This window comes from Carassius auratus, chromosome 22 (assembly GCF_003368295.1).
Source record: "Carassius auratus strain Wakin chromosome 22, ASM336829v1, whole genome shotgun sequence".
In the NCBI taxonomy this organism is placed as follows: domain Eukaryota; kingdom Metazoa; phylum Chordata; class Actinopteri; order Cypriniformes; family Cyprinidae; genus Carassius; species Carassius auratus.
In genome coordinates, this window is record NC_039264.1 from 10331499 (window position 1) to 10475677 (window position 144179).

At 37.6% G+C, this 144179-nt stretch overlaps 9 protein-coding genes and 1 long non-coding RNA gene across 18 annotated transcripts in view; 6 read left to right on the top strand and 4 right to left on the bottom strand.

Moving 5' to 3' along the window:
• Positions 1-17845: 17845 nt before the first annotated feature.
• On the bottom strand, positions 17846-28683 carry nfu1 (NFU1 iron-sulfur cluster scaffold homolog (S. cerevisiae)). Its single transcript, XM_026197656.1, has 9 exons — positions 28652-28683; positions 23138-23232; positions 22550-22647; positions 22331-22466; positions 20765-20831; positions 20570-20687; positions 20411-20474; positions 18486-18660; positions 17846-18369 (listed from the first exon to the last, which is right to left on the bottom strand). Exons 1-9 carry the CDS (start codon positions 28679-28681, stop codon positions 18328-18330), a joined length of 825 nt encoding a protein of 274 aa, XP_026053441.1. The 5' UTR covers positions 28682-28683; the 3' UTR covers positions 17846-18327.
• Positions 27343-40489, top strand: sypb (synaptophysin b). Its single transcript, XM_026197655.1, has 8 exons — positions 27343-27449; positions 29256-29321; positions 32121-32245; positions 33637-33835; positions 34804-34995; positions 36949-37087; positions 37219-37387; positions 40186-40489. The coding sequence occupies exons 1-7, from the start codon at positions 27432-27434 to the stop codon at positions 37368-37370; spliced, it is 891 nt and encodes a 296-aa protein (XP_026053440.1). The 5' UTR covers positions 27343-27431; the 3' UTR covers positions 37371-37387; positions 40186-40489.
• A 2882-nt stretch (positions 40490-43371) lies between these two features.
• plp2b (proteolipid protein 2b) lies at positions 43372-58327 on the top strand. Of its 2 annotated transcripts, none has more exons than XM_026197663.1 (5): positions 43372-43668; positions 51854-52009; positions 52083-52181; positions 52316-52412; positions 56554-56741. In XM_026197663.1, the coding sequence occupies exons 1-5, from the start codon at positions 43573-43575 to the stop codon at positions 56559-56561; spliced, it is 456 nt and encodes a 151-aa protein (XP_026053448.1). In that variant the 5' UTR covers positions 43372-43572; the 3' UTR covers positions 56562-56741. The 2 variants fall into 2 exon arrangements, with proteins under 2 accessions (XP_026053448.1, XP_026053446.1); XM_026197661.1 differs by lacking the exon at positions 56554-56741 and adding an exon at positions 56751-58327 and having other exon boundaries at positions 43374-43668.
• Positions 58328-58880: 553 nt separating this feature from the next.
• prickle3 (prickle homolog 3) lies at positions 58881-98361 on the top strand. 4 transcript variants are annotated; one of them, XM_026197657.1, is made up of 11 exons: positions 58881-59182; positions 64753-64835; positions 88165-88348; positions 89291-89404; positions 90062-90199; positions 91834-92037; positions 92224-92410; positions 94950-95318; positions 96379-96666; positions 96744-97103; positions 97301-98361. In XM_026197657.1, exons 1-11 carry the CDS (start codon positions 59141-59143, stop codon positions 97702-97704), a joined length of 2373 nt encoding a protein of 790 aa, XP_026053442.1. In that variant the 5' UTR covers positions 58881-59140; the 3' UTR covers positions 97705-98361. The 4 variants fall into 4 exon arrangements, with proteins under 4 accessions (XP_026053442.1, XP_026053443.1, XP_026053445.1 ...); XM_026197658.1 differs by having other exon boundaries at positions 58882-59182; positions 96382-96666; XM_026197660.1 differs by lacking the exon at positions 64753-64835 and having other exon boundaries at positions 58882-59182.
• A 2796-nt stretch (positions 98362-101157) lies between these two features.
• fam110a (family with sequence similarity 110 member A) lies at positions 101158-105271 on the top strand. 2 transcript variants are annotated; one of them, XM_026197664.1, is made up of 3 exons: positions 101158-101361; positions 101510-101559; positions 103343-105271. In XM_026197664.1, exon 3 carries the CDS (start codon positions 103453-103455, stop codon positions 104728-104730), a length of 1278 nt encoding a protein of 425 aa, XP_026053449.1. In that variant the 5' UTR covers positions 101158-101361; positions 101510-101559; positions 103343-103452; the 3' UTR covers positions 104731-105271. The 2 variants fall into 2 exon arrangements, with proteins under 2 accessions (XP_026053449.1, XP_026053450.1); XM_026197665.1 differs by lacking the exons at positions 101158-101361; positions 101510-101559 and adding an exon at positions 101596-102344.
• A 5474-nt stretch (positions 105272-110745) lies between these two features.
• On the top strand, positions 110746-111706 carry LOC113040652 (uncharacterized). The gene is made up of 3 exons (XR_003275270.1): positions 110746-111047; positions 111313-111451; positions 111547-111706. It is a non-coding gene; the product is annotated as an uncharacterized LOC113040652 (long non-coding RNA).
• A 1344-nt stretch (positions 111707-113050) lies between these two features.
• fkbp1aa (FKBP prolyl isomerase 1Aa) lies at positions 113051-115346 on the top strand. Of its 2 annotated transcripts, none has more exons than XM_026197668.1 (5): positions 113051-113201; positions 113407-113454; positions 114149-114261; positions 114546-114695; positions 114996-115346. In XM_026197668.1, the coding sequence occupies exons 1-4, from the start codon at positions 113165-113167 to the stop codon at positions 114672-114674; spliced, it is 327 nt and encodes a 108-aa protein (XP_026053453.1). In that variant the 5' UTR covers positions 113051-113164; the 3' UTR covers positions 114675-114695; positions 114996-115346. The 2 variants fall into 2 exon arrangements, with proteins under 2 accessions (XP_026053453.1, XP_026053452.1); XM_026197667.1 differs by having other exon boundaries at positions 113052-113201; positions 114546-114720.
• Positions 115145-125304, bottom strand: snpha (syntaphilin a). The gene is made up of 5 exons (XM_026197666.1): positions 125138-125304; positions 120112-120214; positions 119786-119914; positions 118804-118953; positions 115145-118490 (listed from the first exon to the last, which is right to left on the bottom strand). Exons 2-5 carry the CDS (start codon positions 120153-120155, stop codon positions 117233-117235), a joined length of 1581 nt encoding a protein of 526 aa, XP_026053451.1. The 5' UTR covers positions 120156-120214; positions 125138-125304; the 3' UTR covers positions 115145-117232.
• Positions 125305-126178: 874 nt separating this feature from the next.
• On the bottom strand, positions 126179-136797 carry rad21l1 (RAD21 cohesin complex component like 1). 3 transcript variants are annotated; one of them, XM_026197671.1, is made up of 15 exons: positions 136722-136797; positions 136571-136632; positions 135866-136026; positions 135376-135505; positions 135170-135269; positions 134982-135085; positions 134799-134894; positions 133222-133335; positions 132568-132669; positions 130794-131023; positions 130577-130670; positions 129386-129534; positions 129149-129253; positions 127650-127724; positions 126179-126914 (listed from the first exon to the last, which is right to left on the bottom strand). In XM_026197671.1, exons 3-15 carry the CDS (start codon positions 136007-136009, stop codon positions 126726-126728), a joined length of 1632 nt encoding a protein of 543 aa, XP_026053456.1. In that variant the 5' UTR covers positions 136010-136026; positions 136571-136632; positions 136722-136797; the 3' UTR covers positions 126179-126725. The 3 variants fall into 3 exon arrangements, with proteins under 3 accessions (XP_026053456.1, XP_026053457.1, XP_026053458.1); XM_026197672.1 differs by lacking the exon at positions 136722-136797 and having other exon boundaries at positions 136571-136663; XM_026197673.1 differs by lacking the exons at positions 136571-136632; positions 136722-136797 and adding an exon at positions 136259-136351.
• A 2764-nt stretch (positions 136798-139561) lies between these two features.
• LOC113039672 (taste receptor type 1 member 1-like) overlaps positions 139562-144179 on the bottom strand; it is a 12768-nt gene continuing 8150 nt past the window's right edge. The window contains exons 5-6 of the mRNA XM_026197669.1: positions 141007-141127; positions 139562-140496 (exon numbers count right to left, since the gene is read on the bottom strand). Of these exons, the coding sequence (XP_026053454.1) occupies positions 139562-140496; positions 141007-141127 (1056 nt within the window). The remainder of the gene's footprint in view (positions 140497-141006; positions 141128-144179) is intronic.

Here is a 144179-nt window from a genome sequence, read left to right on the forward strand (position 1 = left end):
CTGTAAAGCTTTCATAAAGAGGTCTTTCTCTACATGCTACATTTTATCAATGGGCTATTTATTTATGAATCCATAACTTCATGATTCTTGTGAGAAATACATCTAATCTAAAAGTCCATAAAAACAAAGCACCATTTGAAGTTGTAACAAACAACAAAGCCATTAAAAAAAATATGAAAAGTGACTGATGAAGTCTTGGTAAAATATGTGACTTATGTTCAAATTGTATCCAAATGTTTTAAGACAGCAGAGCTAACTGTCACAGAAGGACGTTCAAAAGGGCGTTATCTCAGTATCTTAGTAGTTAAAAATCCATATATATATATATATATATATATATATATATATATATATATATATATATATATATAATAGATAGATTTCTATTAGAGTGATTTCTAAAAGATTATGACACTGAAGAGTGGAGTAATGATGCGGACAATTCAGCTTTGCATCACAGGAATAAATTCTAAAACATATTACAATTGATCAAATAAGTGCATCCATCATAAGAGATTTAAAAAAAAAAAAAAACTATATTTACTGTAATGATAAAGTTGAAAGCTATAAATGTGATATTTTTCATAACTGTCATTTCAGGGCAAGTTGTCACAAGTTTTCAGTCTTTCAAATTGAAACAATAATTATTATTTAGAATTTTTTGCTGTTTCATAAACTACCATCTGTCTGTTCATTTAATTGCAATTTGAGTACAGTGCTTTAGTGTTTGAACTGAAACGTAGTTTAAAGATAATTCTGTACTGAGAGGTTAATGTATTCCACAGATCTGCTAATAGAATAGAGCAGGGATCAGACACAGATACAGAACAGAGCAAGAGAACAACAGAAAAGAAAAGCCGGCCTTTGAGGGCCTCGTTTGAGTCGATGCCTTTTGCAGCTTTCAGTAATGCAGATGTCTTAAGGGCTGCACAACACACACACAATGACTTCATGTGGCTTGACAGGCTAGCTAAATAAGCGGCCAGCACTTTGTGCACAGTCATCTAAATTAGGTTACATAACCAAACAGATGTAGCAATTTTGCATGCTGTGCTGCTCCGCCGTCAGCTGACCCTGTTGACATAAGCAACACCTTACTTCTGATAATCACCTAAAAATGAGCTATTAATCTCTCTAATTACACCCGGATGACTTCATTAGTAATTAGTGCTGTCTAACTATTAATCATGAATAATCGCATCCAAACCAGGACCAAATCAAGGTTATTATAGTTAAATAAAACTAAACTTTACACTTAAGTACACTTCTTAACACTAGTGCAAATTAAAATTTTTTACTTTAAAGTGCATTTTAAATTATGTTTTAATCTTTTGTGATGCTTTAAAATAGTGCACTTATAGGTTTACTCACATACTAAAGCACATGTAAAGTAACTGAATATCATTTTAACTGTAATGTGTTATTCAATATTATTTAAAGATCATATCTTTTAAATGTACTAAATTGCAACGTCATCATTGCAGATGTGCAATAACACTCTTAAATACATGACATTAAAGTTTCAATAGAAATTATATTAAATGATATATCAGTTAACCATAAATGCTTGACAGTACATTCAGCAGTACTGTACACTTAGACCATATTTCAAATAAACATATTTATGAAATATAAATAAATACTTTAGTCCTTTTCAAGTGGGTCAAATATCACTTTAAAGTTCTGTTTTAAATTATAATGCATTTCAATTTAGTTGCAGTTAAAATGCAGACAGTTTAAATACATTATTTCTGTAATAAGTCCTCTTTTTAAAAGCATGCTAAGTGTACTTCTTTTTCACGAGTCCACCGCAGTCTCTATGATATTCTAGCACCTATATATATAAAGATGAATTTGTTGAAATAACACTTTTTTTATGATTTTGAACATTGTTGGTTGAGTTGTTGTGGCCCTGAGGGCAGCTGTAGTGGTTGAGTTTGGGGCGTCTACTAAGATTTGTCACACCAGCTGTTGTGGAGCTTTCCAGTGACTCCCAGCGACACATTTGTACAAATTGCAAATCTTTGTTGGCGTGTGTATCTCTCAGCTCAGCTGTCATCGCTTCAGCACGCACACACACGGCTCGGCTCCTGCTCTTCATCGTGTGATGTGTGTGTGTGAGGGAGCTTTGTGGGAATGTCTGTCCTTAATTTGTGTGAAAATGCAAGATGTTTTCTCTGCACAAGGGGTGGGGAGAGAAAGAGAGGAGAACGGATCATTTGTCCTCATCATCATCTGGTTACATCATAAATGTAAAAGGACAGTTGTTTCGCATGATGAAGCGAGCCTCATGAGGATGCATGGACTCATTTTGCCAACTGCTAACAAATTACTGACAAGCTGTAACCTTGGTTTAACCTCGGGTTATACACTGTAAAATCCAATTTATCATCATATTGTCAAATAATTGCACTAATTGCAAATGTTTTTTGTATAATAACAAAAAATGTATGTGTGTTAATGTAATAACCTTCACAGTTGTACTGTAAGATGCACGCAATGTTTTACACAATAATTTTTTTTATATTAAAATGTTTAATAAAAACATGTTTTCCATGTAGCTTCACATGAGATGAAGACAGTAATATCAGTAGCCTAAAACAGCTGCTTTTATTTTTGGAAGCTGCCAAGTTTAGATGCTTCCTTCTTCACTAACTCTCTGCAGTCTTACTATTGAACATTTTGCTTGCAAGGAAATTTTTTTATTCTAAATGAACCTCTAAAACGTTACAAAAAGGTTAAAGTCATAGTTAAATGGAAGTAGTGACAGTTCATTTCTTCGCGGTTGTGATGCAAAGTACATCTGAGTAAAATGGATGATCAAGGAAAAAATAGTGAAAGTGACATGACATACAGCCAAGTATGATGACCCATACTCAGAATCTGTGCTCTGCATTTAACCCATCCAAAGTGCACACACACACACACACACCCGGAGCAGTGGGCAGCCGTGTATGCTGTGGCTGCGGGGACCAGTTGGGGGTTCAGTGCTTTGCTCAAGGGCACCTCAGTCATTGTATTGAGATTGCTGTACATTCACTCCCCCCGCATACAATCCCTGCCAGCCCTTGAACTCGCAACCTTTAGATTATGAATTACATTAATTAAATTCTTTAATTTAAATATAAATAAATGTATGCATTTAGCAGACACTTTTACACAAAGCGACTTACAGAGCATTCAGGCTAACATTTTTTACCTACAGTAAAATGTTTTCCCTGCGAATCTAACCCACAATCTTGCACTGCTAACACAATGCTCTACCATTAAAGCCACCGGTACATTACAAAATACACACATACACAATCTGTGTCAAGCGAGAGCGGAAGTCCCGAGCTGGAATCCAACTCCTCTCCTCTGGCCCGTAACCCTCCCAACTGACGAGATACTGGTAGCCTCGACCCCAGCGACGCATGTCCAGCAATCTCCTGACCCTGTAAATAAGAGAACTCTCAATGAAAGCGGGACAGTGGGCAGGGCGGGTGAAAGCACGAATGACCGGCTTAATACACGAGACGTGGAAAACCGGGTGGACGTGCCTCAAATTAGTGGGCAATCTGACTCTGACGGCAGCAGGACTAAGAACCTTGATTATGGGGAAAGTCCCAATGAAGCGCGGGGCCAGTTTACGTGACTCGGCCTGTAGTGGTAGATTCCTGTGGACAACCATACCTTTTGAACACAAAAAATATCTAGGTGCCTTAACGCGGTGACGATTGGCAGCATGACAGGTTTGCTCTCTATTTCGACATAGGTCAGACCTAACAACTTGCTTGGACTGAGGGAACTGAGTGGAAAAGAGAGGGGGCTGATACCTAATAAAGACTGAAAAGGGGATAACCCTGTGGCCAACGAGGGAAGAGAATTATGGGCATACTTGACCCAGGGAAGTTTCTCACACCATGACACTGGATTGTGAAAGGCTAAATTACGGAGCATTCATCCAAGGATCTGGTTGGTATGGTCTGCTTGCCCATTAGTCTGGGGATGAAACCCAGAGGATAAACTGGCAATCGCACCGAATTGCAAAGCAAATTGGGGTCCCCTTTCCGTGACAATGTCTGAGGGGAGACCATGCAAATGAAAAATGTTTTCGATAATAATCTGGGCGGAGGGGAGCTTGTTAAGTGGTATGAAATGGGCTGCTTTAGAAAAATATATGCTATAGTAAAAATCGTAGTATTCTTATTCGAAGCTGGGAGACCAGTGACGAAATCCATGGCTATGTGCGACCAAAGGCGAGATGGAATGGGGAGGGGTCTAAGAAGCCCCGGGGGGGGGGGGGGGGTTACTAGACTTGGTCTGAGCACACACAGAACACGAGGAAATGAACTGACACACATTGCGTATCCTAGATGGCCACAAAAATTGTGGACTTATGGACGCGAGGGTTCCCCTAACCCCGGTATGAATAACCAGTTTAGAGGAATGGCCCCAGCAGAGAACGGAGGGTCACATGGGCGGAGGGACAAACAATCTGTCCAGAGGGCATCATCTAGGAATGGAAATATCAGTAAGAGCGGCCTTGACTTGTCTCTCGATTCCCCAAGAAACACCTGCTACCATGCACCCCTCCGGTAGGATGGGTTCAGAGGAGGAGGCGTCCCCAGTGGAGCCGAACTGCCGTGAAAGAGGGTCAGGTTTATTATTCTTAGACCCAGGTCTGTAAGAAATGGTGAAATCAAAACGTTTAAAAAAAAAAGCCCAACAAGCCTTTTTGTGCATTCAATCGTTTAGCCGACCGGATATACTCGAGGTTCCTATGATCCGTCCATACAATGAATGGAACAGAGGAACACCAAGTGGCTCGACTAAAGCCAAATCAAATGGCAAGAAGCTCTCAGTTACCAATGTCGTAATTGCGTTTGGCAGATGAGAGGCAGTGTAAGAAGAACGCGCAAGGGTGGACCCTATTATCAGTAGGGGAGCGCGTAGGAAAGGACAGCGCCCACGGCGATATCTGAGGCATCGACTTTGACAATGAATTGTCTTGTGGGATCAGGCGTGATGAGAATAGGTGCTGAAGTGAACAGCTCCTTCAGTCTAATAAAAGTGTGCTGGGCCTTCTCTGTCCATTCAAAACGTCTCTTAGCTGAAGTGAGTGTGGTTAAAGGTGCGACAATGTGACAAAAATTTGAAATTAAGCGCCGATAGAAATTAGCGAATCACAGAAAACGCTGGAGAACAATACGAGAGTCTGGGACGGGCCATTCTAATACCTTGCGTATCTTAGCTGGATCCATGCTGATGCCGTCAGCAGAGATCACCGAACCTAGGAAATTGGGCATGAAACACTCATTTCTCAGCCTCAACATAAAGGTTATTTTCCAATAGGTGTTGCAGGACACAACGAATGTGCTGAACATGCACCGCCAGAGATGGAAAAAAGATGTAGTATACAAAAAAGTATACAAAAATGGAAATGTTGAGCATGTCTCTCAGAACGTCATTGACCACTTGTTTGAAATGGCTTATTCATCTATTTGATGATAATGATTATTACTATTTATATATTTTAATCAGTTTGTCCCAATATTGTTGTATTGTTTTATTGAGATGGTGTAAAGCACATTGGTCAAAATCTGTTGTTTGAATGGTGTTATATAAATAAAAGTGAGATTGACATTGACATTGACCAAGGCTTGAAAGACAGCCGGCACGTTGACTAGGCCGAACGGGAGAACGCGATATTCAAAGTGACCGAGGCAGCTTACTCCCATCTAACGAAAACACAGGAAGGGGTCTTTGAGCTTTAACAAAGCTCTTTTCACGAGCCCACTGCTTGTCCATAAAATTTCCCTCAGACCCGGAATCAATTAGAGCTTGAGAGCCCACCGATGGGCAGTTCAACAAGTCATTATAGTAATAAAGTCGTAGTTTTTGCTATTTTTGGACCAAAATATCCAATCAATCGATACTTTAAAAAATTCTAACTGACCCTCTGATGTCATATGGACTACTTTGATGATGTTTTTCTTACCTTTCTGGACATGGACAGTATACCGTACACACAGTTTCAATGGAGGGACTGAGAACTCTCGGACTAAATCTAAAATATCTTAAACTGTGTAAGATAAACGGAGGTCTTACTGGTTTGGACGACATGAGGGTGAGTTATTAATGACATAATTTTCATTTTTGGGTGAACTATCCCTTTAAACAGTCATGCAAGTGTTTAAATTTGTTGTTTATTTTGTCCCTATGGACTTCCCCCTGTAAAACTTCTCTGCCTGGAGCAGAGAGATCGCCTGCTGGACTTTCCAGACCACTCGCTCTGTATTTTCTCTTATACCAGCCTCAGTGAGCGGTCAAATGCACGCGTTCCAGCGGGCAGTCCTAAAGATGATTTCGCCGCCTTTGTGGAGTGGGTGCTGGTAGACAGCAACTTGGTATTTACCATCGGCCCTGCAGAGGATGATTTCGCCACCAGTCCCACTCCACCACTGCCAGAGACCAGCCCACCACTAACGAATGACGCGACAGAGGTGTGGCATGTGCCCACCGCAGACCATGGAGGTCAGCACGATGAAGGAACCCAGACAGAGGAAAAAGGCGGAAGTTACCATCGCCCTGGAGCCAGCTCCTCTGCAATGGTCTTACCAGGTGTATGAGCCTGCTTCACCGCTGAGCACTTAGGGAGTGTTAGTGGAGCTCAGGGACATAGAGAATTGCCCCGCCCACACTGCTTTGAGTGAGTATGAACTGGCCTCTGGTGGATATACCCCTGCTCCTGGCTTCCCCTTGGCTCCTCCCACCCTCCATTTTAATATTAAAGTAGTGTTTTATCTATCGGAAACCATAACAATGCCTATGTCACTGTGTGGCAAGATTTGCATAATGCCACCCAAATGTTCATGCAAAGAAAGAAGGCTTAACTTTTATTCTCACTGTTGCTGCTGCCGCCATGTTGTGGAGATGCTTTGTGTTTCGTTGTGAAAGTGAAACTACTTTGTATTGCCTTCCAAAATAGAATGATATCCACTCCATCATGTCTAGAGCTGATCAATGCTGGTCGCTGAGGAAATACATCAACTTTGCACTGTGAAGCCTCCGATCCCAAATGCGGACATGATTTTATGTTTACGCGGCGCAATACAGAACGCAACGTGTAAAAAAACAGTATTAGTCATTATAATCAGTAATTGTGTCCCCACTGGTTGCAACAAATGCCTCGTCTGTAATGGGTTTTATTGCTTTTGTCTGGTCGTGCCGGGAGACGGCATCGCAGTATGTTAAGGGACATAACATTTCCGTCACATGCTTGAGGTTTTCAGCCAATCACAATACACTGGATAGCTGGCCAATCGGCATACACCTCGTTTTTCAGGCTGATGATCTTTGTAAAAATCGGCATGTTTCAGAAAGGCAGGGCATAGAGGAACAATAATGTACAGTATGTGGAAAATAATGTTTTTTTTTTACCTTAAACCGCATAAACACATTGCATTACACAAAATACACTACATAATGTTCGTTTAAGAAACATCATATGACCCCTTTAATCATTTCCTGTAATAACCGTCAGCTTTCAGAATGCCTACACATTTCCTAAAGCAGCAGTTAATGTGATTAAGTTGCTGCTTACTCTGATCTACGTTCCACATTCCATCCACTCAAATCGCATTAAAAATCATGGGAAGACAATTTTTGTTGAATTGGTTGATGTATGACATGAGCTCAGCATCTTAATACTCAAAATATTCCCTGTTTAATGTCTGGTGAATTACAGAGTTATGCAGCAGCCAGAACATGAAACAGGGATTTTAGATTGAATTTGTAGAATTATGTTGACATAGAGCTGTGAGTGTTTCATTGGCTATAGGTCAGACTGCTGTCATCTTTTCATCTTCCTGAGGTGTCTAAAATTGGGGTGAATGAGTCAGTCTGGCTTCATATTCCTCTCACGTTCACTCGCGAGTCATTGATTTATGGCCAGGATCTTGGTGTTTGTGTGTGTGTGTGTGAGAGAGAGAGAGAGAGAGAGAGAGAGAGAGAGCGCCCGCGAGCTTGTCAGTGCTTTGAGTGACAAGTCTCTATTGGCGGGCTGTAGAGAGATATTGGACTCAGGAGATTTTCAGTCTGTAGTGAAGTCAGTCATCTGTAACCATCAGCACCCTGAAACCACATCTGAAGACATCACCCACAGATCTGATTATCGCTACTTCTTAGCCTTTCATTTACTCATTCTATTTCTCTCTCTCCACAATCCTCTCCTGCATTGTGAAAGTCATAGTTATTTTCACTTTCTCATGTCTTTCAGTCTGTCTTACTCTCTTTTAAGCTAACATTTATGTTTTTGTTTCTTTAAATTCATCTGATACCCAGAAATAAAACAATAAAAAAGTTTAAACATTTATTATTATTATTGTTGTTGTTATTATTATTGAATATTTGCCAATTATAATGTTAAATACTTAAACTACTATGAAAAAAACAATAATGAATTATAATAATAATAATGACAAATAATAATATTTATTATTATTTATATTATATGGACATCTAAATATTTTGTTTTGTCTATATCTGTTGGTTTATTTTTATTTTTGTAATGTCCTTTGTAACAGTAATATTATAAATGTCTTCTTAGATGTTCATAAAATATGTTTATATGTTGAATTGTAGTATAGATATAAATTATGTCAGGTATTGGTAAGGGAGGAACTCAGGTGCAGACAGGGATTCTCAAACAAAGGGTTTATTACAAAAAGGGGAAACAAAAACCCACGAGGGGGGAAAACACGGAGCAAGGTAAAGACTAAATAACTAAAACAGGACTGGACTGACAAGATAAACAAGGACTCTAAATACTAACTATAAACAAACACTCACGGTAATACAAACACTTCTTAAGGAACAATCACAGGTACAAATCTCAATGACAATGAACCGACGCAAGACAGAGCACACTAGGATATCTAAATAGGGGTACTAATCAAGACACGACAGGTGTTACAGATAGGACAATCAAGACACGACTAGGTTAACAAGGGGGGCGGGGCAAGGAAACGAGACAACACAAGCACATGGCCCAAAGACAAGGCCATGCGCTTGTACACAAAACAAGGGTCTGTCATGATCCTGCCTCAAGACTAGGAAAAATCAAGGACACGAGGGCAGGATCATGACAAAACCCCTCCCTTAAGGAGCGGCTTCCAGACGCTCCTCAAGGGAACATCAAACACGGGACATGACTGACATGACAGACTGGGACACAGACACAAACCAACAAGACATGACTAATAATAACAAAGGCAAACATGAAAACACAATGGCAGGGTTAGGGTGACATAACAAAAAAAACAAACAGGGAAGGGGAGGGGGCGGGACCACAAAGTTCATGGGGGACAGACCAGGGCGGGTGGGAGGGGTAGGAATCTTAGGAGGACAGGACAAAGGCTGACGACGGGGGGTACGGCCAGGTCTGGGTGGTGAGGGGCGGGGAGGGGTCTCGGGACAACTGACCGGGGACATGACGGGAGCAGACAAGGGACGCGGGGCAACACTTACGGGACGCGGGGCAAGACTTACGGGACGCGGGGGGACAACATCTACTGGACACGGGGGGACAACATCTACTGGACACGGGGGGACAACATCTACTGGACACGGGGGGACAACATCTACTGGACACGGGGGGACAACATCTACTGGACACGGGGCCACATCCACAGGACACGGGGCCACATCCACAGGACACGGGGCCACATCCACAGGACACGGGGCCACATCAACAGGACACATGACTACATCAACAGGACACGGGGCCACATCAACAGGACACGGGGCCACATCAACAGGACACGGGGCCACATCAACAGGACACGGGGGGACAACGGCTGGACACTTAGGACTTCTGGGGACAGGGTCAGGGGACAAAACAGGACTGACGGGGACTTCTAGGATTTGGACAAGACGGGACAAATAATCAGAAAAGGCTTTAGCAGCCAGGACAACTGGCATCTCCTTACGAGATGAGATACACTGAACTAAAGTCTTTGCTGCAGAGTCGGCCGCGGCACTCTCCTGCGCTCTCACGACTGCCGACTTGCATACGGCTCTCTGTTTTGCCGGCTCCGGCTCGGGCACGCCCACCGCTGCTGGCTCGGGCACGCCCACCGCTGCTGGCTCGGGCACGCCCACCGCTGCTGGCTCGGGCACGCTCACCGCTGCTGGCTCGGGCACGCCAGCTCTCGACGCTGCTGGCACGGGCACGCCAGCTCTCGACGCTGCTGGCACGGGCACGCCAGCTCTCGACGCTGCTGGCACGGGCACGCCAGCTCTCGGCGCTGCTGGCACGGGCACGCCAGCTCTCGGCGCTGCTGGCACGGGCACGCCAGCTCTCGGCGCTGCTGGCACGGGCATCCAGCACTGCCTCCTGTCCGCTGAGTTCCATTCTGGTCGGTTCATTCTGTCAGGTATTGGTAAGGGAGGAACTCAGGTGCAGACAGGGATTCTCAAACAAAGGGTTTATTACAAAAAGGGGAAACAAAAACCCACGAGGGGGGAAAACACGGAGCAAGGTAAAGACTAAATAACTAAAACAGGACTGGACTGACAAGATAAACAAGGACTCTAAATACTAACTATAAACAAACACTCACGGTAATACAAACACTTCTTAAGGAACAATCACAATCACAGGTACAAATCTCAATGACAATGAACCAACGCAAGACAGAGCACACTAGGAGATCTAAATAGGGGTACTAATCAAGACACGACAGGTGTTACAGATAGGACAATCAAGACACGACTAGGTTAACAAGGGGGGCGGGGCAAGGAAACGAGACAACACAAGCACATGGCCCAAAGACAAGGCCATGCGCTTGTACACAAAACAAGGGTCTGTCATGATCCTGCCTCAAGACTAGGAAAAATCAAGGACACGAGGGCAGGATCATGACAAATTAATAGTACTCGTGTTTTGTGTATTATAATGTGTGTTTTTCAGCATGTTGATACACATATTTCAACTTTTAGTTAAGGTGAAAATCTTCAAAACTAAATTTCAACTAAACAAGAAGAAAACTTTATATATTTCTGTCATCAAACTTACAAATTGTGTTCCAACATTACTTCCCTCCCTTTGCTGAGACCACTATGCCAAAATTAAATTAGATTGAAGAATTCTGATGCAGTCAGCCAGTGATGTAATGTATGCATTGCACAATAGACTGGCAATTGTATTCTTTACTTTGAAGTAAATATTCATTCTCATATTCGCCTAGAAGTGCTCCAGCACTTAATTAATTAAGTACATCAATTTACTTAAATCAATGTACAGATAAGTTTAAAATAGAACTGCACTAACAGTTTTTTCTGCATTAAAAATTTCACTTTTGAGACAGTATATTATACATAGATAGTTTATTTACAAATATTTATGCTAAGATAAAATAAAAATATAGATATGGATTTTTCCTGAGACTCAGAAGAGTTTTAACACAAAGTCTTTATTCCAAAATGCAATGACAAACTAGATAAGAGGCATAAACCAACACTTACGTAAATGAGACAAGACCAAGAACACAGGAGAAGGAACGAGGCACAGCTGAACAAATTAAAAAAAAAAACTTAAATAACTAAGACAACCAATGAAAAATGGGAAAAGTAAACAAGGAAATAAAGAGACAGATAAAAACAAGTCAAATGTCCATGAAACCACAACTAACTAAACATATGAGGTGGATAACGATGAACCCCCGGTTGGCGAAGATGTAAGATGGGGACTCCTAATGGAGACATAGCCAATGGAGGAGGAGCCCAGGTCAGAAACGGACCGCCAAAGAGTCAGGGTAACAGAGAGGGTCTGCAGGGCCAAAAGTGGATTTGATGGCTCATGAGACTGGGGCAAAGGTGGGGACCGGGACAATGGTGGCAGAGCCAGAGTAACTGGGGACCAAGGAGGACCTGGAGGGAAGGGGGAACTAGACAGATGGATGGATGGAGGGAGGAGTGGAATCCCATTTTGGACGAGTGATGACGACTGACCAAGGAAGAATTGGAGGGACGAGGGAGCCCGGTAGAGCCAGTGGGACAATGGGACATGGTGGAAACGAGGGAGCAAGGTGCCAACGCAGAGTTGGAGACTAAAAGACCTGAGGCAAGACAAGGCTCCACGCAGCAGGGTGATGGTTGGCTGGTCACTGTGTCTGGTTGTGTTCTGGACCATGGATAGATTTTCTCCAGGCACCTGATTATGACCTCCCTCCAGTCAAGCCCTTTAGTGTCTGGGAGGTCTACGGGATGGTGGATATTCGCCCTGATGCAGAACAAAGAATTTATCATCAAAAAATCCTCATCGTAAGGTGAGGGCAAAATGGCTGAAATTGGCAATGAAATCCAATAAATTATGATTCATTTGAACCACGGCACTGAATTTAATGTAATTCATTTCTAGGTCTGGTCTTCTGTCGCAGTGTTGTAGACAGACAGGTAGAGAACAGATTCAGACCTTAACACAAAGTCTTGAATCTAGGAGGCATAAACCAAAACTAACGTAAACAAAACTGGACCAAGAACACAGAAGAATAACGTAATGTACTGATACAAACAAGGTAAACTGACAAGTCACAGTTGAACTAAAGAATTAATCATATCAGTAACTATGATAACCAATGACAAACGAGAAAATCAAAGAAGAGAATACAGAAACCAATGAAGTCCATGAAACAGAGTCTAACTGAACATATCCATCCATAGTAGATATATGCTGACTGTAAAATAGAAATGCTAAAAGATATAGATTCCATTTTTATTTGGTCTCTGTTCCTTTAATCATCTTTTGAAGATATAGAGGAAGTTCTTCCGCAGACAGTAGCACAGATATAAATGAGTGTCTGTGTGTGTTAGCGGATATTTTAATGTGCATAAGTCAGGCTATAAGGCTCCACAGAACAGTTATAACAAACTGGGAAAGAGCAATGATATATAAGTGCTATAACAGCCTGGGTAAAATATTATATACCAAGTGACAGAAGAATTTGCACAGAATTTCAAAAGGTAAACAATAGACAGCAACAATAAAACTTCCTTTTAAAAACATTTATTTGCCTTAATATTTGTATATTCTAACAACACATTACATTCTATTCATTAGCATTTTTATTGTTTGCTTTATGCTTGATTTAATTGTAACGTATTAACCTCAAAATCTTTTCAGCCTTCTCTTTCTGCAAATTGAATGGGGTAGCGATTTAACAGCACCCAAAATACTATCAAACACTGCAAACTCCAACTTTGCGGAAATGTATAAAAAGGACCACAGGAAGCAAAAACCTACGACCCACCAAATGCTGGCCAAATCACAGAGAGGCCAATTCACAAAGGACTAATATTATCACAGGACCTCGGTGTTCGGCTAAATATGGTAGGTCATTTGCAGGGGAATTTTTGCTTTACAAATTACAGACATGGCCGATTCACCATGGATTAAGATCATAGACAACCTCCGCAATTATTACAAATGACTGGAGGTCACCAGGTAATACTAATCCCATGCAAATAGGGCTTTAGTCCCACATTAAGCTGGTGCTGTCCTTTTCTATTAGCTGCTGGTTTGGAAATCTCAGTGTGAAACATAACAATGCATTAAATATAATAGTTACAGTTAGAGGGAAAATAATAGGTAAAGAACAAAGAAGTTTGTAATTCTTGATCAACAGAAATTATTTGAGTCGGCAAGAAGGTAAATCTTAAGGAACAGGACTGGTCACCCCTGGTCTACAACTTCTCCGCTTCCACTTTTGTCTTCTAAATCCATGGCTCTGCTCAGGTCCATTGCTGGGACTGCTGCTCCTTTCCTGTCCCATTTGGAGTGCCAAATGTAGTGTGTTTTCGTCTGCCATGGGTCTGAGGAATCACACTATCTCAGGGTTTTGTGTCCAGAAGAAAGATTTTATTCTCAAGAGAAAATAAAACCGAGAAAGCTCTGCAGAACAGTCTGTCGAGTCTGTGTCGGTTCTCGATTTTATACACTGCTTCTGAAGGCGTGCCCATGTTCAATACATTTCATACATATGGTTCTGTTTATCAACCCTTTTACCTTTTATGGATGTGTCCAGCTTGCTTTTAGGATGTAGAATTTATTTTAAGTGAAACGAGGAAGCCTAATCATATATTTTGTGTTATATCAAAACAGGGAGTCCTAATTTACTATATGCTGTATTTTGGTAATGTCTGCACCAAGGAGGTCTCATCATATATTTTGTCTTGTGTCTTATGTCTACATACAGTCAAATGCATGATTATAACATTTGAATAACTTGATACATAAATGGCTAGATTCACATTGATTATGCCTGATTAGTTTACATATTGACCAATAAAAATCTTCCACAACATCCTCATCTGGAAGAAAGAAGACTTAGCAGAAGAAGAACAAGAACATTGGTGGAACTGTGCGTGAGCCTTTTAAGGTCTGAGAAGATTAACGCCTCTCAGGAGTTTTACGGCTCTTTGTCTTAGAGCATGGTAATTTGCATATGGAACTCTATTGAGTGTTAATGCAAAACTACTAAAGATTCTTAGAACAATAACATATTAATTAATTCATAGATACTAAACACTGTAAGACTACATATAGGTAAGATTACATGAACGAGTGGTTCTATCATAAGCGTGCATAAAACAGTATACAATACAAAAGATTATATAACAAACAGAGTAAAAACATACGCCTGAAGTATTTGTGTGTTCATTCAATGAGAGGTTTTCTTGTGAACTTAGAGAAAAGTCATTTTCATGGGCATTATTATGTGTCTGTTTTAGACAGACTTGAGTAAGAGTTGCTTTGCCATAAAACTAGTGTTATCAGATTGTTTTGTCTTTGGTTGCTATGAAACCAGAGGCCTTTTCTGAGGTATTGGTTGCATTTTGTGGGAAGGATCCATAGACCCTCATAGTTGGCACTTCGGTTAGGTGAATGGTGCATTAGAGATGTAAGTTGTGCTTCTGATTGGTTCAAATGCTGCACCATGCTCACACTGACAGCCGCATGCTAACATGTCGTCGCCATGGACGTTTTTCCACAGTGTGTGAAAGCAACACTAAGTTTGCAAGTTGTAGTATTTGCAAGGCCAAAGCAAACGGGGACCACCATGAAAACATTTGGCACAATAAATCTAATCAGACACTTAATACACCATCACCAAGCTGAGCATGCCCAGTTTGAGGAAGCTAAAAAAGGGAAAGCGGCTAAAGCTAGCCAGAGACAGGCACAAGTCAGCAGTCTCTGCTATCTTTACTTGGTATGAGCAGTGAAAAGACCAAAGCAATTACGAGGACAATTATGGAATTCAACCCAAGAAATATAAGCATAGCACATGATGAAAGCAACCTGGCAAGTTTGCCCTGCTTGGCATATACATTACAGCTGCTGTCCCAGCGAAGCATCACTGATGTGGTGGCAATTGGCAGAAAGAGTGTTGGGACATTTTAAACACTCAACCCTCTCTGATTCACATCTTCATGACATTCAGACACAGTTAGGTCAACCCAATTAAAGGCTGCAGCAAGATGTTCTGAGATGGAGCAGCACATACTACAGGCTGCAGTCACTGGTGGAGCAGAGATGTGCTGTGGGACACAATCTGCCAGCCACAGCCAGCACATATCAGGGCGGGGCTTATTGAAGACGTCCTGAGCCTGCTCGCACCTTTTGAGGAACTCAGAAAGGAAATGAGCTCCTCAACAGAAGGACTGTGACTGTGAGGGAGACCAGATATGAACGTGATGAACCTGTTGCAGAAGCGTCTGCAGCACCTGGTCCTGTCACAAAAGAAAAAAAGTCTATTTTTGTTTGTATATGCTGTCAATTACAGTTCTCAGAAAAAAAAAAATCTGAATCAGCAAAAATCTGTTTCAGCAGGCCACACTCAGAAAAAAATGGAAATCAGAATCGGCCAAGAACATATCAAGCTGTGCATCTCTAATATATAATTTAATAAAGATCACAAATAACATGTGCTATCTGGATCCTCTTGATGTTTACTTGACACAGCATAGAAAACAAGCTTTTTTCTTTTTTTCTTTGATGTGAGATGTCTAAACACACCAAAACATAAGGACCAAACACACCTGTCTGTACACAGAACAATTACAATTGTAATATATGGTATGTAATAATGTATGCTTTATGAATTCTCTCCATCTGATTGACACTGCTTTACATAAAATGAGTTATGTGCTTTTGTTCATATATTGAAATAAAACAGACATTATAAACTTCTACAGTAGTGTCATAATTTATCTTCATTTGGTTCGGTTCTCCACAAATTCTTGCACTCTGAAGAAAGATTAAATGGCTGTGATAATTGCATTCCCCTGTATGAACTAAACAACCATTTGTTTGTTAAAAATAAATATAAGATTATCCCTCTCTCTCTCTCTCTCTCTCTCTCTCTATATATATATATATATATATATATAAATATTTTTTTTTTATGCCTTTATCGTTGTTGGAAAGGAGAAGAAAGTGACAAGAAGTGAAAATAGAGGAGCAAGGGGAACAGAAAAGGACAACGAAGACTCCAAATGCTGGGGTGTTGCCCAGTTTTAATCGATTGAACGATCTCAATTTAAATGAGATATCAACAAATATGATGCGTCATGCAGGGAATTTTTTGAAACATCTGTAATCTGTTATATTGTAAAGTATTGTTATTGCACTAAAGTATTTTTCCCATCAACATTTAAACAGACAATGCAGTGAATGCCCTTTTAGAAAAGAATAAATAAATTTTGGCTATAATCCATGTCTTGTTATTCTATTATTACTGCAGTATAAATCTGCACACTAGAGTTATCTTTGCTCCACAAGGTGTATTTCGTTCTACGGTGATGCCATTTGGATTACGTCATGCATCTGCACCCTTTCAGCAGCTCCTTGGTTATTTCCCACAGAGCATCTGACATTACTGTGCAGTTTGACTGGATCATATTAACTTTTGCAGTACTTTTGACGACCATTTCTGTAATAGAAAAGACATTAATTGCAACCTTATTCCAAGATTTACATTGGATGGTATTGCCAGTTCAGTCCACAATTTACAACATTAATTGGTTGACAAAATTCCAAAGCAATTAAGTCAATAAATAAATATTGTTGCAAAACAAATTTACAGCATGTCATTCTAACTCTATAGATTAAGAGCTATTAATGCATGCACTGTAAATGCTGTTATTTCTCGGGTATTTTCTCATTCTAAAATGTAGCAACAATGAAAAATTATATCCTCATGCCTTGCCTTGTTGTTGCCAACAAGCTTCATTCCAGTTTGGTGAACTGCATTCATATTATTTAAAAAGACACCCAGAAATGAACAGAACATGGTGTCCATAATAGATCTTATTTATGCTAATTTCAATTGAAATATACAATATGCTAACACATATATAAATATGTTGACTAAAAGGTCTATTAAATCCAGATTATATAGTTCCACTTTTATTTTAAAACTGTTGTTTTGCTTTAAAAAGAAATCTGAAGAGAATCTGAGGTGCTACATACAGTAGTTGTTACAATCTTTAATAACAGTGAACATTTGTGTTTATTTTTGAAAGGCAATTTCTATGGACGCATACTGAACATTTCTCATGTTTTTCCACAGGGCAACAAGTTACAAATCATTGAACACTGTAGTGGAGCAAGTCAGCATGAAGCTGCCACTGGATATACTTTTACAAATGTTAAACAGTAATAAAGCTAGTTATGAATATTTATGAAACAGACCTTCCCCCTTTATAGGTGCAGTGCATGAATGCAAATGCCAATAATCAAGATGGTGATTAGACAATGAATGAAAGACATGCTGCTTCTGAAGAGAGAAAAAAAGAAGCAGTCTCTGAATGAGCAGTGATTTTATTGTGGCCGTTTGTGTAGTTCTGTAGCGTCCTCTGCTGGTGATACAACTTTTATTTTTTATGTACAATGACCCATGAAGCAAACAGGATTCCTGAAATTACATTAAGCATGAAACCAATCGATTTCTTAAGCTAATATTTACATGCGTCTTTTATCCAGTGCAATGAGTGATAATCTATAAAATATTATCTGCGACCAAGCCCAAACCTGTTACAGCACCAACCAAACACTGTCTATACAAAAGTGTAGCCTAAAAAACATTTGCTGCACACTTGATTTAATATCGATGTCTGTAGCTAACACATACGTGTTTAAAGGAGTGTGAGACACAGATTTGTCCATTTTCCTTACTGCTGTGTAACGGAGTAGTCTCTGCTAAACTACATGATTGGACACTGATGGGAAAGAAGGGTGCTAGGTCATTTATTAGAAAGGAAGGATGAAGTCAACCGAAACTCATGTCACTGGACTTCCTTTTCGACATCCACATCCTCTTCCTTCACCTACAAGATTAAAAGGCACATAATATTAGTGAAAACGAGTTTACCCATAAATGAGAATTCTGGCATCATTCACTCACTCTCATTTCTGAGAGGAGCATCCGTTCTTGACTCCTCACCTGCTCAACTCCTTCCACCTCGGGAACGTAGAACTGCAGCATGTTCTGGATGCCGCTCTTCAGCGTGATGATGGAGCTGGGACAGCTGGTGCAGGAACCCTGCAGCTTCAGCTTTACAATGCCATCCTCGAACCCCCGGTACAACACGTCACCTCCATCCTCCTGCACCGTGGGCCTGAAGCACACACGCAGAAAGATTCTGTCATTAATTCCTCACCTTCGTGTCGTTCCAAACCCTTAAGACCTTAACTCGTCTTCAGAACACAAATTAAGATACTTTTGATGAAATCCGAGAGCTTTCTGACCCTCCATAGACGACAATGCAACTGAAACATTCAATTAAAAAAATACTAACATGCTCGAAAACTCTTGAAAATTGGCACACACCTTGGAACCTGCGGCCATTAGGGCCGGGCAGAGACTGATACACGGGCGTGGCACAGGGGCTCTACAGCACCCCCTGGAATACTGAGGGCCATATATCATACATACTTGTTCGTAGACGTATGAAACTCGGTTCACATATAGATCTCATCAAACCAAACAACTTTCCTACTGCATGTCATAGACTCCACCCAACAGGAAGTTGGCTATTTAGGGTTTTTGTATTCATATTTTTCGTCAAAGTTGTGGAGGCTTTTGGGTTCCTTAACATACTCAAAACTCTTGAAAATTTGCGCACACTTTGGAATCTGTGGCCTTTAGGAGCCTGCAGAGGCTGGGACCCGGATGTGTCCCAGGGGCTCTACGGTGCCCCCTGGAACACAGTCAGAAATTGTTGTATAGCTCACACATACTTGCACATATTCTTATGAAACTCAGTACACATATAGATCTCATTGTGCTGAACAACTTTTGTATTGCATGTCATAGGCTCCGCCCAACAGGAAGTCAGCTATTTAGAGTTATGTACAAAGCGCATGCTCTGGAATTTGAAATACTTGTCATAGGTTTTTTAGCCGATTGCCACCAAACTTTTTTTGATATCTTTAATGGTTTGCTCGTGGTGAGGCGTTGAAATTATGGTAAGAAATGAGAAACAGGACGTGTCTAATAGCATCCACATACATTACCTGAGTTTGATCAAACTTCATCGGTTGGTTTGTTGTATGATGACGATTGCATATATGTGACTATTAGGAGTCAAAGTTATAGCGCCACCCACTGGCAGAAACTTCAACATGTTCAGTTGGTGAAAATAAGCCAAACAATGAATTTGCATTTAAATATTTAAAAGTTTATCACGGCATTCCATTTCATCTATTCCTGTTGCGTGAAAATGTTCTATCTAGAATGAAGCAGTTTAACATTACAACACTGCTCACTAATTCATATATATTTTAAAATGTAATTTATTCCTGTGATCAAAGCTGAATTTTCAGCATCATTACTCCAGTCTTCAGTGTCACATGATCTTCAGAAATCATTCCGATATGCTGATTTGCTGCTCAAAAAACATGATTATCATCAATGTTGAAAACAGCTGTGCTGCTTTATATTTCTGTGGAAACCGGGATTCATTTGTAGGATCTCTGATGAATACAAAAAGCTGCAAAGGACAGCATTTCTTAGAAACGAAAATTGTTTTGTAACATCATAAATGTATTTACTGTCAATTATGATCAATTTAATGCATCCTTGCTGAATAAAATTATGAATTTCAAATGTATTAGAAATAGTATTTGAATAGTTACATTGACCATTTACCCAATATTTGTACGTGCGACTGTGTGTATATTTATGCAAGTTGCTACCTTTGTATAGTGTTAGAAATCAATAATGCTTCTGTTTCAGTTAGGAACGCTGTCTTTATTTGTGGAAGGCAGCTCACTTTCGAGATTTGAGAACTAATGTGACCTGCTAAATTTCTATGCAACATTAAAAAAAGGCTGCATTAACAAACGTGCAGTAATTTCCTGCTGTACCTTATGCGTGTGTCCAGCAGCTCTTTAATCATGGCCACCACCTCATCGTCATCCTCAGAAGGAGCTGCAAATGAATGGCACACACAACATTTGATCAGTGATCTTGGATTTAGTGAGGATGGTAAGATTAGAAGTAAAGAAGAGAAGGCAATGTTTAACCCGTATCGGCACGTGGAGCATCTGCCTCATTGACAACAGGAAGTCCGGAGGTGAAGAAGTCCATGATGGTGGCGAAGACGTCCGGTTTGATCACTTTCCACTCTGTCTGACCATCAGCCTGGAGGATAAAGGGATAGAACGCTTAAAAATAGAGTTACAAATAGAGTTACCTATTTAAAAGTGCAGCTTCTTTACCTTAGTAATGGTTATGAAGTCAGGGCCGAAGAAGACACTCTTGACTCCATCTATTCTGAACAACTGCCTGAAGAATGAACAGAGCATCAGCAGTTTTATAGTAAAGGAAAGTTCATTAAGAATGAGAATCTAGAAGAATATTAAAGACATCTTAAATATATTCTGAAGTTTTACAGCCATGAAAACTTTTGGAAAACTAATGTTTATGGCACTCAGACAGGTCTGTTCTATTCAGCTGATCTGATTAGGAAAAAAATGAGCTACATTTCTAGTTTCAACATTATTTGTTCTCCAGACGTTCCTCTTTAAAAGAGACAAGTATCAGCTGTATGCATTTGTATGTATTTGGTTTTTGACCAGTTTACTCATGGAGCTGCATTATCTCAGGGATTGATCCAGACAGGGCCTTTAAAATGAAGATATCAGAAGAAAAGTTTGTTAAGAACCAGAATCCAAAAGGATATTAAGAGATTTTTAGTACTTCTAGCAATACAGGCCGCACAAACCTGAGGAAAAAAACACAAGAAGTGCTTTCTGCCATTTTTCATCTGTCACCATTAGCATATAATGAAACAATGATTGCTAAAGTCAACAGATTTTACTAACAGACTTAACAATATCCGTGTACAAATAAAATAATGACGCTGACAGAAAATGGTCATTTTGACCCCCTCTACAAAACAGTGGATTACACAGTAAAAGTACATCTGTGATATTAAATATTTTGGGTTTCATCATTATATATATTTGCCTTTCTACAGAAAAAAAAAATATATATATATAGTACAGACCAAAAGTTTGTAAACATTACTATTTTTAATGTTTTTGAAAGAAGTTTCTTCTGCTCATCAAGCCTGCATTTATTTGATCAAAAATACAGAAAAAACAGTAATATTTAACACATCCTTGCTGAATAAAAGTATTGATTTTATAAAAAAAAAAAAATTTAAAAAATAATTACTGACCCCAAATTACTGACCAGTAGTGTATATTGTTATCACAAAATATTTATATTTTAAAAACATAGCTTCTTTTTTTTACTTTTAATTCATGAAAGTATCCTAAAAAAGTATCACATGTTCTGAAAAAATATCAAGCAGCAGAACTGTTTCCAACTTTGATAATGAAACATCATATTAGAATGATTTCTAAAGGATCATGTGATAATGATCCTAAAAAGTCAGCTTTGCATCACAGAAATAAATGATAATTTAAAGTATAATAAATTTAAAAACAATTATTTTAAATTGTAATAATATATCACAATATTACATTTTTTCTGTATTTTTGATAAAAAAAAATGCAGGCTTGATAAGCAGAAGAAACTTGTTTCAAAAACATTAAAAATAGTAATGTTTCTAAAATTTTGATCTAAAATTTTAGATTTTGTTTATATATATATATATATATATATATATATATATATATATATATAAAAAATCTAGAATTTGAGGTGGGGAAGTTTCTGAAATTTGGTTGATTTGACACAGAATGAACCATAAGCCTACATAAAAAAGGAAATACAGTGCAAAAAGGTGTGTGTTTTGGATGAAATCTAAACCCTACCTTGCCAGGGGTGAACAGTAAGCATCTCTCGGTCCAGGGAAGTCCATAGTCCCTGATTCCAGCACCACGCGACCAGGAAGAAACTTCAGGCTGTGTGGGTTTGGAGTGTCTTGGGTCTGAATAAACATGTTTCTGACTGAGGAGATGAAAGAAATGTTAAAATCCATTCCAACCAAACACTTCACTGTCACATGCAACCCCAATCATGCTGACACTTACTAAACACAGCGGCTGTTTGTTGTGGAATGGGACGTCTGTTCACGCTGTGAAGGGGTGGCCTGGTGAGCCCTGTCCCATGATAACTGCATACAGGATACCTTTGAGCACAGTGAATTATAAATCATATATATATATATATATATATATATATATATATATATATATATATATATATATATACTGTATTAAATAATATACTGTATTAATATATTGCATTGTTTGGTAGTCATGGTTTTGACAAATTACTTCTACATATTACATAGTAAAATAAAAGATAGGTAAGTTGGCATGAAAGCAAAGTTCCATGTTTGGTCTACAGCAACCAGATTTTGTAGATTTTGCAGTCTAGAAAATGATTAGCATATATTCAAACGTGTATAAAACAGTGTTAATAACAGCGAATTTCATGCCATTATTTGTCCAGTAAGTACCCTGCATCTGCGTCATCAGACCTTGTCAGTGACACTGTAAATGTTACGAAAGTCTTTAAGACGCAAACGCTTCACGCGCCTCTAAGCACCTGTCAGATATTACAGATAACTCCTCACTGATACAGAAATGCACAGCAGAATGAGTACAGTAACTCACGATCTCGTTAAAAGTACAGATAAACTCCTTCCAACACCGACGCTCCTGTGCGCGGCCATGTTTGTGAGGGCATGAAGACTGTGTGACGTCACATCCTGGATTAAATACGGGGCAGAAATGAAATGAAATGAAATGAAACGAAATGAAATAAAATAAAATAAATATTTGATGACATTCAAATCGATGTCTCTAAAGCATGTCTGTAAAATCTTTAAAAATGCACTCAAACACTCTTTGATTATCATTTTCCACAGAATTTTTCACACAAATATTATATATTTATGCCATTAAGTTCTCTGTCTCATCTGGACCAAAAATTCCAAAAATTGGGCTTTTTACTCCAAACATGTAATTTATTACTTGTTACTCCTTTAAAAAGTAATTTTATTACTTTACTTATTACTATCTGGCAACAGTAATTAGTTCCACTATTAGTTACTTTTCCTTTAGTTGTAAATGTGTATCTTCTCCATAAAATTGTTCGAAAATGTTACTAACAATATATTTCTGCCTCATCATTTGACCAAAATCTACATTGGATCGAAGTCAGAAGTTTATACAAACACTCAATGGTGATTGATGGTGGATTTTCAGTAAAAGTGTTGTTTTAATTACCTTAAAGGTAATAGTAGCTATAAATTCTCTGTTTAAGTTTTATCACACACACACACACACACACACACACACACACCTGTGATAAAACTAAAGAAGATTAAAGGTAACACTGATGTTGTGTTTTTAATATGTTTTTAATAAACTCTAAAGCACTTTGGTTTTAAATTATATTATAATAACCTAATTATATATAAATTGTAAATGACTGTAGTGAATGAATGAGACTTGCTTGTTGAGCGTCAACTAAATCTCATATATATTATGTTAGGTGAAATTGTGAAGAAAGCAGTGGGTGAAGAAGTTTCTTTGCATCCAGCTAAAATAGTCCCTCCATTCAGCAGCATTACATGGAAACACAGAAACAGCAGTGGATCTGTTGTAAAGGTGATTGAATGGGAGAATGATGATGATGAGGGTTTTAACATCCCGAATCAGAGATCTATAGGCCTCACAACTCTTGATGAGAAAACTGGACAAATCACTATAACTAATTTAACTGTCAAACATAGTGGACTTTAGTTTATACCATTGACATCAACAGTAAAGAGCAGGAACAAAGATTCAACTTGAAAGTTAAGGGTGAGTGGTTGTTGATTGTTTAAATTAATATTATTAATTTTAAAGCATAATGTTTGTATTACGACTTTTTTATCCTTAACATATTATAGCTACTACTTTGATAGTATATATACTATGGTGCTGAAGTACACCCAAGAATACCATTGTACATGTCCCAAAAACATGATCGTACAATGGTGCTATTATTATTTGTATTCAAACACCAAGATATTACAGTCTGAATTTTTTTCATCATTTCTTTCACAGAGAAGGTCCCCAAACCTGTGATAAAACTAAAGAAGATTGAAGGTTACCCTGATGTTGTGTATTTAATATGTGAGTACAGTGAAACAATCACCTGGAGAAATTCTTCTGGAGAAACACTGATCGCTCACTGCACCATCCAAAAGGAGACTTCATCACAGTTGGATTGACTGGAAATCCTGATAACTTCTACACATGCCTAGATAACGGTGCTAGTAACCAGTGATCCAGTCTATGAGCCAGAGCTGTTTAAAGGTAAGATAATGATTTACTTAAAGGGATACTCCACCCCAAAATGAAAATGTTGTCATTAATCACTTACCCCCATGTTGTTTCAAACCAGTAAAAGCTCATCTTCAGAACACAATTTAAGATGTTTTGGATGAAAACAAGGAGGCTTGTGACTAGGGGTGTAACGATACGCGTATTCGTATTGAACCGTTCGGTACGAGGCTTTCGGTTCGGTACGCATTATGTACCGAACGGTGCGTTGGACGAATTAATTACATTTGGAAAATAAAAAAAGTGTTTGAAATATAATGTTACACGTTCAACAAGGTAGCCCAATAACCCATACACCCCCGAAGAAAAAAAAAACACCAACTTATATGTTTATGTTAGGCTACTCAGTCAGGCGCTCAATTTGGATTCCCTTTAAGCTATAATGGTGATGGCAAGAGAGTGGTGGATAAAAAAACAACGGTATGTCGCATCTGCTACATGACAATAGGGTACACCAGCGGGAAACATGTCAACTCATTTACGCCGACATCACCCCAGTGTGTCAGTATCTGGAACAAGACGAAAAAAAGGAGAAACATACACGCAACAAACTATCCCTGCAGCATTTAGACAGACATTTCCAACCAGCGCCGCCGCTCCCACCAAGCGCATCACGCACTGTGCGTAGGGCACCAAGTGCTGATGGGGCACCAAAAATAGGCTAATTTTTTTTTTAATGCCGGTATTATTTCATTAGCCAATAGAAATATTAGCCACATTTTAGCCATGTATATGTAACAAAAAAGGGGGAACAAGAAAGATATTTAATAATTGCTCTAGTCTAGTCTAGAGAGTAACCCCCCCCTGACAAGCAACAATCTTTCTCCTCAATACTTTTCAGAGTTGATAACTGATTACAATCCTGTCCGATTACTCAGGTCACAGACCAGTCCTCTTCTGCAGGTACCCAGATCTAGACTGCAATGCAGAGGTGACAGATCTTTTGTAGTAGTAGCCGGACCGAAATTATGGATTAAATTACCATTATCTATCAGAACAGTGACTACAGTGTCTGAGTTTAAAAGTCTTTTAAAACCCTATTTGTATGACTGTGCTTTCAGTGTTCTGTGAATGTCTATTTTAATATGGGTGATGGATTTACACAATTCTGTACAGAAATTTGGTCAACCATGTTTTTTAAATGTGCTTTATAAATAAACTTGAAACTTGAAACTTTATGTTTATGAAAAGTTTCGCAAGCAGAATGGATCCATTGAAACAACTAAAAACGCAGTATTATGCATACCAGGCCAGTGGTTGATGTCACTTCGCCTGCACATTCCTATAGATTTAACACATCGCACGTGCATCACCGTTTTCGCAAATTCATGTTTTGTAGTTTTCACAGAAATGCTAACGGTATAGTTTTTGAAACCTCACATTTTTTAACCCATTTTCAAAGGTTTCGTTTTCAAGCCACTTAAATCTTGTTGTTGTATATATGAATGGCCAAAATTATTTGTTAGTTCAAAACAGTGTTGTGTAAACACCTAGCTTTGCTAGCTAACATACATTTTACCTTGTACTCACCATTAAACCTGAGGCATCATGCTGGAAATCTCGTCCAAATACAATTAGCCCAAAAAATATGTCACTCCCATTTCTAAAACAGTCCATACAGTCACTGTTATGTATCATACCAACCCGGTCTCACCGGTCCCCTTTTTGGGTTGCCCCCAACCCAACATAACCTTCACTGTGGCATGAGCAGATTTAGCTAAATAACAAATTGCTATGAGATTGTGTCACATTTTAAATTTGAAAATCACTATATGATAATTCATAGTCCTATCATAAGCACAGTCTGTTTTATATAGATGTACTTGTTACATATACTCTTGATGTTACATAGTCATAAGTCAAAATCTGTGGCAACAGTTTAAAATTCCACCGGACACCTGGATCAATAATATACTGCATGAACATATTTACATTTGAACCTTATATAAAACAATATATCAGGGTGAGCAGTACTCTACACGTATTATACCTTGTTTTACAGTGTTTTGTTCAAAACGATTATGTCCTGCCAAAGCTATTGAGGATTATCAGAAAGCCAGTCAATGCATTTAGTCAGTAATGCATTGATGCATGTCCACTGAACAAAGTTCACACGTTTCTCTTTTCAACATCATGCATAATCTGCCTAAATGTGTGCAGAAAATTGACATTTAATTTCTTACTGTAGAGTTAAACTGAAAGAAAAAAAGTAAATATCTTCAATTGTTCAGTGTTATGTAGGCTACTGTAAGTAAAATAAGGGGGAAACTTACATTAAAAAGAAATAACGTACTGATTGTAATGTATTAATTTAAGATTTGCATCATTTTATGTCTGACAAAATATTTAATTTAGTATTATTATTTATTTTTTGTTTTATTATTATTGTATGTTATTATAATTCGAGGTTGCTCATCCTGAAAATAGAAGCACATTTCTCCAGACAAGCATGACTTGGATTTGGAGCGAGAGATTATCGTGAGCGTGTTTTGGAGCGCGGCTCTGCGGTGACCCGGATGTAGCGGCGCACTGCCTCCACTCGTCTGATCCTCTTATCAGCGACAAGGCGCTCGAGATGGATGTTGTCAACCAGGTAGGGCTTTCAATCACAGCTATTCACCGAATAAATTCTGCAATCTACTGCAAACTCCTCGCACTTATTTGCGTGTAACGTTAGACCAGACAAGCTACTGTTATCTGACTGACCAACGTTGATTTTAACAGGACGGACAATGGAGTTTAAATGAATGAAATACCTAGATGCGACGTTTCGTTGACTTTCAGGGATTTTTTTAAAAAAAATGAAACAAAATAAAGCACAACAGAAAACCGTTGGCAATTCAAGACATTTCAGGTGAAACCGTTAAATAGCGGATGTATGCAGTGCATTGCGACGGTGGTATTTATTTTTTATACTGCAGGATATATATTTAGTGAGAATGACGGAACTAATGCGCAACTATTTTCAAACGGGGCGCTGTATGATTCACAAAACCCAAACTGGCTGTTCAGATAGCTCAAGGTCTGTATTTTCATGATGCATATGTGAGATGAGGCATTAAAGAACTACAGCCATCTGCGTGCTATTTATCTGTATTTACACTGACGTCCAATTCGCAAAAGAATCATCTTTTGAACCGGTTCTTTTCAGTGTTTCAATCTAAACGATTCCTATACAGTTCCTAACCGACTTGACTTTGTATGGGTCTACGGGAGAACTTTTAGCGGGTGACATGATTGAATCATAAACGATTTATATTTTAAATACATAAATAAAAAAATAAACTTAAAATGCTGCTTTTGGAGCGACGCCACAAACGACTCGGTGAACTAGCTCTTTGAGTCAAACTGTTCGAAAGAACCGATTCGCTCAAACGAATCGGAATTCAGAATACTATTTATCCAGACAGCGTTCGTCAGATATTATTTCACCGTAACAGATCAGGGATATTCCCCACTGGGTTACAGCACATGGCATATCGTTTGCACAAGGTATTAAAGAGCAAGATGAGAGATGACATCGCGACGCCGTCGCTGCATCACAGTCTGCAGCGTGCCGCATTCGGTCGCGCGCTCTCTGGCCTTGCGCCCGCTGTTCGAGTCAAATATATCTGCCTTTGGCCTGTATGTGCTCGCCAGTTGCACTTTCATAAAGGAAACGTTGAGATAAGCAGCTTTGACTAATTCTAATGCTTGCAAAGTCTCCCTCTCCTCTCGCGAGCGCGCGCTCTGACGTCACCAGCGTCGGTCAGCTTGTTACAGTGTATCGAGTGAAAGGAGCCAAATGCAACTTACCTGCATTGAGCATGTCCATTGCACACACATATAGAGACTGTAGATAAATAGATATTTAATAAGAGCACTCCAGTCTATTGAGTACAGTACTTGTTTGTAATTTTAACTGTAGTGTGTTATTTGATTGGCATTTAAAGGTAAAACATTTTAAATGTACTAAACTGCAACTTCATCATTACATTTTTTTTTTTAATTCGAAATATCTTTAAATACACGACATACAAATTTCAATAGAAGTGACATTAAAGATTATTTTAGTTTACCATAAATGCTTGTCAGTACATTCAGCACTACGCTTTAAGCATATTTCAGAGACAATAGAAATGATTTTGAAATGACATATCTAGTCCTATTTAAAGCCACTCTAAGTATAGTTATTATAGTTTAAATACAAATGTATACTACAGTACATTTTCATTTACTTACAGTTAGCATGCATTTAAGTGTCTGAAAACAGCATTTCAGTCTGTACATGATGATCCATAATAAATACTCTCTTTAAAAAGTATGCTAAAGTGTACTCAATTATGTAGTCATTTTACTCATCGTGGTCTTTAAAGCTGTGCATTTTGTTGCTGATATTATTTATGTATTTCTTTTTTAGCTGGTCGCCACCGGGCAGTTCACAGTCTTCAAACAGCCATTAGGATTTATCAAAGTCTTACAATGGGTGAGTAACTACAGAGCTTGCAAGGTGTTTTTTTTTTTGTTGTTGTTGCTTTCCTTCATATTGTTGCCTTCATCAAAACTGTAGTTAATCTTTAGATATTTGGGTTTGCAACTTTGTAAACCTGCCGTTTTACTGAAAGCACTGGTATTTTCTTAGAAGAAGTGCAAATCTAGCTTCTCTCAATTCTAGCTGGCAGTAAACACGGCACACACATGGCGTTGTGCACAGACTGTGTGGGAGGCTGTGAACAGTTGCTGCCGCTTATGTAACCGGCACTCGGAGAGGAACCCGACGCTAGTTTACAGTCACGAAGTCTAGGAAATCAAGGCTGTCCGTTATGAATCTTCTACGGTTGTAAGATTTCAAGTGCTCCAGTATCTTTAGAAAGCAAGCAGTGCATGTAATAACCCCTTTCATCTCCTGAGACACTTCCAACAGCCCAGGATAATGAAGTGTTGTGTCCATTACGTCTGGTGCGTCTGCCATATTGTGCCAGGGACCATTTGTGTACAGAGAGTCAGAAGTTGCACAGAAGTTAGACAATCACTGTAAATAATTACTGGTATATATGATAAAATGTCTATAATCACATGCACAGCCAGCATGTGACCAAACTTCAGCCTTGAAATGTGGTTTCATTGTCGGAAAAAAACATTGAAACAACGTTTAATGCTAAAACGCTCCATTATTATTCCCCCATGCTGAAAAACAAGACGGTGACAGTGTTGCAAATAAAAAAGCTGACATTCAATGAAACATTTCTGATCTATGTCATTGATTCATTTTGTGTACTTCAGATGGATAGTTTACCCAAATGTTATCATCATTAACTCACCTTCACGCTGTTCCAAACCTGTATGAATTTGATTTGGTGCATCAGAAACTGATTGGACTGTTGGATCATTGTCTTTTGCTATAGAGCACAACAGTTCCTGAACGTATAAACCTTTACAGACAAGACCTACTGTGAGGTTGTTAATCGATGGTATTTGCTTATGTAGCTGTCAGACCACATTTTTCAGCTTATTTTTTTAAATAATCATGTTTAATGCCAAAATTCATGTTGAAATACCACATCACCCATGATGCTGTGCAGAAAGTTGCAGCAAAGCGCACCAAAAGTTCCCTTCAGCTCCGCCTACTGCCATGAAGCAGCACAAATGAGTCAGTCTTCTCATGCTCAAATTTTTTGTGCATGTATATATAATGCTTTAACAAAGACTTTTTACGTCCCTATGGGAATAATGAAGAGAAAAAATACTTCCAGAAGCAGCTCTGCTAAAAAAGTTGGCAGGCACTAGTTAACTCTATTACTGCGATCACATGGGATTGATGCATACCACTGAACACGCCATCAAAGAAGAGAAGAGATGTGGAGGGCACGTCAATAAAAATAAAACTAAATAATGATATGCATGGATAAACAATGTATGATGAATTCCATAAGAGAATAAGAATTGTGACGAGTGCTGCTTGTGTCGTGTCTATGTAGACAGAGTGATCCAGATCAGTCATTTCTTCCGTGATTGTTTGGATGCTGTCTGTGTAGGCCGTGAGGTTTGGGAACAGCTTATGTGTGTGTTTGTGTGTAAATGTGTGCGCAGAGTGACATATAGTAGATCGGCACAGCGTGTGTAGTGACAGATGGCGAAGCACCTCGGTAAGATTAATAGCAGGATTTTCTATTCAATCGGATCTTCCTGCAGTGAAGGAAGGGTGTGGTAAAAATACTCCGACCAACTAATCTCTCTCTCTGTGTGTGTGTGTGAGTGTGTGTGTGTGTGTGTGTGTGTGCGCGAGAGAGAGAGAGAGAGAGCACGTGCCTGCACCATTGCGACTTTAGTACATTTGCTAATACTAGATAATTACTGTTTCAATTCCAATCCGTTCACTAACGTTATTGTGACAATTGTTGAACGCCTCATGTTTGTCACCTCATCTAGTTTGTTTAATTATCCATGACAACAGGTGCACCACGTTGCATTAGTATGCGTGTGTCAGCAGAGCGTCTGATTGGGTGACAGAGGAAAGGGCGTGATACGACAGATGGTCACTCATCTAAAAAAAAAAAAACACTCTATAATTTACTCTTTTCTGTATTTACTCTCAATTTGATATTTTTTAAAATATACCTCCTTTCTTTTTCTTAATAAATTTAATTAATATTTTACAAGTGAATTGTCTGAAACCATATTTTTATTAAATATATCTTTAAATATTCCAAATTGGAGTCAGTAAGATATTTAAAGAGACATTAAAATTGTTATGAAGTGACAGCGAAGGCTTTTAAAATGTTACAAAAGATTTCCATTCCAGATAAATGCTGTTCTTTTGTACTTTCTCTTCATCAGAGAATCCTGAAAATATTGATAATTTACACAAAAACATGAAGGAGAATAACTGTTTTCAACACTGATAATAATGAGAAATGTTTCCTGAGCAGCAAATCAGCAGGGATCATGTGACACTGAAGACTGGAGGAACGATGATGAAACTTTTCAGTCATACACTACTTATAAAGTACATATGGAGATATTTTCATACATATATATAGAATTTGTTATCTTTTCTCCATGGGACATTTTTTGAAATATGAGCCATAATGCAGTGTGACTGATCATTATAAAGCCCTTCAGAAAATTGCCTATTGATGAAACTTGAACTATAATATGACATTGATTTATACTGTATGTTGCTTGTACAAACACAGTGAAATAATCTATTTTACATGAGCATTTTTGTACACCCTGTCATCCTACACACTTATTCAGTGTAACAGACTGTGTTTCTCCTTCTCAGTTCTTTGCCATCTTCGCGTTCTCCACCTGTGGCGGTTACTCTGGAGAGTTACGTCTGAGCGTGGAGTGTAAGAACCGCTCAGAGAGTGACCTGAACATTGAGATTGAGTTCAGCTACCCGTTCAGGTCAGTGTCCCCCTGCCATTCCTGTCCAATCAGATCCAGATCCGGATGCATGTTTTTAGATTACCATATTTTCCGGACTATAAGTCACACTTATTTCATAGATTGGCTGGTCCTGCGACGTATAGTCAGGTGCGACTTATTTATCAAAATTAATTTGACATGAACCAAGAGAAATGAACCAAGAGAAAACATTACCGTATTCAGCCGTGAGAGGGCGCTCTATGCTGCTCAGTTCTCCTGTAGTCTACACTGAAAACATAGAGCGCCCTCTCGCTGCTGGAGACGATAATGTTTTCTCTTGGTTCTTGGTTCTAAATAAATGTGACTTATAGTCCAGTGCGACTTATAGTCTGAAAAATACGGTATGTAAGCAATTAAAAAAAAAGATTATATAAGAAATAAAGGTTCATTTAATTTAATTTATTTATTTTTGCAAAAACAACACTAAAATAGGTCAATTCAACTCTTTAAGTTTTTTAAGAGTGTATTTAGAATTCATGCAACTATGGCTGCATTTACACTGGACATCTTCATGCACAGATCCAATCTTTTGACCCATTTACATTTACTTTTAGACACGACTGGTATCTGATATCTGTGTTTACATGATTCCCACCCAAAATGATAGTCGCTTTACTATGCACATGCTATTAAAATGATTTATATAATTCACGTCAAGTGGCCATTATTATTTGCCAGCATGGACAACAGCTGTCCTGATGTTCTGTAGCACAAAATCCGACTGAACGGAGAAATAACGGAACTTTCATTTGTTAGGCTATTTTATCTTCAGCGTGTGGAATTCTTTAGTGAAATAAAGTATTGCCAAGAAGATGATATTATTTAAATGAATTCGGGAGACAAGAGAGAGAGAAAAAGAGAGAGAGAGCTTGTGTGAATTGCTAAAAATATTTGAATTCTCAATTCGTAACGTGTCGCCCTTGCATTGGGAGTCCTGTGGGAATCAGATATGTGTGTTTAGACAAAGCTCCGATGTCCAGATATTGGATATGTATCTGATCTATAAAACACATTTGTGAGTGGCTCAGATCGGATGTGAAAAAAATGGGATCTCATGCAGTTTTTTTGTGTTTACACGTGTGCAACAAATTCCAATGTGTCAGATGGGAGCCAAAAATCAGATTTCTTTTTTTTGTGCCAGTGTAAATGCAGGCTATTTAACACTTCAGACCAAACTATCAGTTACAGCAACAGTACATCTGATATACACATAATAACTGCAGAAATACCAGCAGAGCATTCATGGTACACTGCTTAAAAAGAGTGTAAATGGTCTGAATTAGCTTGAATTAACATGCACTCACACTCTCATTCTCTGGTCAAGCGAATACATCTTCTGACAGACATTAACCAAAAGTCTTTCTCCCCAGACTGCACCAGGTATGGTTTGATGCTCCTACGTGTAAAGGGCTGGAGCCTGAACGCCTGTTTCTGGTGGGAGACAACTCTTCCTCTGCGGAGTTCTTTGTCACCATTGGTGTCTTTTCCTTCCTTTATTCAATGGCAGCCATTTCTGTGTACATCTTCCTCCTGGAGAAATACCGTGAGGGAAACAGAGGAGCTCAGGCTGTGAGTCTTACAGTCTCCTTCCTGTGAAGCACAACTGTTATCAATCTTTACGTTATTCATTCATCGATTAATTATTAGTTCATTGAAAGTTCATGTTAGCTCAGGTCCATGAAAGGAATAGTTCACCCAAAAATGAAGATTTGCTGAAAATGTACTCATTCTCGGGCTATTCAAGATGTAGAGGAGTTTGTTTCTTCATCAGATTTGGAGAAATGTAGCATTACATCACTTGCTCAACAGTGGATGCTCTGCAGTGAATGGGTGCCGTCAGAATGAGAGTCCAAACAGCTGATAAAAACATCACAATAATCCAGAAGTAATCCACACCACTCCAATGACTTGGGAAGTGAAAAGCTGCATGTTTGTAAGAAACTAATCCATCATTAAGTTAAAATGAGTCCATGGATAAAACATCTTAATGGATTGGTTTCTTTACCAGCTGTTTGGACTTTTGGCGGCACCCATTCACTGCAGAGGATCCACTGCTGAGCAAGTGATGTAATGCTCCTCAAATCTGATGAAGACACAAACTCTTGTCAACACTGTTAAACCTGAAATATAATGTTATGAGACTGAACATATGGCATTGAACCTACCTCATTATTTACAGTCAGTATTCTTACGTTTGTGCCTACCATAATATCTTTCCTGTAATAGAGTGATCACTATGACTTTAACCCATATCTATCATGGAAAACTACTGAGCGCTAATGATCTTGATGACAGACTGAAATACTGAAACTGTGAAACTGTCTGAGCCTTGCATTAAAAAAAAAAAGATGTCTTTCTCTTTACATATTATGTCAGAAAGATTATTTTTAAAGGAGAGAATGTCCCAGTACAACATGATGGCAGTCAAAGCATAATTATTTTTATTTAATTATTTGAATCTTATGTAACCAAATCAAATGCAATGATGATGTGTATTCCAAAAATCTGAAGTATGACTGTGTTGTGCCGTTTTACAGGATTTTGTGGTGACAGCTATTTTCACCTTTATGTGGTTGGTGAGTTCAGCGGCGTGGGCCAAGGGTCTCTCAGATGTGAAGAGTGCCACTGACCCTGATGAGATCATCGACCTCATCCCTGCATGTGACCACGAGGAAAACCGCTGCAAAGAAATCCACGAGCCCGTGGTGTCCGGCCTGAACACATCCGTGGTGGGTCCAGACACTTTAACACTCTCATGATGCACATGTATTAAATGTGTTTCTGGAATGTCACGACGATGCATGGACAATTGAGTCCGGTTCAGCATTATGTAAATGAGGAGTGACGAGATGATAACATAGTCTTGCACTGATAAGCTTTATGCTACGTTATGCCATGATATATACAGTTTTATTGGAACGTTTAGGAGCCCCTTAAAAATGATTAATTCATGAAATATGTTTACATATAAAAGACAAAAAATTAATTGCTGAAATTATTAAAAGTATGCAGCAAAAGTTTGGGAACCCTTGCTTCTTAATACGGTGTGTGGTTTCCTGGATGATCCACGACTGTTTTTTTAATTGATTTGTTTGTGATGGTTGTGCATGAGTCCCTTGTTTGTTCTGAACAGTTAAACTGAGAACTGTTCTTCAGAAAAATCCTCCAGGTCCTGCAGATTCTTCATTTTTCCAGCATTTTTTGCATATTTGAACCCTTTTCAAGAGTTACTATATGAGATCCGTCTTTTCACACTGAGGACAATCAAGGGACTCAAACACAACTATTAAAAAAGGTTCAAACATTTACTGATGCTCCAGAAAGAAACGAGGCATTAAGAGGCAGGAGTGAAAACTTTTTGCATTTGAAGATCAAGGTAAATTGAACTTAATTCGTCTTCTGGGAAACATGCAAGTATTATCTGTTGCTTCTGAAGGGCAGAACTTAATGGGAAAAAATATATATTTCAACAAAATAAGAAAAAAATGGCCATCTTAATGCATCTTGTTTCCTTCTGGAGCATCAGTGAACGTTTGAATCTTTTTTAATAGTTGTGTTTGAGTCCCTCATCTGTCCTCAGTGTGATAAGATGCATCTCAAAATCACTGCTGGAAAGGGTTCAAATATGCAAAAGCTTCTGGAAAACTGAAGAATCTGCAGGAGATGGAGGACTTTCTGAAGAGCAGAGCTCAGTTTAACTGTTCAGATCAAACAAAGGACTCATAAACAACTATCACCACAAAAAAAAAAAAAAAAAAAAGCAGTCGTGGATCATCCAGGTAACAGCACACAGTATTAAGAACCAAGGGTTCCCAAACTATTGAAGAGGGTTATTTGAATAATTTCAGCTATTGCTTTGACTTGTGGACTATACTGTATGTAAACATATTTTATGTACAATATCTAACTCAGGACAGTACTAAATAAAATAAAATCTCTCTTATTTTGTTCAAATGATTCCCATTTTCTCAGATCCTGCAAGGGGTTTCCAAACTTTTGCATGAACTGTACAAACACATGCAGAATGTTACTGAACTTCAGTGTTACCTGTATAAATCACTGATGGGATTTTAAGTCAGTCATGATAAAAAGACGTTGAAATGTTGATTCGATTTGCAAAAATCAACAGTGAACAGAGTTTTTTTTATTGTTAACTAAAACTAAAACAATAAAAAAATGTTAAAGTTAATAGAAATATAGCTGAAATATATTATAAAAATTGAAAAACTATATTATAAATAATGAAAAACTTTTAAAACCTAAACACATTAAAAAAGCTGCCTAGGCAACTAAATGAAATAAAATAAGTTTAGGTTGAAGTAAATTTACAATCTTGATCCATGACATTGATTAATCTGTTGATTATATGTTGAAATACAAGCTTGAAATGTTTTGTCCATCCACAATGTTAATTTTTAATGGCAAGGAAACCAATTTGGAGTAAACATAGATTTTTCTCTTTTTTTTTTTTCCTGCAATAAATCTTATTTGTGATCAGACTTTAAAAAGTTGTGGCCAGTTATGCAGATTACCAGTACACTTGAACTAAAAATAGTTTAAATCACATCCAGTGGTCAAATCAGTGTGAACCTCACTTGGTTAGTCACATGTTTAGTTTTATCAAGTGAAACAGGCTGTAGATGTATAAATAACCATTTGGCTGATTTCTGTGATCTCCGCAGGCGTTTGGCTTCTGTAATATGGTGCTGTGGGCAGGAAACCTGTGGTTTGTCTTAAAGGAAACCGGCTGGCTTGCAGCCTTTGCCGGCACTTACATGCCCTCAGGACAGAAGCAGCCAGCTCCAGACACCTCAGGCCAAGGTGGGCATTACACTCACAGTCCATAAGTTAATGTCAGCAAGTTTATCTGTAGCTGTTATAAACATTTATGATTAAGTTAGTTTATAACTGTCACAACTTAACAATATTCACCTTTAAATGTATTTTTTTAGGCTATGGACAAGAGGGTTATGGCCAGGACCCTTACGCCAGCACTCAGAGCGGGTACCAGCCCGACTACAGCCAGCAGGGCGGTGGATACGAAGGCGGAGGCTACAACCAGTATGGTCAGGGGGAGCCCACCTCCTTCTCCAATGAGATGTGAGCTCCAGCTCTGCACTGGTGAGTGAACAAGCCCTGAAACCGAACATGACACATGTAACATTCTGCTGATTAAAATATTTTTTTTACATGTATTTGTTATTTCCCCTTCATCGTAATGATAGCAGTTTTCAAGCTGCAACCACTCCACAAGTGTTGTGTTGATCGTGATGATCATGCTCTCTAGCATTTAATGAACCTTGTGCATCAGTGGAATCAGGAACATCTGATTGTTTGTAAAAAGATTCACATGATCAACACAAATTTACTAATTTTATTAGTCACAGAAAAATTGTGCACAATCAGATTTTTTTTTTGTATTTATTTGAAATCGTTTAAAATTCAAACTTTTGTTAAAATTATTTTATTGACAGATCTAATAATTACGTTCTAATAATACAGATCATGTCAAAGCAGCTTTATCATGTCAAAAGGGAAAATAGTTTGCCAATAATGCAATTGGACAATAATAAAACAGTCAGTTTTTCAGGTTAAGCTGCAGTAGGTAACTTTTGACGCTCTATCGGTTAATAAACAGAACTGCTTGCGTCTTGCGGAAGAACATCGTAGCCGGAACTACTTCTCTCTGTTTATGTCTATGAAGAATCACAAAGGTACTGGGTTACTCCGCCGCGGTGCCCCCGAAGCAATCTAAAATAGTCTGAATATAAACACTTATTATAGGTGTACCCTAGTGATTCAGGACAAGCCAAAAACACGGTTTGAAAAATGGATTCATGGTGTACTCGCTTATTATATAAATTTTTCTACATTTTGAACACAAACAAAGTTACGGACCGCAGCTCTGATTGGTTGTTTTTTACCGAGAGCGATGGAGTTTCTGCAAATGGCAATAGGACACTGGGAGGAGCCAGAGGAGCTTGATTTTTTCACAGATTATCTGTCTCATATTCTACTGTCAGGACATAATGGCAGATTTAACAAATATGTAAAAAATATATTTTTAAAAAAGTTCCCTACTGCAGCTTAAAGGTCAGTTCACTGTTGACATATAAATGTTTTTAAGTTTAAAATCAAAATTTTTAAAGGGGGTAATATTTTAAATTTTACACTACTTTTCGAGGTTTGGGTTCTTTTTTTTATGTTTTTGAAAAATGAAAAGCTGAATTTTCATCATCATTACTCCAGCCTTCAGTGACACAGGATCCTTCAGAGATCATTCTGAAATATTTATGATTATTACCACTGTTGAAAACACTTGTGCTGCTTTATATTTATGTTGAAATTATGTTACACTTCCTCAGGATTTTTAATGAACAAAAAGTTCGAAACAACAGAAGCTATAAGACCACTCAGAGAGCAACAGTATACAAGTGATGTATCAAGTCTCAGTTAGTCTAGCACAGTACACATAAAAAGGTTTTTTTAGAAAAAAAAAAAAAAATTATAGCATTAATTGGTCGGGTGCTGACAAAAAAGATGTGTCTTTAGATGTTTTTTTGAAAATGACTGTGGGAACAGTCCAGGAAAAGGTCTGTGAGGTCTTTTGTGCATCTTTGGGATGACACCATGAGGCATTTACTTGCAGAACGCAAGATTCTGGAGGGCGCATATGTCTGAACTAGTCCATGTAGGTATATTGGAGAAGAGTCAGTAGTTGTCTTGTAGGCAAACATCAGTATCCTGAATTTGATCTGAGCGGCTATTGGCAGCCAGTGCAAACTGATGAAGAGAGCCATGGATTTATTTTTGGCTCATTGAAGACCACTCTCACTGCTGCCTTCTGGATCAGTTGCAGAGGTCTGGTAGTACATGCCGGAAGGCCCACCAAGAGCATTGCATTACAATAGTCCAGTCTGGAGAGAGCAAGATCTTGGATCAAAGTGGCCAACTTTGATAGTAAGAGTCTAATCTTCCTAATGTTGTATAAGGCAGATCTGCAGGACTGGGGCGTTGTAGCAATAGGGTCTGTGAAACTCGGGCCAAAACCTGTCGGGCTTGGGTCCTGTCGGGCCTAACTTTTAAGGCCGATTACAGCTCTAATGCCAATAAATAAGAAATATTGCTGACTTGTGCGTTTCCAGCACTCTCTTTACATTCGTCTGATATTTGGCGTTGAAAAAGGAAACGTCTTTTTTTTTAGACATGGAAAATCGATTTTACAATCGATTCAATGAACCCTCATGTCTTAAAAATCGAAAATGCTTTTTTCACAAAAGTGACAGCCCTACCTTGTCGGTGTCCTTGCTCAGTGGAGTCGCTGGTCCTTATATTTGTTGGTCTTCACATGAGAAGGGCTTCACACAACATTTAAAATGTCAGATTAGGTTTCTTGCATCAAAAAGCTTAAAATTTAGTTTTGATAATTTTCTCTGACTCTTAGAATAAAACTTTGTTGTGGTTTTGATGTTGTATATTTTGCTTCTACCCCCTAAACTTTTTTACCAGGAGTGGAGCATAAGAAACAACATTTATGAAACCACTGTTGTCATATTTCATCGGTGATTTCAAATATGAATTTTAATCTTAAGCTTGGTCAACAGTTTTGGTGAATTTTATGTTTACCCATTCAGAGAGATAGGAGCTGCATCTGTATGCCCAAGAGGTGTTTCAAAGATGGCCGCCACGTGACATGACTTGCCTTAAAGGGACTTTGGCTGAACTTACATTGCATACGATAAACATGTTGCATACTAAAAAAAAAAAGTTTTTGTTTGTTTATATATATGTAAATGCCATGTACATAGCCATATGGTTTTTAAAATGCATTTTACATGTTTGTATATTGTTGTTTAAACTTTCTTACACATTTCCATAAATAGAAATTGTAAACATTCAAATGTGTGTCTTCTTTATAGATCACAGCAAGAGGACAGTCATGTGATCAGCCAGCATGAAAATACTAGCAATGTTTCCTCTCTCTTCAGTCTTTCTTTATGATCAGTGGGTTTAAAGGGAAGGGGTGGGTGAGGGCTAAAGCACATTTAAGAAATGTTAGCAAGGTTGTTACTAAATCATAGCCAGGAGAAAACGCTTTGGACCCAGGAGGAAGTGAGGATCCTGATTTCAACATACTGTCTATCACATCGAATCCAGCGGGAGATCATCTGTCCTGTAATGATGAGGAAAAACTTGAATATGCTACCAAAAAGATCAATTAAACCTATGATATATGTATATATATATATATATATATATATATATATATATATATATATATATATATATATATATATATATATATATATATATATATATATATATATATATATGCTACATATGGGGATTATATGAATTATAGTAATATTATACTAAATGTGTTTGTCTCTGTGATGTAAATATGAATTATATTTAAATAGATATGCTGTATTGTGAATTTAACTGTCGCTTTTGTGTGTGTTTGTGTTTTTACTTGTAGTCTCCACATTTTTGTTGTTTTTATTTATTGTAGTGGTGTTTTCCTTGTATTACCACTACACCTCCTCCATCATTCAACCCACAGTACTGACCTTAAACCTCCTATTTAATGTGTGTTTTCTTTTTTTATTTGTGTAAAACTTTCTTTTAAGGTTCATGAGAGCACAACGATTAAATAGTATAGCAGTTATGTGTCGATCATTACTAAAAGTGTTAACAAAAGTCAGTAGTCTTAGATAAAATTGGTAGGGAGAGAAACTGAAGAACAGAGTGTAACGGGAAGTACAGATGTACATGCACGAGATTTATTTCCTTTTATGTTTTGGTGAATTTTCCAAACCTTTATAATCTAAAGCACATATGTATTGTTGATGCTATAAAACGAATTGTACAATTTATCGTCATGGGTGCTTCAGTACTTGATGTTTGGTTTTTCTAGTGCTGTGAAACTCCACTGATGCTCTTATTCAGACATGAGTGTGAATGTGAACCAATGATATTGTTTCTGAAGATTCATTTCCATGTGTTTTGGCTTTTTGTTCAGATTGAAGTGGATATTTTAATGCTGCCTCTGTCTCTCTGCCTGCACATGGAGGTCCATAGCTTTCTTTCTCTCCTTGGTTATATGATCTGATAATGCAAAATAAAATAATGTTAGAGAATGATGAGTGATGACATTAATGCTCCAGTGTGTTTGTTTTTATTGAAAGAATTGTAATTTCCCTGTGTGATCAGAGGAATACTGACTAGTTTTTGATTAAAATGTTTATTTTAGGGTTGAAACACTTTGGATGCAAGATGTAGGATTGTGTATCATTCCTGGTCTTATAACTGACGTGGTTGGTGACTTTTAAGACCAGAAGAGGGAGATATTTAGTAAATTATGGAACCGTTAGACCTGTTGGACTAGAAGAAGAAGTCAGTAACAAAAATAAATGTGTTTATTATATTATTATTTATATTAATCACGATTTTCACAACTGTTTTAAACATAATAATAATGTTTGTTGAGTATCAAATCATATCAGAACGATTTCTGAAGATCATGTGACACTGAAGACTGGAGTAGTGATGCTGAAAATACAGCTTTGATCACAGAAATAAATTACATTTTAAAATATTTATTTTACATTGTAATAATATTTCACAGTATTAAAGTGTTTGTTTGTTTATTTGTTTTTGTTTTTTTGGGTCATTTTATTTAATTTTCATGTTCATTAGTTTCCAGTAAGTTTCCCCATTCAGAACCATTTGTCACAACTCTTCATAGATCCTTCTTCCTCTGCTCTTAATTAAAAATGTGACTGTAAATAAAGAAGCAAAAAATGAAGGAAAAAAAATTAACAGAAATAACTATAGGCCCCAAAACGTATTGTAGCAGAACCATGGCTCAATGGTATCAAATAGTAATACCACACTACTTTGATATACATCATACTGAATTATTTAAAGGGTTTATTTCAAGAAACCTTTCAAGAACATGGGTGGGTCATATTTCACTGCAAAATCAAAATTAATATAAAATCATATTTTGTCTGAAGAAACTTTTTGGAATACTACAATGTTTAATGTTGCTTTAAAAAAATTCTCAGTACTGTTATTTGGGAAAATACAATTTACTATGATGCAAAATTAATAATAAATGTTGATTTCATTAAAAAAAAAAACTATTACTGATTTTAAGTTATCTTAAAACACACTTGGATCCAAGTGAGTGGTCAAACAGGCAAGGTCACACACCAGTAAACAGGTATAAACCAGGGTAAGAAAAGGATAATCCACAAAACAGGAGAAGGTCAGGGCAGGCCGCAAACAATCAGAAATTAGGTAAACAGTCCAAGGTGAGGAAACAATGCTAGGCAAGAAAACAAGGAACTAGGAAACACAGAAAAGACACAGGGAACGATACAGGCTAACAATACTGAGCCATGTGTGTGTGTGTGTGTGTGTGTGAGAGAGAGAGAGAGAGAGAGAGAGAGAGAGAGAGAGAGAGAGAGAGAGAGACCTTATATCAGGGATCCTCAAATCTGGCCCACGAGATCCACTTTCCTGCAGAGTTATACATATAGATATTTTGGTAGTGTAATATTATAATAAAATGTTTTAAAATAACTCATGTTATTTAAATAACTAAAATACCCTTAATAGACTAAAAAAAGGCCTTAGTAATTAATCATACTGCATAGGATGTATGATACAATGAGGAATTCAAGTGCCTAAATTCACCTAATTAATTATTAATTTGTTTAGTTATATAATTTATACTTTGCATAAGGAAACAACACAAATAAACTTGGGGTAATCATAAAAATAGTTGTATTTATAATTAATTCATTTGTTAGCATACTTTTTGTATATTTAAAAGTAGTGGATCACATAAACATCTAAAAAAAGTAGAGTTTTAGTTTTCCAATGCGGTTTTAAACTGGGGCTATGGTGGTTTCCTTTTTTGTAAACCTCTTTATGAATGTAATAAAGAGAGCTCAGCACTGAATGAAAATTTCCACCGCTCGCAGCTATATTTCACGTTTCAAATCCTAGTACTCTGCATACTCAGACTTGTAGGTAATTCAGCTGCCGAGTCGTCCGGGATTTACCTTCAAGAAAAAGAGCAAGTATACACTAAAGCCAACGCCCCGCACACGCGCACTCACGCGCGCGCGCGTTCCTCTCCGCTCTACAACAGTGCGACACACATTTAGAAAGTTTATGAAGACGCTGCGTCAAAGTTGACGGTCTGAATCAATCAATACTTTTTTGTGAGAGTTTGCTGATACGGGAACTAGGCTTCATACGAAGACGTTAATTCACAGGAAAACATCTCGAGAATGGCAGAAACCGATGCAAGTCCGTTCGGAGGCTGTTTGGAGAAACTGAAGCTCTACGTGCGAACTCGGAAAGGAACGATCCTGACCGCAGAAATAGTAAGTTATCAACATGACTCCCACTTTAACTTTAACTTTACATCTAATCTCGTAAGAGGCTTGCACTGTGCCGAGAGGAATAACTTCAGTTACAGAATAAATAAACAAAATACTTTGGATTAAAATGATCTCTTGTCATTGAGAAGCTCCTCGTTTGTTTTTAATTAATCATACAACATATGTGCTAAACATTTAGTCTAATAGTGTGTAAAGTGTCTTTCAGAGTCTTCACTTTTGAGTATAAACCACATACTTTAAGAGCTAAAAATAGATCCGAGGAAAGTGGCGTAGTTGTCACACAGTTGCATTCAAGCAGCTGTTCAAAGTAACATAAACTTGCCTTACATAGAGTATGGTTGCGAATATAATTATGAAACTGTATCACTACATATTCAGTCTCGTCTTAAACGTATAACACTGGGGCTAAAAGAGTTTTAATGGTGAATGAAATAGCTCTCATTGCAGAGGCATTTGAAACTTCACACTGACACACTAGTGTCTGCTTTTGGGAGGAGGTGGCATGGAATGCAGACCATGTGCTTGATGGTGTGTGTGTGTGTGTGTTTGTGAGGTCAGAGTTCACGAGGCGTCACCCATTTGCTGGAACCACAGAGACCAGGCTGCTGTTCTCTCTTATCACGTCTCTCCGTCCACAGAAAGTAGTAGTTGTGGGTGACCATGGCCAAATGTTTAAGGACTGTAACACAGCAGGCCTTTGAATACCAAAAATATCTAAAACTGAATACCTACATATCTGTCATATGTCGTACATTCTAATGTTTGTTGGTTCGTTTATTCATTTTATAAATCTCTGGCGTATGGTTGTTTTCATTTATTCTGTCTGTTGATGATATGTATTGTTCTGTCTGTCATAGATTTGTTTAGCCTGTTTGTTGGTTCTGTCCATCTGTCATTCTAACTGTCTGTCGTATGATTGTTTACGCTTTCATTCTTTTATCAGTAGTTCTATGCGCATTCATACTTTGTTTGTCTGTCTACCTATTCGTTCGATCTGTCTGTCTATCCGTCAGTCTGTTGTACGTTGATATGCTTGTTTGTTCTTTTGTTTGTTTTGTCTGTATATAGTTCTTTAGTTCTGTCCTTGTGTCTGTCTGTGGATTGTTTTTGTTTTGTCTGTATATAGTTCTTTTGTTCTGTCCCGGTGTCTGTCTGTGGGTTGTTTTTGTTTTGTCTGTATATAGTTCTTTTGTTCTGTCCCGGTGTCTGTCTGTGGGTTGTTTGTTTTTGTTTTGTCTGTATTTTGTTTTGTCCCGGTGTCTGTCTGTGGGTTGTTTGTTTGTTTTGTCTGTATATAGTTCTTTTGTTCCATCCCGGTGTCTGTCTGTGGATTGTTTGTTTGTTTTGTCTGTATATAGTTCTTTTGTTCCGTCCCGGTGTCTGTCTGTGGATTGTTTGTTTGTTTTGTCTGTATATAGTTCTTTAGTTCTGTCCCGGTGTCTGTCTGTGGATTGTTTGTTTTTGTTTTGTCTGTATATAGTTTTTTTTTCCGTCCCGGTGTCTGTCTGTGGGTTGTTTGTTTGTTTTGTCTGTATATAGTTCTTTTGTTCCGTCCCGCTGTCTGTCTGTGGATTGTTTGTTTATTTTGTCTGTATATAGTTCTTTTGTTCCGTCCCGGTGTCTGTCTGTGGATTGTTTGTTTGTTTGTTTTGTCTGTATATAGTTCTTTTTTTTCTGTTCCGTTGTCTGTCTGTGGATTGTTTGTTTGTTTTGTCTGTATATAGTTCTTTAGTTCTGTCCCGGTGTCTGTCTGTGGATTGTTTGTTTGTTTTGTCTGTATATAGTTTTTTGTTTCGTCCCGGTGTCTGTCTGTGGGTTGTTTGTTTGTTTTGTCTGTATATAGTTCTTTTGTTCCGTCCCGGTGTCTGTCTGTGGATTGTTTGTTTGTTTTGTCTGTATATAGTTCTTTTGTTCCGTCCCGGGGTCTGTCTGTGGATTGTTTGTTTGTTTTGTCTGTATATAGTTCTTTTTTTCCTGTTCTGTTGTCTGTCTGTGGATTGTTTGTTTGTTTTGTCTGTATATAGTTCTTTAGTTCTGTCCCGGTGTCTGTCTGTCTGGATTGTTTGTTTATTTTGTCTGTATATAGTTCTTTTGTTCCGTCCCGGTGTCTGTCTGTGGATTGTTTGTTTGTTTTGTCTGTATATAGTTCTTTTGTTCCGTCCCGGTGTCTGTCTGTGGATTGTTTGTTTGTTTTGTCTGTATATAGTTCTTTTGTTCCGTCCCGGGGTTTGTCTGTGGATTGTTTGTTTGTTTTGTCTGTATATAGTTCTTTTTTTCCTGTTCTGTTGTCTGTCTGTGGATTGTTTGTTTGTTTTGTCTGTATATAGTTCTTTAGTTCTGTCCCGGTGTCTGTCTGTCTGGATTGTTTGTTTATTTTGTCTGTATATAGTTCTTTTGTTCCGTCCCGGTGTCTGTCTGTGGATTGTTTGTTTATTTTGTCTGTATATAGTTCTTTTGTTCCGTCCCGGTGTCTGTCTGTGGATTGTTTGTTTGTTTTGTCTGTATATAGTTCTTTTGTTCCGTCCCGGGGTTTGTCTGTGGATTGTTTGTTTGTTTTGTCTGTATATAGTTCTTTTTTTCCTGTTCTGTTGTCTGTCTGTGGATTGTTTGTTTGTTTTGTCTGTATATAGTTATTTTGTTCCGTCCCGGTGTCTGTCTGTCTGGATTGTTTGTTTATTTTGTCTGTATATAGTTATTTTGTTCTGTCCCGGTGTCTGTCTGTGGATTGTTTGTTTGTTTGTCTGGGTTTTCATTTATTCTGTGTGTTGCTCATTCAGTGTTTTGTTCTGTCTGACTATCGCTCTGTCTGTGGATTGTTTGTTTTGTCTTTCTGTCTGTTCTAGCTATTTTTCTGTTTGTCTGCCAGTCTGTGGCTCACTTTTCTCGTTCAAAGTTCATTGTGTTTAGGATTTATTTCGGTCTCTTTCAACTTCCTTGAATTCTAATTCAAAGTGGAACTCTTTAAAGTGTTTGTAACCCCAATTGAAATTCCGTTCAAGTGAAGATATTTAATGTCTATTTAAAAACGTTCTCAGTCCTATTCTAAATGATGCACAGTACTGTAACAAATTACTGAAATTCCTTCGCCGCCCCCACAGCTCATTATCATACCTCATTCTTATTTAAAATATGTCAAGTCATCACATGACATTCATTCTTTTGGAGCTTGACAGACCTTGGTCTCTATTTGTTTCTGCTTTTGTGGAAGAAAGCATTGAAACGCAAGTATGAATAAATGATGATGCAATTTTCATTCGTGGTGAACTTACCCTTTAAACTAAGCTTAAATAGTCTGTAATAGCTTTTCGTTTTGTAAAAAGAGAGAAAAAAAACATGAAGCAATAGCAAATTAATAAAATGGCTATACAAATTTCTTGTTAGAAAATTTGTTCAGAGTAAATAATTCAAACAGGAGCTGACGGAGGGACTTTTGTTAACACATAAACTCACCATGTCTTTGCATACAAGACATATAAACCATCAGAGAAAACACAGATAAATGCCAGAATGATAAACCAGCCCGGCTCTATCATTTATTATGCCTCAATGAAGCATTCCTAGTTCACCACATTTCACATGGCCTACTTTCTGTATCCTGTTGAAAAATATCATCAGCATATTGTGTCCTTATCACAATAATCTGCATTTGTTGCATTGGCCTATGATGGAATAACTACCTAATAACTAACTAACCCAGAAAACTTTGGCACTTTGAGGAGTAATAGCATGCTATATAACTAATTGCACGTTAAGGTCATAAACGTTGGACATCATGTACTCCTTTTCAAGAAATCAGTTTTGTTGTGCAGACACACCCACATCTAAATGTGTTGAGTCACTGGAAATAAAACGACACGCCTAGTGACTTACAGTAAATTGCCATTCATGTTGAGACTTTTACTGAGACTAACAGTAGATGAGTGATGTACTGTATAGCTCTCTTATGATTGGTCAAATGTAAACAGATGCAGGAAGGTTTGCTCTCGTGTCACTCGAACAAGCAGTGAGCATCTTGACATCACTAAATGCGTCTTTGTTAAATGATCAGTGTTGGGGTGTTTAATATTCCTTGTTATATACACAACTGTAACTAATTAGGCTATGGAAGTACAGTTGGCTGCGTGTTTATTTACCATGTTTTTGCAATACAGTGAATAATTTGTGTGTGTATGTGTATGTACTTTTAGTCATTCTTTATTTCTGGTGTTTCCTTATTTATCCGTTCACCCTCGTGACCCTGTGCAGCTCGGGGCCCTCAGCAGTGGGTGTTCTTAAAGGGCCAGCGCTGCATCCTTCAATAGAGCTTCATTGTGCTCTGCCTGGAGCTCAGTCTCCCTGTGAGGCTCATAGAGGCAGTTTGTGCCAGTCCCCACAACTCATAAAGCTCCGATACATATGTGCATGAAGGAGGGGTGCCTGATGACATCATGCCGCCCGCTTCGCTGCGAAGAACTGTGACTTCAGTCAAACGGAGTAGGTTGAAGCCAAACTGCAGTCGTTCTGCTGGCAGCGGTATATTTATGTGCCCTCAAGCTGGCTTCGTTTCAAAGGCACGTAAAGAGATAAGACTGTGCGGCTCCTGGCATGCCTTTATCAGCCCTTTCTCTGGTATTCGGAGCTTAGCTGAAAATGAAAACTCTGTACTAAAAATGGCTTGTTTACAGTCGCCTATAAGTGGTGTTCTGTGTAAGGCCAGCATTTGACTTCTTAACCCCAGGATAGCTGCACGTTTTCCTGGGTAAGATTGGACCAGTGCACTAGTATTGTGTTGTCTCTTTTATATATGAAATAAGGGGCATCAGAATATCAGTGTAGTACATCAGTCAGTTTATCAGTGTTGTTGTTGTTTTGGTCAAATTGAGGTGAAAATGAGCTCATGGGCTATATGTGTGGTTAAAACACTCAATTTCCCAAAGATTGTAATAGTATTTATATTCCGGTGAGTGGATTGTTCCAGTAATAAATGACACAGACCCTGAAGTGACACAGTGACAAATATAACATGTGGCCAATACAGATAATAATCCCAGATATCCATCAGTGATGTAACACGAGACAGTGAGTGGATAGTGAAAAAGGATTGAAATAACTGCAGAGAAAAAGGAAAGTGGTTTGATGAAGACAAACAAAAGCACAAATGAAACATTAAAATTGACACCAGGAACGTGTTGAGACAGTAAACAGTGAATTGTGAAACAGCGATTAAAGTCAGAATCAAACAAAGTAGCGACAGATCTTTACTTCTGTATTGGGATGTACATCTGAGTGACACGTTTAGTGAAAGAGCAGGCACGTACGACAAGGACCGCTTCTGTACATCAGTTGTCGGTTCGATGAATGTAGATCAACTGAATCTGAGCTTGCAGTGGATAAAGAGTCTATGCTTACGCAAAATAAGCAATCTCATATATAAGCAGATGCATATGAAAAATAATATGAGCATCGACAATAAACAGTGTATAAATAAAAACTGTCTAAAGTTCCACAGTGAAATGTCGGAAGAAGCAAAGGACTGCGAAGCTTGACGGTTGTTGATGGAAGCGATCTACTGCATCTTTGCTTTGAATATTGAAATGAATATGATCCAAATGTAGTCTCTGATAAGAAAATAAACACAGTTATCAGTTTTTTGCTCATAATGTTGCTTTATTTTATGAAACCTACCTACATTGTTGATTTTATTTAATTTTTATTTTTAATAGAAAAGAAATTCTGGGGGCCTTGAAATAGTGAAAATCGTCAAAAATGCTGCTGGTAGCTGGAAACTAACCCTAATGTTGGCGGGAAACCATGAATCGTTACTTTAAGATCAATAGCATGCATTTAGAAAATCATGTTTCGTTTAATGTTTGGTAGATATTGCCATGGTAGCATACGTTTGTGTTTTCCCCAAGAGACAGAAAGCAGGAAACTTGCCTCCTAACACATTAAGAGTCTTCCTGTTTGAGAAAGCAGTATTATTCTGTGTTTTATCAGTTGTTAGTCTGGCAGCAGATCATAGCAAACACAAGGCACAGGTGTTCAGCAGCAGCATGTGTACAAATCATTAACACCACCACAAACCACGGCAAGATGAACTGAACCACGCAAGAACACCTGTACGGTCCTTCAAACAAGTATGAAACAAATAGTGTTTGCTAAGGCTTCCTTTCCCTTTTCTTTCTTTCTTTCTTTACAATTTAATTAGGCTTGTCAGTAAGTTTAAAATGTAAGCATGTTGAAAACTTTGTAATCTTATTTCAATCTGCGTACTTGTCATTCTTTCCAATCAAACCATGAGTCATACTGTAGATTAATGTGGACTAATGTCCGCTGCTGTTTCCTAGTTGTTGCCAGCAGTGTTTATTTAGATCCCAGCGGCACAGTGTTGAGTTTATGGGCTTTTTGATTAGACAGTCATAATAGTCTTGTACTCCCAAAAGTATTCTTGTAATAGTTCTCTGTTTTTATCCATATAAGGGCCTTCAATCTCGTCTACAACGTCGCTCTTTGTGAATTGTGCTGTGTTTACATCCGTGCCATAGTCCTCTCTTTAGTCGTCACCACATGTTTTAGTAATCAGACTTGGAAAAGCTTCACAGATCTCCATAGGATGCGAGCGAATCAGAGCTGCACTGTTAACTGACACCTAGAGCAGATGAATTGTGGGTACAGTAGACAGCTTTGGTGAATTGGCAGTAAACATGGGTGACGCACTGGAGAGGGAGAGTTTCCACACTAAAACGCCAAAGACATTTGGGAAAATAATGAACACAGATGTTTTCTACATCTTACGCAAGAGACAACTGAACAAGTTAGGGATTGTTTTATATGAGCAAATTAATACTACTAGAGGCATATGGACAGACAATATTACAATTATTTTTTTATTAAAACATGAAAGTACACTGGCCTTAACCGGTATTTGGACAGTTAAACCACATTGAAAAGTCATTTCAAGTTACGGTTTGTTTTATGTAATATGACTATATAAATTGAAAATTATTATTAATGGAAGCAAATTAAACAGAAAACCAAAATACAACATTGTCTACAATATAAAACTACTTTTCAATGAAGCAGAGCAATTATAGATTTGAATTTTAAAGTTAGTCTTTTTTTCTGTTTTAATTTTCTTATCATTTACAGTAGATAACTTGTTCTTAGTTTTCATTCTGTCATTGTAAGGGTTTTTTTTTCAAGAAAGTTTTAGTATTTTGTTTCAGTTTCAGTTTCAGTTTTAGTATTTTATGGCTGCCAAAGTTTATTGGTTTTATTCAACATGTTTAACACGTGTTAAACATTGATTTCTCAGCACAGTCTAGTGTTGGTGTTTTCCAGTGGCATTTCCCGTGTTTTATGTAGGCCAAGTGTAATTGTTTCAAGTTTTAGAATGTATCTAATTACAAATTAATTTGTTGCCATTTTTGTTTTCTTTTGGAATCTTGTCATTTCAATTCAGTTTCAGTTTAAAGTGCATTTGAAAGATGTAGCTACTGTTTTCATTTAGTTTTTGTTAAGGTCAGCATGAAATGAACCTGCAGAAATATGGATCTCTTTTCTATTATTAACAATGCATCCAATTTACTTTTCAACTTCTCTTTTTCCATTTAATGTTTAAATGATCTTCCGGTGAAAATGACAGCCTCCAGTCAATCAGCTTAAACTTGTCCCTCAACAATCATCAGAAGAAATATCTGGGTCTCACTTTAGTTTGGGGACCAGTTCTCACTATTAACTAACCATTAACTGACTTTTGCCTCAATAAACTCCTAATTTGCTGTTTATTGATAGTAAGTTATCTGTTAAATTGTGTATGGGGTCGGATTAAGGGATCTAAAATATAGTCATGTAGAATAAGGCATTAATATCTGCTAGTATATGCTAGTAATATGCATGATGATAAACAACTAGTTGGCTGTGAGAATTGGACCCTAAACTAAAGTGTTACCAAGATCTGTCACTTCTTACCTTTTATTGTGACTTTAATGATAATAACACTATTGCAATAGAGAAATGGGCTCACTGCAGAACTGTATGAATACGCTATCTATCAGCAAGGGCTAACTGCTAATGCTAACTAGCTAAACCTTTACCAAAACCATGTTCCCATCCTTACACACTTCTACTCTGATGCAGTCGAGTTTCTTTTATGTTATTAAACTGCATGTGTGTGTGTTTTCTGCAGCTGCTCAGCTTCATCATCCTCATCTGTTATGCCGCGTCAATGTATGGCGGCTATTCAGCGGTGGCCATCTGTGAGATGGTCTTTGCCATCATCTTCTTCATTGTCTTCATGATGGAGCTGGACAAACAGTTCCTGGTGGTGAACTGGCTTTGGAGCGTGAGTATGAATTCACTAGCATCACGGTCCAGCCTAGCTTTTGCATGCTTTAATTTTCTGTTTGTCCCTTCAGGATCTCATCCGCGCTGTAATCGGTGCAGCACTCTATCTCATCACCTCTCTGATCTGTGTGATCGGGGGATCCGGGGACGGGGCTCGCATCGCTGGCGGGGTGAGACATCCAACATTCAGCATCAAACGCATGCTATATTCATGTCTTTACGATCAAATCGGATTTATTAGTGCTTTATATCCTCCTCTGCACTTCTGGCATCTGTTGATAATAATGCTGACCTTCTCTGGCAGGTGTTCGGTCTGGTGGCTGGGATCTTGTATGCTTATGACTCCTACACAATCTTCTTGGACATCAAGAGCGGCAGACAGCATACAGCTGCCCCCACAGGTGCCTGAACACATTCATTTGTTAAAACATGTTAGAAAGTTCACTGGCCTCAAAAGGTATTTGGACACTTTAACCTCATTTAAATAGCATTGCATTAGATCTCAAATATCAAATCAGGCGTCAGCAGATCTTTAGTGGATATACTGTGTCAGGATGTAGATGAGTTTCTTATTTTATCACCAATGGATGCTCTGCAGTGAATGGGTGCCGTCAGAATGAGAGTCCAAACAGCTGATAAAGACTTCACAATAATCCACACTGCTCCAGTCCATCAGTTAATGCCTTGTGAAACCAGAAACTGTGTTTGTAAGAAACAATGCATCATTAAACTATTGCTTGTGGCCAAAGTATGAATCATAATAGCGCTTCTTCCACTGTTGTCCTTTCACATCAAAATCAAGTGGCATGTTTCTTTAAACTGTGCTTGATTGGAGCATATTTCTCACCTGATTCAGATGAGATGACTCTTCCACTGGAAAAAGCAGCGGACTCATATTGTAGCCAGAAGCAGTGGTTTGAATTTAAATACGTCTTGATGGGTTTGTTTCTTACAAAAATGCAGCTTTTAGCTTCACAGGATGTAAACTGAGGGACTGGAGTGGTGTGGATTACTGTTTTTATCAGCTGAATGGACTCTCATTCTGACGGCACCCATTCACTGCAGATGATTCATTGATGTGTCCCTATTATGGTTAATGAAAGGTCCATATTTTGGTTTTGGAAGTCCCCAACAGGTTGACATGCATGCAAGGTCAAAAAACACATTCATTGTCTTAAAATAGGCATTTTTTTTTTTACTTTTTTGTGCAACGACTCCCAAACGATTCCTTTAATGATTCATTTTTCCAAACCGTGCCTTTGTATGTGTTCAAGACAGGTTATATATATAAAAACTCCCAACACTTTTCTCTTCCAACTTCAACATCTTCCTACATCATTGGTTTACCCTTTTCTTTTTTTTTTGTAAAGGGTGTTTGACCCTGCTTGCATGTTTACTTTGTAAACACTGGGTCGTGCTTCTGCAGGGATAGGGGATGATTTTGAAGTTGGAGGAGAAAATGAGTAGGGAGTTTTTCGACACACCCTGACTGTACCCTAATGGATTTCCCCTCACAGTGTGTTTGAGGGAGGGGAGGTTCATGTTTTCCCGGGTCTGCATGCACAACAAGTTGGCGGACATAAATATATCATTTTGACGTCAACTTGAAACAGCTAAAGATTTGTTTTAAAAAATGACTCGTTTTCATGACTCGGAGTCAACTCTTGCTTTTGAAAGACAATAACTCTGTTCACAGTGCACTTTTAGATTTCAAACTTTGCAGGATGTTTTCATGAACTTATACACACTGCATGAAAGGCCATTTTCATTTATCCATAATAGGGGCACTTTAAGTTTACACAGGTGAAGTAGTGAAGTAACCACTTTTTCTGTTCAGTATTTCTACACCAAATCGAACAATTTCGTGTTGTGAAATGTTTGACCTGAAACATGTTCTTACATCTTTCTATGAAATAAAAGCTCCTTGGTTTGATATTTTATCAAATGCAGTGACATTCATATATTTTATGTATCCTTTATAGGGCAAATGTCTGTACAGTATGCCCTGACGGAACATGACTAATTTACGTGAAACTTTTTTGAGAGAAAGAAACAATTAAGACCGTAAAATATTTTTTACCCGAATTAACCATTTTAAAAGAGAGATGATATTTTAAGGTAAATAAGTGGAGGAATTAACATACAAGTCAGATTTGTATTCATAGGTAGATAGATACATGTCTAATTAATTGTTTACTTCATAGTTTTATTACTCTTAATTATTTTGTTAAACTGCACTGAATTCCAAGCTGTTTTTTCTTTAAGTGGGAAAATTCCAGATGCTCACCAGCATTTTCAAAACAAATTTCAATTTCAATGTTATTACTTTTTTGAGATCTTTAAATATGAAAAATGATCTTGTCTCAGAGGAACATTGTGGGTTTAGTACAAGTTAATACTTCAGTGCTTCAGCCTGCATAAACAGAAACCATGTGTACGGTAAAGCACTTAAGTTAGATTTTTGTTATTTTTACAAACTGAGGGATGTGGTAAGTGACAACACATCAACAGATGCTGTCCGTCTGTTCCTCGACCAAACTGAGAACTGAATTGAATGAAACGAAACTACATTTTCAGAGAAACCTGAGAGTTTTCTGTCCCTTACACTAGAGACATGATCACTTTAATTGATTAACCGATTTAATTTGGCTTTTACTCGCATATAAAGATTGACAATTCTTATACAGAAACTCCATCAAATACGTTCAGTGAAAGCTCAAACGTGTTTTTTAAAGGGGTCATGAATTGGCTTTTTTAAATTATCTTATACCGTTGTCTGAGGTCCACTTATGACGTTTGCATGCATTCAAAAACATCAAAATCAATATGTTATATGCTATTTGTATAATGGTTTAGAGGCCTGCTCAAGATACGCTGGGTTTTTATTGGCGTGTCATTTTTAAGACTTGAGGAAGTTAAGTCAGAGTAAACTAATGCCTTGTCCAAATACATTTGTGGTCTTTGCACTTGACCACTTGACAACTTATATGATGTATTTCCTGTTTTTGGCCTGTAAGTGTTCAAATGAGGATGATGACCACAAGTGTGTGTCGAATTTTTCCATTACCTAAATGAGCTTTATTTTAATTTTCAATTCTTTGCATTTTTTGCATTTTAAAATCAACTTCATTTTAAATCAAAGTCTCGTGATTTATTTCCAGAACATGATGCATTATGGGATACATTAAGCCTCAAATAGCGCTCCGGAGTAAATGTGCAAGACTGTCCCAGGTCTTAAAAATAGCAAAGTGAAGTGCCTTTAAAGGGGTCATGTGACGTTGCTAAAAAGAACATTGTTGTGTATTGGGTGTAATGCAATGTGTTTATGGTTAAGGTTAAAAAAAAATGTTTCCATATAATGTACATTATTGTTGCTCCTTTTTGAAACGGGTCAATTTAATAGATTTCAAGCTCATCGGTCTGAAAATCAGCATCACATGACCCCTTTAATGCAGACTTAATCCACGTGTATCCCATCATGCATCATATTCTGGAAACAAATCGAGACTTTTTGCCAAAAGGTCATGGAAACCTTTCCAGTGTAAGTTAAATATGAATATAATAACAAGAGATATTTATTTTGTAAAACATTTGCAACAGCTTTGTATCAGCTTATTAGAAGCACCGCAAATTAAAATTGTCATGTTTTAGAGACAACAAACATTTAGAAGTTGATTATAAAATGCTATTTAAAAGTAAAATAACCATAAAGCTATGTAAACCCTTGCATTTCTACAGCACTATAAGCGTGTCCCATCAGGTAATGAAAAGTTTGACACACACTTGTGGTCTTCATGCTTCATGTGAGCTGAAACTTTATTAAAAATCACGCATTTCTAATATTTGGATCTGAAGGAAGGTTACACAGCGACTGTGTTCTTCCACAACTAGGCACTGCACAATATTTTGTGATCTTCAACAGCATGTTTAGTGCTTATTTACTCTGTCTAGTTTAGCGCCACTCGTGTTATTTCCCTGCTGTGTCATGTGTGGATCAGGGGGCGGGGCTACATAATTAGGCATGATCTTCTTCTGTGGAGGCGGAGCTTAACCTACAGGCACATTCATCTGGCGTTCGCTGGGCCTGGTGTCAATAAAAGCTTTTGTTTCAGTTACAAGGATGTTTTCACTTCTGAAACTTACAGGATATTCTTATACATCAAAAGCTCAAGAAACAAGTTGATTTCTCAGTTCATGACCACTTTAAACAATAATGTTTTTTTGGAATAGACTTTCAATAGAGAGACAGAAATCTCTCAAGTTACGATATGAGTGTGAGCAAAACATGACAAAATGTACATTTGGGGTTGAGCTGTTTTTTCCGAGTGTGCACTTGCATTTCTTGTGAGTAGAGCTTTCAGTGCACACAAATAAATACAGATACCAGAAACAAAATCTAAAATTAAAGAATGAAAAATAAAAATATGAATATAGTTAGAAAATATTTAAGGATTGTCTACATATTTACAGTATTGTGGATTTTTGTGAATTTCCAGGATATTTCTGCCGGTTGGTGACGTGTTGTTACCTCTCTCTGAACAGGTCGCTGAAGGCCATCATGGGATGGTTACCACTGACATTTGGCATTTGAGCCAAACGGTTATTGTGACCGTCTGGTCTCTCCGTTTCACACGTCTGCTCTTAATGTTGTGTTACTGTAACAACTTAACCTGACTAACTATCCCCCAGTCATTTACTCTGCGTCTCCCTTTTTGTTTTCTCTCTTTGTTTTTTAACAGATGACACCGTTTGACACTACTTTCCTCACTACAACATTAACAGCAACCAAAACATGGAGAGCAAGTCTAAAACTGGCAAAAGGAGTGAATTCCTGAGAGTTATCGCAAAGTTACCACGAGAGATGAAGACCAGAGGAATGCAAAAGGAACAAAACTTTAAACACCACAAGAGGTTTATGGATAAAAGGGGTTAAAAAGTGAACTGTAAGATTAAAGACACCACCATATATGAAGGAACAGAGAGAAACAGAAACCATCGTCTTGGTCGGGTGGCTTTTGTTACCACAAATCTTTTGTTAGAAAAGCACTACCAGGACATTTAATAAGAGATACATTTTTTTTTTTTTTTTTTATACAATTTACAAAAGAGATTCAAAGTCAGTCTGTCTTCCCAGGCTTTACTAGAGAAAGACACATTTTGACCAAGTGATTTTAAACAAAGTTGTGTTGGAAACTTGATTTAATTCAGTCTGGTGCTGTTTTTTATGATGAAACATGAAGGTTGCGTTTGTTATGGTGTAAAATTCACTGTAATTCATAATTGTAGCTTAAAATCTAATAACTATTGATTGTTCATGTGGTTTGTGCTTAAAAAAAACCGTTATAGTCGTATAAGGTTAATAAAACGGGATTTGAGTCGGATATATCCAACTCATGTGCGGTCAAGAAACAGTCACACATTTAAAGGGATCTTCTCTTTGTTTCAACTGAAAAGGAGGGGATATCAACTTTAATATTTTCCATGGTGGCACAGTTTTGTACTGTAACAGGTTCTGATGTCCATGTGTTGGTACAATGTTAAATTTTCATTCATCTTTTCTTACATATCGCCATTAAACCTATTACCTCAAGAGTTGCTCATTATCTTCATGCCATAAGTATTTTCTGTTGTTATTCTAATAATAAACTGATCACGTATATTAATATATCTTCATTCACAGTCTGTACAGTTCAACCCTACTGAGGAATGTAGTGTAATAAACACTGAAACTGCCTTCACAGTTTGTCAACATTCACTCATTCAAGATTTCCCCAAGACTAAAAAGAATAAATATCTGTTCACTCAACTGTACAAGTAAGAGTTTTTTATTTAATTTAATTTACATTTTTTTGGAGTGCCTTTAAAGAGATTATTCAGAAGTATTTGGCCCTTCAGCTGTTCAAACGTGCTGTCAGCACTATCTTGTACAAGCCAGAGATGCATAGATCTGCAGTTTTAGTAAGACTTTATCCATTTATAACATGTTTAAATTGTTGTAACCATTTCTGAATTATAGATTGTAATGTGCGAAGTCTGCCTGATTCTTTCCCTCATGACTGTATTGTTTTTACAACCTCAGTTTTTTCCCCAATGACTTCTTGAAAGCATTTATTTGTGAGATGGTTCTGTAAAAAAAAAATGGTAAACTCAGGATGTTCTGCTCTTTTTAAACGGGACACTTTTAAAGAAACACTTTATTGGATGTTTTTGGTTTTACAAGTACAGCTCGTGGAAATAATTGTGCAGAATTTATGTCTCTTTCTAACAGATATGGCTGGTATTTCGATAACATTTAATAAAAGGCTGTTATAACGTGTTGGACTGTTACTGGTGTAAGTGCTTCCGCCTCACTGAAGACAGCGCCACCTGCTGGGAACAAACCAATCATTTAGACCGCAAACAATGACAAATAATATCACAAATTTACTTCATCTTAAAAATGTTTGCAAAATTGTTTTTTTTTTACATTTAACATTTAAAAAAAGAAGTGTTTTGCTATATTCAACGATAGACTGGTAGTGACGAATATTTGTCACTAGATGGCAGCATCTACATTCACTCAGACAATCTCTGTGTGTGGAGTTTTAAAGAGGTTTAAATGATTTAATTAATGATATTACAAGGAGAGGGTGACTTATGAGGACATAACCCATGTCCCCATTTTTAAAAACGCTTATATATCATACAGAATTAGTTTTTTTGAGAAAGTAAAAATGCACAAAGTTTCCTGTGAGAGTTAGGGTTAGGTGTAGGGCCATAGAATATACAGTTTGTACAGTATACAAGCAATTACACCTATGGGACGTCCCCACTTTTCACAAAAACAAATATGTATAAATATACATTTTCAGAGGAAATGTGTTAATAAACCGAGAGTATGTGTCCTGTGTTTGTGTTGAGAGCTCAGGTCAGTGGGGGTGAGCGGGGGGTGCTCTGTTCCTCAGTTAAACTCTTGTCCTGTAGGTGTAGCCCGTCTGGTTAGGAGCTCTTCTCCTCAGCACGGAGCTCTACAGGCCAGAGAGCACACCGCGGGGAACAGCGAACACAAGTTACGGCGGACTGAAGGAAACTTCGGCGGAAACATGAGAGGCTTCGCGTGAATCCGCGCACGAGACACCGCAGCGCCGACATGTTCACGCGCGGGGCGAAGAAGCGAAGCTCCGGTCGCTCGGTAAGTTGCTCTAATGTCGTGGCATCCCGCTTTTATCTCCATATAAATGCATTTGCATTTCCTTTACTAAAGTCTGTCCTCGGTTCTTTGAATGAACAGATCGTGGCTTGAAGTTTTAAAGGTCATTTTAATCCTAGCACGCTTTGTTGACGATCGAAAGTTACTTTTGTGTCTCGCACTTATTCTACCTGAGGAGACTGTTTTCATCTCTAGTTAAATGCACGGAATTTACATAAATAAAACTTACACTCCGGTATTTAATTTGACTCGTATCAGTAATGCTTTCTGGGTGCAGCACAGAGTTATCAATTATAATTTTTCCCCTAACTATTAATGAGGCATTTTTCGTGGTCTTGATAACTATTGAGTTGAGGAGGCGTGGCTTATTTGTGGCTACGTCACCTTTATACACCTTTGTACAGGTGACGCCATCGTTTAAGTATAACTTTTCATATATAACAAATAAATGAGTATTATGATGTGAAATATATTACACTGGATACATTTTACAAAAAAAATAAAAAATAAAAAAAATAATGCACATGTTTACGCATAGTTTACGTTTAAAATAATATACATAGGCTAATGCAAAATAATTATTTTTGGTTAAAGTATAAACCAGAAAGAATATGTAAAAAAAAAAAAAAAAAAAGTAATATTCTACAGTTTTAAGAATATTACCAAATGTTTTCATTTCACAGTTAGTCCTGAAATAGTCGGTGCATCTGGATCAGTTATCATCTCAACTGAATGCTTCATATTAAGTTTGGTCTTGAATGTATTTTTCCTTCCTGAAGGAAGTGCTTTCTATTAAGGAAATGCACAAAAAGTAAACACAACCTAAAAACATCAGGACACGCTTATATTCACTGAAGATTGTATTCGATTATTTTGAATGGATTCCAATGCAACCAGAAACTCTCGGCTCTATGTATTTAAATGTTTTCCAGATGAACTTAATCTTGTAGTCGTGTGCATTAAGATCATTTGATATTGTCCTTTCAGTTTTGACCCGGAGTCACAGGCAAGTGTCTTGACAAATAAAAACAGACACATGATCTTTGACATTCGAACACCTCCTTGTATGTCCCTTACTAGCTATTATTCAGAATGTCTTCACTCTCTCCGACTCTACTGGGATCTCAGCATGAGGAAACCATGATGATGGGCCTCATAAAACTTTTAAAAAGTGTTTTTGAGCTTTTGACCTCTCGTAACTGTTGTCATGGTCACAATCGAGAGGAAATGTCCCCCGAGGGTGTGGACAGGAAGACACCCCGAGGGCATCCTGTCTCACCGTCAGAGACGGGACACAAAGGTGACTCAGACACCAGTTTTCTACATGAACGTAGTATGTTTCTCCACACACACTGTGCATGTCATCAATTCAGTCTTTCACGCTATCTTTACAGTGCAGGCACATCCACACATTAATCTGCACAATAACCTCACTCTCACTGGTTAGCAAGTCATTGTTTTGTCTTCATGAAAGTAGTTTATCTGTTGCTTTTCTTACTTGCTTTACTCTTTGTACTTCCTTTACTTGCATTTTTATTTACTTAACATTTACTTAAGTTTATTTTTATACTTAGCTACTTTTGTTATTATTTTATTTTGTAGCTTGACTTAATTTACATAATTGCGTTAATTTCAGCACTGTTTTTCTTATACTTTTGTTACTTTCTTTACTTCAGATACTTGCATTACTTGTCACTTTTAGCATGTTTGTTTCTTGCGTTACATTTCTTATCCTAGTTTCCTTTATAAACTTGCATTACTTGTGTTATTTTTAACAATATTGTTACTTGTTTTACTTTCCTTATAAAACTTTAGTTTAGAGATGTCGGCCAATAATCAGTATCGTGAAATTATCACAAAATTGAAACATTAAATGCCGTTTTGACACTTTAATTTGACGGTATCGTAAGCTCACACTTGACTGAAACGCAAAATAAAAGCAACGTTGCAAATAAATCAAATCAATCAAGCAAATCATTGCTTTTGTTTCATTTATATTTAGCAATTTGTTGTTTTCTTGCAATACTTCATTTTAGTTTAAAAAACTTTTCTTTTGTGGTACTTCACTTCTTTTGCAAGTATATGTGGCATTGAACCGACTCCATAGCCATTGTCACCTGTAAGCTCTTTCTGTAGCTGTGGTCTACTAAAAGCCTCAAAGTCATCATCGCTAAAGTGGAGAGAACAAAGTTCTTTAGGTTCTGAGTTTTATTTATTCACAGACATCTTCCCATTAAAGCGCAAGGTTGGGGGTTCGAATCCCGGGGAACACATGTTAGGAAAAAAATTGTTAGCCTGAATGCAATGTAAGTCGCTTTGGATAAAAGCGTCTGCTAAATGCATACATTTAATTTATATTTGAGTGTGATTATTATATTTGAAAATAACTTAATAATAATTAATAACTAAATATCTTGGAATATAATAGTGTTGTAGTTGGTTTTAATCTCTAATTTACCAAACGAGAGGGTTCTGTGTAGTCTACAGTATTAGTTTGGAGAGGGCTTTTTTCCTTAAGAAAACCAAAAATCGTATTGGCATCGACAGATATCAATCTGAATAATCGTCTATCAGTATCAGCTGAGAAATGTCACATCGGTGCATCTACTTTAGTATCTGTACAGTTACTAGTGTTATTTTTTGACACTGTTGTTACTTGCTTTACTTTCATTACTTTACATGATTTACTTGTGGCACTTTTGTTACTTACATTACTAGTTTCACTTTCTTTATTTGCATTTCTTCTATTACTTTGTGTACTTGCATTACTTTTGTTGCTTACTTTACCTGTGTCACATAATGTACTCGAAAAACCTAAAAACTTTGTTTTGAGGACTTTTTGTAGCCCTGGTTAGACAAATTAAAACAAATGACTTTGCAAATTAACATTATTACTGTTATATTTGTATTACTTTCCTTGTTTTTGTTGTTACTTTACATGTTAGAGTACATTTGATAGTTTTTGTTATTTGCATTACTTTGGATACTTTGCCAGTTCTCGTACAACTGATTTCTTGCTTAAGATAAAGTATTTACTGTATTAAGTATACAGTGAATGTTATTGATGTTTTCAATAAAATAAATGTTATAAATAAAACTCAAATACAAAAGCAAATAAATAAAACATGTTCATGTCTTTTTCAAACCCACTTGTAAACATTCACTGTTGTCATATATACTGCTATATGACGCGGCCTTTAGTTTTTCGATCCATGATAGTACTTTTAATCAAATTTCTGGACCTGTATGGCAGGTTTTCTTCTTTATAACCATTACCAGTTTGATGCTCTGAATATGGCAGTTTTGTTTTTCACAAGACTTATCTACGGCTGTGTCTGTACAAGGCGACACAGGAAAAACGTTTGTGTGATTTAGTTTTTCTTTTCATCCCCTTTCCTTCTTTCCTATTCTTTCGTGTTAAATCAGCTAATGCAATTAACTATTCAGCAAAGAAACGTCACCCAAAGATCCTGTCCCCTCTCTCTCAGTAGTGAATGGTCTCGGTTCAGTGAAGTGTTAGAGTTCACTGATCTTACAGCGAGTGTTGGTTTCAGCACGTGTGTTTCCAGAGATCTCTCGTTCCTTGCACAGGATCTCTCACACTCGCTCAATCATAGTGCACAAAGCTTATTGGTGCTTCTTGTTGGCATAAATCTTGACCACGAAATTCATATTAGGTTTATTTAAAAAAAAGTGTATTATTGTGTTTCATGTTTCATTTTCATGTTGTACTTAAAAATGTTAAAAGCTTGTTTTCTGAAATTAAGTGCATTGTCGTTTTTTTGTGCAAACCCATGTTTTGCAGGTTGTCTTTCTCCTGAAAGAAAATTAACATTTTTGAGGCCTCTGCAAATTGTATTTTTGTATTGTGATAGTATGATATACACTGTAAACTCTAATATAAATATATAATCCAACATGTTAATACATGACATCTTTAAAAGTTTGATTTCCAGCTGATGGGCAAAAAGCTGCTAGCATGCTTATAAGACTTGTATATATTTTTCTCTTTTTGTCTTGTTTACAAACTGGTTTTCACTTTCTCGCTGGTTCCTGCTCCGTGTGTGTGTGAGAGAGCAGGCCAGGAGCTTTAGTTTTTTGGCTGTGGTGTTGCTGTTGCCATATATAGGTACACCAAAGATTACAAACACCTTAACCACGTCACTCGCAGGTTTTGAAGAACAAGTTTTCAGTTTTATTGCTTTATTTGTTCCCACAAAAAAGTAGAAGACCTCGAGGCTAAACTAAGCCTGATATAAAGTTGTACAGTAGAAACATCTAGATTTGTACTTAACCCAGAGTTGCTCTTCAACATTTTGCTGCTGTGTTTTGTTGGAGCAGTCAGTGTTGCAGACATAGAGAAACAGAACAATCCTGTTAAGGATATTATATACTACTATCCCTTTAACAACACCTGAATGAATTATTTTCTAGATTGTTAATACGTTACAGGTCAGAAAACACATATCAGTGGACCGTGTCAGCTGGGTGGATGTAGCGAGTCCAGGAATGCATTTATACTACACACCTGCTAACCTGCTAACCTTAGTTTATTGACGTTAACTGCTGTACACATTTACACATATGTGACGTTTACAGTATCATTGCTTGTTGTTGTTGAATCGCACTGTTTGTTTATTATGGTAAGTTTACAATGTAGCTAACAATGTACTAAAAAAGGTTTTTCATTTGTGTTTTTAAAAGTTTTGCGCACAGTCAACGAACGTTGTGAAAATGATCCCCATTCTCTCAGATAAAACTGCAAAAACTAAAACGCTGTATTATACAAGCCATGCCAGCAGTTGGCGATGTCACTTTGTAAAGAAACACTACTAGGGATTGGGGACACCACTTATTTTGTTTTCCGACACCATACCAATATTTTTAAAGGCCAGTATCAGTATCACTATCGTCGATATCGATATACGATACTTTTAAACTGAACTTTTAAATTGATAGTAAGAGTAAAATGGCTAATGATACCCACTTAACATTATATTTGAAACACATTTTAGCATTCAATACGCTTTAATTGCAACTTATTAGGTTATATTTATGTTATGAAATATATTTACTGTAGTGGAAACCATGGAAATCTACAAATGCTATGGTTTCTTATGAAACTCTAGGGAAATGCAGCTCTGTTTTGACCTATTTAATGCATACTTCACACATTAACTTTTTTGTTAAAATCACTGGTAAAAAAAAAAAATCACTGTAGTATGGAAATTGTTATTATATCAATACTTCAGAATCCCTACTACAGTATTGCACACATACCTACAAACTGAGCATGTAATATGCATGCGCAGGAGGTCTTTTTATTCTCACCAATTTGTGTTATTATGACACAAACATGATAACAGTATCAAAAACGTGCCTCCAAAATGCATTTCTTTTGTTGTTGTTAAATGGTGTCATGTCATTGCCCCATTAGTTCAGATCAAATTTTATTTCCAATTTATTTCGAAATGCAGATTAATATAACCTGCAGTAAAATACGATGCACATTATTAAATAGTTTTGACCGTGTGTGTTATTGTGTGTCGCAGACAGAGGCGGAGGATCCGGACCAGGGACAGCCATGTTTGCGCTGTGCAGAACAGTGTCCTGGCTTCCGCATGCATGGATGGAGGTAAGACCGCCGTGCTAAAACTTGAGGAAAGACCCAGAAAGAACTCCCATGTCCTCCTTTTTACTGTATTTTTTGTCACTTGAAATGAAAATGATGCGAGCCAGATTCAAAGCAACACGTTCGATATGAGCACCACAGGATCCGACCCTTGACTTACTTCTGAAGGACATTTGTCTCAAGCCTGAGAGTGTACAGACGGAAACATAACATCCTCAGACATAACACTTTGGATTATTGTTTTAGTTATACTTTTGTTTTGAAATTACTTTGCGGAAAAGGAAAGGAGGGAAAATGGCCCTGATAAAGTGCAGTCTGTCAGGACCAGATACGTGTGTGTGTGTGCGGTGAGTGAGACCTGGGACGCGAGACGTGTGTGTAACGTGAGACGTCTAATCATATTTCCAGAGCAGGTAATGAGAGTCGCAGTGTGTTTACACTGACCACACTTCACTTTTACACCATTAGACGAGCCATCAGATGAAGGATGAAGAGCTTTAGTGTAGCTGCAGTGTGTGTTTGTGTTTTCTGCTCTCTAATGCTGATCGCACTATAATATTGCAGGATTCTTGATTGTTATTTCTGGGAATGAGTTTATGACTCCAACATTATTCACATTTAAACAATCCAGATCGTTTGGAGTCAGCTGGTAAATATGCTCTCTTGGCTGTTTACAAGACGCTGTTCACTTTCTTTGCTGGCAGCTGCAAAATTTTACAGACAGACTTGTGAATGTATGGTATTATACACAATGTGTTGTTTTTGTTGTTGTTGTTGTTGTTGTTTTTAATAACTATTCCAAGAATTCTACTTTTGAATTGTAAACAATTTTGAGTCCGTTTTGCAACCATTATGTTTCAGCCGTTGTGTTAAGAAGCCAGACAATGACCTGGAACAAATGCTAAAGGACATGAGGCATTCCTGTGTGTGTGTGTGTGTGTGTGTGTGTGTGTGTGAGTGTGTTTACATAGCTGTACATTGAAGGAAAATTTTTGAAAGAACTTTTTTTAAATGGTTTAAAATAAACCAATATAAATAAACAAAATGTAAAAATGGCTCACGAAGTTGACAAACTAAGGCTAACGAAAATAATTTTAAGCAATTGAAATATATCTGAAATAAAATATAGATATTAAATAACAAAAATTAATTAAACTTAGGAAATTATATGTATTGTCTTGGCAAGTTGAAGTACTAAAATTACTAAAACTGAAATAAAAATTAATTGAAGCTAAATATTAAAAACTCAAAGAAAATGACAAACGTATAATCACTTAACGTAAAATTATAATAAAAATAAAAAAATATAAAAATGAAAGATGATTAAAATATTAATGAAGAACAATAATGCATAAAATTATTACTAAAATAACACTACTTTGGAGTAGGATTAGTCTGGCATTATTATATTTACATAAAATAGCATGAAGTCTATGGTATTTCCTCATTGAGGCCCTGGCAGCAAACATGATAGCATGTGCATCAAGTGCAAAATGATAGTCTTTTGGGTTTGTATCATTCAGATGAAAAAACTAAATAATTTATTTTGCAGGTTTGCTTAATACATAATTTCACATGACATTTGGTAGTGCATCAAATGTGGAACCACAATAAAGTCAGTAAAATAATCTGGGGATTAAAATTCAGATATATTTTTTCGAGATGGAATGCCTTCAATAATCGGCTAATGTTTTTTCACTGAACTCATACAAAGTTCCCTACATTTTCAAGTTTGAGGATGCCATATAGTACATAAAAAATGGCCTACTATATAAATACACACACATGCCTCTCTTTAGGGGATGTATCAGGAGTTTATACTGCTAGGTGAATAAATGTGTGTGCATCAGATCAGATTAAATTAGTGAGACGGCTCTGTTGGTCTCGGTCTAAATGAGCAGAACAGAAAGTAGCCATAAATCCTGTACCTGCGCTCTTCAATCTCACGCCTGCGGTTCTGTCCAGAGTCATACATCAACATGAGGTGAAATCTAATCTTTTGCCCATTATTCCAGTCAATCACTCTTCATTTGACCACAAACTAATCTAGTAAACAGAAGCAATCACATCTAGAAGTGCAATGACATGGCTCCAATCTGATTATGTGCTGCTTTAATCTTTGTGAAGTATTCAGATTGTGCTCAACAAGCTCAGGAGCATCATGCAAAAATCAGCATTATTTGCTACTGTCCATCACTGCAACTTTTATTTTGTTAATTTGTGACCCTGGAGCACAAAACCAGTCTTAAGGTGCAATAGTCAAAAAAACAAAAAAAAAAAACAAACCCTGCATGGGTTGCAATTATAATTTTTCCTTGTACGCCAAAAATCATTAGGATATTAAGTAAAGATCATGTTCCGTGAAGACATTTGTTTAAAGCACTATATAAATAAAGGTGATTGATTGATATTTACAGTAAGGGAAATTTGCCCTTACTGTAAATATCAATCAATCACCTTTATTTATATAGTGCTTTAAACAAAATACATTGCGTCAAAGCACTGAACAACATTCATTTGGAAAACAGTGTCTCAATAATGCAAAATGATAGTTAAGGCAGTTCATCATTGAATTCAGTGATGTCATCTCTGTTCAGTTAAATAGTGTCTGTGCATTTATTTGCAATCAAGTCAATGATATCGCTGTAGATGAAGTGACCCCAACTAAGCAAGCCAGAGGCAACAGCGGCAAGGAACCGAAACTCCATTGGTGACAGAATAAAGAAAAAAACCTTGGGAGAAACCAGGCTCAGTTGGGGGGCCAGTTCTCCTCTGACCAGACGAAACCAGTAGTTCAATTCCAAACTGCAGCAAAGTCAGACTGTGCAGAAGAATCATCTGTTTCCTGTGGTCTTGTCCTGGTGGTCCTCTGAGACAAGGTCTTTACTGGGGATCTGTGTCTGGGGCTCTAGTTGTCCTGGTCTCCGCTGTCTTTCAGGGCTGTAGAGGTCCTTTCTAGGTGCTGATCCACCATCTGATCTGGATACGTACTGGATCCGGGTGACTGCAGTGACCCCCTGATCTGGACACAGACTGGATCTGGTGGCTACGGTGACCTCGGAACAAGAGAGAAACAGACAAATATTAGCATAGATGCCATTCTTCTAATGATGTAGCAAATACATAGGGTGTTATGGGAAGTGTTTCCGGTTCCGGTTTACCTAATTAATGCAGCCTAAAAATCCTTTAACGGATTTGGATATTAAAAGCATATTAGTATGTTATGTGTAAGCCAGGTTAAAGAGATGGGTCTTTAATCTAGATTTAAACTGCAAGAGTGTGTCTGCCTCCCGAACAATGTTAGGTAGGTTATTCCAGAGTTTAGGCGCCAAATAGGAAAAGGATCTGCCGCCCGCAGTTGATTTTGATATTCTAGGTATTATCAAATTGCCTGAGTTTTGAGAACGTAGCGGACGTAGAGGAGTATAATGTAAAAGGAGCTCATTCAAATACTGAGATGCTAAACCATTCAGGGCTTTATAAGTAATAAGCAATATTTTAAAATCTATACGATGTTTGATAGGGAGCCAGTGCAGTGTGGACAGGACCGGGCTAATATGGTCATACTTCCTGGTTCTAGTAAGAACTCTTGCTGCTGCATTTTGGACTAGCTGTAGTTTGTTTACTAAGTGTGCAGAACAACCACCCAATAAAGCATTACAATAGTCTAACCTTGAAGTCATAAATGCATGGATTAACATTTCTGCATTTGACATTGAGAGCATAGGCCGTAATTTAGATATATTTTTGAGATGGAAAAATGCAGTTTTACAAATGCTAGAAATGTGGCTTTCTAAGGAAAGATTTCTATCAAATAGCACCCCTAGGTTCCTAACTGATGACGAAGAATTGACAGAGCAACCATCAAGCCTTAGACAGTGTTTTAGGTTGTTACAAGCAGAGTTTTTAGGCCCTATAATTAACACCTCTGTTTTTTCTGAATTTAGCAGTAAGAAATTACTCGTCATCCAGTTTTTTATATCGACTATGCATTCCATTAGTTTTTCAAATTGGTGTGTTTCACCGGGCTGCGAGAAAATATAGAGCTGAGTATCATCAGCATAACAGTGAAAGCTAACACCATGTTTCCTGATGATATCTCCCAAGGGTAACATATAAAGCATGAAGAGTAGAGGCCCTAGTACTGAGCCTTGAGGTACTCCATACTGCACTTGTGATCGAGGTGATACATCGTCATTCACTGCTACGAACTGATGGCGGTCATATAAGTATGATTTAAACCATGCTAATGCACTTCCACTGATGCCAACAAAGTGTTCAAGTCTATGCAAAAGAATGCTGTGGTCAATTGTGTCAAACGCACACTAAGATCCAATAAAACTAATAGAGAGATACACCCACGATCAGATGATAAGAGCAGGTCATTTGTAACTCTAAGGAGAGCAGTCTCAGTACTATGATACGGTCTTAATCCTAACTGGAAATCTTCACATATACCATTTTTCTCTAAGAAGGAATATAATTGTGAGGATACCACCTTTTCTAGTATCTTGGACAGAAAAGGGAGATTCGAGATTGGTCTATAATTAACAAGTTCTTTGGGGTCAAGTTTTTTTTTTTTTTTATTTTTTTTTTTATGAGAGGCTTAATAACAGCCAGTTTGAAGGTTTTGGGGACATGTCCTAATGACAATGAGGAATTAATAATAGTCAGAAGAGGACCTATGACTTCTGGAAGCACCTCTTTTAAGAGCTTAGATGGTATAGGGTCTAACATACATGTTGTTGGTTTAGATGATTTAACAAGTCTATACAATTCTTCCTCTCCTATAGTAGAGAGAGTAAATATGTCAAAACTTTTTTGCTAAGAGCTTAATTTGGACAACTTCAAAGGTGATTTCACCCTCAGATTCCAGATTTTAATAAACTAATAAACCATACATCAATGGAAAGCTTATTTATTCAGCTTTCATGTGATGTATATACCTCAGTTTTGAAAAAATTGACACTTAAGACTGGTTTTGTGGAACAGGGTCACATATTCGACCCGTTCTGCCTCGTTCTTTTCTTCACAGACTCTTTCCCACACGTCCACCCATCTGCCCTCTGTTTCGTGTCCTAATCTGTCTCGTCAGGCTAATAAGATCAGTCCTTTCAGGTCCTTCTGCTGCCAGGACTGCAGGAATAGAGCCACCCGACTCCCACACTTCCCCTCCTCTCTCAAGAGTTGTCCTCTTCTGTCTCCCTACTCTTTCTACTTGATTTAGTCATTGACTTGCCCTCATTCACTCGCTCTCATTTCCCTTCATTACATCACATGTTTAGGTTAAGGTCAGTGTTGGGGAGTAACTTCTAAACGCAGCAATGCTTACTGTACTAGTAGCATTTTATCAGTGGGACAGTAGTTTGGCAGTTTTCTAAGTCAATGGCATTTCCAGGAACTACTTTTTTTGAGCTTTTTTTTCTGGTCAGTACGATTTGTTTTTGAAAGAAATCTCTTATTCTCACCAAGGTTGAATTTATTAAAAGTAAAACAGTAGCTAATAGTAATTATGACTCTGGTGGGCAACCCGGCCTTTTTAGCATGAACAACACACTCTTGTTGAATTAACACTTTGAGGAAGAAACAAAGGAAAAGGGATTTCTAACCATAAATTTATTAGCATGAACTTAAATTAATGCAAAGTCATTGCATTACATTCAGCACCAAATTTAATTTAAAAACACACCTAAACACCTTATTGTTGTGACTTAATTAGGTGTGATTTAGCTAGATGGTGATCGTGTGTGCCAGTATTATGAGATGTCTATGAATAGACTGGTCCCAGAAAGCGTGCCAGCTGAGCAGAAGCAGACAGAGAGAGAGAGAGAGCGAGAGGGTGAGCATTCATCATGTACTCCAGCAGACACGCATGACGAGTTAGATGTTGTCCAAGACAGTTGTGATGGAGGTTGTCCAGCTCTTGTGAGATTTTGATTGAGTTACCAGTGACCTCCTGGTAATTATAAGAGTCTGGCAGGATGATGGTAGCTGAATAACACATGGAGAGTCAAGCAGCCATTACTCAACCGCTAACTGCTGCCATCGTGAAAATCTCCATCTGTTTCTAAAACCATATCCCTCCATAACTCATGCAACTCTTTAGCAAAGAATGCTGTTTATACTGCATTATATTTATTATTATCATTATGTACTTCAAAAGCATGACTGAAGTAACACAGGGAATTTGCATATCAGTATAGAGTGCTTTAGTGCCCAATTTCCCATTCATTTTTTCCCATAGGGTTTAGAATTTTTTTAATTATAATAAAATGTTTTAAGCCATGAACTAGCTACAAGGACTATCAAAACATTACATACTTTGATTTGAAGCAAAATAAGTAGATGAAAACCTGACAAAATGACCTTAGTGATGGAAAGAACCACAATCCCATGAAGCATTGTGAATGACATTATAGTTGGATTAAAAACAACAGAGAAATACAAAACTGTTTATTCAAAGGGTTAGTTCACCCAAAAAATGAAATTAAGGCTACATTTTACTCACCCCGAGGCATCCTAGGTGTATATGACTTTCTTCTTTCAGATAAGAGTTATATTAAAAATGATCTTTTATCTTTCAAGCTCTATCATTGCAGTCAGCGGGTATTGCGTTGCTTCAAGATTTGAAATGGCAAAGATGTCAGCTGTTACTACGCAGAGCCGTTGTTAATAGAGAAGATGCGCAAATCCACTTCATTTTCAGCGTTTTTTGGCGCATCTTCTCAGTTAACAACGGCTCTGTGTAGTAACAGCTGCTCTATGTGAAATCACGCACCTGATGGGATTAACAGCTGATTAGAGAACCGGCTTTGCTGACGAGATGCGCATAACGATCGGAGCACCCCTAATAAAAAGCACCGTTCCATAAAAAAAAAAAAAAGTGTCTCAAATGGCTCCGTGAGGTGAACAAAGGCCTGTAGTGAATCAATGCACTTCATAAAAAATATCCATATTTAAAATGTAATAATTATTTTAATATAGCTTGCGAAAAATGTTGTAAAACGGAAGCAGTTCCATGAAAATTATGTATGAGGTCAGCATTGCGCATGCGCCAGTGAGTCTCGTGGAAACCAACTTTTGTTTACAGGATCAAAAGAAGCAAAGTTTCCTTACTTTAGCAAAGGTAAACCAGTCACCTCTTGGTTTATATCAAAATCCTCCAACAAATCTTTGTTTTGTTTATCTAATTAGTGACCGATGTTTTGTTCTTTTTCGCTACGTTTCCACGTGCATCACTTCTGAGCAGCACATGCGCAAAGCTAACCTTATACGTAATTCTGAGCGCAAGCTCAATTAAAGTGATTATTTGAAAGCTGGACCTGAACCCGCCGAGAAGACACAGACCCGCCTGGACCCGATTGTCACACATTCCACCTTAAATTGCTATTACAGTCAATAAACCTGTTGCAAAAAATACATCTTTTTGTCTTACCTAATTTAGGGAGACGTAGTCTCTCTTCCTTGTACCTGACTGCCTTTGATGCATTACAATCCTCCGACAAGAAAGTTATCCATGTTATTCCTCTCGTTATTCCAAGTCCAAGCTGAATCCACTCATTATTTCAGCTTCAAAAGTCCACTTGATGTCACGGTGACAGATGACAAATGCAACTGTGCACATGTACATTTTGACTCGAGTTAACTCTAAAAGAGCCGATTTATAAGCCGATATTTTGATTTTGAAAATAAACTGGATATTAGACCCATTTCCTATAAACTGCACTTACACAACATTCAGTAGTAAAATATCTGCCTGTTCTATGTATGTGGGCTGTAAAAAACATTTTCCAGAAGGGATTATGTTAAAAAAACAATTGCATATCAAAAGTATATATTTTTTAATTATCAAAAACAGTCTGGTTTTAAACATTTAACACTTTTACTTTCTTCCAGTTTAAGCTGGTTTTAACAGTCTGTGTGTGTGTACTGTAAATAAATTATAATACTAAAGTTAAAGTATTTGCAGAAGTAGTCTCACACTTTGCTGCTACAGCATTCACCTTTTTCAGCCATCTGAAGAGAGACAGAAAGAATAAGCATGTGTATTAATAATATCACCATGTATCATTACTCATGTCATCATTAGAATTATAATAATAATTAAAGCTGCAAGCAGCGAAGATCTTCACCATTTAACATCTCAAAGGCCTTAAGATTTAACTGACCAAGTTTGGTGTTGATATGAATACATCTCTAGGAGGAGTTTGTTAAAGTACAACCCCTGAAAATGGTAAAAACAACGCCAATTTTGCAGAGAAAATTCTAAATAACTGACTTCCTGTTGGGATTCGGATTTCGTACCAAGAGACTTTTTCGTAGATATTGGTGTGTTACATGTGTGTACCGATTTTTGTACATGTTCATGAAACATAGCTCGAGACGCACTACGTTGAAAGTGAATACGCACTCCATTGAAAATGCATAGGTGGCGCTATCGAGCCATTTTGCCACACCCGATGGAATATTGTCCTTCAGATCTGTTCAGACCAGGACCCTTATCACACATGTGAAGTTTGATCAAGATTGGACATTTTATGCCTGAGTTATAACATCTCTTATTCCCATGGCGAGACATCGAACTTCGTCACGGCGCCATGGACACGCCTTTTAACAAAAACTCAAGATCTTCACAACTAAACATCACACAGGTCTTTAGATTAGACTGACCACAAAAAAGACATTGATGTCATAAAATTTCTAGAAATAGTCTGTCACAGTGTAAAATATGTCACTTCCTGTTGCCAATAGGTGGCGCTATGACTATAACTGAATATGGGCATGTAGATCTGTTCAGGTCAAGAGTCTCATCCAACATGTGAAGATTGGGGCAGATTGGACATTGTATGTCTGAGTTACAGCAACTTCCTTCTTCATGGCGAAACATCGAAATTTGTCAGGCCACCATGGACACGCCCTTTAACAAAACCTCAAGTCCTTCGCAATTTAACATCGCAAATGGCTTTAGATTACACTGACCAAGTTTGGTGTTGATCTGAATAAATCTCTAGGAGGAGTTCGTTAAAGTACAACCCCTGAAAATGGCAAAAACAACACCAATTTTGCAGGGAAAATTCAAAATAACTGACTTCCTGTTGGGATTCGGATTTCGTACCAAGAGACTTTTTTGTAGATATTGGTGAGTTACATGTGTGTACCAATTTTTGTACATGTACGTGAAACATAGCTCGAGACACACTCCGTTGAATGTGTATAGGTGGCGCTATCGAGCCATTCTGCCACACCCGGTGGAATATTGGCCTGCAGATCTGTTCAGGTCAGGACTCTTATCACACATGTGAAGTTTGGGGAATATCGGACATTTTATGCCTGAGTTATAACATCTTTTATTCACATGGCGAGACATCGAACTTCGCCATGGCGCCGTGGACACGCCTTTTAACGAAAACTCAAGATCTTCACAACTGAACATCGCACAGGCCTTTAGATTAGACTGACCACAAAAAAGACATTGATGTCAAAAAATTTCTAGGAGTAGTTCGTCACAGCGTAAAATATGACACTTCCTGTTGCCAATAGGTGGCGCTATGACTATAACTGAATATGGGCATGTCAATCTGTTCAGGTTCAGAGTTTCATCAAACATGTGAAGTTTGGGGCAGATTGGACATTGTATGTGTGAGTTATAGCAACTTCATTTTTCGTGGCGAATCATCTAAATTCGCCAGGCCGCCACGGACACGCCCTTCAACGAAAACTCAAGATCTTCGCAATTTAACATCGCAAAGGACTTTAGATTAGGCATATTAAATTTGGTGTTGAATTGAAGAAATCTCTAGGAGGAGTTCATTAAAATACAACACATGGAAATGACCAAAATTACACAAAATTTGCTCATAATATAAAAAATAACCGACTTCCTGTTGGGTTTAGAATTTTGGTCCAAGAGTCTTTTTTGTAGGTATTGGTGTGTTACATATGTGTGCCAATTTTCGTGCATGTACGTGAAACATAGCTGGAAGGCTGTTGATTTTCTTAGTATAGATGGCGCTGTCGAGCCATTTTGCCACACCCTCTTCTGAATCCTATATCAGACGAAAATTTTCATCAGGTTTGACGTGTGTGCAAAGTTTCATGACTTTTTTTCATGATACGCTGTTGAGCATGTTAAAGCCCTCAAAAATGCGATTCATTCGGGAGAAGAAGAAGAAGAAGAAGAAGAAGAAGAAGAATTAAAGCTGCAAGCAGCGATGAACTGGCCCTCGCACCCGGGCTCCCCACCAGCGAGTGGCATTACTAAAAAGGTGAACGGTGAGAAATATTCATTTAAAGTCATAAATATAAGTGGAATATATCAAAGTATATTTCATGTACAGTTCCAATCTTCCTGTTGCCAGCAGGTGGCGCTATGACTATGACTGAATATGGGCATGTAGATCTGTTAAGGGCAGAAGTCTTATCTAACATGTGAAGTTTGGGGCATTTTGGACATTGTATGTGTGAGTTACCGCAACTTCCTTTTTCATGGCGAAACATCGAAATTTGTCAGGCCGCCATGGACACGCCCTTTAACGAAACCTCAAGTTCTTCGCAATTTAACATCGCAAAGGCCTTTAGATTTAACTGACCAAGTTTGGTGTTGATCTGAATAAATCTGTAGGAGGAGTTCGTTAAAGTACAACCCCTGAAAATGACCAAAACAAGGCCAATTTTGCAGAGAAAATTCTAAATAACCGACTTCCTGTTGGGATTCGGATTTCGTACCAAGAGACTTTTTTGTAGGTATTGGTGTGTTACATGTTTGTACCGATTTTCGTACATGCACGTGAAACATAACACGAGGCGCACTCTGTTCAAAGTGTATAGGTGGCGCTATCGAACCATTTTACCACACCCGATGGAATATTGTCCTTCAGATGTGTTCAGGTCAGGACTCTGATCAAACAAGTGAAGTTTGGGGAAGATTGGACATTTTATGCCTGAGTTATAACATCTTTCATTCCCATGGTGAGACATCGAACTTTGTCATGGCGTCATGGACACGCCCTTTAACGAAAACTCAAGATCTTCACAATTTTACATTGCACAGGCTTTTAGATTAGACTGATCACAAAATAGACATTAATGTCATAAAATTTCTAGGAGTAGTTCCTCGCAGCGTAAAATATGACACTTCCTGTTGCCAATAGGTGGTGCTAGGAGTATAACTGAATATGGGCATGACAATCTGTTCAGGTCCAGAGTCTTATCAACCATGTGAAGTTTGGGGCAGATTGGACATTGTATGTCTGAGTTATAGCAACTTCATTTTTCATGGCGAATCATTGAAATTCGTCAGGCCGCCACGGACACGCCCTTTGACAAAAACTCAAGATCTTCGCAATTTAACATCGCAAAGGCCGTTAGATCAGACATATCAAATTTGGTGTTGATCTGAATAAATCTCTAGGAGGAGTTTGTTCAAATACAACGCATGGAAATGGCAAAAATGACACAAAATTTGCTCATAAAATAAAAAATATCTGACTTCCTGTTGGGTTTAGAATTTTGCTCCAAGAGTCTTTTTTGTAGGTCTTGGTGTGTTACATGTGTGTACCGATTTTCATACATGTACATTAAACATAGCTTTAGGCGCACACCGCTGAACGTGTATAGGTGGCGCTGTCGAGCCATTTTGCCACGCCCACTTCTGAAACCCATATCAGACATAAATTTTCGCCAGTTCGGAGGTGTGTGCAAATTTCCTGACTTTTTGAGTATGTTTAGGCCTTCAAAAAGGCAATTCATTTGGTACCGTAATAATAATAATAAACAGAGCAGATACAATAGGGTCCTCACACCTTCGGTGCTCGGGCCCTAATAAACAGGGATCTCCTACATAGGCAAAAATTATATATATTATTATTTATATTTTTTTGTCTAGCAATAGGTTAGAGCTGAAGATCTTTGCCCGAACCCGACGGGATGGGTTCGGGCTTAATTTCTATCATCTTACGCAGGCTCGGGCCGGGCTCGGGCTTGCGCTCCGATTTGCGAGGTAAACGAGCGGTCATGTGATGTGTTTCGATTAGCGCGAGAAAGATGCGAAAATGAATACTGAGCAGGTGTAACGGAGGTTGCCTCTGGTGATTACGTTTTGGTTGCACCAGCAACTAAAGCAAAGTCTGAGGTGTGAAAATTTTTGACCATGCTTATAATGAGAATAATGAGTGAATAATGACGCACCATCAGTGAGCGCAGGAACACACTGAAGACATCTACAGTGGATTCAATCATTTTCCTCCACAAAAACATGTAGACCTAGCCTAATCTCTGTGAGTAAAGGTTTTTCAAATGATAACTAAATATTCATTGAGTCTTAAATGCATAATGTTGACAGAGTATTTACGCTAATGTTGGCATTATTCTTTTATTAAATAAAGCAAATCCGGCGGAGCCTTTATCTTAATTTCGTTATTGCCAAATACCCATCTTAATTTAAAATTTATCTTAATTTAATTTTTTTTTAAATGACTCGTTTTTATTGGTGCGTTGGTCTATTTATAGGCTAAAGAGCCTATGTCTAGAATGCTGAGATGTTATGATGTCACAGAGGACTTATTTTATTTCTTTATTCCAACTTCCAAGTGGTCTAGTCTACGTTAGTTATGAGTAAATTATGTTAGAACATGAATAAATTGCTCATTGTTGGCAAAAGGCAAAAGAGCTGTGTGCGTGCGGACATTTTGAATAATGTCGGGCTGTAAACAGGTTCGGGCTTTAAAAAAGCTGTCAATCAAAATGTACTTGTCGGGCTCGGGCCGAAACCTGTCGGGCTCGGGTCCTGTCGGGCCTAACTTTTAAGGCCCAATTACAGCTCTACAATAGGTATTACCTATTACCTACTTGTATTTAACAATATTATTACAACATTTTCCTGTTATGTCTGTAAAGCTGCTTTGAAACAATCTGTAAAAAAGAAAAGAAAAAAAAGCGCTTGTTCAGCTCACATTTATTTACATGTCCCCTCTGGTTTAATCATTTCTGACGCACCTACTGTAGTTACTGTAACTACACTATATTTGCTCTCACAGACACATTCACAACGGACCCGTATATCTACTCTTCTCTTTGTGCAGTCTGAATCAAAACATCGTCATGCGCTGGCGAACGTAAAGTTAGCCTACTGTTACCGGAAGATCACAGAATCAATTCGAAGTTGAATGGTTAACGTTAGTGTCATGAACACACCGCTGTCAATTTTGAGAAGAACCACCTTCAAACAAGTTAATAACAAGCATTTAAGGGGCCTGCTAAAAAGGAAGCCATATTAGCGTTAGAATAACTTAACAGTTGTTGTTTTTTCGAGGCATGCTGTACATAACTTCTAGTCATTGACTACACGCACACCCCTGCCACAGTTACGCGGTCATTATGTGGGAAACAATGCAGATATATTTAGAATAAGTTAAATGCAAACGTTATACAATCGTTTGACCTCTTATTTACGTTCGCGCTCTTCGACTGATAAACATGGTATTAGCTTTGTGGCTAATCTAATATAGCAATGCATTAGCGGCTGTAAGTGATGTTACAGAATATTTAGAAATGATAATGATAGGACCGTTAGCTAGAACTACCACACCGTTTTTATATAACTTACAGTGTATGAACTAAATCATTTCACATGAGTGAAGCATGAGACTATGTTTCTCATGTTTCATCGGCCGTTATAAACGCAGATGCCGATTTAAATGCAATAAGCTCATATCGGCCGATAATATCGGTCGGGCTCTAAATCTTTAAGATTAAACGGTTCATTTTTTATTATTATAAAAAATTATTGAAAAGCGCGATTTTGCGGTCGAAGTGTCCCTCACTGGTTGCCATAGAAACATGAAACGCGCTCGAGACTGCACATGCGTGCTAGCTGTATCAACCTAAAATATGCTTTGACGCAATTTGAGTGTCATAGAAAACATTATCACCATGCTTGCACTTGCATTAACTCTGAGTCTGCGCGCTCTGCTTCTAACGACAGAGAGAGAGCGAGAGAGAGAGAGAGAGAGAGAGAGAGAGAGAGAGATCACTTTTTTTTTGGCTCTCACTTTTCTTTTCCTAATTTTACAAGTTGCAAGTTACAAAAAACACAAGCAGTGTCTGATCTCGGCCGGGTAAGTGCACTCTCTGCTGTGTGCTGTTTCCTTAGTTGTGTTTGTTGTTTACCATTTACATGTTGTACACCTCCCTGTGTTAACAAACTTTCAAGACAAAATTGTGAATCCCACATGAGCGGCGCTTGCAAAGGACTCAGAGTTAGACAAATCAGGCTTTGTGTGTACAGTACAGGAGTGCCATACTGATAAGGAAATGAATGCCACATGTTCTGTACATGTACGATAACGTACTTGTGAAAATCAAAGGATACTTTGGGCTTAAGATTCAAAACTATCTGTTTTATAAAGGATCTTTAACTTGACATGTTTTGACTTGACTGGACCACATCAAAGATGTAAAGATTGACAAGAATGAGGAGACTGACAAACATGCTGACGGAGGCCTTGTTAAAACATTCTGGCTGACGAATACTTTCTCCATTGATTGACAAGCTTATTAAAACCTAACCTCCATTCATTTGGTTGCAATAGCAGTCTTAGTGGTTTTTATAGTAAATCAAACTCAATTTTAAAATTTTCTTAAGAAAATATGAGTGCTGCAGCAAGGGTGACACCATGTTTAATTTTTTGACAGCAATGAAAACGAAGTGGTGAATGTTAGGTTCATGGAAACCTGGAAGTACAGCGTGTTAAGTGGATTGTATTGTTGTTTAACAACATACCGACTGTTCAGCTGACAAAACAACTTTCCAGAAGACTTTCACTAGACAAAAACTCTGTACCGCTTTGATAGTTTGAAAATTGTGTGATCTTGGACCTTTATACAGTACATTCTATTGTAACTGTAAGTCTATTCTCATTTTCAACCACGTAAAAGTTCAATATAAAAAGTTCAATATCTAACCTGAAGGCATTTGTGACATAATGTTAAAAAAAAAAACAACAGCAAGGTTACAGTGAGTCATTTTAATTGATGGGAATGGTGCCAATTTTTGGAGAAAAATGTATCTATGCTGTTCTAGCTGTTTAAATAATGCTATTTAGAGTTTTTTAAAAGTTTATGGCATTGGGAAGCTGGATATAACTTGAGTGAAGTTAAATGAGTGAATTATACACACTAAAATCGTGTTAACATGCATATTAGTCTTACTATATAGTATTCTCACAGCAACCCATATATATATACACAGTACAGACCAAAAGTTTGGACACACCTCATTCAAAGAGTTTTCTTTATTTTCATGACTATGAAAATTGTAGAGTCCCACTGAAGGCATCAAGGGCTATTTGAGCAAGAAGGAGAGTGATGGGGTGCTGATGGGGTATATATATATATATACAGGGAGGTAGGGTCGCAGCGTGGCACAGTTGAAGCTTTCTCTCATTTTGTGAGAGAAATTTTCTGTGGTAATCAGTCACAGTTACACCACCAATGCTGTCCATTGAGTTTAATTTAAATTAAAACCAGAATATTCTTTTAAGATGAAAGAGGCAAAAGAGAGGCAACTTCATACTGTACGTCTTTAGCTGTTATAGATGAGAACATGTTTGAAAAATGAAATCTGACACATGTTAGTGAGGGAGGAGGCAGAGGGGAGGGATGGTGAAGGAAGGCATCTATTGTTTGGGTCCAGTGTTGGCTCCAGCGGCCTGAGGGGCGAGAATCAGAGAAGCAGAGAGGAGCGTCATTTGACTCGGCTCAAGCGGGATGACGTTTTATTCGCTACGCTGCCACTGAAGAGTGGCTAAACTTGCTTAGACCTCCTTAAGTTTGAACAGTTCGACACATTACAGCTCTTAAAAACCAAATTGGAAATGGATTTTGCTGTGTCATGGATGGCACTGTAATCAAGGTAATATACTCTGGATACTGATCACTTGGTGTTCGGTGCCTTAGAATAGGATCTTGTAAAGCATATCAAAAAGGTTTGTGTTTGAACCCGTCTGACAGGAAGTCTGTTCGACAGTCAGAACAGCAGCAGTTATGATGATGATTGACGACGATGATGATGATGATGATGATTATGATGATGTATTGGCTGTAGTTTGGCAGAACTGTGCTGTTGTCTTGTGGGAGTTTTTCTCTGGTTTCTTTGTTGAATAACAGATTTTGGAGTATTTATTCAGTTTTAAATATTGTCTAAAATTTTGTAAATATTCCACCTCAGATTTTTCAGACAAGTAGCTTATGAATGCAGAAATGCAGTTTTATAATAAATAATGCATGATTACCGGACTGTGGAGGGAAACCGTTTTTTACGATGGCAGATATAATAAATCAAGTTAAAATGTAATCCTGTAATTTTCATTTTTAAAATAAGTTGCACATCATTATTCTACTATGGGGGGGGGGGGGGTTGTCTGAAAGTGGCTAGATATCAAAATTAATAGGGTAAATGTATCTATTAAGCTCACCAAAGTCTACATTGAGACAATTTCAAGGTACAAGATTTAATTACAAAAAAAAAATATTTTAAAACAAAAGATTAATCTCTCACACAAAAATATTAGATTTTATTCTAAATGGCAAAAATTATAACTCATTCAAACTATTTTTTCTTCACATCAACAACTTTAATTGAGTTACACAACATAGATTAGTTTCAATGATGTATACTGACTTAACTGCATTATAACATCTAATAAAAAAAAATACAATTACAATACTTGGGAGTTTCAGAACAATTAAAAGCACACTGAACAACATCAGACATGTTTGTCACCATAATGTATTTAACAGAAACAATATTTTATAAGAGTAAGCTCCTTTTATTAAGTCACATTTTCAACACAAACATTTTAACAGTCGCCAAAATGTGAATCTGTATGGAGCACAGATATTCGCAGGGTATTTTTGAATGGTAGTAGCTATTCAAACTACAAAAAAAAATAAAAATAAAACATTTTAACCAGGCCGTTTCTGTTAATACATGTCTTGTAATATGTATTAAAATAATAAAAAAAAAGATTTAGCAAAATAAATAATCTAGGTAATATATTAAGTTAATAAATTTTATCATGAACAACTTTTATTAACAATATCTATGAAATTATACTTATTAATGTCACACTAAAGCTGAGTTGTTTTCATAGTAGTGCACCCCTTTACGCTCACCTTAAAATAATATGAAATCTTTAAAACATACAGCAGTTTAAAACCACAGACCAGCAATAATCTGTCAATATATAATATTATGGTGGTAAAGGTACTAGCCAGTAATGTCTGTGAAGTAATATATTAGCATAGCACACAATCTTGCACATCTGTGTTCTGTAGCATCTGCACTGTGTTGCTAAAAACTCTCTTTTGGATCTAAATGTAATTATTTCCCACATCCAAGTTCCAGGTTATAATCTTTCTAAAGTCTAAACATTTAAGCTCTTAATTTTACAATAAATAGTGAAACTTACCCAAAATAAAGTCTTAAATATCGAAATAAATATGTCCATTTAAGAATCTTCTCTTTTGGTCAAAGTTTTCAGACAGCTTTTAAAATGGCGGAGTTATAGGAGGTATGTAGTAACAAACACCTCAGTCTGTTAAGACATTAAATTGGATAATACATAATTTTTTCTTTTTATAATCTGAGCTCAAATATGTAGGTGTGCTTAAAGTGCTTTAAACACTTTGTGTCTGATCTTTGTTTGTTTTTTGCGATGTTTTGATATATAATATATTGATAATAACTTAATTACAGTTACTGAATTATCTATCATATCGTGCTAATGAATTATATTCATTATTTAATATACAAGACAACTTCGGTGAGATTTTTCTATTTTTTATAATTAGATACTTTAAGTAAATATTAAAGTTTCCCAAAGTGACAGTAAAGACATTTTAGAATGTTACAAACACTCAATTTGAAATAAATGCTGTTCTTTTAAACATTCTATTTCATCAAAGAATCCTGAACATCAACAACAGCAAAAACATTATAAAGCAGCACAGCTGTTTTCAACATTGATAACCAGAAATGTTTCTTGAGCAGCAAATCAGCATACTGCATTGATTTCTGAAGGATCATGTGACTCTGAAGACGGGAGGAATGATGCTGAAAATACAGCTTTGATCACAGGAATAAATTAGATTACATAATTTTGTAAAATGTATTCAAAAAGACAATATTCATGTTTAATTGTAATAAGACCACACAATACAACTGATTTAACTGTGTTTTACTCTACTTACTGTGTAAATATATGATTATATATAATATTGTCTTATTGACTTAAGTTCGGCTGAGGACACGGAGTGACGGCTTACACAGAGAAGAAGGGATTGGTAGAAAGGAGTGGTGGATAGGTGGAGGAAGAGAGTAAAATCAGTGAAAAGCTGCTTTTGTCTTCCATCTGTGCTTGTTCAGCCTCTGTCACCAAAACCCTACACACTATCAGACATACTTTCTATTTCCCTGTCAGACATGGGGACTGAAGCTGTCCATTAAAATGAACTGATGTCTGATTTAGAACACCAGCGCCTCTCTCATAACTGTACTGAGGAGGATTACACCCCCATCCATCCGTACACATACACACACACACACACACACACACACACATACACACTCACTCACACACTCACTCACTCACACACACTCACACACACTCACTAACACACACACACACACTCACTCACACACTCACTCACTCACTCACACACACACACTCACACTATCACACTCACTCTCACTCACACACACACTCACTCACACACACACACACAAACAATAACACGCTCACACACACTCACGCACACACACACTCACACTAACGCACACACTCACTCACACACTCACTCACTCACTCACTCACTCCCACACACACACACACACACTCACTCACTCACACACACACACTCACACAATCACACTCACTCTCACTCACACACACACACACTCACTCACACACACTAACACGCACACTCACACGCACACACACACTCACACACACATACACCCTCACACACACGCACACACACACACTCACACACACACACACACTCACACACACACACTCACACACACACTCACACTCACACACACTCACACTCACACTCACACTCTCACTCTCACACACACACACAGGCCGCTCTATTCCCGCTTCACCTCCGTGTGGACCTGGCGACCCGGCTCTGACCTCATTCTCAGCGTGACACAGAGAGAAAGCAGAGATGAAGGGGTTTGATATCATGAACACGTGTTCATCAGTCACAGCTGCGCTCCGTCCGAGGGCGACGCTTGTTTTGAGTTTTGTTGGGACAAAGTCAGGATAGAGGACTAGTTTCTTTGAAAAGTGTGTCGCACCTGGACATTTTCTGGCTGATTCTTGAGCTGTATTCAGTACGTATTCATTCATTCTCTTTTAATCTAATGTTTTTAGGATTACTGATTGTTTTCATTACATTAGTTGATGGCTTTAAAACACTTATTGTATGATAAATAACAATATTACAGAAAAAATATATATATTAGTAGTCATAATTTAGTTTTATTTCATGATGCAAATGTAAAAAGTGTTATTTAAACATCTCAAACTGTATCCGTAAGTCAACACATCATCTGTATTTCATTAGGAATAGAACACAAACTCTATACTCTTAAACTTTTGTCAATTTACCTTTAAACCTACTGTATTATGTTTGATTAGCACATTATAAGTTATGAACATAATCACATTTTTACTGAAAAACCTGTCGTACACAATCTCCAACATGCCTTCTGTTGTCTGATCGATAGTTTATACTTTTGACCAAGTAAAAATCCTATTGTATGTAAAACTCTTCAGGTAATTTTTTTTTCTATGAAATCTTCACAGATTTTATTTAAAGTAACATTGAAACAATATTGTTAGTAATATTTCAAGATTAACACTTGCTGTACTTTTGGTTTATTTGATTATCCGTGTATAATATTTTTAAAAGATCCTGTTAAATGTATCAATGAACATCAAGCTATCAAATGTTTATTTGTTCATCTCTTGATCATAATAGTATTGCATTGCATTATATGTTTTGAAACTAAAGAGCATTGATCATAAAACTAAGCATTTTAAGATCATCTTACTTTGACATGTTTTTGGGAAAGATAAAGTATCTCCTAATAATATAAACTAATATTTAGCTATATCAGCAACTGCACCAAATTGCATATTTTTGTTCATGTTATGTATCTAAATGAAGTTGATTTGTATGATCTACATACTCAATGAGCAATACATGTCTTATGTAGAAGAAATGTAATATGTAAGTAAAATATGTATTAAATGTGATGCTCAACTATAAATACATATCAAACATGAATGCCATTTACAACCTGGCCTTTTTTCCCATAATTTGACAGGATAGTCAATGAAAAAAAAATGAGGACAGGGCTTGATTTTATCATTGAGGAATTGATTGGATTGAGAAAATTCTCTGTATGACAGAAGGGAGAGCCTGAAAATGAAGAGGGATTGGTAACATCAGCCAAAAAGAAAAGTCATAGCAAAGGCAGAGGAACTGAATCTGAATTGATGTGCTGAATGATGAACCGTTCACAGTAAGACCAGGAGAAAGTAAAAAGTCTGGTTCTGGGGCAGTTTTGAGATGATTTTTGAGGGATGGGAATTAGAGTTGAACATGATGAAACACCTTTTATGTGTGTGTGTGTGTGTGTGTGTGTGTGTGGTTTAAGTCATGAATCATCTTCCTGAAATAATGGTGTGTTTTGAGTAATAATAGGTATCATCGACATCATCTAGTGCACATGAATGTCAGTGACAGGGTTTGACCACATTCTGGATTAAATAAAATCCATAACTAATTAATTACAGCGTGTCTGTTGAAAGGCTATTTGCAGTAACCACCACTGATTGTTGAAACCAGAAACAGAAACAATGGTTTGGCGAGCAAAAACATTTTTTACACGACTGAGACTGACCCGAGATCGAATCCACCCTTTTTTTATTCCATTCTGCTTCCTTTTCTCATCACATATCAACTCTGAAAGGAGTTTATTTCAAATTACTATTAAGTTTATGCATTTAGCAGACGCTTTTATCCAAATGCTATCGCAATGCTCTACCAATTGATTTACAGGAACACTAAAAAAATTACAATTAATTAAAATTATGAAAATAAAGTGAAAATTTATGAAAATAAAGTGGTGTTAAACAGGTGTTTAAAGGGTTAGTTCACCAAATAATCAAAATGATGTAATTAATAACTCACCCTCATGTCGTTCCAATCCCGTAAGACCTCCGTTTATCTTCTGAACACAGTTTAAGATATTTTAGATTTAGTCCGAAAGCTCTCAGTCCCTCCATTGAAGCTGTGTGTACGGTATACTGTCCATGTCCAGAAAGGTAAGAAAAACATCATCAAAGTAGTCCATGTGACATCAGAGGCTCAGTTAGAATTTGTTGAAGCATCCAAAATACATTTTGGTCCAAAAATAGCAAAAACTATGACTTTATTCATCATTGTGTTCTCTTCCGTGTCTGTTGTGAGCGAGTTCAAAACAAAGCAGTTTGTGATATCCGGTTCGCGAACGAATCATTCGATGTAACCGGATCTTTTTGAAACAGTTCACCAAATTGAACTGAATCATTTTAAACGGTTCGCGTCTTCAATACGCATTAATCCACAAATGGCTTAAGCTGTTAACTTGTTTAATGTGTCTGACACTCCCTCGGAGTTAAAACAAACCAATATCCCGGAGTAATGCATGCACTCAAACAGTACACTGACTGAACTGCTGTGAAGAGAGAGATGAACACCGAGCCGAGCCAGATAACGAACAACAGACTGACAATACGTCATCAGAGCGTTCCTTTACGCTATTGCAGACTGAGCGAGAATGGAAGGTGTCAAGGTGCCTTTCCCAAAAGCATGGTTGGCTAACTATGGTTGTTAGTTCCATTGGAACTATATTGGTAACAATGGAAAATTGCGACCAGTTGCTTTTGGGAAATGCACCCCTGGTGAGGAAATTAGCATCAAGCGCACTGTACATGGAACCTCACGCACAAAGTATACTTTGAGCTTTACAAAAATCAGGAGGTGCATATACAGTATGTGCGTAATGTTTTGATTACATTAGTGTACGCGTAAAAAGTGAAGTCTACTTTGGGTTTTTGTATTTTCAGACTGAGCGAGAATGGAAGGTGTCATTATTGTAATATGAATGAATGAGACATGAGCTAATCTGACAGTGTTGTATGCAATCCTCCACTAACACGGTCTCTCGTCGTGTTGCTGGTTAGCCTCTGCTCGGCCTGTCTGCCGTCATGTGATTTAGAGGAGGTGTGGAGTGGTCTGCAGGGAGAGTGGAATAATATCTTATTGCAGAGTTAGCTTGCTATTGCCAGCCTCTTTGAAATCACACAGGCGGACGACACATGCACTCTAGAAAGCCTCATCTTTGTCCATCTTCTGCATTATTTTACTTCAGAAGTTATGTCTCTTTTAAACAAAAGTTGCGAGAGCCTCATAACTCTCTCACACACGTGCTCATCAATGCAGCCATCTGTTGTTCTTGCAGTCTCTGCTATTTTGTTGTTGTTGTTCTGTCTCTTTAGTTTCGTTTGAAACAACGACCTGCGCATGTGTGACCCGGTTACAAATGTACATACTATTCTGGGTTGCATTTTCCAAAAGCATGGTTGGCTAACTATGGTTGTTAGTTCCATTGGAACTATATTGGTAACAATGGAAAATTGCGACCAGTTGCTTTTGGGAAATGCACCCCTGGTGAGGAAATTAGCATCAAGCGCACTGTACATGGAACCTCACGCACATGTAAAATCAGAAGTATACTTTGAGCTTTACAAAAAACAGGCGGTGCATATACAGTATGTGCGTAATGTTTTGATTACATTAGTGTACGCGTAAAAAGTGAAGTCTACTTTGGGTTTTTGTACAGCACACAAGTCATAAATGGTCTGAATTCACTTCGTGGAAATTAGTCTTAATATCTCCTATTGCGTTTCAAGAAAAATGATGATGAGTAGACGGCACAATTTTTATTTTGCGTGAACTGTCTTTTTGAGGAAATGCTGAAGTTGCACAAATGCACCATGGACAGTGCCGTCTCCCTCTTTCTTATGTTTATAAAGTCGTATTAACAGTTTCCATACAACAATGAATATATCATTTTGTTTGCCTGATTGTCTGATACACAAAATTGTATTGATTCCCTAATCTTTTTTTCAGATCCTGAATCATCAGTTTCAGTTTGAGTTAGTTGTTTTGGCTGTTGCTTACTCAGCGCCGCTATGCTGACCTGTTTCCACAGGAAGATCTGTGTGCACTGTAAGTGTGTGCGGGAGGAGCATGTGGTGCGCTCTGTGCCCGGACAGCTGGAGAGGATGATGTTGAAGCTGGTGTCGGACTTCCAGAGGCACTCCATATCTGACGATGACTCGGGCTGCGCCTCGGAAGAATACGCCTGGGTGCCGCCCGGGATCAAGCCTGAACAGGTGAGCAGGCAGCGCTCAGGAGACTATAGCTACATACAGTTAGGTTTATTTAGTGATAGGAGAGTTTGGTCTGAATCAGCCAATCACAGCCGCTTTTGCACTTTGTCAAACAGTGGCTGCTCTTTTTAATCCGATGAGACATAATGGTGATTCACATGTCAAGCTTCACTAAAAACAAAACAACATCTTGGTTGCCTCGTGTAGTTTTGATATTAAGCATTGTTTTTTTTCCTCCACATTATATTTCATTTTTTACCCAATAACCACTTGCACAGGAATAGATTGTTCTCACATGAAAATTGACAGTTTGTGAGTAGTTTTGTAGATCAGTCTAAAATTGCATTATAAGTGTGGGTCCATGTTGCTGTTTTTGTGCACATATTTTAGTAATCATCTTAAATTAAATATCATTCAAAAGCTGAAACAGTCAAAATTCATCCTGGGAAAGCAGCTTTGAAATCAGACATTGCATTACCATAGACATTGTCCTTTAAATCAGGCTCCTCCGCCTGGCAGGCAGTGTCCAGTGTAAGATTACAAAATTTACTACACTATTTTATAATCAAAATGTTCTAATCTTGAGTCCCAAGGTATTTTTTACACACATTTACACCCGGTGGCTATCAACACCTAAACAAAACCTCAATTTTTGTGAGATCAACTTCAAATTTGGAACCTAACTTAATTAGATGCATGGCTTTGGTTTCATAGCAGTTTTACATATTGTCTTCAAAGTAAACAAACTTCTATAACTTTTTTACACTTTCGTTTTTTGATTTAATGATTATTAGTATTTTTATTTATTTTTCACTTTCAATAATATGACCAACCTTAGGTCTGTATTCCAAAGCGTTCATAAATTACAACCATTTAAGTTCAGGTTTTTACATCTATGTTGAGAAAGGGGGAGAGAGTTAATTATCTGTGTTCATGTATGTACAGGTGTATCAGTACTTCAGCTGTATTCCAGAGGACAAGGTCCCATATGTCAACAGTCCAGGAGAGCGATACCGTATTAAACAGCTTTTACACCAGCTGCCGGCCCATGACAGCGAGGTAAAACTGTTTACATCCTCACTCTCGTCTCCAGTGAATCCTGAATCTATGAACCCAACAGCCTGGTCTTCAGTTTTTTTTTTTTTTACTATGTTAATAAGATATTTTGGGGGGAAACTTAAAGGAATATTCAACCCCAGAATTAAAATGTTGTCATTAATCACTTAACCCCATGTTGTTCCAAACCCGTTAAAGCTTAATTCGTCTTCAGAACACAATTTAAGATAAGTACAAAAAGTATTGTCATCGCTTCATAACGTTACAGTTGAACCACTGATGACAATATTATGACAACGTCTTTCATACTTTTCATGACCTTGACACTGTTATTTATTTGGCAGTCAATGGGACAGTCACAAGCCTCCCGGTATTCATCCAAAATATCTTCAATTGTGTTCTGAAGACGAACAAAGCTTTTAAAGGTTAGGAACGAGTGATTAATGACAAAATTTTCATTTTGGGGTGGAGTATCCCTTTAATCACAAAACAAACTTAATGGCCATAAGGCTTCATTTTCATTATGAAAACATAATTTCTTTTTTCATGTTCAACATGTTTTCATGGATCTTACCCTCCATCGTGGCCTGAATTGATCAATGATGATGACAGGGTTAGGTTGTAAGTGTGTGATGGTCTCGTGTGTGTGTGTGTGCACAGCCTCAGTACTGTAACACTCTGGATGAAGAAGAGAAGAAAGAATTGAGGTTATTCAGCCAGCAGAGGAAGAGAGAGAATCTGGGCCGTGGCATCGTACGACTCTTTCCGGTCACCATGACCGGAGCCATCTGTCAACAGGTAGAGAAACAGAGACATGAAAGATCTTCTCGGCTGTAATGTCACCTTGAAATCACAGCTCACTGCTTCCTGGTCTAGGACAAACAGTGCTTACAGTATCTGGATACAGTATCAGCTGAAGTGTGGTATGTGCATTGAGCTACTTGAGCTGAAGAGGCTTTCGTCTGGCATGCGGCTTCAGGAAACCTTTTAACATGCTGTGATGAGTTCAGACTCCAGCCTGAGCAGATATCATATGTACTAGATAAAAGCGCATACTTTCCATTCATCCACTGTGATATTTTAAGAGTTTTGCCACATTTTAACAGCCATAATGCACTCCAGCTGATGAGTAGATGCCAGGAGGGTGTGGATGTGTTGAGGAGAGGCAGTTTGTGTCATGTCGTGTTGATTTGTGTGAATACTCAGTCTTTTTACGTCATCAAACACAAAAGAAAAAGAACTAGTCTGTATCTCTATCAAATTTAACTTAGAAAGCTTTTTTTGTTGTTGTTAAATGTTGGCTTTATTATAGAGGTTGTGCTCTGCTAAAGAACAATGGAGTGCTGCTAAAGCTTAGTTAAAGAGTGCTAGAAATGATATGAAGCAGATTTGCTTAAATAATGAATAATTTAATTTGAATAAAATATACAAATGAAATCAATAGAGATATGTCACTATAGTAATAGTTTTGTACTGTAAAAAGAAAGGAGTATTTAATAATATTAGTAGTAGTAACAATAATAACAATTTAATTTTAATGAATATAAAATTAAATCAATAAAGATAAAGTACTAAAGAAATATTATTGTTTTGTAAAAAAAAAATGTAGTATTTAATAATATTAGTTATAATAAATATACTACTATTATTATAATGGTTGTTATTATTATTTTGTTTTTCAATCATTTAGAAAATTAATAATCATTTATTAGAATAAAGAAATATTGCTTTACTATTGTCCTTTAAAATAAAGCGTATGTCACAATAATAATAATAACCATTGTTATTAACCTGTTAAATGTCACCCCGTCCCGTATACGGGACGCCTACATTGACTATACTATATTACAATCAAATCTAATCTAATCTTGACAAACTATATATCGTTGGAAAGGTCTAAGACTCCCAAATATATATTTAACCAATTTTTAAAAATTTAGGTCTGTATCATGCACATTCATGTCTATCTTCAAAAACGTGAGTGACAATTAACAGGTTAAATTGTATTATTAATTTGTACATAGTTATAAAAATATTTTTATGGAAATAATACTACTGTAAATAAATTGTACTGTAAAAAAAAAGTAATTTTACAATTTTGTAAAAACAAATTGACAATTCTAATATTTATTAAATTCTTTGCTTTCAAATGTTAAACTAAACAGATTTATTATTATATTATATTATATTATATTATATTATATTATATTATATTATATTATATTATATTATATTATATTATATTATATTATATTATATTATATAAAAGTTCTAAATAAATAAAAGTCACTGATCAGGAGATTTGGTGATCCTTCTGCTGTTCTTCTTGTTTCGGTCTCATCACAGCGGTCGTGTAGGAGCGTTATCTACATGTAATGATGAGTTTGAAGACTTTGTGTGGCTCTCTTCTCACCCCGCTCTCTTCGTCTCAGTGTGGCAGGCAGATCTGCGGCGGTGACATAGCAGTGTTTGCGTCGCGAGCGGGTCACGGCTCCTGCTGGCATCCTCAGTGCTTCCAGTGTGCTTCCTGTAGCGAGCTGCTGGTGGATCTCATTTACTTCTATCAGGACGGACACATCTACTGCGGCCGGCACCACGCCGAGTGCCTCAAACCCCGCTGCCAGGCCTGCGACGAGGTGACTGCTTTCCACACCGCTCCGTTTTCATCACACATGTGCCAGACACGCTGAGCCTCGGTGCTCGTGCAGGACACACGGGTTCAAGAATCTGAAACTGAAAGAGAGTTTGATCATATTTCTGTGACAGAAACAGAGTTGGTGCATGTGACTCACGCAGTATCTTGCTCCTCCTGTGGTGATCAGATCATCTTTGCGGACGAGTGTACGGAGGCTGAGAGCAGGCACTGGCACATGAAGCACTTCTGCTGTTTCGAGTGTGAGACGGCGCTGGGCGGCCAGCGCTACATCATGAGAGAGAGCCGGCCGTACTGCTGCCACTGCTACGAGTCTCTGTACGCCGAATACTGCGACACCTGCGGAGAACACATCGGTGAGAGCACACACACCATAACACACCGCTGCCACACAGTGACAGAGAGAATCACAAGAACATTTAGAGCAAATATATACAGCAGGATTTATTAGGATCAACAAAAACATCATCAGAAATCCACTTTTCAATATCACATCACTGTAAATAATTGATATTTTTTTATTCAAAACCATGTAAATTGAAGGCAATGCAACTAATACTACTGTGGTGTATAAATATATTTTAAATAATCTAAACAATATAATTGGGGGGGTACTTTATAATCGTGAAATTAAAGTCTTAATGCATGAAAAGTTAGTCATCCTAAAACTGTATTTAAGCAAAATATGCAGTAGAAATCCTTTTCTGAATATTCAGCAGCGTTTTAGGATGCCTTTGTAGCATGAAATGACAGAAATACAATTATATAAAGCTGTTTTTATTTAATATTTAATAGAATAAATTAATACACTGCATAATATATTCAGACAGAAAAGTTGTTTTGAATTGTAATAGCATTTCACTGTGTTTTTGATCGAATAAATGCAGCTTTAAGTATAAAAAAAGGTTACTGATAGCAGATTTTGAATGGTAATGTAATAGCTCCCTTTTTCATTATTTTCTACAAAACTAGTTCATAGGCTTGAGAATGCACTAGTTGCATATACAGTATTGTTCAAAATAATAGCAGTACAATGTGACTAACCAGAATAATCAAGGTTTTTCGTATATTTTTTTATTGCTACGTGGCAAACAAGTTACCAGTAGGTTCAGTAGATTCTCAGAAAACAAATGAGACCCAGCATTCATGATATGCACGCTCTTAAGGCTGTGCAATTGGGCAATTAGTTGAATTATTTGAAAGGGGTGTGTTCAAAAAAATAGCAGTGTGGCATTCAATCACTGAGGTCATCAATTTTGTGAAGAAACAGGTGTGAATCAAGTGGCCCCTATTTAAGGATGAAGCCAACACTTGTTGAACATGCATTTGAAAGCTGAGGAAAATGGGTCGTTCAAGACATTGTTCAGAAGAACAGCGTACTTTGATTAAAAAGTTGATTAGAGAGGGGAAAACCTATAAAGAGGTGCAAAAAATGATAGGCTGTTCAGCTAAAATGATCTCCAATGCCTTAAAATGGAGAGCAAAACCAGAGAGACGTGGAAGAAAACGGAAGACAACCATCAAAATGGATAGAAGAATAACCAGAATGGCAAAGGCTCAGCCAATGATCACCTCCAGGATGATCAAAGACAGTCTGGAGTTACCTGTAAGTACTGTGACAGTTAGAAGACGTCTGTGTGAAGCTAATCTATTTTCAAGAATCCCCCGCAAAGTCCCTCTGTTAAAAAAAAGGCATGTGCAGAAGAGGTTACAATTTGCCAAAGAACACATCAACTGGCCTAAAGAGAAATGGAGGAACATTTTGTGGACTGATGAGAGTAAAATTGTTCTTTTTGGGTCCAAGGGCCACAGGCAGTTTGTGAGACGACCCCCAAACTCTGAATTCAAGCCACAGTACACAGTGAAGACAGTGAAGCATGGAGGTGCAAGCATCATGATATGGGCATGTTTCTCCTACTATGGTGTTGGGCCTATTTATCGCATACCAGGGATCATGGATCAGTTTGCATATGTTAAAATACTTGAAGAGGTCATGTTTCCCTATGCTGAAGAGGACATGCCCTTGAAATGGTTGTTTCAACAAGACAATGACCCAAAACACACTAGTAAACGGGCAAAGTCTTGGTTCCAAACCAACAAAATTAATGTTATGGAGTGGCCAGCCCAATCTCCAGACCTTAATCCAATTGAGAACTTGTGGGGTGATATCAAAAATGCTGTTTCTGAAGCAAAACCAAGAAATGTGAATGAATTGTGGAATGTTGTTAAAGAATCATGGAGTGGAATAACAGCTGAGAGGTGCCACAAGTTGGTTGACTCCATGCCACACAGATGTCAAGCAGTTTTAAAAAACTGTGGTCATACAACTAAATATTAGTTTAGTGATTCACAGGATTGCTAAATCCCAGAAAAAAAAATGTTTGTACAAAATAGTTTTGAGTTTGTACAGTCAAAGGTAGACACTGCTATTTTTTTGAACACACCCCTTTCAACTAATTCAACTAATTTCCCAATTGCACAGCCTTAAGAGCGTGCATATCATGAATGCTGGGTCTTGTTTGTTTTCTGACAATCTACTGAACCTACTGGTAACTTGTTTGCCACGTAGCAATAAAAAATATACTAAAAACCTTGATTATTCTGGTTAGTCACATTGTACTGCTATTATTTTGAACAATACTGTATATATATATATAACATTTGTAGTGCTGCCCACTTGCCCTTACTGAGTGTTCTTGACAAACTGAAGCATTGTTGAAGATTTATCTGTGTAATTGAAAGCATTGCTACAGATGCAGAAGCTTAACTTGCATTTAAACACAACGTTCCATCCAATAATGGCAGTAAAAAGCTCAGTCATTACAGAGAAATGCTGTGCTTCCGTGATTGAACGGTTTGAAGGAGTGCTGTGAGGCTTCTCTCATGTGTGTGTAGGTATAGAGCAGGGTCAGATGACGTACGAGGGCCAGCGCTGGCATGCGTCTGAAGCGTGTTTCTGCTGCGCCTGCTGTCGGCTCCCTCTGCTGGGCCGACCCTTCCTGCCTCGCCGCGGACTCATCTTCTGCTCCCGCTCCTGCTCGCTCGGGGACGACCCAGACAACTCCGACTCCTGTGATTCTGCCCTCCAGAGCAAACCGGTGTCACATAAGACCATTCAAACCCTGCAGCAGAGTTCCAGACCTCGGCCACAGGAGGGAACCAGCGTCACTGCCGCCATCTCTACACTGAACACATGCAAACATACAGTCAAAGCAGCTAGTACGACAACAGCCAATGGGAGTCATTCTCCACTAGAGAGTAAAGGTGCAAATATTACCATGCATTAGTATATTTAAAGGGAAAGTGACATACAGACAAGTATGGTGACCCATTCTCAGAATTTGTGCTCTGCATTTAACCCATCCAGAGTGCACACACACACACAGCAGTGAACACACACACACACACCATGAACAGTGGTGTCGAACTCTATAACCACTAGACCACGACTCCCAATTTACCTGGTGGCTCACACATATGCACTATTTCTCATTTTCTCATTTCACCCCAAAAAGAATCAATTCTATTTTGCATAATAAGATGGCCTACTTTTACTAATATTAAGATTTTGCATTCTGACATGAAATTCATTAGATTAGAAGTAACCATTTTCCCAAATGTATTTTCATTATTGTGGTACAATAATTTGTTTTAGTATTTCATTACATAAATCTGAATTATTAATAAAAAAATTTCTCCCATGACAAAAAAAATTAATATATATATATATATATATATATATATATATATATATATATATATATATATAAGTATTTGGTAATTAAACAACTTTTTATCTCTAAATTCTCATTATTGTAAAGAAAAAATAATTACATTTGTATTTTAATTGTGTAAGTACAATTATATGCATATGTAATTTATTACCTTTAGTTTGTTGATCTAAAAAAATAATAATGTTGGACAAAAAAAAAAAAAGAGTGGGATAATAAAGGATCATGTGACACTGAAGACTGGAGTAACGATGCTGAAAATTCAGCTTTGATCACAGGAAGAAATGACATTTTACAATATATTCAAATAGAAAACAGTTCATTTTAAATTGTAACAATCTTTCACAAATTACCAAATGGTGAAGAAAAGACACCTCTGTAAAAAAAAAACATCTGAAAATCTTACCAAAATAAAAACGAAGCTGCGTTTCCCAAAAGCATTGTCCTCGACCATCAAGTGCTTTTGGGAAAGGCAGCCCAGGACTTTTTTTTTATTGTGAGGTTTACCTTCATGATCAACATTTGTACAGTTGAATGTTATTGACACTGTTTGTATTCACAAGCATCTTTAATGTCTCTGCTTGTTCATTTAGCAGGTGTTCACACCTCGTTCCATCCTGTACTGAATGGCGAGCCTCCACCGTATGAACATTCACATCTGTCCTCTCAGCTCCGTCCAGCAGCCAATGACAGGCCGGCATTAGTTTGCACGGACCAATCAGGCATCAGCACGCAGCAGGTGAATCACACGCCAGACCGTCTGGAGTTTACAGCGGAGCTGAACGGATACGCAGAATTTGGCCCTTTCCCGCCAAGCTTCACGTCTAGAGGGACGTCCACTGCAAAGGATTGTGGGAACATCATCGAGAGCAGTTGTTCAGGTACTGTATGCTTGAGTCAGTAAAGCAGTTTATCTTGTCCGAAGCTGTATTTCTTATTTCTTATTCCTCTGTCATAGGAATTTCCTCTCAACTGGAGTCTTCAGATGCTTTTGATGATCTAAATGACTCCGACTCCTTCCCGCCTCCTCCGCCCCCCGTTTTCTTCGATCCGTCTGACTCCCCGGCCGCTGTCACCGAAGCCCAAGACGTGCCTGGGACACCGGTCCGCAGCAGCACCGCCAGGGTCAGCTTCAGAGAGCCAATCAGCTGCAGCTATTCAGTGGAAGAGGAAGAGTGGGAGGAAGAGGAAGAGGAAGTGGTGGAGACGGAGAGAAGAGGGGGTGAGGATGAGGAGGAGGAGCAGGAGGAAGATGAAGGAAGTTTGGGACACAGTTTGCACTTCTGCACTGAAGGACCATCTCAAATGGACCTGCTGGGTAAGATTGTTTTTTAATAATCCCAATTCTGGTTTGGACAGATGGGTTCAGTAGTGGTGAGGCCAGCCTGAAACCTGGAGGCCGAAACCAGAAATTCAAGAAGTTTATCGTCCTCGTGTTTGCTTCAGGCCTTAGTTCACCCCAAAAAAATGGAATATTACATCAAGGGTGATCTCATTTGATCATGTTTCCTTCAGATGGGTCGAAGCGCCGCGGTTTCCATCGGGGAAGCGGTGGCCACCATCCCAGCGAGAAGCGGCTCAGACGCTCCCGAGGTCCACGGAGCGACAGACCTCGTCTGGAAACCCTGGAATGCAGAGTAGGGGACCGGTCCAACAGCGCCCTGGACGGCAGCCTTACCCTGCACTCCACCCGCTACCGCCACGAAGACTCCTGCTCCACCTGCTCCTCTTCCTCAGACTCAGAGGAAGAAGGCTTCTTTCTGGGCCAGCGCATTCCCCTGCCACCGCAGCTGACGGGCGGAGAGAGAGCAGCAGAAGGACAGACAGAGGACGAGGACAAGAGCCGAAGAGGAAGCTTCAGGAGGAGGACGCAGAGTCTCAGTAGAAAAGACAAGGACAAGAACTGCATACTGTCCTGAGACCAGGACGTGCGTGTTAAAAACTGGAAATAAAAGAACTCGGTCACTCTCTGAACTAACAAGCTGCTCAGTCAAGGTCAAAGTTTATGAGTCACATTTTGTGTAACAAACGATCTTACAGTCTGTGCAAATGTGTGCCAGTATTTTTATAAAGATGATAAAATATTATCCAGTATCAGTTTCAGTGTCATGGTGCTTAGTCACATAAACTGGCGTTATTATTCGGGCCGAGGAACATTTCGAATCCAATTTTTGTTTGTTGCAGGAAAAGTAGATTTCTACAATTTCTACATGTATGCGAGGTGAACGGGTTTTATTTTACAGCGAAAGAACGGTTTCACACAACATGAATATTTAGCGCAAAAAAATTCCCTCAAATTTTGGCAATGCAGTTTATTTGATCAGTATGGAAGCTTGTTTCCACCACGTAATAAATGAATAAAAGGTAATTGCTACTTTTCCCCCAAATCAGCAACTTTTGTCTCGTAATTTTACATCTCACAATTCTGACTTTTTGCTGTAAATAAACTTGAAATTCTGAGAAATAGTCAGACTTGTGCGAAAACTAAATTTCAAGAAATTTTCATTCAGTGGCTAAATTGGGCTATTCACAAAAAAAAAAAAAAAAGCAATTTCAATGTAAAAGTCCTTTCACACCAAAAACGAAAAGACTGAAGGAATTTGCCTTTGAGAAAACGGTTTCTGTTTCTGTTTCTATTTCTGTGTTAGTGAGATGAGTTGACATTTAGTCTAGATCTACAGTAACATCATGTTCAAACAGTGCACACAACACATCTGAACTCACTCCTGATTTCTCTCTACATGAGGACAGGAGAGCTGTCGGACAATCAATGGGAAACAAATTAGCTGCCATTATTTATTTAAAAAAATAACTCATATTTTCCTGTAAATGTAAAAAATCGGATACTTTACTAGTTACTTATCTGATTACATAACTCACGCTACTTGTAAGATGTTACAAGATGAAATGTTAAGTGCTAAATCTAAAACTACTAAAACAGGTGAATAGTTGTTGCTTGTCTGACTGGTTTTGAGAGGGCCGTGTAATTTGCTCTTGCTAAAGGTTTAACTACGTGAAACTCATTGAAACACAATGTTGTGGAGTTATTGTTTTAGAGCATGTACTGGAGACACAAGTCAGCATACTGTATAGCAAATGTCATAAGGCTACTGCAAGCCAGATCATAACATAATGTGAGGAAATACAATCGTCATCTCCTCGTCAACTGTAAATCTGTACATACAGACATTTCAAACCTCTCTGTGTAAATGAGAGTTTAAATCAAGACATGATTTTTACTGTGTTTTGCCAATCAGAGATCACAGTACTGTATATTAGAATTGTATTTTTATAAACAACATGGTGATAGTTTTATTTTCTTGTCTAAGATGCTTTCTGGCCTAATATAATTTTTTGAAACTTTAAAAGTGTATCTTTTTAAATGAGAAAATAAATACTTGATCCTAAACATTTTTCCACTCTTTTTTTTTTTTTTTTTTTTTTTTTTACATTTAAGGCACTACACAAAAATAATGATTATAATTATACTCACATCCTGTTTTTAGCATGTAAGTTTTGCTACAAGGTCTATAAATAATTAACTGTAAATCAGAAATACCTACACTGTTTTTTTTTTGTTCTTCTCATTGTCTAATTCTAAGTGTGTGTGTGTGTGTGTCTCTGTGTGTGTGTACAGGTGCTGGTAATATAATTATAATATAAAAAAAAGTTTATTTCAATAATTCCATTCAAAAAGTGAAACTTGTATATTATATTCATTCATTACACACAGTTTAATATATTTCAAATGTTTATTTCTTTTAATTTTGATGATTATAACTGACAACTAAGGAAAATCTCAAATTCAGTATCTCAGAAAATTAGAATATAACTTAAGACCAATCCAAAGAAAGGATTTTTAGAAATCTTGGACAACTGAAAAGTATGAAAATTAAAAGTATGAGCAGGTACAGCTCTCAAGACTTAGTTTGGGCTCCTTTTGCCTGTATTACTGCAGCAATTCAGCGTGGCATAGAGTCGATCAGTCTGTGGCACTGCTCAGGTGTTATGAGAGTCCAGATTGCTCTGATAGTGGCCTTCAGCTCTTCTGCATTGTTGGGTCTGGTATATCTCATCTTCCTCTTCACAATACTCATAGATTTTCTACGGGGTTAAGATCAGGCGAGTTTGCTGGCCAATTGAGAACAGGGATACCATGGTCCTTAAACCAGGTACTGGAAGTTTTGACACTGTGTGCAGGTGCCAAGTCCTGTTGGAAAATGAAATCTGCATCTACATAGTTGGTCAGCAGCAGGAAGCATGAAGTGCTCTCAAACTTCCTAGTTAATTGAAGTTCCTTTGACCTCAGAAAACACAGTGGACCAACACCAGCAGATGACATGGCACCCCAAACCATCACTGACTGTGGAAACATTACACTGGACCTCAAGCAACGTGGATCGTGTGCCTCTCCTCTCTTCCTCCAGACTCCAGGATCCTTTTTGAAGCGAGACGCTTCTGACGCTGTCTGTTGTTCAAGAGTGGCTTGACACAAGGAATGCGAAGCTGAAACCCATGTCTTGCGTCTGTGTGTTGTGGTTCTTGAAGCACTGACTCCAGCTGCAGTCCACTCTTTGTGAATCTCCCCCACATTTTTGAATGGGTTTCACAATCCTCTCCAGGGTGCAGTTATCCCTATTGCTTTTACACTTTTTTTCTTCCACATCTTTTCCTTCCCTTCTCCTCTCTATTAATGTGCTTGGACACAGAGCTCTGTGAACAGCCATCCTCTTTTGCAATGACCTTTTGTGTCTTGCCCTGCTTGTGCAAGGTGTCAATGGTCGTCTTTTGGAAAACCGTCAAGTCAGCCGTCTTCCCCATGATTGTGTAGCCTACAGAACTAGACTTAGAGTCCATTTAAAGGATTTGCAGGTGTTTTGAGCTAATTAGCTGATAAGAGTGTGGCACCAGCTGTCTTCAATATTGAACCTTTTCACAATATTCAAATTTTCTGAGATCCTGAATTTGGGATTTTTCTTAGATGTCAGTTATAATCATCAAAATAGAAATAAACATTTGAAATATATCAGTCTGTGTGTAATGAATGAATATAATATACAAGTTTCACTTTTTGAAAGGAATTAGTGAAATAAACTTTTTGATGATATTCAAATTATATGACCAGCACCTGTATATAATTCCATGCTAAAAAAAAGAACAATATATCTTCTCAAAGATAAACGACTAGAAACTAACTTGATGTCAAACAGCTTGTCTCTTCTCTACATACAGCAACACACATAGATTACAGACAAAAGGTAGCTATTTCCTTCAGTGATCAGGTGACTCAAAGGGCATATGGGACATACTTCCTGGAGTGTGAATGAGTTTCTGATTGGATGGGACAAGAGAAAAGGGCAGGAGGACTGTTTGAGGAGAGAGTCAAACCGGTCTGGCAAGTTTTACTTTTTCCTTAACACAAGCACACGCGTGGACACCATCTGTCTTGCTATCTTTCTGTTCCCTGACACACAAAAGACATTACTGACTGAACTCAGTCGCTCTGTCCTACCTGACTCAAACTTTAGAGGTTAGAGGGGAATCCAATGCTGCGGAGTTTCCTGAAACAGTCACAGGTATGTGTTTGGTTGTGTGCGTATTGTCTGTTAATGTGTCTCACTGTGATCTATACCTTTAAGCAATGTGGCTAACATATACTTTACTGCCATCAGTCATCTAAGTTTGTCTCTCTCTAATTCCCCGTAACTGTTGTTTTGGTTCTAGAAACAATCCTGGATCATGTAGAGACATGCCGTACCCTGTCCCAGGAATCTGTAAGTGAAATCTTGTTTTCCATTTATTCTTGCTGACCGTTTTTTTTTTTTTCTTGCCTTAAGGGATCGATTTAAATTTCTTAATCTTGAATTGTAATATCATTGTTGTGTTATAAACTGGTATATATAAAGAGATAGAGGGAGTGTGAGGTCAGAATTGATGGAGACATTGGGAGAGCAGAGAGGATGCAAGGATGGAATAATGTATGGATCGTATTAGACAAGAAAGGATAGAGTAAACTGCACTTTAACCTCAGGAGTGCTGGCTGATGTTAAATGAAAGATAAGTATTTGGACAATGAGCTGCTATTTCATTGGCCGTACTTTACCTCTAAGTGAAAATATCTTAAGTCCATTGATAAAAGCAGCACAGTTGTCAACATTGATCAACAACACTGGACAAAAATCCAGTATGAAACATCAGAAAGTCCCTCGAGTTAACCAGTGACTTCAGAGTCACATGTCTCGCCGAGGTCACATTCCTAAATGGGCAATGTCACAATCTTGGACAAATGTTTTCATATCAGTCGTCATGTTGGTTTGCTAAATGGAAGGACACTGCAGGCTTTCAGTGTGATTTACAGTTATTTTAGGAAGTAGTCAGCTAATAATAAATTCTTTAAAAATCAATTACGTGAATGTTAGTTTCATCAGTATTCTAGACAAAAGTGCTAGCCTTTTAGCCACTGCTAATAAAGTCTTCTGAGAATGGCGTCATAATGGTTTCAAGCTTTCCTGGAATATACATCAACAGCCTAAAGAGCTCATTAGTGGTGTCTGCTAAGGCAAGTATCACTTTTATTAATGCTCATACTTTTAACCCCAGGTATTGATGTTTTTGGAGGCATAATTGTCTGTGACATTTGTGTTATGGCCAGATTCAAATTGTGGAGCTAGCTGATAAGAGTTGTGCTATCACTTTTGTAAGCAAATAAAATGTTGACCAATAGCAGACAACAAAACTGAGGAAAGAAAATCCCATTGACTTATTTACGGAAAGGCTTGAGCCATATATGCAGAGACTTTTTAACCATCTGATTATTCGGCTCCTGCAAAATCAGAATCTTACTCAATGTGGCCATTTGTAATTCACTAAAGCACAGTAAAAAAAAAAAAAAAAAATGCCTAACCATGTTGTGAAATGTACGTGTGAAAGTTTGCAATCATACCATTTTAAAACATGTTGTACTGGAATGCTATCGTTGCTGTTACTTGTCGGCCCTGTGCTGGAAAAAATGCTTATCTGCTTGTGACGTATCAAATACGTATCAAATGTTTATCTGCTTGTGAGATGTCAAATATTGAATCTGTGTCTAAAACTTTAGTCCGTTTAAGTGAGAATAGTATCTCATCAGCTGTTTATGACCACTATTCATATATTGCACACCTTTAAGGTAAGAGTTTAAAAACTCACAATGGACACCAATATTTTAACAAATTATGATGGTAAAATCTGCATTCCAAGTGATAACGGTGTTAAAGTAGCCAAATTCCATGGGAAGACCACAAACACTGCTCTGGCCTCCAGAACTGTGACACATGACATCAGCCACCCTTCATGATGTCATGTAGGGCCATACTGAAAAAAAAAAAAAAACTTTCCCGAAACTTATACAAACCCAGAAGAAGTGTATATGGCACAGAAGCGTTTTCATTTTTTGAGGCTTTGGTCATGTTTAGCATTAGAATCCAACTCTTTAACAGTGTAAATAGCTCAGAATGCATGATATAACATTAGACAACTGCAATTGTCTGTTTGGCATAATTATTTCTCTTCCCACAGGTATTAAAGCATGAATCCAACCCTTTAATTTGGAAGTATACTCAGTCACTCAGTACAAGTCCATTTATCTACTTCCAAGCAAACCAGTGCAGATTTTTTTTCCCCCAAGGATGTCAACTGACACTCTCCAGCCATCTTCACGGAGAATAATAAGGCTGGCTGGAGCTCCTGCCGTTCCAAGTCACAACGCAGAGTCCAGGGATACGCAATCTCCAGGGATACGCAAGCCAAGTGCAGTGGAACGTTTGGAAGCAGACAAGGCCAAGTATGTCAAGAGCCAACAGGTGGTTTTGAAGAAGCAGCAGCCAGTTATTTGTCCCTCCAACAACAGCCCGAATGGACAAGGTACTCAACAGCCATCAAGGAAGATCCCTGCAAGACCCACAAAGTCTGAGATGCCACCCCTTAACCTGGAACATCTTTGCAAACTGATTGATGGAGTCAGCGATGCCACCGTTCCAGTCATTTCAACACAACCCAGCAGCAATGAGAAAGATGTTACAGATCCATCCAAGGCCACCTCTCCACCACTGGAGGAACCTTCTCTGGGGTCGACTTCTGCAAGTCAAGAGAAAGCTGCAATAGAAACCTCAGGGGCAAACGGATGTCCTACCATGACAGTGCGGAGAGTCGACGTCAGACCCCAGTTACCTCAGATGAGGATGGCTGGTAGACCACAGCTACAGAACCGCTTACCGGTGCAACAGGCCATGCCGCAGGTCCCAATGCAACTTCTGCGCTTGCTTAGACCGTACATAAAGCCAAATCAGCAACCTGCTGACTTCAAAAGGCTCCATAATGTCACACAAACAAATGGCACCAGAGGACCTGTTAAACCACCAAACTGTGCTGTGCAAACCTCGCCTCCTTTGAAATCCTCAGCTAGCCCACCTCCACCCCTCCCCATAAAACCAAACACAGAACCATTATCATGTCCCTCACCGACCCCACTTACTCCAAACTCCACTGATTCGCTCCTAGCCAAAAATGACTTCCAGTCTCCGCCATCTCCAGCCATCACTTGCATCTCCTCAACAAGCTCCAGGAAGCGTCCTTCACGGACACGCTCAAAATCGGACGTCAGCGACTGCTTTTCACGAGCAGGAGCAGAGCTTGAGCGCTTCTTTAATTATTGTGGCCTTGACCCATCGGATTTAGATGAGTTAGCAAGGCCGGGTTCTGACATTGTGTCCGTTTCACATCTACGTAGCGCCAGTGCCCCAGCATCCGAACGTTCAGCCGAGGGTGAAGATGAGGGGGAAGCAGCGGCAGCAAAAGATGAACGCCCTGTTTATGGTGTTTCCGTCATTGAGAGAAATGCTCGAGTGATCAAGTGGCTTTATGGAATGCGCCAGGCCAAAGAGAGTCCCAAAGTGGCCGATATGTAACAGATAACAAATAAAGTTACATACAGCCAAGTATGGTGACCCATACTCAGAATTCACGCTCTGCATTTAACCCATCCAAAGTGCACACACACAGCAGTAAACACACCGTGAACACACACCCGGAGCAGTGGGCAGCCATTTATAATGCAGCGCCCGTGAAGCAGTCGGGGGTTCTGTTCCTTGCTCAAGGGCACCTCAGTCGTGGTATTTCCGGCCGAGACTCAAACCGACAACCTTAGGGTTGGGAGTCAAACTCTTGAACATCTAGGCCACAACTGCCCCAAACAATACAATGTCTAACAAATAACCACCATCCAGACTGAAATGTAATGCAATGTGTTGTACAAAATATTAACATTTCCCATTTAGTATTTTGTTGCTTATCTGTATAGAGCTGTCTAGTTGAATCTGCCGTGTCATATATGATAGCTTACGCATCGTGGTCAATTACCTTACCACAAACACCTGTATTTTCCAACAATAACTACACATGCATGGTTGCATTGTTATGGTGACCACAAATAAACCCTTAAACACAATATATATATATATTTTTTTTTCATTGCTGTCTTTTTCAACAATGACAGGCTGTACCTGACAGGCCAATCAAACAAGGAGTTTTGGTGGAGATATGCAAAATTGATGAATGCAGTTATCCGTGTCATTCAAAAATAATAATAATAATATTGCAGCTAAGCTTTATTACTTGTTTTAATATCTTGTTTCTTGTGTCATATAACATGAATATTTCTATTGTTTGTCACGGTGTTAAAATGAATTGGTTGACACAGTAGCCTCAGATCTTTTGAGTATGAGTATTATGACTTTGAAATCTTTTGGAATACTAAACGTAATGATACACGACATACTCGGTGTATGATTTGAGCAGAAGTGAGCAGCTTTGATCGGTTTAGGGGTTTTTCATCAAAACCAGTCCAAAAACCAGTGTCGTGTTGTACTGACAAATGGACCGTTTTAACAAACTGATCTTAAAAAAAAAAATGGCCATAAAAATGAATTTACATTACTTCTGTTTTGTTGTATACGATGTAAAAGTTTGGACTGTAAAGAATATGCAGATGGAGTGGCATCAAAACTGGTGTTTTCTCTCGCGTAAAAATAGCATTTAAAAGAATACAGTACTTGAAGGTCACATAGTGTTTTTTTTTTCACTTCATCATTTCCTGTTATTATGGCCAGGAAAAATGTGGTGGATGTAGTTACGTTTTTAGAACATGGTATTAACCCCTTAACCTGTATATTTCCATCAAAACCATGGAAACACTTATCTTCTCTTGTACTCAACCCATCTATCTCTTAATACTTGACAAAATACCCTTTTCGTGGACCAAGAGGATGCATTTCCACAGCAAGTTTGTATTTGTTATATTTTGGAAAGTAATGGAAATACAAAAGTGTGTTTTTCTATTCTTTCTTTTTTCATTCACTTACCCTGTCATACTTCAAATGTGAAAAAAGTAAATTAAAATAATTACACACACACACACACACACACACACACAAGCTTGTCATTTATGCTTTTAAACCATCTGGCCTCTGCACTGTAAGTGTATTACTGTAAGTGCATTTTCTGTTCATTTTCACACATTGATGATTGATGTATGAGTCATAATTACTGTGAGAGACAGTATACTACAGATGATTAAGCTGAAAATAACACATGATATTAATTTGTAGAGAATGGAACGGTTCTGTGCATGTTTTAATCTTAAAAGTAGTTCAGGCTTGACACGACTGATCTGGTTGTCCCCGTCTCAGGGCTGTGCTGTCAGTGCAGTTGGCTCACTTACATCTTCCTTTGGTTCATACCCCACAATAAAAGGAGCTCAGCCTTCAGTGTTCCCTAGTACCTAACCATCAGCTGTCTCCTTATTCTCTCAATCACTAACATATGCCCTGTACTTTTACCATGTGATGCTTTTTATGTAATAGCAAAATTAGCCGGCTTCCATTAGCGCCACTCCAGTGTTCATTATTGAGGTCAAATGGCTGTTACATCACACAGCGTCCCACACGTCTTTCATGTGCTGTTCTCTTTAAAGAGAGCGTTCTGCTCCCTGCAGTGCTATACATCCCTCACATGTTTCTGGGAAGAGAGCTCAGAGAGAGAACACTTCAATCGTCAGCGCTCAAATATTACAATTCACTCATCATTTTCTCATAACCACCTCGTTTCAAACCTGACTTTTTTGTGGAACACAAAAGTAGTAATTCTGAGGATATCATTTGGGAAAGAGCAGTCCTTCAAATATTCACCTTAATTTAAGAAGAATTCAAATTCAGACAGGTTTGAAACAACATGAGAGTGACCTTTACTCTTTTTTTTTTTTCTTATCTGATGTGTTTGTGCTATGCGTTTTTATTTATTAGAAATGTTTTTCATTACATGTAAATAAAGCTTAAATCAAATCAAATATTAGATGAAGATATTTAAAATAAATGTAACTACTTTACAAAAATTTTATACATTGCCGACTAACTTAAATGCAAATAATAAAATGTGAAATAATGCAATTGTAATAAACACTATTGTTCAAAAGTTTGGGGGCACTTTCTTTTTGAAAGAACTTAAAGCTTTCATTCAGCAAAGATGCATTAATTGTATCATAAGTTACATACGTTTACAAAAAAAAAAAAAAAACATCAAATTCAAAAGGATCATGTGACAGAAGAACTGGAGTAATGATGCTGAAAATTCAGCCTTGCAATAAATTACATTTAAAAAAATGTATTACATTAAAAACATTTATTTTAAAACTATACAGATATTTCACAATATTACTCTTTTATACTGTATTTTAGATGAAATAAATGTTAAACATAAGAGACTTCTTAAAAAAAAAAAAAAGATATTCAAATCCCCAAACATTTAAATGATAGCGTGTACCCAAAAGATCACCTGTTAAACAATACAGCTTGCTTAATTATTCACAAGCTGATGCTTTATGCTACAATTACAAGCGGCACTCAGTCATCTACAGCAGGTTTGTGTGGGGCAAAGGTTGCCACCTACAGAGATTGTTCCAGATCAGTCACTTGCAAAGTTACATTTTGGGTAGAATGCTGCTTTATAAAACAGCTGTCCATTTAGGCAGTAGATAGCTCACTAGGTTTCGCAACAGAGCCAATATAACCCATTATTACAAAACCAAGACTGAACATAAATAAATCAATCAAATAAACCGAACTAATTCCGGGCTGGATGTGTGTGATGACATCTCTCTGAGCAGTAGCTGGTGTTATCAGATGTCTTTCAGGGATGAGTGTGGAGGCGGTAGCTATGCTGATGGCTGCTGTGATTCAGGGTCAGGTGCTGTGGGCGTCTAACAAAGACCGAGATCAAGCCTGTCTGAACGTGGACCCAACACTGGATCTCCCACGCAGCACAGCACTGCACGAAACTGTAACGCGATAACACCTACACGCCAACACCACACTGGAAAATACTGTGCAGTTCGACTGTTCTGATGTTACTCCGGCATTTGACTATTATAACTAAACTGCCGTTCACTGAGGAAAGCATTAGTTGTAATATTTGCTCTATCTGAACAAAGCCATGAAGTCTTTAAACTTAGGGTGTAATTTTGGTTCTGTTTAGTGTGTCAATTACTATCAATCTTTTTAAAGAAATTTCTTTGGGTAATTTAGAGATTGTTTTGACGCCTTAGGGACTGTTATATAGTGTTTGTTCTGTCTGACGCAATCCAACTTTTAATTCTTTTAATCTACCTAAATAACTGTTTGATAACACAGTTGAAAAAGACCTAATGTAGGGTCAAAGAGTAAAGAGGTGCGGTGTACATTTTTGCACAAATAAGAGTCGTTTTGTCAGATTCTCTGAATATATTAAGCACGCGGGTTTGTTGAAGACCCTTAATGATATTTAATAACTTGAAAGTTGACTACTTTTTTTTTTTCATCAGACAGTGAACCAATATGTTTAAACTTTAGTGAATTCATTGCTTACAAATAAAATCTCATCAGACTGGCTCTTAAGCTCTTCAGCAGTTCAGCGTCGTATTTCATGACTTTGTACAGATGTATTGTTGTTTCTCTCTGTGGCTCCAGGTCACATACACACTGATACCTGATCGCTGTGAGCAAGCTGATTGGCTGTGTGTCGTACCAGCGTCTGATCCCCAGCTTCCTGTTCTCCACTGTCAGGTGACTGGTTTACCTATAATGCACATGTCAAACAATAACTAGAGCAAAAAGACGAGGTCGACAAGCAATTGTAAGTGCTAACCCTATCTTCTATAATGTATAAAAATAACTTCCATTTTTATGAGAATGCTCCATTAGTGGTCGCTGAAACCTTTTTGGCTTCCTTTCCAGAAGTCTTTGGGGAACTTTACACTGTTTTGCACTAATGTTGCTGGTCAAGGAGCTCAGTTACAGTATCTTACCTCAGTTACGCTGGTAAGACTGGTATGTGATAGTTTTATAATTAAACTCAAAGTGACACTGTGCAGTAACATACGTGTTAGTTATCTTGTCACAAGTGTTAGCAGGTGTCCTCAACTCTGGGCCTCGAGGTCCACTTTCCTCCAGTTTAGCTCCAATCCTAATCAAACACACCTGAACACGCTAATCAATGTCTTCAGGATAGCTAGAAAGTTACAGGCACTTGAGTTTGGTCAAGGACGGAGCTGAACAGGGCCAGAGTTGAGAACCATTGCTATAAAGTGTATTTACGCACCACTTGAACACTGCATTGGCCAATCAGCATACAGGACTAGAATTATCTATTTTATAATTGTCATTATAAGCTTTATCTTGCCAAAACCAGAATCAGTTACACTAATGGAATGATGCTTTAGATTTTTAATTCACTGGATGTCCTAATGTGCGCACAGGTGTCTGCTACCGTATCAGTGCCAATGTGACAGATGACACTGGTGAGGCTGGCACTGTTTATAGTCTAGCTGTAAGATCCTTCTGTTTAATGGTGATGGTGAAGAGAACATACATAGTAATACAGGTGGATAAAGATCTGGGTTAGTAGATTCACAAACTTGAGCTATTTAATTTTGTTCCAACCATAAACAACATAACTTTTTTATGGCAATCATTATGTAATTTGCCTGTGTTTCTCCATAGCTTCTCATACCAGCTCTGGTGGTCCTAGTTTCCATGCCAGAGAGCTTTCCAGTGTGCATGGTCATGTGTGTTTTGGCTGGATCTAGATTCGTGGTACCATGGTGAGTAACAGTAAGACCTAGATCTGTCCACTTCACACTGTTCATCTCTGCTACTCAGGCCAGAGAGTTAACACTTGGTGATCCATCAGGAAATCTTCACAAGGTTTATGCAGGACATTGCCATCTCTTTTGGTAATATTTATAGTTTAAAGGGAAAATGTGCACTTGTTTTATTACATTGTACTTTTCAGTCATTAATTTTACTCAATGGAGAGGTCATATATTTCGTGATATTTGCGAACGTGTTCATCACTGCTTAAGGAAAGAGTATTAAATGGGAGATGGGTTAATGAAATGCTTTTTTTTGTTCTGGATCTATTAGTCTTCAAAATACATTAAAATTCAATTTACACAAACATACTTTTAGGGGGGAAAGTCAGTCTTACAGTTGTCCTCCATAACAAAGCCTCATTCATTTATTATTTATTATATCAATTATAACATTTTATCATTAATTATATCACTGCTAAGTAATATATATAAAAAAATAGAATAACAAGAGATCCAGTAAATGTTTATGACAGGGTTAGTTCAGGTTGTAAAACTTGTCATTCATGTGGCGCAGCCTCCCAAAAACGTTTTTTTTTTTTTTTTTTTTTTTTTTAAGTAATTAATTAATTTAAATATACAGAATGTTTAAGCGGTGTATACTTGCATTCAGAAGCAAGGACGATATGTTAAAATGCTTTTACTGGATGGTTACACTGCATTACATGAGATGTGATATTATTTCTATAAGCAAACAGGTGTACAGTTTTGCCTACTGAATGATATATTGGGAGACGAAATCTAATCGATGTACACAAAAGTAGAGATTTTGAAATGGGGCCAGTACGCAACACCCTAGAAATTCCACAGCAATGCACTGAACACCACTCCAAACATCCTAACAACAACCTACTCCCTATGGAGGTTTGAGTTTTGTGAAACATCAGTCGAATGCCTTGAATGCTATGTTTTGCTCAGGTCAACGCTGCAGATGTAGAGGATGAGTCTGTTGTTCAGAACCCGTCCTGCAATCTTCTTTTCCTGCTCGAGGTTTTGTAACAAGCTTGTAGGAGGCCTGTCTGCTGGCTTCTCCACTGTGACACTACAGTGAGTCAGCACTCGCTCTCTTTAAGCCAATGTAATGCCTGACTTAAAGTGACAGTCAGTCCATTTTAAAAATACTGAGGACACCGGCACTTAATCCGAGTTCGATTGTTCAAGCTCTGTGTCCTGCAAGTTTTTAAATACTGTCAGGCAAGAATGTTTGACCAAAACAAAACCAAGCTCACGTTTGCAATAGTTCAGCCTTTTTTGTGGAAGTCTGAAATGTTTACCTTGATATATTTACACTGAGCAATGTGTTTTGTTGAAGCTTCACTGGATATAAAGCAGGTGCATGAAGTCATGCGAATGAAGTTTCTTTGGGCCCCCGGTGGGTTTAGTTTTCTATTCTTGACCCAATCAATGAAGCACATCGGAAGCAAGTTTCAATAAGATCTTTGAAACACAAGGTAAGACATATGAGTGCCAGCCAATGTCTCAATCTTATAAAGATGTAAGAATGTTAATAATAGTACAATGTACACTTTCTTTGTTTCTTTTCCAGGTCTTTAGAGCGGCACACTTGCCATTTTAGAAGAGGAAAATGTCCCCATAATTCAACAAATCACTGACTCCAGTCAGACTTTCATTTTTAAATCAAAGACTAGAATAATATCCCATCTTAATATCTCACATTAATCTCAACTGAATGTAATGAAGTAATATACAAACAAACTTCGGAGTAGCCTATCAATCAGCCCGGCTGTGATTTGCTTTAAGTTAAGTTGCCTTAACTGTCACTCACATTTTTGAACATAGACTTTGTAGTGCACGATCCAAACTTACATTTGTATAATTCATGACTGAAAACATTTTGTAACATGATATTGATGTACCATTTAAATGGTAATGCAATGTCTGATCTTAAAATGGCTTTTAAAGGGTGAATTTTGAGATTTTAAGTTTTCAGTTGATATATAATTTCTAATGATTTCTAAAATGTGATAGAGAAAAAGGCAACAAAGAAGTTTTTTTTTTTTTAACAAAGGTCAAAACTCCTGTTATAATGGAGATTTTTGAGGGTGCACTCTTGTCATAAATTAATCGATTACATTTCCTACAAATATATATTTGGGAGTCTTAGACCTTTCCAATAATATATAGTTTGTCAAGATTATATTAGATTTAATTGTAATATAGTGAAGTAAATGTAGGCGTCCCACAGAGGGGACGGGTGACTTAAAAAAGGATTCATTAAAAATGTGTCACCACTAATGTAGATTTATTAATATTTGTCTAAAACACACACACCCGTATAATTTCATAATTTAAATGCTTTAAAACTGCAGGGAACCAAACAGGATGAGTTCCATTGTCTGTGTTAGACAATTTTCAAGTAATTTACCTAGCTCTGATCATTTCACACTAGAAAGTCTCAGTGCAGTTACAGTAAATATTAGTCCTCTTGTGTACAGTTGTGGGGGGAAAACAACAGCATTATTTGTTTTTTATTAATAAAAGCTGTAAATGTATTTGAATTTCATTCCACTGAAGTAAACGAAGCGTATGGGTCATACACTGCTATTGTATCGATTTCATATAATACCATGTACCTTTACAATAACATGCCATTAATATTTTAAAACATGTTGCTATTTAGAATTAGATCAGATTCAGTATTATATAATATATGTTAAAGGTTTTTTTTTTAAGATGTCAGTCAGTGTAAATAACTAACAATAGACTACAAAAGATGATCTGCTTGTGATGGAGACAGAATTGGCAGATGATTGTCAGTGCAAAAAGAAACAACTCCAGCCAGCACCGAGACTCGAAACTGCGACCTTCTGGTTACAAGTCCTGTGTGCATGGTGTACAGGTGTTAACAGGAACAGATGCATTAAAGTAATCACACAATGATCAGAATTACAAATACGTCATTTATGACAGTGGTGGCTAATATCAAGTTAGAGTAATGTCGTTGTACTAAATGGGGTTAGAGCTGAACCCGTGGTTAATGCACAGTGGATCTGTCGGTGTGTGTCTGATAGAGCGCAGTTCGGCGTCTGTCCGCTGGCGGCGCTGTGTGCGCGTGCGTGGCGCGGAGCGGGGGTTGTGCTCTCACTCAGCGACTGAAGCGCATTCTGTGTGCAGAGCTTCAGGAGGCAAAACAAGCAGCAAGGATGGGAGTCGAGGTTGAAACCATTTCTCCTGGAGACGGTAAATTGCACCACAAATAGCATCCCATCGACAATTCACAAGCCACAAATCTTCTAAATATTAAATAAGACGCATTTAAAATCGACACATTCTGCCTGTCTTGGGCATCACGGGCGTTAGCTTGCTAGCTAACTTAAACACTAACCTCTTCCCACATGATTTGCCGTGCATTTTTAACATCTTCTCTTCTTGTTTTGGATTTCAGGAAGCACTTTCCCTAAAAAAGGACAGACGTGTGTCGTGCACTACGTGGGTAAGTTTGATAAGTGAGAAGTGATGAATCGCACGAAGGGTGTTAGCCAGCATTAGCTGATTAGCCGCACTGACACAAAAGACACTTTCGCATCCGCGAACGGCTCTACAACGCTCTCAATCTTTAGTATTTTTACAAGATTTAATGTTTGCTACATATTTGATCGTTCCTTTTGTTCTCATCTGATAAATGCGTTCGAACACCACATGATTTGGAAACCGTGGCCTGTTCTTGCGGACATACGGTGTTTATATTACCGTGAAAATAGCGGGCAGCCTCGTCAAAACTAGACGTCTTTGGAGAACGTCACATTTCAACGTCTTTACCGCGCGTATGATGCGCAGAATGTTGAGATTGGAATGTTCTGCTGTTCGAATCCTCCGTGGGTGTGATTTTCAGAACGCTTTGGTTTGCACATGCCCACGATTGTCAAAACGCTTTGATTCGAACATCCGGCTTCTATGACGCGCGCACGTTTTTTTTTTCCATTCAGACGGTCATTATGCTTTCAAACCAGACTGTTTTGATGAATCCAAAGGATTGTGATCTGCAGCCATGGAAGGCTGTTTTTAATATTTCCTGTGCTGTCCAAATGAAAGGAAAATCAAATGATTTCGTATTCAGCGTTTCTTGTTAATTTGCAGGTTGACGCAGCGTCATTCACGTCTCTTGTTAATTCTCTCCAATTTCTCAGGCTCTCTGACAGATGGACGCAAGTTCGACTCCTCCCGGGACCGGGGAAAGCCTTTCAAATTCAAAATTGGCAAACAGGAAGTCATCCGTGGTTGGGATGAAGGAGTAGCCCAGGTAATTAACAAACCTTGATATCCTTTAAAAAATAAGGTTTGATTTTTTTTTATATAAAACTGCCCGACCTACATCAAGCTGTTATCTAATGCCACACACACAGTGTGTTCATAAAGTAGGTCTCGGCCTAATTGGAAAATTTCCCCTTTTGCTTCAACACACAAGTACATGCAATCTCTCTATTGTGGTTTTGATAACCAAGCAGTATCACTTCTGTTATCCTCCATTCATTGCTTGTTACTTGTGACTTAATTTGGTAAACTGACCTCTTCTCCTTGAAACAGATGAGTGTGGGGCAGCGTGCCAAGCTGACTTGCACTCCGGACTTTGCTTACGGGAGCAAGGGGCACCCGGGCATCATCCCTCCCAACGCAACCCTCGTATTCGATGTGGAGCTGATCGGCTTGGAGTAAAGCCCCCACATTTGGACTCAGGTTATTCCCTATTCATTCTTTCAGGGTATGTGCAGTTTTCCACATCTATGTTGTTGTTACTTGGTATTTAATACATTTTATGACTGCATGTCACCTAAGAAGGTACAATTTTTTCATCATCATAGATAGTTCCTCCAGTTGCATGGATAACTTTTATAACTAGCAGTTGTAGTCTTGGTCTTAAACATCCTGTAGAGTTTATTTAACAGGCTCTTAGATTAAACCTGCGTAATCATACTTATGGCCTTTGAGGAACACAGTTTAGTTGTTTAATAAATCTCTCTCTCTGTTTTCTTCCAGGTCAACCTTTTTAAGGAACATTGCTCCATGCATGTGATCCTCAAAAGGGACTAGTGTTAATAGCGATACCACTTAGCTTAGCTCTGATTTGCATTTGTATATTTGGTTGCCTTTTTATTTCTTTTCTGCTTGACATAATCACTGGTATACTCTCAATTATTGGATGTTCACTAAGAAACAGTTTTTTCTTTTTTCTTTTCTTTCCTTTTCTCTTTTTTTATATTTGATTTCTGTGTTGTAAACGCGATCACAGCAACAGGGTTGTGGCTGAGCTGGTAACAAGTACTCTGGTGGGGAAATCTGGTTAAGTATAAGACGAAACTACTTGAAAATAAATTGTTTATAAAAAGATGAAGCTGGTTTCTGATGTGTTGATTGGGGAAACTGGAATGGTGTGTTATCAGATGAAGACAGCTGGTCCCTATTTCATTTTGTGCACACTGAAATCTCAGAGGTTGAAATCCCACAATGCATAACTGAATATTAAAGATCAGTTTTGTTCTGATTGCATGTAATTGTCATGTCGCAGTGTTTTGCTTGAAGTGAGGACAGACTAGGACACTGTGTAAATAATAGAAAAAGTCATTAGCACAACAAAAGCACCGTCATTTTAAGAAAACATTTTTATTTTCAAGGGGCGATTGAATCATACAATCCACATTTACAGTAAGGTTTGAGTGTTAATGGGCTTTGTCTATATACACAATCATATTTTGTAATAAGGCTCTGCAAATCAGGATGAGTTCTTTATGTAAATGTCTATTTGAAACCGAATCTTTAAGTTTCCTGATAGCTAGCTAACTAGGAGTAATTGTGCTAACACGCATTTGAAGCCCTTAAAATGCCATGATTGCAGTTTTTTTCTTTTGTGCTACTTCAAAGAAACAGAAGACTTAGCTTTACAAATCCATGAATTAATTGCAAATATTTTCCTAATAGTTTACTGAAATCCGTATGCATGCAACAGTTAAAGACCCATTTGTTTTCTGAGTGGTGTGTTGAAAGATTTCGAGATTTAAAGACAAGCCTTTTATGACAGTAAATGTACATCTTCACAACTACCGTTCTACTATTTATAAACCTTTGTTTTTCTAAGGTTTCCGCTAAGATTGCATCCTCTCTAGTACTATTCACCTGAGTTCCACCTGAGACTGAGTTTAATGAACAGAAACATCTACCACCCAAACAAAGGACAGATGAATCAAGTCATCTTAGGCCTCACCTTCCATCGCTTTCTCGGAGAAATCTGGCATTTGAGCAATATTTTCTACAATTCAAATAATTAAGCAAATGAAGCATATTAAAGCAGTTTCTTTTTGCTCATATTAAGAATACACTGTTGTGTAACCGATACAACAATTGACACATAAACTGAGTCTAGAATTACATCAGAATAGTTATCCTCAACACTCCACATTAGTAAAGATGTTTTCATCTTATAGGATCAATGTTTTATGATATAATAGTGACTTGTGCATGTTTTTTAGAGATCCAAGCAGCAAAGTTGCCAGATGCCTATTGCTTCTTGCGCATTTACCATTTAATTTATTTTCACACTTAAATGGAATTTTGTGTTTATACTGTGAAAAGTTCTGTTTCTTATGGAATTAGATGGATATGTAAATGGTATGTAAAGGTTTAAAATTTGAAAGCCTGGCCACACTTATTTGTTTGCGCTATGGACCTGAAATGTCCTCTTCTCATGAAGATCAGTTCACACCAATGTCTATGTAACCTACCTAAAGTTACGTGCAATTTTTTTTCTTGAGAGCAGGCTTCACTCATGAAACGAGAACAATGATTTCAGTTCAGTAGAACAGTTTACATAAGAATGACATTTAGAGACATTCAATTATTATTATTTAAATCTTAAGGCCTAAACTTCTGTCCATTGTGACTCCTCTGCTCAGCTCGGACTCGTGTTTGCAGCTACTTTTGACTGCGTACTTTCAGTTGAGTTTCAGCCAGGAATGGGCGGAAATACAGCAGATAAGAGAACCAGAAGGAAAAGGAAAACAAATGGTGGAAATGAACCAACACCCTTAAACCTTGTGAGTGTCTGTGCAAATCAGAGCCACATTCCCTCAATCTTTGTCCCTAACAAGCATTGGTGTGATGGATTTAGACCTCTTTGGTTCAAAAATAAATAAATACAAATCCCAAACTGGTAGATAAAGGAAAAATAACCCCACTCAAGATGCAGTTACAAGGTTTTGATGGAACAGTAATGCTAGCTATCAGATATCAGCTCTTCCTGTTCCTGAGGGACTTCCAACCCGTCTTAGAGAGTGCAGAGCAACGGCACAGCAGCCGCGCAACAGGGAGCCCATGTTATACACCGGCATGCCTTCATTCCGTGATCCCCGGCAAAGCCACGCCAGTGTGGGAACTACAGGAACGGCCACCGCTAAGAGGTCAATCAGGAAATAACGGCTCCAGTGGCTCCTCTGAGGGGGAGCTGATTCTGCATCCTCCTCCACTCCATCTTCATCGCTGACCGTTACTACCGCTGCTTCCTGTGGTGGGGGCACTCTGGGACAAGGTTGTTGAACCTGTGGCTTCGTCAACACTGTCGCCATTGTTGTTGATGATGAGAATTCAACTGTGCTGTCTAGCGGCAAAGTTTCTGTGATGCAAGACAGCTGAGCAGGGGAAGTAGTTGCAGAGGATGGTGAGAACACCTGTGGTTCAGCTATAGTAGTGTCTGGTGCACAAGTTGCTGAAGTGATGATGCTCAATTCCTCACCTCCGCCCTCTTCAGAGATCCAGGTTATGGTGGGGCTACAGGCTTGTGAGCGGTACCCTGGCCTGTCACTGACCTCCGATGCACTAGGGGGCGCTGGTGGTGGAGGAGGTGGAGGTGGTGCTTCCTCCTGTGGGAGGTGCAGAAACAAATGGTGGTGTGGGAGGTAGGCATGTGGAATACAGCTGCAGTTGTTGTTAACGGCATGGCAGGATCGGCTGACGGGCAACACCGCCTCTCCGCTGCACAATCTCTCACAGGTGGAGGATCGTGACAGAGAGGAGCGTAGCGTTGCGTGAGGGACTTGCTCAGACAGTAGAGCTGCTTCCAGAAGTAGATGAGTACGCCCGTCCCCTCTTGGTAATGTCATCGCCCCTCTATTGGCCGGGATGTAGCGATCAGAGCGTATGTTTCCATTGCGATCTGTAGCGCCAGGTGACGTGTCACTGCTTAGCCTGGTGAAGGTGGCGCTGCGGCTCATGGTGTGGGCCGGAGAGCAGCCACAAGACCTGGATGCGCCAAATCGTGGGCCTATCCTTCCGACGCCTAGACCTTCAGACTTACAGTCCTGTTGTTCTGCCTCATGGGTCCCCAGATTGGAGCTAACAGTTTCCACAGCCTGCTGAAGCTGCCGGATCTCCTTCCGGGCCTCTTTTAGGGCCAACTGGGCCTCTATGCGATGACATTCCTCTTCAATCCAATCCTCCTGCATCCGAGTCAGCTGCATCCGTAACTCCTCGATCACAGAGTCTCTGCCATGGTCAAAAATAAAACATGGGCATAGAAATAAATCTTGTGCTGTCTCTGACAAGCGCATACTGTTAAGTAGATACTACATTTGGTTTGAAACTTGCTTCACATCCATTAAAAAGTATGTTTTATTTGGTATGAATGTGTTTAGTATGATAATGTTTAATACTCTGGATTCTGACATATTTGTAGGCATATTCAAATGCAGGGTAAATCCTGCTGTATTCTGTATATAACCACATGTATGATGCTCAGGATGTCAGGAAGCTATTTAACTCCACTGACTTGTTGTTGAGAGATAAAAGCATTACTGACCTGTCCTGAAGCCTCTCCACGTTTTCTTTCAGCCGAGCTCGTAAGTGACGAATGCACACTTCCTTCTGCTGCAGTGGGGTGAGATACTGCTCAGGAGCCGGCGGACGGATCCCGTGGTTCTCACTACACGTGGCATACTTTGTCTGCCGTCTGGGTCAGAGAGCGAGAAATAAATCATCTTTAATTGTGCTGTATCTCATAATTTGAATATAGTTAACACGTCAACAGTCCTGATATGCCCTTAGTATAATTATTAGGTTCGGTAACTCTCAGTGTAAATTTATGCAGTAAGGAACTTTACCCTTCTCATTTGCACAAAAATCAACAGATTGTATATTTATGCCGAAGAGACATTTATGGAAGCCCTACGAGGCGATGCATTATCATCTTCTTTTTTTTTCTTGTTCTTTTAATTTTCCTGTGATCACGACATAACAGAATAGCAATTACTTTATGATTTTACATGATCATGCATTTCTTTTCCCATGTACTTGACATAACGTAATGTACTTGCAATAGTGTTGACAAGGAAATCAACTTACACATAACACCATTCACAAAAATGAAAGATAAAATTTACGCCAAGTCAGTCACAAATGCAACTGCGAAAGGTTTAGATTTTCAGTGAATAACAGCTATTTGTATGATTTAAGCAGACTTGGAATATAATGTGAGTAAATTGTCTTTATGGTCTTTCTTTGTCATTTTTTGCCCTTCTCCCCATTCACTTTGATAAAGAAAAGAGCAGCCCATTCATTCTACAAAAAACCTCCTTTTGTGAAGAGAAAAGGAGAAAGAAAAACATGTTTGGGATGAGGTGAGGACACAAGTAACCAGACTTTTAAATGGATATAGTGTCATGTCAGTTCCATTAATTCTATTTTTGCACTGTACTTTTTGCCACCATACAAAATCTGGAACACGACCCTGATGGAAGACAAGTGAGTGTGTGTGTGTGTGTGTGTGTGTGTGTGTCGTTCACCGTGGTGTGGCAGGGTTGGAGCGTGGTACAGTGTTGCTCTCTGTGCATTTGCAGGATACTGCTGAGTAACTGCTACGGACAGACGAGTCCCCATGCGAGTGTCGAGTGCTGCTTGGGGCAGCAGGCCTTCTGTGACACACACACACACACACACACACAGCTGAGCTCTGACGTCCATATCAAACAGGCTGTCACAGTGCAACTTGGATGAGTTTTAAAGGAATTCAAACTACTGCCACTGAATGAATATATCACATCCTAATAATCAGGCTAGAAAACTTTCCATGCGTTTGATTGTGTGTGTTAAAAGAGAAGGGGAGTATTACCTGCGCGAACCAGCAGATGGCTTTCGGCTCGCAGAGTGGGACATGGGTGAGGACCGACACCTCGTAACGGCACAATTACAAGGATTCCTCAGGACAGATCTCTCTAAGACAAACACACAAACCACAGAATATAAAATACAATCAGATAAAAACTAATAACATTTGAATGACACAATATTCATCTCTTGGTACTTAAAGTTAAAGAGACCTTTTTTAACAGAACACAAAATAGTCTGATTATATTTCAAGAGACTAAGTGACGGTAACACCCGAGGGTCTGCAGGTCATTTCTTTGTTTTTTAAAGCATGTTTCTGCACCACATGACTTTGATTAATGGAGAAAAAAAAGTTTTTGAAATAGAAATAAGCAGTGAACCTGAATTTATTTATTATTATTATTTTTACAGTATATACACTATTGTTCAAAGTTTGGAGTTGGTAAGATTTTTAAAGGTTTTTGAGAGAAATGTCTTATGTTTTCCAAGACTGCATTTATCTGATCAAAAATATGTAAAGATGAATTATCGTCATCAGTCTTTAGAGTAACATGCTCCTTCAGAATTCATTCAAATATTTTGATTTGCTGCTCAAGAAACATTATTTAGCAATGCTGAAAACCGTTTTGCCATTTCATATTCTTGTGGAAACCATTCTTTTTTTTTCAGGATAAAAATAAAGTTAAAAGAACAGCATTTATTTAAAACAGAAGTAATTTGTAACATTATGTCTTTACTGTCATTTAAACAAACGGTTGTGTATAATTCATAGAATCCAAAAGTATCTTAAAAGTGGTCCATATGAATTGTGTACGATAGTCATATGTCATTCTGAAGCCATGTTACAGACCAAAACTGAAGGATGCTACGACCTCTGAAGAGTTGTTATACAGTGCATGCATCACTGTTTTGGTGCTTTTTGTAACTTTTGGAGCTTGACCACTTCAGTCCCCACTGTATGGAAAAGAACAGCGTGAAGATTCTGTTAAATCCATTTGTGTTCCATGGAAGAAAGTCATTAAAGTTTAGAATAACAGAAGGGTGAATGAGTATAAGTTGACAATTGGCCATTTGATAGGCACAAACAAGTGTTTTTGGGGACTCTGTACCCTTGCATCCCGTTAAAATACCAAATCCAAAAAGACACATGCCAGACAAAATTAGATTCCCACAGATGCTGAACAGAATCCAACAGAGAGCATTTTATTCTGGATGACACATGACTCACAAGAAAATAAATGCTTATGTAAACCAAGCATTCAGAACAATAAACAAACTGATTTAAACAGTCACACACACACATACAGCACAGATGATGGATTCTTTCACTTTCTGAACTGAGCTATTCACACACTCACAGAAACATGGATTGTCTCTCAGTGCATGAAGTGGTGACATGAGTGACAAAAGTGTGTGTGTGTGTCTGACATAACACTGGCATCCATGACATAGCGGCGTTTAAATATTGACTCGTGCCTCTACATTAGTTTAATGCATATTTGATGCTTTAGTTTTTTGTAATCAGAGGCATATATGATTATTATGATTATTATTACTAGTTTTACAATGTTAAGATTATGTTTAGAGCTGAGACTACATTAAAACTATATATATATATATATATATATATATATATATATATATATATATATATATATATATATATATATTTAAATGCCTTATTTCTGTTCACAATGTGCACAATAACCAAAAAAGAGAGCTTTTTCTAGCATGACCCAGTTATGATTTGCTGAAGAGTCTGCACTGTCATCATCAACCGAAAAAAAAGAAAGAAAATAAAAACCTTTTATACCCAGTCTGTATGTAAAATAGCATTTCCTGACAATACTTCCACAACAGGTGAGCAGAAAGTGTACGATTTTTGAGTTGATTGTTAGTATATGTAGTCCCGGAGAGCATCTGTCAGGCAACAGGGTTCGAGTTCAGGAAATCACATAAGGTCTGTGCCACAAGTAACATGAACAGACACACACACACACACACACACACACACACACTGCGTCTGCAGTAGCTGCTGTTATATACAGATTGTGTACTTATGTTCCAAAGTTGTCTCAAACAGTCAAAATCATTGCAACTTTCAAGACACATATTCTCTCCCTATTGCTCACTTTCATTATTATTATAGTCTGCATTTCTCCAAACAATCGGAACTTTGTATTGCAACACTTTTTATGTTACTATGATTGCAGCCTTTTTTTTGTAATTTTAGATACTGAACTTTCTACTAGATTAATAAACGTAACTATAAATATAAAATACAACTGGAGTCTGAAACTACACTAAAACTGAATTTAAACCTGGAAATGAAGAAGAGATTTAAGATAAAACAAAAAATAAAAAATCTACATGCTATACAGGTGCATCTCAATAAATTAGAATATTGTGGAAAAGTTCATTTATTTAAGTAACTCAAATTGTGAAACTTGTGTATTAAATCAATTAAATGCACACAGACTGAAGTAGTTCAAGTCTTTGGTTCTTTTAATTGTGATGATTTTGGCCCACATTTAACAAAAACCCACTAATTCTCAACAAATTAGAATATGGTGACATGCCAATCAGCTAATCAACCCAAAACACCTACAAAGGTTTCCTGAGCCTTCAAGATGGTCTCTCAGTTTGGTTCACTAGGATACACAATCAAGGGGAAGACTGCTGATCTGACAGTTGTCCAGAAGACAATCATTGACACCCTTCACAAGGAGGATAAGGCACAAACATTCATTGCCAAAGAAGCTGTTCACAGAGTGCTGTATCCAAGCATGTTAACAGAAAGTTGAATGGAAGGGAAAAGTGTGGAAGAAAAAGAGTGAACTTCACAAGGATTGGACTGAGGCTGGGGTCAAGGCATCAAGAGCCACCACACAGAGGTGTCAAGGGATTTGGCTACGGTTGTCGTATTCCTCTTGTTAGGCCACTCCTGAAGCGCTAAGGAGAAGAAGAACTCTACTGTTGCCCCGTGGTCCAAAGTCCTCTTTTCAGATGAGAGCAAGTTTTGTAATTCATTTGTAAACCAAGGTCCTAGAGTCTGGAGGAAGGGTGGAGAAGCTCATAGCCCAAGTTGCTTGAAGTACCGTGTTAAGTTTCCACAGTCTGTGATGATTTGAGGTGCTATGTCTTCTGCTGGTGTTGGCCCATTGTGTTTTATGAAAACCAGTCATTGCACCGGTTTACCAAGAAATCTTAGAGCACTTCATGCTTCCTTCTGCTGACCAACTTCATGGAGATGCCGATTTCATTTTCCAGCAGATTTGTCACCTGCCCACACTGCCAAAAGCACCAAAAGTTGGTTTAATGTCCATGGTGTTGTTGTGCTTGAACCCCATTGAGGGGGGTATTGTCAAGAGGAAAATGAGAAACGAGAGACCAAAAAATGCAGATGAGCTGAAGGCCACTGTCAAAGAAACCTGGGCTTCCAAACCACCTCAGCAGTACCACAAACTGATCACCTCCATGCCATGCAGAATTGAGGCAGTAATTAAAGCAAAAGGAGCCCTTACCAAGTATTGAGTACATGTACAGTAAATGAACATACTTTCAAAAAGGCCAACAATTCACTAAAAATGGGTTTTTGTTAAAAGTGAGCCAAAATCATCACAGTTAAAAGAACCAAAGACTAAAACTACTTGAGTCTGTTTGCACTGAATTTATTTAATACATGAGTTTCACAGTTTGAGTTGAATAACTGAAATAGATGAACTTTTCTACAACATTCTAATTTATTGAGATGCACCTGTATATGCTATAAAGTCAAATAAATATGAACATTTTCTACACTATTTCTAAATGTCTAATCAAAGTATTTTTCTGATGCTGATCGTACAGACAGTCAGAGGTTCTAAATTTATGTTCAATTTGTATTTGAACGTAAATTGTTTTGACGACAATATACTGTATAAACAGAAATACACATTAAATTAGAAAAAAATTAAAATATAAGCATTTACACTAGCAGTATTATTAGCGTCAGAAATAAACATTGAACATTTTTAGTATTTAAAAAAAAAAAAATTTCTAAGGATGTAAAACATTTTATTTTAAATAAATAGATCTCCATTATGACATATGCAGTACTTCATTTGAATCAATTAAATGGAAAATGCCTGTTACCAAATTAATATTTAATACACAAGACCCTTTAAATAATGCTCAATAATGCTACTTCATGACAGAGTAAATAAATAAACAAATAAACTATTGTTGTTTCTTTTTCTTTGAAAATAAAGGTCTGTTCTTTATATTGTAAAAAATATAAATATTTTAATTCCGCCAATAATAATAATAATAATAATAATAATAATAATAATAATAATAATAATAATAATTCAAGTTTTGGAATTCTATCCAGCATTTCAAGGGCAGATTTTACTTTCATTTGACATTAGTACATTCAAAAACACATGTTTTCTACAGAGACTCTAAGCCTATGGCTAGGTAGGCCGTAGATAGATAGATAGATAGATAGATAGATAGATAGATAGATAGATAGATAGATAGATAGATAGATAGATAGATAGATAGATAGATAGATAGATAGATAGATAGATATTTTCTCCCCCACATATGAAATATCTGGGACATGCCTCACAGGATTGTACTAAGATAACATAAGCAAATATATAAAGATCACATTTTTGTTTACAAGAATCAGAAAATTTTCCAAGATGATCAACTTCCATGGTTCAGGACCCAGGATGACGTCACCTCCCTCCATAGTTTGCAGGTAAATCGTCCGTGTGTAGTAAAGGGCACAAGCTGTCTTATATAACAGTATCTCTCATCAGCAGACACCCTTCACCTGTCTGACGCGGCGCTGCAACAGTGCGTCGTTGACTTTCTTCAGCGTAAAACTATATTACATAATACGCATAGTGAGTGTAGAAACTGTAGCGGGCTGAGAGACGCAGTTACACCAATCCTTTAAGAGCCTGTTATAGTTTATGAAACAGCTGTAAGTCGAGATAATTCATGACAGAGAAGAGTGAACCGCGATGAACGTCACTTACATCATCTGCTCTTCTTCCGTCGACACTGCTTTGCAGGATCTCAGTGAAGTTTGTGCACGGGTGTTGGCGGAGCCCTGCGCGCGGCATCGTCTGGCTCGGGATGCTGATGGACGGATGCTGATGCTGACGCTGTTGATGAGCGTGCGCGCGCGGGGGACCTGCGAGAGCAGAAACGACGCATTTGCGCGACGCTGCGACGGCGTTTCTTAAAGGGGCAGAGACCTAATTTCCAAAAATAGTAAATGTTATATCATCAGAGCAGCAGAACTGTAGTCACAACAATTTGTACTGTTTACAGATAATGAGCTCAGATTACTGAATCTCTCTTTAGTGGCTCTGAGCATTTAAAGCTTCCTCTGAAATGCAATCACTGGTTTTACTGGAGCAAGTATATATATATATATAAATGAGCAAATTGAGCATTAGGGTGTACATTTACTTACTCTAGTTGACATAAAAATACAAATTATTGTATTAATTAAAAATATTTAATTAGTTCATGTCCCTTAATCTCCAGTTCACCCTGTAACTGTACATTGGAGCTACACATTCTTTAAAATGTTAAGCATATGCCCTAATCATAAGATTATTGGAAGAGTCACCATTTCCTTGGAGGAAACCAACCTCAAGAACAAAGTAATTATTTACCGTCAAATTGTCACTCTAAATCTTCCAATAATGTCTAAGCAGATAAGATTTAAACTCTTAGATTTATGATCAAAGCTCTGTAGTTTTTATTGTGTGAGCAAAACTTATAATGCAATTTAATGATGAGAAATTAACAAATAAACGTTTCTTAGCTTGATTTATCATGTTTGGCATTCATATTTGAACAAGAGTAAACTGTAACAGTAAACTGGACTCTTGCTTCAGTCCAGTAAAAGTTAATCATGAAGTGCTAACAATATGAATATTATGCTTTCAGAGCTAAATATAGATTCATTCCTTATTCACAAGAGCACCCAGGACATCTTCTAAACTTTTCCTTTAGAGTTTGTGAAATGATGTTTGGAATGAAATTATTTATTTATTTTAGTTTTGCAATAAGTTTTTATTTGAGATGTACATTTAATGGTCTCAAAGATTGGGTAAAAAGAACATATCATATTAATCAACACAGAGAAGAACTGTTTTTGGAACATACCTATTATTACATTAAACTGAAGGACGAAACGACAAAGACCTATTCAGGCTTGAGTTACAATCCATGCCAAATGACTTTTCAGGTAATGAACAAAGATTTAGTTAATTTAGTTCATGAAATTGGGTAAACTGAAACAATCATATTAAGGTTCATTTGATATCTGTGTGCTACTCTACAGTAATTTTCAACCATAACCCAGATCATACAGCTCTGAGAATTATATATATATATTTAAGAAACAGTATAACACTATACAAACACGTTTCATAGACCAGAGACATTTTTTGAGAAGGTCTCTATGGGAATTTCAAACACAATGTCAAAATTTTGACAGAAATCTATCACATTTTCTTCCAACCAAAAACATGTATGACACCGCAAAGTCCTTTAATGAGCTCTAACGTCTCTAAAGGGTTTCCCTCCGTTGCTTCATGGCTGCCAGCTCTAGAGAGAGGAAAAGAGAGGCCCAGGTGTGGCGATGATGTCACTGTATGGGGCGCTCTGGTGCAGGTTGAGGATTTGTTGTTTCCTCAACACCAGCAGGCAGAAAAACATGGCTGCCACATATGAACGATTGCTGCTCTCACATAAAGCACGCAGACTGTACACGGCATCGGGAGAAGAGTCTTGTCTCTGAAGAAAAATGAGAAGTTATTAGATGATATTAAATTATAAACAACAAATGTATTTTTTATGTAGGACTAAATATGTTTGAAATACTTGAAGAGTAGAAGAAGAGAGAAGAAAAATCTGAAAATGGGATCAAATACAGTTTGTACAGCCCAAAAGGTGTCTATAAACATTGTTCAAAAAATTATACATAATAATTTAATAACAAATATTATATTTCTTTTTTTATGTACAATCCAAAAAGAGCACATTCAAGCAAGTATATCATTGCTAGGCAAACGTGACCGGGCAGACTAGACACCCCAACACCCTCAAGTCGACTGGGACTGACTGGAACTAGCACTTTCTGACTGATCCTGCCACGTTTGTGTATAATATACATCAGATAGTCAGTGTCGGTGGTCTAAGTGTGCCTTCTTAGACACATACTGTCCAAACGACCATCGTGGACAATATGCGATTATAATTCATATAAGTCACAGAACCACTGATCTATATAATATCACAATCATAGATATATTTGATTATATTCTGATTACACTGCTTTAGCCCAGCCTGGTGTTGTCACTGTGAGCAGGGTGTCGAATGAATGAGACTTCATGCCCTTAAGACTATTCTTCATTTATTTTTCCACTCTCTTAATTCTTCACTCATAACTCCTCATCTACAGCTGCTCCACAGGCCAGGCCAGATCAGCATTAACACTCTCTGTGTATTTGGTGTTTGATTATTTCTTACTTTGAGTGCTTGGAGGAGGTCGTGTGCCCGACTGGTCATTCTCTTATCCTCCACATCCTGGCTATTCAGAGCAGACTGCAGACAAAGGGAAGAGGCCAAATGTTACACACACATCAGTCTCTCCTTGCTGCATTTACTTGTGCAAAAATACAGTAAGAACAGTAATATATTGAAATATTATTACAAATAATTTATTTGAAAAATGGTATTTAGTTCTGATGTAAAGCTGAGCTTTTAACATCATTACTCTAGTCTTCAATTAAAGTTTTTTTGTAGCATTTTGTAAGTTTTAATGTCACTTTTGATAAAAAGGTATGTGTCCTGCTGAATAAAAGTATTGATTTCTTTTAAAAAAAGAATGTTAGTGTACTGAATATAAACATATTAGACTTCATGTTAGGATTTCAATAATTAGTAAACTTAACTGGTAGTAGTCCAGATTAAGAAGTTTGCAGGCCTTATCTTTTTGACTGATATTTATGCTCCATGAAAGATTTGAAATGTAACTTTAATCGTTCACTGTTGGGACAGGCTTTACTACAAAATGGAAATGCTTGCTTTATATAAATACAATAGAAACATAGTATAATGCAAGATATGTCTGGGTGTTAAACATCTTCGCTGCAATGAGTAACATAATAAGTGACAATACTTCACTCAGAGAATTTGACAGAATATGCAAGACCTGTTTTAAAAGCTGTGGCAAGAGCCCATTAAGTCAGAATTGTGAATAAAGTGTCATATAACATTTAAATATTACTCTGAAAATGAAGCTCCATTAATTGCCTAATGTTGGCAATGTAAGATTGGAGCAATACAGTTTGTGACATTTATTTCCACATAATTTTGTCAAACTTTCGTAAAAGGGGTTACTAGAATATCGAACATTATAGTTTAACTTGAGTTCAACAAATATGACAAACTGGATGGATTGCTACCTTAATTTCAAAGGTGTTGACAAGTGATGCCATTGCAAAGTGCAAAAATGTCACTGGTTAATTGAAATTGTTTATTATATATTAGCAATTACTGACCCTTCTCACAAGACTGTGATGATCCGTTTCAATGGTCATCAGAATCGGAAATCCTACAACATTTTTTTTTTTAACGCTATACTTTGTATTATATTACCTTTGCATCAAATAACAAAAAACAGTTAATGTTAATTCAAGGGTGTTTCTAATACAAATGACTATGGTAGCGATGGTAGATTTTACTCCCATTATCAATCTCGCTCTATTTTCTTTTCCATTTTTTGAAAGTTGCGAACACTATTGTGGAGTGTATCGTTTGCCTTTTGAGCAAATGGGAATGCAAATAATATATTTGTGATATATTTAGTCTCTCATTCACTGCTACATAATTTTACCCAACTATGGGTAAACCCAACAGGCTGAGAAGCCTGGAAATGTGAAACAGGTCCATTACGGATTAGTTGTGGCAGGTCTTATTAATTTGTGGTCCTGATGTTTTGTGTGTGGTCGAGTGTTTAGCACTACCTGTGTCTGTGTCACTGGGGTTTCCCTTATCCCTCCAGATGGATGAACAAACATGGAGGTGTCAGAGAGAGGCTCTGGATATGACACCTCCAACCTACTCTCCTCCTGTGACAGAGAAAGAGTAAGATGGGGTGAAATTATTAGTTATTACATTCTGATGAATAATTATGAACTTGGACCAGTAATTTTGGCTTCTTGTTGACTTGAATGCCGATTAAGAGCATGTATCGTTCTTACACTGGTGGTGTTCCACAGAGGTGGAGGTCCTGGACGAGTGATAGATGCTTCTACAGTAGTGTCTTCACCTGCTGGTTGATTAGGACCAACAGACTCCTGCAACAAACTCCAGTCATCCAGCACCGGCTGAGCAGTGCTCTCCCAGACTGCTACATGTCCACACACACACCAATCAGCACAATAGTTTACTTACAATTACTTAATATATACTTAACCATAATGAACATTTTAATATATAGGCTAGCTAGCCTATCCCGCAGTCAAGCGCACATAAATCTTGCAGCAAAGCACCGGCAAAAGCATTAATGACTATGATTATGTCTGGAAAAATGGCAAGGAGATATTTATTAATAAACTCCTGTTTTCTGAGTCATTGTCCGCTGCAAAGATGAAGTTAACAATGCTGACTCGCCATCACCGCAGTAAAATGGAAGTGCCTTCAGAGAAAAATGCATGTTTCGTATGGATGACATTATGAGCTAGACATTTCAAGCTTTCTATAGATATATTTCTCATGTCTATGATGAGTTTTGGTTCATTTTTGTGATGATTTCCACAGTTAACGGCGACCAAGACTGCAGAAAGTGCATCCTGTTTGTTTTCTTTATTTTAAAAAAGCACAACATTTTGTTGATAATGTGAGTGTACACAAATAAGAGTAGACTTTACAGTTACGAATGATGCATTACTCTTATTTGTATTAGCAAAAATGACGGCGTATTTTAAGTTGTTTCTAAGGATATAAGGGAAAGAAATTTCAAAAGTCATCACGCTGGTGCCTCCATATACATTATAGGGATAGTTCATCCAAAAATTAATTTGTATGTTTTCCATTCGCTTTCTTTCCTGCTTGCTCATAAGCAGCATAATGGCTTCAATCATTCAATTGAATTCGTGTGCCACACTCAGCACTCTAGCAAAAGTGATGTACAGTGCAACAAAATTAAAGGGAAGGAACAAAACAGAAATGTGTCTTGGCTAGGGGTTCAGTGGGCAGAAAAATATTCGGTAATTTCTGGAAACTTTCCAAAAATCCTGGCAAGTTTCTGAAATTAACTGGAAATTTTCTGCCTCTCTGTAACACTAGTCTCAGCTGACCACTTGAGATCAGATCACTGAAAATGCATTTTAATACCAGGTGGAAACGGACAGATTAACTCTGCTCTTGTCTGATGTAATGTGGTTTGTTACCCTCTCTAGGTTGCTCTATTTCCTCATGGTCAGTCTGCTGTCTCGCTCCTCCCTCCAAACCTGGTCTCCTACGTGGTGTGCCACAAGGGAACAGCTAGAGGAATAGAGGGAGAGGAATATTTCCCAATGCACTGCGTAATGCTATACTCACTATGAAAGCTGTGCACTTCAGTTGAGCTCGGCTAGTATTTCAGCGACGTGTGTGGGCGATACATACCTGCTTTAATTCAGGGTGAATGAATGGCAGACAAAAACTGGAGAAAAGCTGCTTCACTCCTCCATTTTCCCTCCACTCCATGAGCTGCCGAGTGGGCGGGGCTATCTCCAATGGGGTTAAAAGGTCAGAGCAGTCAGTCAGTTGATTCCTGATGTCATCGTTTGTGAGTTCCTTTGACCGGTCAATAATTAGCTTCCGCTTCCTCGTGCTTCTTTTCCTTGCTGGAGATGCTGAGCACATGTTTGAACTTACTATTAGTCTGATGCAGGGCCTAAAATTTTAATTCACCAACCGCCAGATTTAAGCAAAAATCAGGGTTGGCAAGTATATGAAACAGCTTTAATAACCAGCTGGCCATTAACGTTTTTTTATTAATTCTAACAATTCCTGAAAACGTGATATGGTTTGGTGTGATTATCAAATTGAAAAGACTGCATGTTTTCAGTGTTTTTGGGGCGGTTTCCAGTAAATGCTGCTCCACAAAAACCCCATCTATGCAAGTGCTGCGAGTTTGAGTCACTTATAATGTTTGGCCCATGTGAAATGAGAATGGCCTGTTGTTAACAAAAGAAATGTTTCTATGTGGTTTTCTGCTAAAATAAATCTACATGGTTTAACGTTTGAAAGCACAGAAAAAAAACAAACATGAATATTAGTATTGTAATTTTACTGTTGCTATATACTGCATATATGTAAATCATAATAATATGATAAATAATCACCATTTTTATCATGAACTACAGTTCAATAGTATTATAGTGAGTTCTTTATAGTTTAGTTCTAATATTAAATATGAATAATAATAATTAAAATGTGCAATTAGACGTGTTTCCCCAAATTTGTTCTGCCAGTGTTTTTTTTTTTTTTTTTTAGGAATAAAGTTTCATGGTCTTAAAAAAAAAGGTTTAGAGCAAGTAAATTTTCTCAAGTCACCGGGAATTGGTAGGTGTGGCAACCGTTAGTTTTAGGCCCTAGTCTGATGTCTTAGCAGCAGATCTGGAATACTAGCATGATGATACTGAGCAGTATATACTATATAATGCAAAAATGAAAAGGATATATATATATTTTTAAACTCACTACACTGAATGTTTAATTCTGTGTATCCACTTGTCATCTCAAAATATATATAAAAAGCTAATTCTGTATTTGTGATCCAGTATTTTGCAAAAATGTCTTAATATATATCAGTGCAATAAAAAGAGTCAAGAAAAAACTGTGGTTGACATTTGACATTGTAGAATATAGTATTCCACACTATGGCTACATATTATGCCTTTTGGCAAACATAGTAGGCCATCATGCTTAACACAAAAGACTGTACACACACTGCAGCAGCTGATTCATTAGCATGATCTGGCATGCAAACCCTATGTGGATATTTTTATTCTTGGCTGCCAATAGCACCCTCAAGTGGCTTCATGAGAGCAGTTAAAACCCCAACATTAAAAGGATAGTTCAACCAAAAAATGACCTTTCTTTATCAATTTCCTCACCTTCGTGCCTTTCCAAATGTACGACTTTCAGATATTCTGAAGAATGTTGATAATCAAATATTATGGCAACCTTTGACTTCCATTGTAATATCTTATTTTATGTTTTACACAGAAGAAAGTAAGACTCATACAGGTTTGGAATGACATGAGGACGAGAAAATTATGACAGAATTTTTTTTTTTTTTTGGTGAACCGTCCCTTTATCAGTTTAACAGTGAACAATGTACAACAATTTAAGGCAAATGTCCATTATATTCTCCAGAGCTGTTAAAACTCACGTGTGCCAGCAACAGGTGCAAGAGCAAAGCCTTCCTCTGGATTTACCAAAAAAGTGGTCTCAGTCAGGGCTGGACTGGTCCTACCCTTTAAACAGGAATGTTCTGGTTTGAGAGAATGACACAGTGGTTAATGTTAATGTTGTAAGCAAAGGCCAACTCCTAATAAATTACAGATAAAGAATTTATTATATTAAGATTGTTACTGTACACACATATAATCAATTAGATATTAACCATTTATCATTATATAATCTTAGAAGTGGTTTATTAAAATACACATCTCAATGTATTTTTATTTAATGTTTTATTAAAGCAACTGTATGTAACTTAAAACTTTGACTTTTTCTTTTTGAAAATAAATTCAAAAACTTCCTAAAATTCCTAAAAGAATTACTGAGACTAAATATGACAGCAAAAAAGAAAACGAATAAGAATGCAAATTTAAAATGTCTAATTGTTAACATATTTTTAGATTGTTGTTATCACGTTAGTGTTTTATCTCTCTTTTTATTTGTGAGTAAATGTGCATGTGCATAATTTAATATTCCCAAAACAAACTATTAATAAGAATGAGATATAAAGAACAACATGGCTACTTGTTCATCTATTTCAATGGCTAAAATATAACAATGCAATTATATAGAAAAAGTGCACCATCATTTCCTGCAGCGGTGACAGCAGTAGGAGGAGGTGTAGCTGGTAACTCATTAGGGGTGTCCTCACAGAGATCAGGCACCACAGCAGCATCTGTAGTATTTGCTATAAAATCTTGACAGACCACAAACAAAGAGAAGAATATAAATATTGGACTCAGAGAGGTTGAAGGGTGATACAGTTCCATACTTTTAGTGGTTTAAAAAAGAAAGAAAAAATAAGCACTTTTTTGGTATAATTTAGATGATCTGGCAATGATTTAGTACAAAATGCACAAAAAGCAAGTTGATTAATATTCACTTATATAACAGTCTACTATCATATCCCACTATAATTTTCACACCGAGTTCACATAAACAGATTTAAAAATCGCCACTTTTCACAATTCCCCTGCGTGGTGGATAAATTATACACTTCAGATTTTTCTTTTTCTTTCATAACTTGGCATATGGACATTTTAATGTATCCAACTTCTCATTTAAACATTTAATTATTATTCATTATTATATACTCATTATTGCACTAATCTCTATTACAACAGTGTTAATTCTTCAATATAACTTCAAAGGGATACTTCACCCCAAAATTTTAATTGGGCCATCATTTTACTCCCTTTAACTCTTTTTAAAAGGTACAATTTGTAAGATATTTGCAGTAAAATATCCCAAAACCACTAGGCTAGTGTTATATATTTTGTCCAGCTGATTAACTAACAATATCTCTAATGTTTTCAACTACGTGTAAATTATGAGAAAATTCCCATCTAAACAGTGACACGGGGAAGTGCAGTCGCCTGTCAGTGACGTAAGTTCCCCTTTGTTACAGTCTTTACTGACATAGAAATCACATGACAACAGTGTGTGGACAAATGCGGAAGAAGCTTCGCGACAAACTTTAACTAGAAAGAGATGCCGATCTCACTTGTGTTTTACTCGACAGGTGAGTTGTTTTGATTCGTATCTGTACAGAAAACGTATGCTATTATAACGATCAACAAGATTAGTATTATGGGGCATACACGCCAAACCCGCTCTAGACCTGCACGAGGATGCGTCTGATCCATCGTCTGATCGCGTCTTTGCATTGACTTTGTATGTAATCTACTCGCGCAAACCGTTGAACTCGCATTATATCCATGATTTATCTTTCCGTCTGATTGATGGCCGTCAGCAGTTGGGTAGAAGACAACAAATCCCATCATCCCACGCTCCTTCTTAGCGTCATCATACCACGTGATTGTTTTGGTAGTGCGCCCTCTAGTGGCAGGTCCTACAACCTGTACCTTTAATCAGCACAACTAATAAAAACATCTTAAAACAATGACCAAACAGTTATTTGAGATTTGTTTAACACTTATAAATAATTAAATCTTCATATATCATTTCTTTTATTGAGCAACATAAGTTTTTTTGCATTGCATTGTTTTTCAATACCATGCTGCATTAGAAAATACATAATGTCAGTTTTTTATTACATTTTGACTTTAAACATACGCATAAATATTACTCATGTTATTAGAGTGTGTGTATGAATTTTCGGTGTGAATGTCGTAAACTCATAAGTGTAATGTACTGTACCGATGAGGTCGACAGCCATTTCTTCATCACCAAAGCAGTCGCCGTGAACACTGAAACTCTGATCAAACAATCCTTGATACGACTGGATTTCCTCACCTTTGAATGGAAAATACAAGCACAGACATCTACAGGTTTGCATAGCTTGTGTAAAAACTTGGTTTGTCATTCATTCAGAGGTGTTACCAATTCTGTCCATGGTGAGAAAGTGGTTCTCAAAGGACTCTTTGAGAGTAATATCTTCAGTCCGGCACTGATTCAAAGAGAAGTGATCGACCACATCAATAGAGCTGTGTGAGACATAACATGCCGAATAAGTCATAAAGACATATCAAAATAAATGATATATAAAGAGCAGTTGAAGAACGTGATACTTGAGATCAGGCAGTTTGTAGTCAAAGTCAGTGAAGTCCTCTGGTAGAGTGATAGTTTTTAACGTGGCCTCCATCGCACCCTCAGGCAGATCTGTCTGTCCTGTGATCAGAAATGAAATATTGTTGAGCTCTCTTGCAGCGTTCACTCGTTCTGTTGTCACTGAGGGATTTAACATCAGAGATGGCACATGTGAGACTGCATTTACCTGGCCGGAAAGCCACATTGATTTTGACCAATGCATCACTGCAGTCTGTGAGAAGGTATCTGGTCTTCCTCGAGTATATCCGGACAACTCCTAAAAGAAGGTGACCTGAAGTTCGCAGACCGATTTTAATCTGGTAATGAATCACACACAGGGGAACAATGTTTAGAATTTATCTATGGATTATTTTTATTATTATTATTGCATTTGTTGTAATTGCATTCCTTTTAGCTTTTTGGCCTAAATAACATCTGGCAAAGCGACTCCCAATGAAAACTGGCCGTTGAGATAATTTGGTTACATTTACATTCAAGAATGTTGATTAATTTGTACATTATCCCCTTTTTGGAACTAAATGTATAACTTAAAAAAAAAAATTATTTAACTTTCTTTAATTTAGCTTTACACTTTATTCCGCCTCCAAAAGTGAGCACTAACCCCTTTAATTAACCTGGTTTAGTGTCAAAACATGGATTAACCAGGTGAACCTTACCTGGGGCGATAGGATCTCCTTGATGGAGGTCTCTAGGTCACATTCAAACACGTGTGCTTTGGTTATTTTCTTCTCCCAGTGGGCTGCAAGCCATATCTTGGCTAATGTGCTTCGTTTGGAGGTGAAGATTTGGGCATAAAACATCGTGATGTGTGGCGTGTCTAAGAAAATACAAGCCGTCATGAGAGACTGTGGAGATGTAACTTAATGAACTTATTAACAGCGCTGTGTATTTAAATAAAGTCATTGATTCACACGGTAACATAAGAAATAGCTTTTTGTTAATAGATGTTGCACTTGGGTTCTGGCTGTCACTCTAAATTTCTTATATAGCGTTAGCGTTTGTTTGTTTTGTTTTTCAGGCTCTGTCTCAAAACACAGATAGCTACCGACCCAGACAGCCTCAATAGGCACCGTCCAAATGTCTGAATGATGCTCCAAAATGCTGTCGAGATGGACACCAGACGTGTTGTGCGTTTGGAACGCGCCCATGACGCCAGGAATGCTGTCTAGGTAACCTTAGGGAGCTCACTAGTATTTGAGACGCAATCTTGTCAATTAAATACGCTGGAGTTTTTTTTTTTTTTTTCGCGTACAGCAAGTTTACAATTTCAGTATCATGGAAATTAGCTTCATTCGTCTATAAATAAACTATTATGAAACTCCTGATGTATCTTATTTTTCTTATGTAGGCCATGACGTTACCTGTTGTCGCTCCGCGTTGATCAACACTGAATCAGTTTCCCGCCCACTTCACGTGCGCTTCTCTGATGGCCGAAAAAATATAACGTTAGTCTTTTTTAACGCGTCAAATTGTGTGACATTATAGATGACTTCATTAATTTTTGCATCTTACCTATGTGTGTGATTTGAATATTAAATGTAATTAATGAAAGCAGTCTTAAGATGTCTCACGCACATCTCGCTGTTTTATTAACCCTTTAAGACCTGCAATTTTTTCCACTGAATATTTTTTTTTTTTCATGTAACGAAAAAGATTTTTTATATCCCACAGCTGAATCAATGTTAATGCATCGTTGTTTCAATTATGAAAAAAAAAGATCAGTATTGCCATAAAAATCTAAATTTCTTCAAATTAAAATCAGGTATTTAAAACTTTGAGTGAATATACATAATCAAATTATTGTATGTTGACTCAAAATTAAATTAATCTTGATTTTTACTCTTTTTAATCAGAGAACATGCAGGACTGCTTTTAATATGGTTTTGAATAATAATAATAATACATAAGTCAGTCAAAGTAAAGTTCATTTTGCCTCCACACTATTTGAACATTTACTATTTGATAGGCCCTGATTCACAGACAGGGTTCAGCATTTAATAAAGGATTAGGCCTTTGTAAAAATATAACATAGGCACAGATTTATTTTTAAAATGGATGACAAAGTGACTTAAATAATTACATGGGATAGTTCATTTCTTAGAAGTTAGATGAAAGTTAGATGCCATTACTCAATTAAACGGATAGTCTGATGATTTTCAACAAAGGTTTTCAACACAATGCAATGCTCCCAAGCTGTTCAGGGACGGAATCAAGCCATTTTTGCATTCTCACAGTAAATATGATCCCTGAGGCCTCCTTTTTCTCATCTAAAGTACAAAAACAAACAGAAAGTAAAAACAGCACAATGTTGTAAAACATTTACTGTATGTCTGAAAGAATTTGGATCCTAAATAATCGGAAAATAACAAGATTATAAAATGATAACAAAATTATAAAATGTTTACATTCAAGTTAAAACAGTTAATTCAAATGTAAAACGTTATTTAAATTTAATTCATTTTAATATAGATATTTTAAGCACCTTTAAAAGTAAAAAAAGAAAAAAAGTAAAATTCTATAATTAAATATATATATATATATATATATTATTTTTTTTTTTTGCAGATTTTGTGTTTAAGTAGATCCTCACAAGTCTTAAACATGTTTAATTCAGCTTTTATCCCTCTATAGTCATAAGTTTTTATCTTTAAATCTTAGAACAAAGGCTTTTATTTATTTAAGAGGCCTTTGCAGAATTTGCAATATGGCTTTATGCAATGTTTCCCATTCATTAACTTTGAGCGTTCCTCAAATGCAGTCAAGCAATGCCACTGCTCTACTGAGTTTAGCTGCCTTCAGCCCTAATTAAACAACTGAACAAGCTAATACAAGTCTTTAGATCTACGAGAAAATTACAGGTAAGTGAGGAACCGTGAACTACATTATATAGTCCTCCACAGTCTAATCTGTCCTGCCACAGTCTTTATTACATCAGTTTTGAGAGATGAACGTACATGCCTTAGCATTTACTTATAAAACATGAATACACCTAGATTGCAAAATATTCATATTTACATGAAACATCAGCACAAATGTAATCGAAAATCAGTCAGTATTGCTGTTTTAAGAACTAAGTGAAGGTATACGTTGCCATGCAAAAATCTATATTAATCTATTTAGATTATAAATATATGAACATGTAGATTTTTTCTTAAAAAAAAAGATTTGCCTTCTTGAAGAGGGCTATATTATAAAAGCCTGTCTAATTTAGGCTGTGTGGTTGAATTAATGCACATTGTGATGTGACTCTATTCTAACCTAAACAAAAACTGCATTTTAGTTTAATTGATCAGAAATGTCCTACATATAAAGGATGTGCATGGTATTGTTGGTGAGTATAAAATATCTGTATCAAAATTCATAAATCGGCAGGATATATGTCATTATGACTGAATATGTCATCACCCTTGACAAAGTGACTTTCTGGTTCATATGTGAGCGTGAGCTGCATATAGTGCTGAATTCACACTCAATTCACTCAATACTAAGGGCGTATATTTGATTTAGACATTGGTGGGGACATAACAGCAGAACTCTGTTGCTCATGTGAAACACCATACTTCAGACTCTTTGTTAATTGATGACGTGAACTTATCAATTAACTGTTTTGGACTGCTGTCTTGAACTGGGTGCTAAACCTGTGAGTTGTCCTAGACGTGGGTCAATGCTCCAGTGTATCTTATGTTCTTATTACATTAACATTAGGCTATACTTAACCTTGAGTTGGTTCACCCTCTGCCATTGACTGATATGTGAAGTATATTAGTATTGCTTATTTCATGAAATGCTGTTATATGGGCAAAGATGTAGCTCTTTTTTTTGATACTTTATTAATATGCATTCTTAACAAAATATGCAAAAAAGTAATCAAAAAGTAACATCATAATAAACATATAACACTACTTTCCCATACACCCCAAAATACATAGCTAACAGTTTACAGACATATACTCTTTAAACTATCTTAAAGACAACAAATCATTATTTCGCAAAAGCATATAAATAAAAATTGCATAAAATCTGTAGGTTCACATCTGCTGATATTTAGGAAACCTTTCCCCAGAAAAATAAAAAGTCACTAAAATACACAAGGAAAAGGGACAACTCTTTGTGTGTGTTCATTGTCTGATGAGGAGCTTTTAGCGTCACCTGTGGTGAGAAAATAATTAAACATGTTTCTACTTTTGGAGCTGTGGTGTGCCAACTTTGATTTTCCTGTTTGAAGAGACACCAGTTTGCAATATCAAGCAGCACAAGGAGATGTTTAAACTGTGGTAACATAAAAGTGAAGTTGAAAAGTAAAGAGTTGAACTTCTGTATACAACACAACTAAACATATCTAATGTATGAGTCTAGGTCCTACTAATTGTTTGGGTATATGTCTGAATAGAAGTTTGAAAGTATGCAGGAGTGTTCTTTTGTGGTTGGAATATTATGACGTAAGATTTTGGTATGAAATAACTGAAGAGAATTCCATTTATACTGGATACCTGAGCCACTGCATTCAAAATGATAATGTATTTGCTTTTGACAGAGAGGTATGCTGTGAAATAAGCAATCCAGGTCAGATAGTACAAAATGAGACTGAAGGTTATTGATTTGGCCTCATTGTAATTTTTCGGTAGATCCCTTCCCATATAAGAAAACAGGAGACACAAGAAACCAATAAACCAACTTATAAACATGACTATGGTAAATGATATAGTGCTCCCCATCTCACAGATGAGCATAATTTGGTCTTTAAAAGTCCATGAGTCAGCAATGGCTTTGACAGGATTGACAGTCATCCATATCACACAAGATATTAAATGCATGAAAGAAACAAATGCAATGAAGAGCCACTGGCCATTGTGTTTTACCCAAAGACTGTACACCTTAGGGAACTGAGTAGCCATTTTAAAAACAGAAATAATTTGAAAGGAACGGACAGTCAAACAGGAAATACAGACAGTGAAGAAATATTCAAATATGACATTTCTCAGGAGGCAAAATACAAATGTGGGTTTTCCAAAGAAAAAGAACACACTTATGCTAGACAAAATCAAACTGGTCAGCATGAGGAAACACATGCTGCCACCAGCCGACTTCACCACTGGTGTGTCGTAATTGTAGGCAAAAAGACAGAATATGGCAATAAGGAGAATAATTAGGCATGCAGCAGAAACCATGACAATGATGGAGAGGATTTCTGTAAACTGAGGATAGACAATAGTCCGTGTCTGACATGTTGAGCTGCCCTCATCAGACCATTCACCCTCTGCACAAGGAAAACAGGTATAATGGTCCCCTAAAAAAAAGTAAAATAATAGGAATATTAATTAGTATTTTTAATAACTGTAACTTGATGTGGGAAATATTTTGAGTTTGAATATCACACTTCAAAATAACACCATTAACTTAAAATATTTCATTGTAGAATTAACTGAGGGAGCTTTAAGAGAGCCGCATCGAAAATAAAAAATCTGCCATCATTTAAACACCCTCATGTCATTGCAAGCCTGCATGACTTTCTTTCTTCTGAGGAACATAAAAGAACATATTTAGAAAAATGTTGGTATTTGGTAACCAAACAGTTTCCACTGACTATGGATAAAAATAAAATTGAAAATTCAATAGGCAATTATTTGGTTACTAACACTCTTCAAAATATCTTATTTTGTGTTCAGCAGAAAGAACAAGAAATTCATACAGCTTTGGAACCACATGAAAGTAAGTAAATGATGACAGATTTTCCATTTTGTGGTGGACTACCTCTTTAAATTCCAAGTTGCCATTGTCTGCTGCCTAAGGTACTTACGAGAAGAATCCACATAGGTGTTAGGCGGGCATTTTTTACAAGTAAAACAGCAGCTATGAAAACCTCCAGGTTGCCTTGAATATCCCGCCTTACATTCAACAGAGCAGTTCGAGAAAGGAACCTTTCAGGAATGGGAAAATGTGTTATTAAAGTTACCATTAATTTCAAGCAATTTTACACATTTCTCCAAACTAAGATCAGTAAATACAATACAACACAAATTATAAAATTGCCTTAAATGCACGAAAATTTCGTACTTTTCAAAACAGTTAAAGTAGCGGCAGGTCAATTTTCCCCCAAAACAAATTTGTTATACTAGCGGCAAGTCTCTTCTTTATCTGACCACAATTAAACATTAAAGTATGGAATGCTCTTAAACATTTTCTGTCCCTTTTGCAGTGGCATCATGTTCTGGCACTTTGCAACAGTAGCACAGTTGTAGGATATATCAACTGCCAAGGAGAAAAGTGCTCCTCTGAGCTTCATGCTTTAGCTTACAATTTTTTTAGTATGGAACAGATGACACATTTTGTTGTAATGGGTAACCCATGTCCCAGGCATTCTGAACAGGGATGCAGACCTGCCCTGCTCTATGAATTCAGTGGAGACCATGGAGAAGAAGGACAGTAGCTAAATCCGCAGGTGGTTGGGATTGCCACGCAGCTTGAGCAGCGTAGCACTCATAGAAAGAAAAATGCATTACAGCTCTCTTCAGTAACTCAATAAGCAGTTCAAAGTCTCTCACATCCACTGTTGGGGATGTTACTTTAAAAAAGTAATTAGTTATAGTTACTCACTACTTGTTCCAAAAAGTAACTGAGTTAGTAACTGAATTACTCTATAATAAAAGTAACTCGTTACCAGGGAAAGTAACTATTTGCGTTACTGTAAAAAAAAAAAAAAAAAAGTTGCTATGGTATCATATTATGGACAGGCAGGATGGAGAGCACAGGAGATTGCTGAGTCCCAGTTAAGATGCAGGGTTAACGTCAGCGTGTTTACTCATTGTTAAGTATTGCCAGTTTACATGCCTTATCAAGCGTTTTCCCACTGATTATGCTGACTGCCTGTTTGATTCTGCCTGTTTTCACGTTCTTGCTTCTTGGATTCCCCCATTGGATTTATTGCCTGATTGGACTGATGTTTTTGCTTTACCCATTCGCTCACCTACTCGTTTATCTGCTTTTTGGATTCCCCTTGTGCATGTTGAAAGATTGGACAGCCATTACGGTACTGTCTCTTTGCCTGGTTTAACGACTCTGTCTCTAAGATCTTTCCCTAGTAAACTTCTGCAAATGGATTCTAATACTGCCTCAGCCTCATCGTTACATCTTGTGATTGATGGACAAACATCAGTTCTGAACACACCTCATTGATTACATAAAAGGTAATGTGGGTGTGGGTGTCGCTGTTGGACCGTGTTTTCTCTGCTTCCTGTGTTGGTCTGCTGGCCTTGCTGTAGCTTATCGTAGCTCCGTGTAGCTGTTTTTTTTCTCTATCTTTATCTTACTATCACTCTCTGTTTGTTTTGTGATAAAATATAACTTAATTCACACCATATTTCTGATATTATCGATCAATCTTATCAGACTAATTTTGATCGTTCACTTTTATTTTATATCTGTGAGTGCAGTACACCTGAATTGCGTTCACACTCGTTAGCTTGTCACTAGTGTTTTCATTTGAACATATCACTGTTTTCTTTTTTCCTCTCCTCTCTCTCACTCCAGTTTTTCACAAGTTCATCAAACAACTGTGATAAGAATATTTCATCAAGCACGGTGAGTAATGGCTTCTCCTGCTATTGTTATTTGCACCTATTGCCACATGTACAGTTTATCTAATTCTGACGCAGATGAGGGATTCACTTGTGATAAATGCAGGGAAATAGTTTGGCTCACAGAGAAGATTTTAGAATTAGAGACACGTATCCAAACTATAACTATAACTATATGAGGACAGTAAGAATGTCAGGGCTCTAGATACGGCTTTGGGTGCGTCTAGCTCAGGGATTCCTGTACATTGTTCGGTTCCGGCAACAGAGCCCCTGCAGCAGGGCAACTGGGTGACAGTGAGGCAGCATAGTCATGGGTCAAAACACCGCTCTTCTGTTCTCATTAAAACTTTAAACAGGTTCTCCCACTCAGTGATGCACCCACTGAGAAACCTGATGAAAGTGCTCTAGTTATTGGTGATTCTATTGTACGGAATGTGAATATAGAGAAACCAGGCACCACACGGAGATCACTAAAAATAACATTAAAGAGGTGTTTGAACTTGCAAGCATGATGTCAGACACTGTAATATGCTCTGGTCCCTTCTCTGCTTACCATGGTGATGAGATGCATAGCAGATTGTCATCACTCAATGGCTGGATGTCCAAGTGGTGCCCACAGAATAACATAGGTTTCATAGACAATTGGATGAGCTTTTGGGGCAGAACCGACCTGTTGAAAAGAGATGGTCTTCATCCCTCCTGGGGTGGCGCCACTCTTCTCTCTAGAAATATGTCAAATAGTCTTAGAGTTTATACTTGACTAACTGGGGCCCATGTAAGGAAGCAGACAGACTGGCTAAACCGACCGTCTGCTAGCCGCCTCACGTCACAGAGGTCAGTTAATTCTCAGCACATAGAGACTCTTTCACCTAGATATCACACTATAGATATCACAATTTGCCTATTGGCCTCTGACCATCATGTCCTCCTAACAATCCCCATATCTGCTGATTGGCTTCATCACTCGTTCTCCTCTCTATCAGTAAGCTGGTGTGTGGTGGGCGTTCTGGCGCACTATGGCTGCCGTCCCATCATCCAGGTGGATGCTGCACACTGGTGGTGGATGAGGAGATACCCCCTGACTATGTAAGCGCTTTGAGTGCCTAGAAAAGCACTATATAAATGTAAGGAATTATTATTATTATTATAGAGACTGTGTCTGTTCCCCGAACTAGAAAATACAAAAAAAAAAACAAAAAAAAAAACAAACAAGTTTAGATTAACAATTTAATTGAGGTTCAAAAAATAGAAAACCGATGCAATACGGATAAACAAATGATAAAGCTTGGCTTATTGAATATCAGATCCCTTTATACGAAAACACTTTTTGTAAATAATATGATCACTGATCATAATCTAGATGTGCTCTGTTTGACAGAAACCTGTCTAAAACCTG

Bases quoted from the DNA above. Each gene is read 5' to 3' on its own strand.
- sypb (XM_026197655.1), top strand. The intron at 29,322-32,120 runs GTGAGTAACTAC...TCTCCTTCTCAG, and splicing joins TTATCAAAGTCTTACAATGG to TTCTTTGCCATCTTCGCGTT. The intron at 34,996-36,948 runs GTGGGTCCAGAC...TGATCTCCGCAG, and splicing joins CCGGCCTGAACACATCCGTG to GCGTTTGGCTTCTGTAATAT.
- nfu1 (XM_026197656.1), bottom strand. From the start codon at position 28,681: ATGTGTGTGCAATGGACATGCTCAATGCAG. The intron at 22,467-22,549 runs GTAAGTGTCAGC...TCATCTCCTCAG, and splicing joins ACAAACAGCCGCTGTGTTTA to TCAGAAACATGTTTATTCAG. The intron at 18,370-18,485 runs GTGAGGAGTCAA...TTAATCTTGTAG, and splicing joins AGGTGGAAGGAGTTGAGCAG to GTGAAGGAAGAGGATGTGGA.
- plp2b (XM_026197661.1), top strand. From the start codon at position 43,573: ATGGCAGAAACCGATGCAAGTCCGTTCGGAGGCTGTTTGGAGAAACTG. The intron at 43,669-51,853 runs GTAAGTTATCAA...TGTTTTCTGCAG, and splicing joins CGATCCTGACCGCAGAAATA to CTGCTCAGCTTCATCATCCT. The intron at 52,010-52,082 runs GTGAGTATGAAT...TTGTCCCTTCAG, and splicing joins TGGTGAACTGGCTTTGGAGC to GATCTCATCCGCGCTGTAAT.
- prickle3 (XM_026197657.1), top strand. From the start codon at position 59,141: ATGTTCACGCGCGGGGCGAAGAAGCGAAGCTCCGGTCGCTCG. The intron at 88,349-89,290 runs GTGAGCAGGCAG...ATGTATGTACAG, and splicing joins CCGGGATCAAGCCTGAACAG to GTGTATCAGTACTTCAGCTG. The intron at 95,319-96,378 runs GTGCAAATATTA...TTGTTCATTTAG, and splicing joins TTCTCCACTAGAGAGTAAAG to CAGGTGTTCACACCTCGTTC.
- fam110a (XM_026197664.1), top strand. From the start codon at position 103,453: ATGTCAACTGACACTCTCCAGCCATCTTCACGGAGAATAATAAGGCTG.
- fkbp1aa (XM_026197668.1), top strand. From the start codon at position 113,165: ATGGGAGTCGAGGTTGAAACCATTTCTCCTGGAGACG. The intron at 113,202-113,406 runs GTAAATTGCACC...TTTGGATTTCAG, and splicing joins AACCATTTCTCCTGGAGACG to GAAGCACTTTCCCTAAAAAA. The intron at 113,455-114,148 runs GTAAGTTTGATA...CCAATTTCTCAG, and splicing joins GTGTGTCGTGCACTACGTGG to GCTCTCTGACAGATGGACGC.
- snpha (XM_026197666.1), bottom strand. From the start codon at position 120,155: ATGTCCCACTCTGCGAGCCGAAAGCCATCTGCTGGTTCGCGCAG. The intron at 118,954-119,785 runs GTGAACGACACA...TCTCTGACCCAG, and splicing joins TCCAACCCTGCCACACCACG to ACGGCAGACAAAGTATGCCA. The intron at 118,491-118,803 runs GTCAGTAATGCT...TGACCATGGCAG, and splicing joins GTGGAGAGGCTTCAGGACAG to AGACTCTGTGATCGAGGAGT.
- rad21l1 (XM_026197671.1), bottom strand. From the start codon at position 136,009: ATGTTTTATGCCCAAATCTTCACCTCCAAACGAAGCACATTAGCCAAG. The intron at 135,270-135,375 runs GTAAATGCAGTC...TTCTGATCACAG, and splicing joins CAATGTGGCTTTCCGGCCAG to GACAGACAGATCTGCCTGAG. The intron at 135,086-135,169 runs GTATCACGTTCT...TGTCTCACACAG, and splicing joins TACAAACTGCCTGATCTCAA to CTCTATTGATGTGGTCGATC.